Below are 144,179 nucleotides of genomic sequence, written 5' to 3' on the forward strand. Positions count from 1 at the left end.
AATTGATCCCCTAACCATTGCTCATGGATTATTACCACTTTCTGTCCACAAAGCCTGGCTACCCTATGTTGCCTCACATCCGGGATTAGAAACAGTATGGGCTTTCTGATTGTGTGTGTGTGTGTGTGTGTGTCTTTGTGTTGAGGAGCGTGGGATGTTACTTATTCTGTGAAGTAATCCTCCATTCAGAACATTATCTTTAGGAGAAAAGTAATCCAAATACTAAAAAACAAAACTTGGAAATAAAAATTTTAAATATAACATATTTATAAGTTGGAGATGATGACACAAAATGCAAAACATGGCCCTGCAGCCTAATATTTTATTATCTTATTTCTCTGTCAAGTACAAAGGTTTGGACTTTCCTTTTTAGCGTATTTTTTTATGTACTGATTTAGTAGACCCTAGAAGATCTAGTAAAACAGGTCTATTTTTCTCTTTTACATTAAAAGAACAGTTAGAAGTGAAAGGATTCCCTCTATCAATAATAATGTATTTCTTTGTTAATCTTATGAGGCATTAGTTTCCAAAGAATTTCCTGTTTCAACATCTTCTTATAAAATGGTGTTTATGATATATTTTACTTAATCACTTTGGTTTTAAACTAAAATATATTCCATACCTTTCTTAGCTGAGGTCAGTTTTTGGTCATAAACATTCAATCCACATTTGTTTCAGTGAATTCTTAACGTCTTCCAAGCTCTTTGCTATCTATCCCTAGAATACCTTACCTCTCTGCTGTTTCCTGAACACTTGTTTCCTAGCCAGAATACATTCTTTGCTAAGAAATTTCACTAATGATTGGAGACAAATTTTAAAAAGTGTTTTGCAAAAGCTGGATTGTCCCCTTTCCATAGTTCCAAAATTCTCAATATATGTGGCTTACAGAATGAATCTATGTTTTTCTTCTTTGGGGAAATGAATAATCTAAGAGATGCAGTGTTACCATTGATATTTTCACAAGACTTTGATCTCAGTTAATGCCTCCACAAGTTGGCCAACATTTGAGAATGGTTTCAACTGTTATATGCTAGAATACAGCAACTATGTTTCTAGTTTTTCAAAAACCCTTGTAAATATTAATAGTAAAGTGCACACACACACTCTTAAAAGACGATATGGGCTGTGAATGAAACAGTGACTTCTATTCTCCCCAATTCCCAGATGAAGACCTTGAGACCAGGGATCACTTTGCAATCTACATTCTTTCTTCATATTAAGCATTTACTATTGAGAAACAAGAGTTACAGTAACTTTTCCAAATATGTAAGGTCATTGTCAAGGCTGGAATTCGATGCCAGACTTCCTGATTCTCATCTCCTGGTCCTGAGCTTTATATACAGGACTCTTATTCCTCTGATCCTTTTTTCTGTAAGGTCAATACTGGTGTTTAATACTAAACAATAGGCTAAAATGGACAATACTGTTAGCATTTAATGAGCTTCTGCAAGTTCCCTTAGTCATCTTTGCACTTCACTGAGTTCTTCCTAATCTTTCAATTAAGAAGTTGAGATTTGCTTGCCAGTGAACTAACTTTCGTTAATCTCTCTTTTGTTTGCTATGTGATTTTAGCATCTAGTGTGGAATTGCAAAGCATAGTTTATCCCTTCACATAGAATTTGTTAAGGGTTGAGACACAGTCTGCTGAGCCTAATCATAGTCTCATTTATCTCCAGGGTCTTGGACTCTCTCCAAGAGGTCATGTCTGCAAGAGATTTTGTATTTTGGAAGATTTTCCCGTTCTCGCGTGGCCAGGCATATGTTTCACAACAATTCCGAGTAGAAGCCTGGCCACAGAACTCAGCAGCCAAGGGAAGGAAAACAGAGGGGAGGGGCAGGGAAGTCAGCAGGCTTGGGAGGACATGCAGTTTGAACCCCAGTGCAAGGTCTGTTTGGACTAGACCCAAGGAAACAAAACAACCCTTCCCCCCACCACACCCCCAATACCTCACAACTTTTCAGTCACCGGAGAAGCTAGGAAAGCTGTAGATTTAGCTTGAACCAAGAGGTAGAAGCCAGATTTGTAGAATATTGTGAGGCGAAGAGTAAGAGCCTGGAGCACAGTGACTGGGAAGAGTACAAGAAGAGTCAGACCCTCTGGCTGGGTGTGTAGCAGTAGAGACAGAACTCTGGATCCGAAATCACTAATGAATCCAAAACCTGCACTTAAGAAATAAACTGGTTGACCTGGGAGAAGCATAGACAAGAATTGCAAACACTGCATTGGCTTGTTAAACTAAGACATGCTGAAAATAGCTAGCTTCTGTTTGGAAATTATCTTGTCCTCTAAACGGTTGGAAATTTGGAATTGTGGGGGGAAAAGTCACTACAGAGGAGCAAATATGGTGCCAATAGGTAGAAGATATAGACAGATGGCCTCATGGAATGTTCTAAATAAATTTTTATCAAAAAGCTGACCAATATATCAGGAGCTTTGAAAAAAATCATGGAATATACACTTCTAGAATAAAAAGAACACAATCTTAAATGAATGCATAAAAAGCTTTAAACACAAAGATGTCAATGTAGTATTTTTATGGTAAAAAAACTGAGAGCAAATTAATTCTTAAAAATAGGGAAAGAGTCAAAATGATGATATAACAGAAAACTGAGTCGTAAGAGTCAAATAACTCAGCAGCATTTTAAATTTGCATGATAATCACGTGAAAACATGAAAACTTTGCATTGGCTTGATATTGTATATGAGTGCAGAACTTTAAAAATGTTGACAATGTTCATCTCTTAGCAATCCAGTTATGAGTGACATTTATTTCCTTGATTATTTTCCAAATTTTCTAAAGAACATCAGAAATAATATAATATAATGCTTAAAAATTCAAGATCTGTATTTGGCTGTCTGACCTTCCATTTTTACTAGGCTTATGATCTTAGACATTTTGCTTAAATTTTCTGGGCCTCTGTTTCCTTATTTATGAAACCAGGATGATGATAATAAGCACTATCTCATAGGGCTGCTCTAATGAGTAACTGAGATAAAGTACTTAGAAGTACAGCTGGTGTACGGTTAACTATTCAGTAAGTTTCAGCCATTCATCACTTAAGTGTGATTAAATTGGGTTTCTAGCAATGTTCACCTGTCTTATTTAATGGCCAGTTGTTGCTTGTTTTCATTATTTTAACACTGAAATATATATTCAATAAGACAGTTGAGCATTGTTTGAAATGCAATTTAATCACATTGAGTTTACTTTTTTTTAAATTTTATTTTGAAATAAATTCAAAGTTATAGGAGCAGTAGCAAAAACAATACAAACCCCATACACAGAACTCCAGCATACCCTGACCCCCTCCCCCGATACCCCAATCCACCAACTTTAACATGGTATTTCTTTCCCTCCCTCCCTCCCTATCATCCATCATCTATTGCTCTGTCTTCTGAACGTATGAGAGCTAGCTGAACACATTCTTGAACAAACACTATAATTCACATATACAATTCCCATGAACAAGAACATTCTTTTATGCAATCTCATTAAACGCAGCTAAGAAGTACAAGAGATTCAACATTGATACAAAGCTTACATTCTATATTTCCTTTTTTTTTTTTCCTTATGTCTCAACTGCGCCCCTTTGAGCCTCCCCTCCTCCATCCTCAGATCCTATCCAGGGTCATCTTTGGCATTCAGTTGCATCTATTTAGACTTTTTTTTTTTTTTTTCTCAATTGTGGAAAACTATATACAGCCTAAATCTTCCCATTCCACCCCCTCCCTAGCATTCCATTAGTGGGATTAATCACATTTAGAATGTTGTAATGCTATCTCCTTCCCACCATCCATTACTAGAAATTTCCCTTCACCTCAAACAGCAACCCTACACTCATTTCTTAACTCCCCATTGCTCCTTCCCCCATTTCTCTTAACCCATACTCTACTTTTCATCTCTATGGTCATATTCTCTGATAATTTCTTTGTGTTTACTGTGGGGCTTAAAATTAACCTCTTAAATCCATAACAATCTTGTTTTTCTTTGATACCACCTTTACTTCAATAGGACACATAAACTATGTTCCTATACTCCTCCATTCCCCCACCTTTATATAATTCTTGTCAAAAATTACATATTTTACATTGAGTTCAAAACCACTGATTTGTCCTTAGAGTTTGTGTATTTTATATCATATAGGAAGTAAATAGTGGAGTTACAATTCAAAAATTATTGACTTCTATTTGTATTCCATTGTGATCAGCAAATGTGCTTTGAATATATTCTTTTTTTTTTTTTTTAATTTATAGAGGCTTGTTTTATGTCCCAGCATATGGTCCCTTCTGGAGAAAGATCCGTGATCACTAGAGAAAAATGAGTGCCCTGGTGATTTGGGATGTGAAGTTCTATATATATCTGTTAAAATTCTCTGTATCTCTTTCTCCTTTCGTTGGGTCTCTGTCGGTAGGGCTCCCTTTAGTATCTGAAGTAGGGCAGGTCTTTTATTGGCAAACTCTCTCAGCATTTGTCTGTCTGTGAAAAACTTAAGCTCTCCCTCAAATTTGAAGTAGGGTTTTGCTGGATAAAGTATTCTTGGTTGGAAATTTTTCTCTCTCAGAATTTTAAATGTCATGCCACTGCCTCCTCGCCTCCATGGTGGCCGCTGAGTAGTCATAACTTAGTCTTATGTTGTTTCCTTTGTATGTGGTGAATTGCTTTTCTCTTGCTGCTTTCAGAACTTGCTCCTTCTCTTCAGTATTTGACAGTCTGATCAGAATATGTCTTGGAGTGGGTTTATTTGGATTTATTCTATTTGGAGTTTGCTGGGCATTTATGCTTTGTGTATTTATATTGTGTAGAAGGTTTGGGAAGTTTTCCCCAAAGATTTCTTTGAATACTCTTTCTAGACCTTTACCCTTCTCTTCCCCTTCTGGGACACCAATGAGTCTTAAATTTGGATGTTTTATTTTATCTATCGTATCCCTGAGATCCATTTCGATTTTTTTCTCCATTCTTTCTTTTGTCCTTTCATTTTCTGTTCTGTGGACTTCTAGGACACTGAGTTGTTGTTCAACTTCCTCTAATCTTGTATTATGAGTATCCAGAGTCTTTTTAATTTGGCCAACAGTTTCTTTTATTTCCATAAGATCTTTTTTATTTACTCTTGCAATGTCTTCTTTATGCTCTTCTAGAGTCTTCTTTATGTCCCTTATATACTGTGCCATGTTTTCATTCCTCGATTGTAGTTCTTCAATTAATTGTGCCAAGTACTGTGTCTCTTCTGATATTTTGATTTGGGTGTTTGGGATTGGGTTCTCCATATCGCCTGGTTTTATCATATGCTTTAAGATTTTCTGTTGTTTTTGGCCTCTTGGCATTTGCTTTGCTTGATAGGGTTCTTTCAAATTGTAAAAAAAATACCAGTCTAATTTTTCAGAAATACAAGTTGGTGGCGTACACTTTTTCTAACTAACCAGCAGATGGCGTCTGTAAGTCATCTATACCCCTCAAGTCAGTTCTCCTCAACTTTGTCTTTGTGGTATGTGGGGAAATGATTCTTGTGGGGTTCAGTTGGTGAACTCAGTTTGGGTGTGTTGTTGGAGCCGTCCGCCCTGAATGTGGAGCGTGTGTCTGGGTGGTTAGGGAGGCAGGGAAGCTTTAATATTCAAATCTCCCTGGTGTTCCCGGAGATTCAAGGCTGTTGCAAGAGTCTAAGCCTTCATTTCAGTTTTGCCCCAGCTTTTCTCTGTCACTGACCCACAAACCACCGGCATTGACGTAGTGTCCCTGGGTTTTCCGAGCGGGCCCCCCTTCTCAGCTGTGATCTTCCAGGACCTCTGCTGAGGGAAGGCTGTGCTATGTCACAAGTGTGCGCCATCCCTCAAGGGAAGCCCCGGGCCGCCAGGCCATGCAGGGGCACTCTCAGCCTGATGCAAAGATGGCTGAATGGGATGTCTCAACCCTCCCCCCTTTTCACACAATTCCTCCTTCCCAGCTCTGGGACAACTGGCGCGCCTGTGGGCATGGCCCCAGGCAGGAGTGTCTCCAGCCCGCCGGGGAGCCAGATGCAAGCAGTGGGGTTTCTTTCTCCTTTTGGCTCTTCCCTCCACTCCACTGGCCCTGAGGGAATCTGCAACGGGCTATTCTCCACGCCAGACACCGAGAGGTTGGCTCAGCCCACTCCTGCCATGCTTCACTGTGCGGTTCCCACCATTGCAACTGCAGCCACTCCTGGGTTTTTCCCTTTTCCTTTTTTTTTTTTTTAAAGAACCAGTCCATCTCCAAATGCCAACCTCCAGCTTCCCCACACCGCAGCATGGCCGCGGGGCTTTCAGCCAGCTTACTCACTCATTTCAGAATGCAGACTCCCTGTTTCACCAAGTGCACGGGCCCTGTGGTTCTAGCAGACTTTGTCCAGCTGGTGCATTGTTGAAACTGGTATTCTGGGTCACCTTATGGTTTTTATCCAGTATTTTTCATGGAGATGTTTTTTCGCCCTGTCTCACCTAGCTGCCATCTTAGGTTCTCTCCTCAGTTTACTTTGAGAGAGACACAGGGAGATTAGATGAAGAAGGTATGCTGGTCAGGAAGATAGTGTAGGATCTAGCCAGAAAATCTGCCCTTTCACAGTAGCTTCTTTCATCTCTGTTCTTTATGGATCACATTTGTCCAATTCTCCCCTGATTGCTCAACTGGGGAATGAATTGAGATTTTTAATAATATTTAATAAATTTGATATGATAAATATAAATTTGATATGATAAATATACAAATCATTAAATTTGGGAAGTACTTTTTCTCCATTTACTGAAGGCCACAAACTCAATCTTCTCTATAGGGTAGCTGGAGAAATGGAAAAAATGTCAGAGAAATGCATTGAATTAACTGTGCATATTTTTCCAGTGCCCCACAAATTTTCATCAGTCTCTATCTCAGTGTCTTTCTTTACTCCAAAGTGGGGCAAATGGTGGATTGACAGAGCAAATCCCCCAGAGAATAGAATTAAGAAGTAAGCAGTTTAATTCCAGTTCCCCACAGTGATTTCTGTCCATGATAGTACATGGTTTAGTAGAGAAATGTAGCTTGAATTTTAGCTCTGGATTTACTAGAGCTGAAAGGGGTCAAATTATTGAATTTCTGAAAGTCAAGTTCCCATCTCTAAATCAGGAATAGTACTAGCTACTTCAAAAGGTTAGTGGGAGGATTAAATAAGATGTTACTTGGGGTAACATATGTGGTACGTAGTGGGCATCCATCATGTGGTAGCTATTTTCTGTACAGTAGCTATAGAACAAAGAGTTATGTTAAATTTACATAATGGTTTTAAGAGCTAGTAATTGCCAATTAACGTGTCAAGCACTACTCTGATCACTTTACATGTAACAACAGTTCATCATCACAAAAACCTTAAGAGTTAGGTAATATTCTTTGCTCCATTTTATAGACAAGGAGGCTACTAAGTTGAAATTTGGTTCAGAGTAAATTTGGAGATTTTCCATGAAACTTTATTAAAATCTGTGTTATAAAATGTCTCTCTTTCTCCAGACAGTGATCTTTTTAAGGGCAAAAACTATATCTTTGTATTTCAATGTTTGCATGGCTTATAGAAAATGTACAATAAGTGTATGCTGGAGAGAATCTATCTACTCCACTGGGTGTAAAAATCAGTATTACACTTAATGCAGAAGTTCATTTTTTTTTTTAAGATTTCAATGGCTACAAAGAAATGGACTCATTTTGTCTACTTAATTTAGGATCCATATGTTCACACATGGAGATCAGAGTTTTATAATATTTATCAAGGTCATTCATTGGTTTTGTATTGAGTAGCAGACCAAGATTTTGTACTTAAAGTTACAGATGATGTTGCTGCTTGTGATTTCTGCTGCTGGTTAAATGTTTACGTCTGTTTCTGCTGTGTTTCCCTGTGCCCACTGAATAAACCACAGTATAGTCCATTGATTTGACATGGTTTTTCTCATTGCTTATGTGGTGATTTGGAGATGTGTGTACCCAGGAAAACATGTTCTTAAACTTAATCCATTCCTGTGGGTGTGAACCCATTTTAAATAGGAACTTTTGATGAGGTTGCTTCAGTTAAGTTGTGTCCCAACTCAATCAGGACGGGTCTTAATCCTATTACTGGAGTCATTTATAAGAAGAATGAAATTCAGATATGGAGAGAGAAAGCCATGGGAAGCAAGAGGCTGGACATCAGCAGAACCTGGAAGAGAAGGGAGAAACCAGGAGATGCTGCCATGACAGAGGAGCCAAGGAAAGCTGGCAGCCAGCCCCTGAAAGCCAGTCTTCGGGAAGAAGAAACCTTGATTTGGACTTTCTCTTAGACTCAAAACTGTGAGCTAATAAATTCCTATTGTTTAAGCTGGCCAATTGCATGGTATTTTCTTGAGCCACCAAAGGAAACTAAAATAGACTGTGTTCTACCTAATAAATTAAATCAAATGTGTAAATATTTAAAACAACCATTAGATGATGGAAATAACCTGGGACCAGTCCACACTCCGAGGAGTCTGGTTCAGTGTACATAAGCATGGCTGAATTCAGACACACTGAAATTTACAATCTGTCAATTAACTTTAAGCAATGGGAAGAAATGCATAGTAGCAAAAAGTCCTTGTGTAAAATTGTTTTGTGTATTAGGAAATCAAAGAAAGTAAATGCCAAAATTTAAACTCATAATAAATCTGATTTAATCACTCTAACATCTTAGAACAGCATTTCTTAAATTCAGGGACCTGCCTTAAGACATTTCAGATAAGAGTTAAACAACTTTTGCACAATGTGTTTTATTTGCTAATTAAATGAATATTTTAGAAAATATCACTTTGACATAAGTTTAAAATATTCATGTGCAAGTGGTTTGTGACCTGGGTATTTAATCTTTTGAGTCATTTTATTGGCTTATAGTGATGTTATGGTTGTTCATGAGTATGCTTTGATATTCCAACAGAAACATAGGGTAATTTTGAAAGTCTGTAATTCTCTTTAGACTTTTGCTCTTGAGTAATACAAGATGAATCTCTATTTTAAAATGCAACTACCTAGGCTATTGGTTACTGCTCTAGTTTGCTAATGCTGCCTTTTTGCAAAACACCAGAAATGGATTGGCTTTTCTAAAGGGTGTTTATTTGGTTACACAGTTAGTCTTAAGGCCGTAAGGTGTCCAAGGTAAGGCATCAACAATCAATCAGGTACCTTCACTGGAGGATGGCCAATGGCAACCTGAAGACCTCTGTTAGCTAGGAAGGCACATGGCCAGCATCTGCTCTGGAGTTCTGGTTTCAAAATGGCTTTCTCCCAGGACGTTCCTTTCTAGGTGTCTGCTTGCTCCTGGATTGCGTTCTCCAAAATGTCTCTGTAAGCTGCAGCTACTCTTCAAAATGTCACTGTCAGTTGCTCTTGGGGTATTTGTCCTCTCTTAGCTTCTCCGGAGCAAAAATCTGCTTTCAAAGGCCATCTCTGAAATGTCTCTGTAAGCTGAAACTCCTGTCTCAGCTCCTGTGCAGTCTTCAAAGTGCCCCTCTTGGCTGTAGCAAGATGCTCCTTCTGTCTGAGCTTATACAGTGCTCTAGTAAACTAATCAAGGCCCATGCTGAGTGGGCAGAGCCACATCTCCATGGAAATTAATCAGAGTTATAACCTACAGTTGGGTGGGTCACATCTCTAGGAAAAGACTCAAAGAATTACAATCTAATCAACACTAATACATATGCCCCCACACGATTGCATCAAAGATAATGGCATTTTGGGGACATAATACATCCAAACTGGCACAGTTACCCATAAACATAGGTTGGAATAAACATGCAACCTTTCTTAAGAGAACAATTTTGATTGCTGATGGCAAGAACTATCAATACTTACATTGGTTTTAACAGTCTTGAAAGACTGTATGTAGCCTGCTTTGAAATGAATATTAGTCAAATACTGGCTCTGATACTATGATAGAAAGATGGAGGGCTGAGAGAGTGAGTTTCTATAAAATAAATATCTGTTATATATTTCATGTTAGAATGCTCCACAGTTAATGCCTCACTCTCTCAGGAGCTTCAAAAGAAGAGGTTATTTAGGAAGGACTTGTATTTATTTTAGAACATCACCTTCATATTCTATATTAAATGCTCAGAGACAGAGGAGTTTAGATAGTCTTCCTTGACTAAGACAGTCATAAAATGTGGCAAAGAGTAATCAAAATATTCTATACTTCGCATTCGTGCATGTGTGTGTATATGCAAATGATTATGATTTATAGGAGATGGCTGTAGTCAGTACAAGTTGACTGGTAAAGTCATAAGTATATAAGTAAAGAAAATATCCTCTTGAGTATGAACACAGTTTCCTGAAAGTCTAGAGATACATATACAATTAGTAGTGAAAAAGAAGAAGGGAAAAAAAGAAAATATCCTGCTATTGAAAACTAAGACAAAGGTGGGTTAATCATCTACTCTGGAAGGGGAGGAGACTACATCTATTTTGTGAAGAAAAAGGTGGAGTGGGGTCTTAGAAGTTTAGAGACAGGTCATATATTGTGCAAAGACTTCTTTTGGAAGGATATTCATCATGAACTTGAGAGAAACATTAGAGCTTCCAAAGCTAAAGATGGCCTAAGGATTCCTGGGATTTTCAAAACATGGTCTCAACCTTAGTCTGGAGATAAGCAGATTCCCCCATCTGGACTTCTGAGAAGTCAGCATGTACTTTGTAAAAAAAAAGGATTCACTGGCTCCATGGCCAGATGAAATCAGTTAATAATATCAGGTAATATGAGAGTCAAGGAAAATAGACTTTTCCCCTAGAAGGACTTTGTTAGGTCCGGAGCTGTTCAAGAATCCACACAACACAGCGAGTCATAGTTTAAGTAGAGAGTTTAAGGTTTATTAGAGGAAGAAAACAAGTGGGAGCCATCAGAAAAGAAAAAGGAAGAAAATGGCTCTGGCCCTCTATCTGAGAGCAGCATTTTTTAAAGGAAAAACCCACGTTGGGTGTTGAGGGGGAAGGGTTCTGCTGAGTGTGTTCTGTGCCTCAACTGGGTGAGTGCTTATCAATTTCTGAGCTGACTGGTTACTAGGGTTCTAACACACTACTCTTCTTTGATGTGCACTGTATTATCTATGTGGAGAAAGTAGGCCTTTTGGCTTGTTTGTAGTCATTCATTTTATGGGCATATCTGATCTTGCCTTGTCCGCCCCCTGGGGTCTAGGCACCACTGTGACCGGGATTTCTAAAATAGCCTTCAACCCTTAGTTTATGGTGCATCTGGTATCTAAGAGATAAGCAGCAGGGCCCCTGGATCAGACATTCCTTCTATATGTTAGACTCTTTCTTCTGGGGTCTGACAGACTTCACGTGAAAACATAGCTGCTGGCAGCTGCGGAAACTCACTCCACTCGTTACCTGAGATGTGAACACTTCCGTACACAGATAAGAATTGTAAGATCTGTGGAGCAGCTAAAGGAGTATGTGTGATGTTTGAAAAAATGTACTTAGTTTATTAGCACTGTTTTGCTTAATTGATAGGCCAGGATTCATATGAAAGAAATAGATGCTCTCACACTACTTTAGAATTCAAAAGCTAATTTTATTGATATTAGCAAAATTAAGAAAATATTAAAGAAATTAAATGATTAGAAATTAAATGATTGGAATTAAATGACTAACTCAAACATTACAGAAATAGAACAAAAGAGAAAGAATAATAATACATCACCAGTCGGGCAGCAGCCTCCACGGCTTTAAAAAGCAACACACGGGAAGCCTTTCACTCTACAGAGGTCCCTGGAGCCTCGAAAGGGAATCCATAAGCCATACAAAGTGCATCCACCGTGCAGGAAAAGCGTTCAGGGAATCCAAGAAGGGTTTTCTCTTTTAAAGCCCAAAATACTTTTGTCATAATCAAGAGTGTTCCCTTGAAGCTGAAGCTGTCCAGACTTCAGTCTCCAAGGCAAGACTCCCTCATGACATTGATGGTGTTACTTAGGATGCTTTGTTCCTAAGGATATGGAACACCAAGCTTTATGTACATGTTTCCACAGACTTCTATTGTTTAGAAGCTCTCAGCACATAAGCTCCCAGAATCCTTCACGAATGTAGCTACACAAGCACTGACTTAATTTTCAACTAAAATATCAATTTGGTTACATAATTTGTGGTGAAATGGATAAAAGTTTTAGCCGTATTCAGGTATGCAAGAAATATGGATCTCTTTATTTTTCTATACTTCAGCTCAATTTCTATTTTAAACCATATTCTATCTGGGTAGCAGACACACAATCTCACTTGATATTTGACTCCTTCCTTTTCTAGGGATTTTTCTAAGGGGGTAGATAGAGAACTGACATTATGGGGGTACCCCTCTGCACTGTCATTGTCCAGATGTCACTGTCATCTGTCTACCTGGTACCCATAGACATGCACACATTTTCTATCTGCCTGAATTCTTCAGGTACAGTGGCTCTCTCCACACTCCTGGGATTGGATGAAGACGAAGAGAGTCATTATGCTCCTCCCATGTCATTGCTGGGGCATAGAAATGTTCTGTGAGGCCATCTGAGGCCATCTGCCCATGCTTCTCTAGCAAACTAATTTTTATCAGATTCCATAAATCTATCTCAAATGTCACCACTTCTCCAGCACTATTCCAGGACAGAAGGCACATGGTGACTCTCTTCAGAACCCATCAATATCTAAACTGTTATAATTCTCTACCCCCTCCTTCAATCTGCATTACCCCCAGATCAGGGAAAACTTTTCTTGCCTTTAGAACAAGATTTCTCAACCTTAACACTATTGGCATTTGGATCAGGTAATTCTTTGCTGTGATAAGCTGTCCTGTGCATTGTCGGATACTTATCAGCATCCCTATCCTCTATCCACGAGGTGCCAGCAGCAACCCCCTTCCCAAGTTGTGACTATTAAAAATGTTCCCTGGGAGATGCCAAAATCACCCTAATTGAGAACCACCACTGTAGAAGAAGCCCCCTTTCCACATCTCACTTTTTTCAAATATTCTGTCTAAGCTCTAGATCCTCTACGGGCTCAACAAAACACATCAGGTCTGGAAGCGATATATGCCAAGAGAAAAAAATTGTATATTAAAAAGATATCCTTCCACAATATCACCTCTTCTTCTTGATCATTTAATAATTCCTTCCGGCTAAGTAAATGAATAACAGAGCTTTATGAAATTTCTGTAAGAACTATCATTTTTTTCTACTGATTACCATGTACAAGTGGGAATGGAGATAATAAGACACCCTCAGTATCGACAGCGAAATAATCATGGAGAAGTATTTAATACTCTATCTCTTTTAATTGAGAAATTTAAAAAAAATTTACTACAAAATATTTCAGAAATTTGAAACACTGTAAAAATAATCTGATCAATGCCCATGTATATACCATCCCCTTTAAGAATTAAAGCATTATCCTGGGTACCTTCCCTGATAGCATCTCCAGGGGCAGCCACTATTTAGAATCTGCTGATGAAAAGTACAAAATCACAGTGACCTGAGTAGCTACACCCAACTTTCAACATTCTGGGTCTGACTATTGGCAGCAGTAATTTTCAAAATAAATAAATAAAAATCAGAGAGAATTAGAATAATGAGATTTTGCTTATTCAAAGTGAAAAATCTGCTAATGTTCTGATAAAACAGTAACTCAAAATAGCCATTCAAAAGCTAGATGTTTCTTTGGGGTACAAATCAATTTTAGTCCCATTCTTCCAGTCTTATTTATAACCTCTTCCCCATTATTCCAGCTACCTAAAACAAGAGGAAAGTATCTTAGGTTGAGAGCCATGGGTCACACATCTTTCAGTATTCCTTATACCTCCCTCCCTTCTCATTACTTTCTCACAATATCAGTCACTTTGTTCTTTGAAATAAAATATAGAAAACTTTTCACTTTGTGGCTTTAATCAGGAGGCAAGTAATATATCAAGATTAATGACACTTAACTTACAGTTAGTCCCATGTAATTTTTATAAGATAAGAAATACTACCAAAGGGTAATTATATGCTTGTTCCATTATCAATTATCAGGAAATAACAGTATGTGGAATTTGCCATAGTATAGCCCACAGTTTTGCGCATCAGGAAATCAAGTAGTAACCACATGTGCTGCATTAAGGGAGTGTTTAATGGTTATTCAGAGAAGGGATGTGGCACTGAGAAAGGAGGATGTGTTTCTTTTAGTAGAAATCGACCCTTCCTGCTAATATTCCTTACATTGTCACACAGTGTGGAGAATGCTGATCACAGCAGAGCCCCCCTTCCCTCAAAGAAAACATAGAGAACTTGGATTAAAGAAAGAGATGAATGCAAACTCACACAACCATTTTCCAAGAAAATAAGTATTACGTAAGATTTTGCAAAACATATTGAAGGAGGAAAAACTTTCTACGGATGTGGAATAATAAACACTCAACAATTGGAGTTGAACAAGTACGTAACCATAGAATAAGAATGATCAAGGATTAACAACACGGCACTGAAGCATGAAATAGACATTCCTGCAAAAGACAGTGTGGGACAGAACCAGCATGGATCATTCAGAAAAGGATCAGAACCAGCATAGACATGTTTTCCTTAGATGCTCTGATAAAGGGTTAGCACCATTTCTTTAGTGAGGAGGAAGAATTAGAACTATAAATAAGAACTCATATATGGAAGGGTTTGTTCATGGTAGGTAGGTATGACAAGAACAAGCATACTTACAAGTATTCTCCATGCTGTCTCCCTCCTCCTCCATCTAGGGGTGGAACTAGCCTGTTCCAGAGTCTTTTTTATTATGGTTGGAGGAGTGAGTGCAGAGAGGATTGGAAAGATCCAAGCCTAGATTCATTTCCATTAAAAAGTACAGGGAGAGAGTGCAGTAGGAAGAGACAAGATTTATCTCTGATCAAGCAGACAGTTGAGGATACAGAGTCTAAGGATGAATGTTCACTGGGGCAGTGATAGGGACAGGTTATTGAGGCAGGAGGACAGCTGCCTAGTAGATGATAGCTCAGCTGCAGCCCAAGCAAAAGAAGCAAGCAGCATGGCTTCATCTGGTCTTCAAAACCTTAATTATCCTCTACGTCCCAGGAATGATTTTTTCACTTGACTATGCCCCTTAGCCATCAACTTTTAAGTTCCCTCACATAATGCCACTTTTGAAGACATCAAAAGCTCTTGCTTCCAAACCAGGAATAAACAGAACCATGAACCTTTTATGGCTCCAGAATGATTTGGAAACAGCAGTATGGGCTTTGGCAGTAGCTCCTATTCCCAAGCACCAGAGAAAGTGACACTTCTTGTAGATGGGACACATTTTTTTGTGAATCTACAAATTATCACTGCTCATCTGGATACCATGTTGGGAAGGATGTTTGGACCAGGAAGAGAGAACAACTTCACAAGGCCCAGTGAGAAGGGAGAGTGCAAGATTGCTGAAGGAAACAGTGCAACTGTATTTTGCACAGTGTTGGATTACTACAAATGTGGTATCATCAATTGTTCTGATGACATCTCTATCCCAGACCTTAGAGATACATGCAATTATCTCTGCATTAACTTTGACTTCAGCACTATCTGATGTCAAGATCTGAGTGCTTAATCAAAACCACAATGAGATACCATTTCACACCCCTTAGAATGGCTACTAGTAAAAAGAAAACAAAAAAAGGAAAATAACAAGTGTTGGAGAGGATGTGGAGAAATAAGAATACTCATTCCTTGTTGGGAGGGACTGTAACACAGTGCAGCCACTGTGGAAGACAGTTTGGCAATTACTCAGAGGGTTAAGTATAGAATTACCATATAATCTGGCAATCCTACTTCTAGGTATATACCCAAAAGAATTGAAAGCAGAAACTCAAACAGATATTTGCACACCAATTTTCATAGTGGCATAATTCACAATTGCCAAAAGATGGAAGCAACCCCAATGTCCATAAACTGATGAGTGGATAAACAAAATATGGTATATATACACACAACGGAATATTATTCAGCAGTAAAAGGGAATGTAGTTCTGATACATGCAACAACATGAATGAACCTTGAAGACATCATGTTGCATGAAATAAGACACAAAAGGGCAAATGTACCATCTCACTAATGTGAAATAATTATAATCAAATTCGTAGAGTCAGGAACTAGAGAACTAGTTACCAGGGAACTAAGCTGGGGTAGGAAACAGAGAGCAAATGTTTAAATTGTACAGTTTCTATTTGGGATGATGGAAAAGTTTTGATAATGGATGGTGGTGATGGTAACATAACATTGTGAATGTATATAAGAGCACTGAATTATATACTGGAACGTGGTTAAAGGGGGAAATTTTAGGTTGTATATGTTACTAGAATAAATATTTAAAAAAAAAAAAAAAAACCATGGAACTGTACAAAACAAACAGGGAATCTGAAGGTAAACCATAGTTAATAGTACAATTAGAATACTCTTTTATCAGTTGTAACAAATATACCACACTAACACAAGGCATTTATAATGGGGGGAATATTGGAGAACTCTGTATTTTCTGCATGATTTTCCTGTAAATCTAACAACTTCTCTAATAAAAAAATGAGAGAGAGAGAGAAAGCGAGCTGAAGTAGGAGCTACTCCTGGAGTGTGGACGGTGGCACTAAGGCACAGAGAGACTAAATGTCCTGCTGCCCGTCTCAGGGTGAGGAGGGGGAGACGAGAAGCTGCACCCTGAACCCAGTAGCCTGCTTCAGAGCTGGCACCCAAAAAAAAAAAAAAGAAAAAGATCTGAGTGCTTTACTGCATGAGCTGTCCAATGATGGAGCTCGCAAGCAGTTCAGTCATTACCTCAAAAGGCTCATCCTGCCCATAAGGGTAGGCTGTGCCAAGAAGGGGGAGGAAGAGTGCCACATTGTTGTGCTGACAGATGAGGATTCTGTGGACTGAGATGAAGATTACTCCCCACCCATAGGGGAGGAATATTCCCAAATTCTTTATAGTTCCAAACTCTACAATTTCTTCAAATATATTGAGAATTGGGATGTTGCAAAAACATGTTAAAGGAACAGGGCTTGAAAAAAATTCACATTGGAGTTGAAGGTTATCCTAGCTGTAGAGAAAAGATTAAGAGAAGACCTGGTGGCTGGCTGAAGTAATCTATATTTATGTGTAGTGTCCTTTTATCCAGATGTCATGGGAAAAAGGAAGAAGGAAAGAGTCACCATGCAGATTTCCAATGTGTTCGAAGCAAATCCCTCACCAATCTCGTAGCCACTGGAGAGGGTGTCTTGGAGGACCAGGAGATATCAGTACCTCACCCACCTCAAGTGGCTGAACTTGACTGGCTAAATTCCTCACTTTCTCACATGGGTTCTAATGGCTTTCAAGATTAGGGCCAAATGGGGGTTCACCGCTTCTGGGAGCTTCTCTCTGTCTAGGATATCCAAACCCAATCCTCCCCATTTTCCCCAAGGTTTGTCACCCTGAGTAAGGGACATGCTTCTCCACCATCCTTTCACTTTCTCACATAATTAACATGGGTCCTTTTTAGTAAGTTCATGCCTCCAGCAAGGGATGAAGCAGCACTGGTATTTAAGCTACCAGCTTTGCAGCAGCCCTGGAAACTTGAAAATTTGGGGGTCTGGTGCTGTTCACTGAGTCTTTGCATAACGTGAAAGCAAGAAAGGAAGTCAAGACTCCTGTTGCCTCATCTTCAGCAAAGCAATCCTCATCCTTTACACTCCGTTCTTGGTTTTTGTTTGTTTTGTGCCGTTTTATACCAGGCAGATCTCTTAGTAGCAAAGGGACCAAACTTAAAAGGAGACAATCTCTTATCTCCTAAAAGCAGGCATGGATGGCATGCTCATTAGAGGTTGAGGATGCCATTCGTACTTCAGAATGCCCAAAAGGAAATTCTTCTTAAGAGCTAAGTTTAATTCTGTTTTTCATTAATGCAGTGAACAATCCCAAATCTCACAGAGATTCTTTGTCAGGAAGGGCACTGGCATAACAATGTTTACGAAACCTTTTAGCTTCAAGGTTTTTGAAACCAAGAAAATTGATTATTCATTTGTAATAAAACTCACAACTCAAGTAGAAGAACCTTTCCAAATCCATCTACTTTGATTATCGTGGCTTGGAATCTGGTTTGAAGCCATAGGTCTTGATACCCTGGGACAGCACAGTGCTATGTGCATGGATGGGAGACCTTAGGTATGGTTTCAAGGATTCTAAGATGATGGTTGGGGGTGGGGTCTCAAAAGTGCTTAATTTTTCAATAGAAAGGCCCAGGGAAGGGCATTTGGGATGAGGCTGGGTGGGAAAATGTCACCTGCACAGGCTGTCCCTATGGAGTATTTTTCTTTGTATAATCTTTGCATACCATGGGATGTTTCTGAATAAGAATACATATCCATTTTTAAAATAGTCTGTCAGCTGCTCACACACTGGGTAAGGAAACAATATCAGTGTTGTCCCCAAAGGAAGGAAAATGAGGGGTAGTAATTTTGTTTGATCTATCAGCTCCATCTTAACAATACATCGTATATGACAACCAAATCACTCTCCCCCCAGGCCCCACAGTACTGAATTGTTTTCATCTGATCCCTCCATGGTTATTAACAGCAGGCCCTTGTGTCATGACTAGTGAATGCCTTTGTCATCAGGGAACCAAAGTCCAGAGACAGATGTAAGTGTTTGGGAATTATCTCCCATTTGGTTAGAAGCTGGCCTCCCAAGCACCAATCCAAGGCATTTACTCATCCACAAATTTTGAAGATATTCCAAGGCAAGCTACTTGATTCCATTTTATTTGACTGCTCCCCTCCACAAGCAAAATCAGATGGGTGTTGAAAGATACTCTTCTTGGGCTTCAAGAACAAGAGTTTTCCTAAGGATGTTATGGTGGCAGTCAGTGTTCTATTCCTTACTCAGAAAAAGATGGAGTTGTAAGGGGATAAATTGAACCAACCCCCACCAGTTCTGATAACCTTTGGCATCCATTTGCAAGGCTGATGGCCAGGGTTAAAGTTGTAACTTATAGATGTACAGATGGGGTAGTTTTCCTTTAAGTGAAACTAATTGGCTCTTATTTGTGGTCAGCTTTAGCCTTGACCTTACCAGCACCACATTCATACCACTAGCACTTGACTGGCCCAGTACTTGTTTAATGGTACTTCCCCCTTATGCTTCTCAATGGACTTCCATGCCATTGCAAAGGAAATGATCTAATATTTGGGTGTTTTATGACTTTCATGAGTTTTTCAATAAATATGTATAACTTCCCCTCAACACATAGTTTATGTACTGCTAACAGTAAGTGTAAACACCCCAAGCTAACACTCTAAAACTAATTAGCCCTTGCTTTGGTAAAAAGCCATTTTTGAAAGTATGGCATGTATTTGGCATTTTGTTCTATGCAAATGATTAATTTTCTGAGGTTTTCAAGAGTAAGGTCTTGTTTTTACCTATTTTGGGTTTACATGCTCTTGACCCCAACTCCATGGACTGAGATGGAAATCTGTGGTGGTAAACTTCTCCCAGGGTCACTTGGGTGATGGTGACTGATGGAAAAACTGGGACCACAGGCTCCTTCTGGTGGAGAGGGAGGTTCCTTCTGCACCTTGCCCTCTGAGCTGGGCATGCTCCACTCAGCCATGACCTGCTGCATTCCCTGGCCAGGACATGAGGCACTGACAGGACCTCTCAGTCCTCACATGGACAGGAGATAGGCTGCTGCCATCTCCTTCAGAGTCAGTTTCTGGCCAGCCAAACAAAAAGTGTTTTTCTGTAGTATAGAAGACAGAAATCAGATTTGGTGTTAGAATTTCTTAGTGCCTAAAATAGTAAGCCAGGCTGTTTATATAGAGACATTTTTATAAGAAAACAGTTTTACTCAGAATATCTTGTACTCATAGGCGTCTCAGGAAGCCAAGATGAACCTGATTTGAGGTTTAGAATCTGAGTTTGTCTATCACATCACATAATTGTTTTTAAGTATTTGCTTTTGAAGAGTTGGGGAGAGGACCAAGAAACAGTGTTCAAAGCTATCAGATTAGGTTGTTGTGTTATGGTTTCTCTAAGGTGGAGGTGAGGTATTGAATGAATGACAGCAAAAAGGGTAAGGAAGACAGAAAGTAGCTGGACTTAACTGTACAATAATAGTCACTATTATTTTAAACTAAATTCCAAGCGAACAGAGTGATATCTAATGTATACAGGTCTATGAAGATATGGTGGAATAAGCCCTGGAAGGATGGATGTACTTGCAAATAATGTTGCAAAGGGTCCTTCTTTAAGTAAAAACAATATTGAAAGCATAGGCTTTAATTTAAACTCTGTCATAAAGTTTGATACAGACTCTTTTTTATCAAGTGTTAATAGAAATTTAAGAATCAAGGGGTTCTAGTAATTTATTCAATGCCACTGCTTGCCATCATTTGGAAATTGTTAAAATGGGGATAGTGGGGCCTGCACTCAGAAAGCAAACCTGAAGGCTTTGTGAGAGATGAAGCCATACCCATGCCCTGCGTGCAATCAACTCTGCAGAAGAACGTTACATTTTTTTCCAAGGAAAAATGCTTGTTGGTTTTTCCTCTTTTACTTTGTTTACTTTTAAAGTTGTACATGTTCACCTACCAGTGTTCACAAAATCCTATATTTGAGATGCATTTTCTATAATAATAAAATATCTTTCGTGAAAAAACAAAAAGTACAGGGAAATCTTCCAAGAAAAGGCAGTTTGGGCCATCAAAGGGATGGACAAAAGGACTGAGAAGAAAGCTGAGTGATCCAGGACTAAAATCTTGGGATTGACTGAGGAAAGAATTGAGAGGCTAAAAGGAGATAACTGAGAGAAGCAGGTTTCTAAAAGTTTTGCTCTAACCCAACCTATGTGATTCTCCTTTGTGACATTATAAAGAGATTTTGGTGAGGACTAACATAAGCATTAACATTACTTTCAGCTCAAGGATAACACTCTGAAAGGATGGGACACTGTCCTCCAGGATGTGGTATATGCTTTCAAACAATGGCCATTCAAACCATTCTAAATGGTGCTGGAGTACAGGGATCTGGGAACTAAGGGGTGGAAATAGTATGCTCTAGTCTAACTCAACTCTAGGCTCTAACAAATATGCCTAGTGACCCACTTTCAGATTTTGTGTTTCCAAAACTCACAGTGCTAAGCTCTGGTAACTTGAAGGTTCTGGTTTCAAGGGGACAAACATTGGTGCCAAAGACATAATGTGTTCTACTAGGCTTAAAGCCAGAACTTCCACCTCGTAACTCTGGGCTCTTCATGCTCATGGGCCAGCAGATAAATAAAGGAGCTACTATGCTGGCTGAAGTAATTGATCCTGATTATCATGAGGTGTGAGGATTGCTGACACTTATGGAGATGTGAAATTCACTGTAATATCTCTTTGCTGTTCCTGTGCCTTGAGCAACTTCAGTAGCTATGGATGGATCACAGCAAGGCAACCAAAAGTTCACACCCCCAGGAATGAAGGTCTAGGTCACCCCATCAGGTAAGCAAATTAGATTAGCTGGAATTGTTAACCAAGGATAATGAAAATCTAGACTGGTTGGGGGAGGAGGTAAATGATGAATATCAATTATGGTCTAGGGACCAACTGCAGTAGTGGGCAGTATGATTTGTTCTATTAACAGTGATCAAATGAACTCAATATAGTTCTCCAGTGAATCTGAGTAGTGCATGTGCCAAGCTATAACATTTGCTTACTGTGTTCCACATTACATACCCCAAACCTACCTCTGATTTCAGTCAGAACTATGGTGAACAGTCTCATTCAACCTCAGCTTCAACTTGCACTAGTAGTGGACCACCTCAAGAGCAGTCAGCTTTCTGCATTCTGTCTCAGAGCCTTCCCCAAGGGAGTGGAAGTCAGCCTAACTAATGTGCAAGAATTACTACAAGTAGGAGGTGGGAGTTATTCCTCCTGGCAGCAGTCATCAACCATTGGGCGACAAGAGCTGGTGGTTACTCTAAACTCCAGGCCTTTAAGGTAGACAATTATAGGAAGTATTCTGTGTGCTTCTAGAAGTCACAAGGGCATCAAGACCTAGCTGCCTGTCACAATAACTCAACAAGGAATGTTTACACTGAATTGCCACCCTTCCCTGTTCCATTTTCCCACTCCCTCACTAGTGTCTGGGATCCTCTCCCAAATAAACTACCAGCACCCAAGTCCTTGTCTCAAGTTCTGATTTTAGTAGAGTGAGAATTATGGCAGTCCTTCTTTTTTTTTTTACAAAAAAGCAAAACCATTGCTTCCTACAGAAATACATACCTTTCTGGATGTTCCATAAATTGCAAAAGCATTTATCTTTCCCTATTCCAGTTGCCCACTTTAAAGTTCTTTGGTTTGCATTTCTTTTGTTCCATGTTGTCTTCTCTTTTTTGGAGGCAGCCAGTTACCTCCAAATTCTGATTTTCTGTTAATCCAAGATGATGATACTGTAGTCACAGAGAATTCCAGAGTCCCAGATGCTCTGCCCCCCACGTAGGTTTATGTTACAGTAAACAAATTTAAGACAGGGCCATAATTCTGGGATGTATTTAACACTTACACAAGAGGTTCTGATTTTAATATTTTTCCTCAAGGGGCCTGATTGTCTCACAATTCCTGTGGTTCACTTGTTTGAAAGTATTTGGCCTATGAATGTAAGCATCAAAATGTGGTCTGCTCTTAGAAAACACTGGACAGTGAGTCAGTGGCCCATGTTTCCTTTTTATGATTGCACTCATTATGTTGAGAAACCTCCTCCCCTCTCTAGGTGGTTTCTCAGCCACCTGGCAATTATCTGTAGCCCAGATCAAGATGAATAGAGTGAAAAGTGAGGGAGCTTCTTAGATACTTAAATCAGGAATGAAACTAATGTCACTGTGCTTTCTTATATTCATAATCTAAAGTATTTCTACTGGCTGTCTTATTTTGTGCTATGACTACAGAAGAAGAAAGAATGTTCTTTCTTGCTTTTATTTTATTTAATAAGTGAATTCTGATATACCGAGATTAAACTTCCTCCTTCCTTCCCTTCCTCCCTTTCTTTCTTCCTTCATTTGGTCATTCATTCAACAAATGTTTTTGACCATATACCATGTGCTAGGAATTGGTTTAGGCACTAAAGATAGTGGTGAACAAAACAGATAAAAATCCCTGCCTTCGTGCAGTTGACATTCTCCTGATTCCAACATCCCTGGGCAAAGAAGTACACACATTTATTAAAAGAGTGCAATTTTAATATTTATAAATAAACAGTTGTATTATATCATGTTATATTACATCATAGTACAGTATAGAATAGTGTATCATATCACATATGGCGCAACATGCTTAGCAGTTGAGAGCAAGCGTTTGGGAGTAAATCTGCCTATGTGTTCAAATTCTAGTTCCACTATTCACTGCTGGTTTGACACTGGGAAAGTCACTTAAAATCAGTAAGCCTTGACTTCTTCCTCATTTGTTAAATGGGGTTGAAAATAGGGCATAAAAAAGTGTTAATATTAGATGAAATAATCTATTTAAAATATGCAGCAGAGTGCTTGGTGTACATGCTTATCATTAAGTACTTACGTGTGTGTGTGTGAGTGTATTGTGTGTGTGCATATATATATTTAACCACACATGCTAATCTTTGTTCCAGTTTTTGGTCCTTACAGGTGTAATTTGGCTTTAAATATGTTTCAACAGATCAGGTAAGAACATTGCATTTTAAACTACCTTGAGATGTTTAAGGAATATACCTACATGCTTGTTGAAAATAGCTATTTATTAATAAAACAATTATCTTGGAAAATAAGAACTTAACAACTTTCTCTACAATACAAAGAGAATGTTAAACATCTGCCCTCCCTCTAGCATTGAAAATTAGATTGTCTAATTTTACCTTCTTACTTACCAGACACATGTGGGAAAGATGTAAATTACCCAGTTCAACAATTCCATCATATTTCTGCTTCCTTTCCCTGAAGTAAAACTCAAGTATGTAGTATAGTGTGCCCACTCAATCAAGCCTCTTTCACTTAAAAAATATAAATTTCTATCCTGTTAGCTAAAATATATACTCAGATCATTCAACAAAATTTCAAGCCATGCTCTATCAAACATCCTTCCATCCCTTCTGTCCAGCCCCCCTATTCCTACAAAAACAAACAAATAAAATGGGAAGATATTGAAAGATTTATAGTTGGTTTTTTAACCTAACTTCAGAATTAGTTGAAAAAATATCAGCAGGGATATGTTTGGTTCTTTCCTTTGAAGATTAAATTAATTCTTTCCATCACTCCACTGCATCATGAGTGAAAGCAGTGACGACAATAAAAGGTAGTATTAAGGCCCTACCATGTACCAAGCATGATTTCAGCACTTTTCACACTTTCTCATTTAATTCTCATTTAATTCCATGAAAGAGGTATGATTATCTTGAGGTGATTTGTCCAAGTTACACCCTTATTTGGTTAAACTAGATACTAACCTTCTGACTCTAGTGCTGAAACTCTTAACCACTACACTACAGTAAGGTAGCTCTTACTTGCTCAGCTACACTATATTAATTCTTTTACCATTTATTCAAATACTACCTATCAATTGCAATAAATTTCCAGGCATTCCCTCTAGCATTGTATTATCTATACAGGAAGGAAATTTTCACTGTCTGGCAGGATATTGTCGAGGCTCCATCTTAAGATTTTATGGATTCTGAGACAAGAGGAAGAAGCAATAAATTAGTCATCATCTTGTAAGACCTTTAATCTGAGGCTTTGTTGGCAGAATATTACATGATTTTATAATCTATAGGTTTTCTTTGTATATCAGTTAGAGGAGGATAAGGGGAACAAAGTTCTGAAACTTATTTTAAAGTACTCAGTTTAAGCCAAAAAAGTTCAGCAATTTATAAAAGAGAGAAAAAATAAAGATTAGCCAAGCACGCATATTACTAGCTCATGTACTATTTGAAATGTTGAACATTGTTGGGGATTGACTCATATACCCCACAAAATATATGCTCAATCCCAACTCTGAACCCTGTGGTGTAAACCCATTTGTAAATAGAACTTCTGAGGATGTTATTATTAGTAGAGATGTGGACTCATATGTGCACAGGATCTTCGAAGATTGCAGCCGCGGTTACTGCTTCTGGGGGGGGAGTGGCGGCCGGTAGCTGAGCCCTCAGCTCTCGGGGCTGCTTAAAGGGTACCGGCGGCGGGGGCTCTTTCCCGGAGGCGAGGGCGAGGCGGAGGACTTGGCCAGGTCCTCGGCGGGAGGCGTACAAGGTGTGGAGGGCGGCGATAAGGACAAGACACTCTTCATCCAGTAGGAGTATGCGCCAAAGAGGCTTTATTTAGGGGTGATTACAGGTTATATAGGCTGGTAAGAAGGGCAGGACTGGAAAGGAGGTGAAGTAGCCTTAAATGGCAATACTGAAGGGAGAGGGGCTAGGATTGGTTCTGAGAGGACGCAGGAGCCGTTGCAGCGGGCGGGAGTTGTTCTGGCCACGGTGCATGCGCGCTGGCGGTGGCAGGAGTTGCCTTGGCACAGGGGAGTGTGCGGGCAAGATAAGGAAGTGGGGAAAGGGCGGTTGGGAGAAAGGCGGTTCCCTCCGGCAAGCCTCCCCTGCCAGTGGCATTTTGGGTGAGGAAAAGGGAGCTGCCTTGACCTCGCTCCCCAAGCTCGGGGGGGCTGCAGAGGGCACTAAACGCCCGTACCCACTACCCTCCCCAGGGGGTGATATCAGGTCCCCTGGCCCAGGCCTGGTAGGCCGAGGTACAAGCTCAGTCACCCGCAGAAGATCCTATTTAGAAGAGGCCAAATTGAATCAGGATGTCCTTAATCAGATATAGCTGAAGTCCATAGAATCAAAGGAAATTGGACATGGAAGTGGAAACCAGAAGTCAGAAGTCAGGAAACCAGAGGAATAGACACAAGGAAAGAGATCATCACGTAACAGAGGATAGCCAGAACACTACATACTCAGGAAGAAAGCAAGCCCTGCCAATACCTTGATGTTGGACATCTAGTGTCCAAAATGGTGAAACAATAAATTCTTGTTTACATCAACCCATTTTGTGGTATTTGTCATAGCAATTCTGGCAAACTAAGATAAACATCAATAGGATCATTTATTTCCTACTTTTAAGACAAGCCTTGAAGAAAACATCTAAATGCATTTGACAGCCTTCTTGCTCATTTCAAACATATTATGCTTCCTTTTCTCTCTTCTTCTAGACATTTATGATTAAGGGGATCATCTACATTTTGGAGTATGATTACCATAGATTTTTCCTGCAAGAACTTTTTCATTTGATTCATCATTTGATCAATCTTCATCATTCTTCATTTGATTCCTTTTCCATCCACAGCAAATGCAGAGCCCTGAAGAATACGGATTTGGGGCCACCTTGTGACGGATTTAGAAAAATCCTGGAGTCTCAAACATGGAACAGAATTTTGGTTTTCTTTCATAAATCATGCTACTTTTCAACAAATACATTTTACAAAAGGTATCTTATTATAATGGCTGATTGTTACTAAGGAAATAATGGTTAACATTATCACAATATAGTCAATTAGATATATTGACTTGTTTCTGTGTGTCAGCCACTGCAATAAATAAACCATCTACATGTATTATCTCAATTAACTCATGATCCTATAAGTAAGTGCCATCATATCCCCACTTTACAGATGAGGCATCTGAGGTTTAGAGAGAATGAATAACCTGTTCAAGTTCATGTAGGGTGAAAGTGAGAACTTAGGAAGCCTCCAAATATTCTGGTTTGAATTGTCAAAAGAAAAAGTTGTTCCATATGAAAGTCCAACAAATTACATGAAATTTTTAGGAGGTAAATCAACATATTTGCCCTTCAGTAAAATTTTAAAGCTTTCAAACTGCATCTTATTCATAAATTCTGGACTGGAGACTCTGTTTTTATAAAAACATAAAATAACAGAAAGACATGGAAAACCCTGAACAAAACTGTAAAACTGAGACTATTAAGAATAAACTCATTAGTGTAGAAATGAAGAAGGCATACATTTATGACATTCCCCACATTGCTTTGTTAAAAGATTTTTTTTCTGCATGTGAAAACAAAGAAGCACATACTATCCAATGAAAATTAATACCAAATACATTTTGATTCTATTTTTAGTGTACTGGAATCCTCCTAAAACCACATGTCCTATATCACCTCAGATAGCATGTTTAAACGTAAAATCATTACTCTCTCCCTATGGTGGCTTTTGTACTTCCTGTCTCCAATGACAGCACCATGTGGTAGAATTGGAGTTCTACTGTCCAGGTCCCCCTCTGAGGAAGGACTTGCTGTCTCAAATGCAGAGAGCCACCTCAGCAGAGGTCACGGCCTTCCTAGGGTAGCCAGCACCCTGTGACTGAGTGAGGCAGGGGTATAAAGTCCCTGCCCTTTCAGCTTGAGGTGGGACAACAATATTTGTTGCCAAGTTTGTCACTCTGGGTTGTCTAAGTCTATGTTGGGTTTGCATCACAATTTGACTCTCTCTGCCCAATCCTACTCCTTCCCCCTTCCTTTCTTAGGTTTTGATCCTTAATAAATATTTTGAATTCAAAATTTCACCTCAGAATCAGCTTCTTGACTTTTTCTTAATAGTCTTACATATACTTTCTTTTAATTTTGTAGTTATACTCTACTTTCTTGTGATATGAAATTGTAATGATGAAAAACAACATATGCAAAGTTGTAAAAACCATTGTAAATATGTTCATACTCTTTTTCATGGGATCTGTGAATGTTTACCATGTAACTCGAGGGTTTGTTTTTCTTGTTTTTTTTTTTGTTTTCCTTTTCTCTAAGCCTCAAGAAAAGTAAATAGGAATTGAAACGGTCTTTCCCGAGAAATTTTAAACAGGCAGCTAAAGGTATATTTTTATTAGAAAGAGACTAAAAAAGCAGTGTGGCAGGTACCTAACAAAGCTTTTGACTTAAAGCTTTCCTAAAGTCCTGAGAATAATATTTGGAGTTCTAGAATTAATTATATTTATATCAAAGCTCTGGGCCTTGGTTTCTATAAAATGGGGAGGGTAGGCTATTTCCATGGTTTTCCATCCTATCATGAAAGTCTAAAGACAGCTGTGAATTTTTTTGCTACTCCTTCCATTTAGAGGTGGGATCTAATTTCTCTCTTCTTGAACCTGAGCTGACTTGTTAAGCAGGATGTGTGATGTGGCATGACTTTTGTGGCTAGATCAGCCTTCCATCTTGGCCTCCAGGAGCACTCTTCTTGGGAGCCTCTGAGCAGATTGGTTACATGGGGATCTGCATGGCAGGGGCTGCAGGGAAGAATTATAAAGGGGCAGGACAAAACTTCTGAGGATGACGGATGTGCTCATTATCTTAACTATAGTGATGGTTTTATAGATGCATACATAAGCCAAAGCACATCAAACTGTATGTATTAGATATATGCAAGTTTATAAAAAAAGTGTGTGCGTGTGTTTAACTCAGAGAATTTCCCCCAAAGGCCAGAAAGCCAGGCCCAGAGGCTCCTTAGCAGAAAAAAATAAGCCTCTGAAATTTCACAGTAGAACCAGGATGTTGAAGGTACATCACTGTTCCCCAATGGACATGACACCACAGGTTTCACCTGTGACCCCTGGACTCCTGGAATCACTAGAGTGATTCCTCCTCATGCAGTATCTGAAGAGAAAAGAAATCTGTTGCCCTGCCCTCACCCACTGCCAGAATTACCTTAGCATCTCTAGATGGGTTTCACCACCAGCATTCTTCTTCATTAAGACTTCTGAAATAAGCCTAGAAGCATCTATTAAAATGAATAAAGAGGCGGGGCAAGATGGCAGACTGGTGAGCTGTATGTTTTAGTTACTCCTCCAGGAAAGTAGGTAAAAAGCCAGGAACTGCGTGGACTGGACACCACAGAGCAATCTGTCTTTGGGCATACTTCATACAACACTCATGAAAACGTGGAACTGCTGAGATCAGCGAAATCTGTAAGTTTTTGCGGCCAGGGGACCCGCGCCCCTCCCTGCCAGGCTCAGTCCCGGGGGAGGAGGGGCTGTCAGCTCCAGGAAGGAGAAGGGAGAATTGCAGTGGCTGCTCTTACCGGAAACTCATTCTACTGATTCAAACTCCAACCATAGATAGACTGAGACCAGACACCAGAGACTCTGAGAGCAGCCAGCCCAGCAGAGAGGAGACAGGCATAGAAAAAAAACAACACGAAAAACTCCAAAATAAAAGCAGAGGATTTTTGGAGTTCTGGTGAACACAGAAGGGGGAAGGGCGGAGATCAGGCCTTGAGGCGCATATGCAAATCCCGAAGCAAGGCTGATCTCTCTGCCCTGTGCACCTTTCCTTAATGGCCCTGGTTGCTTTGTCTATTAGCATTTCAATAACCCATTAGATCTCTGAGGAGGGCCGTTTTTTTTTTGTTTTTTTTTTTTAAATCCTTTTTGCTTTTTCTAAAACAATTACTCTAAGAAGCTCAATACAGAAAGCTTCAAAGAATTGAAATTTGGGCACGTCAAGTCAAGAGCAGAACTAAGAGAGCTCTGAGACAAAAGGCAATAATCCAGTGGCTGAGAAAATTCACTAAACAACACAACTTCCCAAGAAAAGGGGGGTGTCCGCTCACAGCCACCATCCTGGTGGACAGGAAACACTCCTGCCCATCGCCAGCCCCATAGCCCAGAGCTGCCCCAGACAACCCAGTGTGACGGAAGTGCTTCAAATAACAGGCACACACCACAAAACTGGGCGTGGACATTAGCCTTCCCTGCAACCTCAGCTGAATGTCCCAGAGCTGGGAAGGGGGAGCAGTGTGAATTAACAGAGCCCCATTCAGCCATCATTTGAGCAGACTGGGAGCCTCCCAACACAGCCCAGCAGCCCAGAAGTGCCCAGACGGCACTCACCTGTGACATAGCACAGTCATCCCTCAACAGAGGACCCGGGGTGCACAGCCTGGAAGAGGGGCCCACTTGCAAGTCTCAGGAGCCATACGCCAATACCAAAGACTTGTGGGTCAGTGGCAGAGACAAACTGTGGCAGGACTGAACTGAAGGATTAGACTATTGCAGTAGCTTTAAAACTCTAGGATCATCAGGGAGCTTTGATTGTTAGGGCCACCCCCCCTCCCCGACTGCCCAGAAACACGCCCCACATACAGGGCAGGCAACACCAACTACACACGCAAGCTTGGTACACCAATTGGGCCCCACAAGACTCACTCCCCCACTCACCAAAAAGGCTAAGCAGGGGAGATCTGGCTTGTGGAGAACAGGTGGCTCGTGGACGCCACCTGCTGGTCAGTTAGAGAAAGTGTACTCCACGAAGCTGTAGATCTGATAAATTAGAGATAAGGACTTCAACTGGTCTACAAACCCTAAAAGAATCCTATCAAGTTCAGCAAATGCCACGAGGCCAAAAACAACAGAAAATTATAAAGCATATGAAAAAACCAGACGATATGGATAACCCAAGCCCAAGCACCCAAATCAAAAGACCAGAAGAGACACACCTAGAGCAGCTACTCAAAGAACTAAAGATGAACAATGAGACCATAGTACGGGATATGAAGGAAATCAAGAAGACCCTAGAAGAGCATAAAGAAGACATTGCAAGACTAAATAAAAAAATGGATGATCTTATGGAAATTAAAGAAACTGTTGACCAAATTAAAAAGATTCTGGACACTCATAGTACAAGACTAGAGGAAGTTGAACAACGAATCAGTGACCTGGAAGATGACAGAATGGAAAATGAAAGCATAAAAGAAAGAATGGGGAAAAAAATTGAAAAACTCGAAATGGACCTCAGGGATATGATAGATAATATGAAACGTCCGAATATAAGACTCATTGGTGTCCCAGAAGGGGAAGAAAAGGGTAAAGGTCTAGGAAGAGTATTCAAAGAAATTGTTGGGGAAAACTTCCCAAATCTTCTAAACAACATAAATACACAAATCATAAATGCTCAGCGAACTCCAAATAGAATAAATCCAAATAAACCCACTCCGAGACATATACTGATCACACTGTCAAACATAGAAGAGAAGGAGCAAGTTCTGAAAGCAGCAAGAGAAAAGCAATTCACCACATACAAAGGAAACAGCATAAGACTAAGTAGTGACTACTCAGCAGCCACCATGGAGGCGAGAAGGCAGTGGCACGATATATTTAAAATTCTGAGTGAGAGGAATTTCCAGCCAAGAATACTTTATCCAGCAAAGCTCTCCTTCAAATTTGAGGGAGAGCTTAAATTTTTCACAGACAAAGAAATGCTGAGAGAATTTGCTAACAAGAGACCTGCCCTACTGGAGATACTAAAGGGAGCCCTACAGACAGAGAAACAAAGACAGGACAGAGAGACTTGGAGAAAGGTTCAGTACTAAAGAGATTCGGTATGGGTACAATAAAGGATATTAATAGAGAGAGGGAAAAATATGGCAAACATAATCCAAAGGATAAGATGGCCGATTCAAGAAATGCCTTCACGGTTTTAACGTTGAATGTAAATGGATTAAACTCCCCAATTAAAAGATATAGATTCGCAGAATGGATCAAAAAAAATGAACCATCAATATGTTGCATACAAGAGACTCATCTTAGACACAGGGACACAAAGAAACTGAAAGTGAAAGGATGGAAAAAAATATTTCATGCAAGCTACAGCCAAAAGAAAGCAGGTGTAGCAATATTAATCTCAGATAAAATAGACTTCAAATGCAGGGATGTTTTGAGAGACAAAGAAGGCCACTACATACTAATAAAAGGGGCAATTCAGCAAGAAGAAATAACAATCGTAAATGTCTATGCACCCAATCAAGGTGCCACAAAATACATGAGAGAAACATTGGCAAAACTAAAGGAAGCAATTGATGTTTCCACAATAATTGTGGGAGACTTCAACACATCACTCTCTCCTATAGATAGATCAACCAGACAGAAGACCAATAAGGAAACTGAAAACCTAAACAATCTGATAAATGAATTAGATTTAACAGACATCTACAGGACATTACATCCCAAATCACCAGGATACACATACTTTTCTAGTGCTCACGGAACTTTCTCCAGAATAGATCATATGCTGGGACATAAAACAAGCCTCAATAAATTTAAAAAGATTGAAATTATTCAAAGCACATTCTCTGACCACAATGGAATACTATTAGAAGTCAATAACCATCAGAGACTTAGAAAATTCACAAATACCTGGAGGTTAAACAACACACTCCTAAACAATCAGTGGGTTAAAGAAGAAATAGCAAGAGAAATTGCTAAATATATAGAGACGAATGAAAATGAGAACACAACATACCAAAACCTATGGGATGCAGCAAAAGCAGTGCTAAGGGGGAAATTTATAGCACTAAACGCATATATTAAAAAGGAAGAAAGAGCCAAAATCAAAGAACTAATGGATCAACTGAAGAAGCTAGAAAATGAACAGCAAACCAATCCTAAACCAAGTACAAGAAAAGAAATAACAAGGATTAAAGCAGAAATAAATGACATAGAGAACAAAAAAACAATAGAAAGGATAAATATCACCAAAAGTTGGTTCTTTGAGAAGATCAACAAGATTGACAAGCCCCTAGCTAGACTGACAAAATCAAAAAGAGAGAAGACCCATATAAACAAAATAATGAATGAAAAAGGTGACATAACTGCAGATCCTGAAGAAATTAAAAAAATTATAAGAGGATATTATGAACAACTGTATGGCAACAAACTGGATAATGTAGAAGAAATGGACAATTTCCTGGAAACATATGAACAACCTAGACTGACCAGAGAAGACATAGAAGACCTCAACCAACCCATCACAAGCAAAGAGATCCAATCAGTCATCAAAAATCTTCCCACAAATAAATGCCCAGGGCCAGATGGCTTCACAGGGGAATTCTACCAAACTTTCCAGAAAGAACTGACACCAATCTTACTCAAACTCTTTCAAAACATTGAAAAAAATGGAACACTACCTAACTCATTTTATGAAGCTAACATCAATCTAATACCAAAACCAGGCAAAGATGCTACAAAAAAGGAAAACTACCGGCCAATCTCCCTAATGAATATAGATGCAAAAATCCTCAACAAATACTTGCAAATCGAATCCAAAGACACATTAAAAAAATCATACACCATGACCAAGTGGGGTTCATTCCAGGCATGCAAGGATGGTTCAACATAAGAAAAACAATCAATGTATTACAACACATTAAAAACTCGAAAGGGAAAAATCAATTGATCATCTCAATAGATGCTGAAAAAGCATTTGACAAAATCCAACATCGGTTTTTGATAAAAACACTTCAAAAGGTAGGAATTGAAGGAAACTTCCTCAACATGATAAAGAGCATATATGAAAAACCCACAGCCAGCATAGTACTCAATGGTGAGAGACTGAAAGCCTTCCCTCTAAGATCAGGAACAAGACAAGGATGCCCGCTGTCACCACTGTTATTCAACATTGTGCTGGAAGTGCTAGCCAGGGCAATCCGGCAAGACAAAGAAATAAAAGGCATCCAAATTGGAAAAGAAGAAGTAAAACTGTCATTGTTTGCAGATGATATGATCTTATATCTAGAAAACCCTGAGAAATCAACGATACACCTACTAGAGCTAATAAACAAATTTAGCAAAGTAGCGGGATACAAGATTAATGCACATAAGTCAGTAATGTTTCTATATGCTAGAAATGAACAAACTGAAGAGACACTCAAGAAAAAGATACCATTTTCAATAGCAACTAAAAAAATCAAGTACCTAGGAATAAACTTAACCAAAGATGTAAAAGACCTATACAAAGAAAACTACATAACTCTACTAAAAGAAATAGAAGGGGACCTTAAAAGATGGAAAAATATTCCATGTTCATGGATAGGAAGGCTAAATGTCATTAAGATGTCAATTCTACCCAAACTCATCTACAGATTCAATGCAATCCCAATCAAAATTCCAACAACCTACTTTGCAGACTTGGAAAAGCTAGTTATCAAATTTATTTGGAAAGGGAAGATGCCTCGAATTGCTAAAGACACTCTAAAAAGAAAAACGAAGTGGGAGGACTTACACTCCCTGACTTTGAAGCTTATTATAAAGCCACAGTTGCCAAAACAGCATGGTACTGGCACAAAGATAGACATATAGATCAATGGAATCGAATTGAGAATTCAGAGATAGACCCTCAGATCTATGGCCGACTGATCTTTGATAAGGCCCCCAAAGTCACCGAACTGAGCCATAATGGTCTTTTCAACAAATGGGGCTGGGAGAGTTGGATATCCATATCCAAAAGAATGAAAGAGGACCCCTACCTCACCCCCTACACAAAAATTAACTCAAAATGGACCAAAGATCTCAATATAAAAGAAAGTACCATAAAACTCCTAGAAGATAATGTAGGAAAACATCTTCAAGACCTTGTATTAGGAGGCCACTTCCTAGACTTTACACCCAAAGCACAAGCAACAAAAGAGAAAATAGATAAATGGGAACTCCTCAAGCTTAGAAGTTTCTGCACCTCAAAGGAATTTCTCAAAAAGGTAAAGAGGCAGCCAACTCAATGGGAAAAAATTTTTGGAAACCATGTATCTGACAAAAGACTGATATCTTGCATATACAAAGAAATCCTACAACTCAATGACAATAGTACAGACAGCCCAATTATAAAATGGGCAAAAGATATGAAAAGACAGTTCTCTGAAGAGGAAATACAAATGGCCAAGAAACACATGAAAAAATGTTCAGCTTCACTAGCTATTAGAGAGATGCAAATTAAGACCACAATGAGATACCATCTAACACCGGTTAGAATGGCTGCCATTAAACAAACAGGAAACTACAAATGCTGGAGGGGATGTGGAGAAATTGGAACTCTTATTCATTGTTGGTGGGACTGTATAATGGTTCAGCCACTCTGGAAGTCAGTCTGGCAGTTCCTTAGAAAACTAGATATAGAGCTACCATTCGATCCAGCGATTGCAGTTCTCGGTATATACCCGGAAGATCGGAAAGCAGTGACACGAACAGATATCTGCACGCCAATGTTCATAGCAGCATTATTCACAATTGCCAAGAGATGGAAACAACCCAAATGTCCTTCAACAGATGAGTGGATAAATAAAATGTGGTATATACACACGATGGAATACTACGCGGCAGTAAGAAGGAACGATCTGGTGAAACATATGACAACATGGATGAACCTTGAAGACATAATGCTGAGCGAAATAAGCCAGGCACAAAAAGAGAAATATTATATGCTACCACTAATGTGAACTTTGAAAAATGTAAAACAAATGGTTTATAATGTAGAATGTAGGGGAACTAGCAGTAGAGAGCAATTAAGGAAGGGGGAACAATAATCCAAGAAGAACAGATAAGCTATTTAACGTTCTGGGGATGCCCAGAAATGACTATGGTCTGTTAATTTCTGATGGATGTAGTAGGAACAAGTTCACTGAAATGTTGCTATATTATGTAACTTTCTTGGGGTAAAGTAGGAACATGTTGGAAGTTAAGCAGTTATCTTAGGTTAGTTGTCTTTTTCTTACTCCCTTGCTATGGTCTCTTTGAAATGTTCTTTTATTGTATGTTTGTTTTCTTTTTAACTTTTTTTTTCATACAGTTGATTTGAAAAAAGAAGGGAAAGTTAAAAAAAAAAAAAAAAAAGAAAAAGACAAACAAGGAAAAAAAAAAAAAAAAAGATGTAGTGCCCCCTTGAGGAGCCTGTGGAGAATGCAGGGGTATTCGCCTACCCCACCTCCATGGTTGCTAACATGACCACAGACATAGGGGACTGGTGGTTTGATGGGTTGAGCCCTCTACCATAAGTTTTACCCTTGGGAAGACGGTTGCTGCAAAGGAGAGGCTAGGCCTCCCTGTATTTGTGCCTAAGAGTCTCCTCCTGAATGCCTCTTTGTTGCTCAGATGTGGCCCTCTCTCTCTGGCTAAGCCAACTTGAAAGGTGAAATCACTGCCCTCCCCCCTACGTGGGATCAGACACCCAGGGAAGTGAATCTCCCTGGCAACGTGGAATATGACTCCCGGGGAGGAATGTAGACCCGGCATCGTGGGATGGAGAGCATCTTCTTGACCAAAAGGGGGATGTGAAAGGAAATGAAATAAGCTTCAGTGGCAGAGAGATTCCAAAACGAGCCGAGAGATCACTCTGGTGGGCACTCTTACGCACACTTTAGACAACCTTTTTTAGGTTCTAAAGAATTGGGGTAGCTGGTGGTGGATACCTGAAACTATTAAACTACAACCCAGAACCCATGAATCTCGAAGACAGTTGTATAAAAATGTAGCTTATGAGGGGTGACAGTGGGATTGGGAATGCCATAAGGACCAAACTCCACTTTGTCTAGTTTATGGATGGATGTGTAGAAAAGTAGGGGAAGCAAACAAACAGACAAAGGTACCTAGTGTTCTTTTTTACTTCAATTGCTCTTTTTCACTCTAATTATTATTCTTGTTATTTTTGTGTGTGTGCTAATGAAGGTGTCAGGGATTGATTTAGGTGATGAATGTACAACTATGTAATGGTACTGTAAACAATCGAAAGTACAATTTGTTTTGTATGACTGCGTGGTATGTGAATATATCTCAATAAAATGATGATTAAAAAAAAAAAAAAAAAAGTAAACCTAGGTTGCTAACATGACCACAAACATAGGGGACTGGTGGTTTCATGGGTTGAGCCCTCTACCACAGGATTTACCCTTGGGAAGACTGTTGCTGCAAAGGAGAGGCTAGGCCTTCCTATAATTGTGCCTAAGAGCCTCCTCCTGAATGCCTCTTTGTTGCTCAGATGTGGCCCTCTCTCTCTAGCTAAGCCAACTTGAAAGGTGAAATCACTGCCCTCCCCGCTACATGGGATCTGACACCCAGGGGAGTGAATCTCCCTGGCAATGTGGAATATGACCCCCGGGGAGGAATGTAGACCCGGCATCGTGGGATGAAGAACATCTTCTTGACCAAAAGGGGGATGTGAAAGGAAATGAAATAAGCTTCAGTGGCAGAGAGATTCCAAAAGGAGCTGAGAGGTCACTCTGGTGGGCACTCTTATGCACAATTTAGACAACCCTTTTTAGGTTCTAAAGAATTGGGGTAGCTGGTGGTAGACATCTGAAACTATCAAACTACAACCCAGAACCCATGAATCTCGAAGACAATTGTATAAAAATGTAGCTTATGAGGGGTGACAATGGGATTGGGAAAGCCATAAGGACCACACTCCCCTTTGTCTAGTTTATGGACGGATGAGTAGAAAAATAGGGGAAGGAAACAAACAAACAAACAGACAAAGGTACCCAGTGTTCTTTTTTACTTCAATTGCTCTTTTTCACTCTAATTATTATTCTTGTTATTTTTGTGTGTGTGCTAATGAAGGTGTCAGGGATTGATTTAGGTGATGAATGTACAACTATGTAATGGTACTGTGAACAATCGAATGTATGATTTGTTTTGTATGACTGCGTGGTATGTGAATATATCTCAATAAAATGAAGATTTAAAAAAAAAATAAATTGAATTAATGAAAAAAAAAAATGAATAAAAATCTAATTGAGCATGCAACAGTGGTTTCCTCCTTATTTTCAATAGCTCTTGGTACCTGCTAATATCATCTCACAAAACTAACCATGAAACATGGAGCTGAAACAAGCATTTTCCACTTCATGAATCAGCTCATAAACTCTGGGTGTCTAAATGAGATTCCTATTATCCCTGAACCTTTCTTCTTTTCTAGAGAAAAGAAAGTCATATTTAATCAAAACCAAGTCACATTTACAGAGTTGTGTCAAAATAGGGCAAGCCTGTCTAGATGGACACATTTCCTATCAGAATGCTTGTGCTTACCCAGGATCCAAGAAAGAAATCATATTCAACCAAGCCGTAGCTTTTTTTTTCACTTTGTTCATGTTGTTGATGATGATGATTCAGAATTTAAAATTTTAAATATATTAAAATTCATTAATGTTTTCCTACAAAACTTGTGCTTTGTATGTTTTGCTTCAGGCTACTTTCTACCTCAAAGTCATACAGATATTCTCCTATGTTATCTATTAAACAATTTTTTTTTTTACTGTTTCACTTTTCACATTTAATTCCTTAATCCATTTGAAATTATTTTGTACATAATGTGAACAGTATCAAGTAGACCTCTGGTGTTATCTTTTTTCCACATTGTGTTAACACTACTTTTTTTTAATTTGTTTTTTTTTTTCATAGTTTAATTTTCCCTGCTGATTCATAATGCCATATCTATATAGGTGAACTTATTTCTAGGATTTCTCTTTCTGTTCTGTTGGTCTTTTTGTCTATCCTTGGCCTGGTCATACAATGTTTTATCATGATATATATATCAAATTTAGCATGTGGTGAGGCAAATGCCTTCTTCATGAAGGTCTTCGCGATTATCAGCGTTTTTGTTTTTCCATATTCGTTTTAGCATAGCTCACATAGTTCCCTTAAAAAGGAAAAACTTTGGACTTACATTGATACAAAATAGCATTTAAATGTTTTTTTTTAAAAAATCATACTTTCTAACTGTTCACTGCTGATAGATATAAATGCTAGCAATTTTGTATATTGATTTATAAACTCTTCCTGGACTCTGTTTTTACTCCTGTGTTTATCTGATGATACTCTGGGATTTTTCAGTGTAGACAAATATAGTGCCTATAAATTGTGTTGTTTATTTCTTCTTTTCCAATAATTATACTTTAAAAAATTTTCTTTGGTGTCTTATTGCACCAAAGCAATGGGACATATTCCTGTTTTCCTGACTTTTGAAAAAATGCTTCTAATAGTTGGCCATTCAAAGGGTAAAGGTCAAAACTGACTGTGTTTTAAAACTTCAACTTCCATGTGAGACCAAGGGAAGAGATGTCTACTTGGTGCAGGATCTATATTTTCTAAACAGTATAACTCTACAGTCAGTTTGTTCAAACACCACAATTACATGGAATTTTGAATAGGAAGTGAGATATGGTAGGTTAGTATAGGTTAGAGTGAAATAGTGACACATCCCAAAGTAATTTGGGCAGAGAATAAAAAATATATTTACAGCCCCCACCCCCACCCCCTGCCCGAGGAGCTGGGGGAAGGTGCAGAAGTGTTGGACCTCCTCACCTGGACTGGTGTTGATGTTGTCACAAACATTGGGACTGGCGGTTTGCTGTACTGAGCCCTCTATCGTGGGACTTGCCCTTATGAAGCTCATTACTGCAAAGGAGAGGCTGAACTTGCATATAACTGTGCCTAAGAGTCTCCCCCGAGTACCTCTTTGTTGCTCAGATGTGGCCCTCTCTCTCTCTCTCTGTAACTGAGCCAGCTCCGCAGGTGAACTCACTGCCCTCCCCCTTACGTGGGACCCGACTCCCAGGGGTGTAAATCTCCCTGACAACACAGGATATGACTCCAGGGGATGAATCTGGACCTGGCATTGTGGGTTTGAGAATATCTTCTTGACTAAAAGGGGGATGCGTAATGAAATGAAATAAAGTTTCAGTGGCTGAGAGATTTCAAATGGAGTTGAGAGGTCACTCTGGTGGACATTCTTATGCACTATATAGATAACACCTCTTAGGTTTTAATGTATTGGAATAGCTAGAAGTAAATACCTGACACTACCAAGCTCCAACCCAGTAGTCTGGACTCCTGAAGACAATTGTATAACAATGTAGATTACAAGGGGTGACAGTGTGATTGTGAAAAGCTTATGGATCACACTCCCTTTATCTAGTGTATGGATGGATGAGTAGAAAAATGGGGACAAAAAACTAAATGACAAATAGGGTGGGATGGAGGGGATGGTTTGGGTGTTCTTTTTTTACTTTTAGTTTTTATTCTTATTCTGATTCTTTCTGATGTAAGGAAAATGTTCAGAAATAGATTGTGGTGATGAATGCATAACTATATGATCGTACTGTGAACAGTTAATTGTATACCATGGATGACTGTATGGTTTGTGAAAATATTTCAAAACTGAATTAAAAAAAAAAAATAGTTGGCCATTAAGTATGACCACAGATTTAAAGTAAATACTCATTTACATAATAAGAAAATTCCCTTTATTTCTACTTTGCTAAGAGGTGTTCTCAGGAATAAGCATTGAATTTTATCTATCTATCTATCTATCTATCTATCTATCTATCTATTTACTTATTTATTGGCTTAAACAACAAGCATTCATTGTCTCACAGTACTGAAGGCTGGAAGTCCAAAACTCAAGATGTCAGCAAGGCCATGCTTTCTCCTGGGGTTGGCAGTGTTCTGGTGACGGCTATCCATCATGTGGCGCTCTCTCTCCTCTCTGGCTTTTTCTGACTGCACCCAAATTTCCTCTCTTTAGAAAACCTCCATTTATGCAGATTAAAGCCCACCTTGATTCAATTTGGCCTCATCTAAAAAGGCCTCATCTAAAAAGCTTTTCAAAAAATAGTTTGGACTATTCTTCAAAGAATAGTTTGGACTATTCACAAATTAGCCCACACTTTAACTAACAATATCTTCAAACGGGTTCACACCCATGGGAACACGGATTAGGATTTGAACATGTTCTTTGTGGAGTACATGATTCAATCTCCAACAACTACCAAGCCTAAGGGCAGGGAAACTATCAAAATGCCCCCCAAAGATTTATGGTCTTGAATGATTTTCAGTTCTTACCCCATTTGTTCTTGCTCTTAATAAGCACTGCATTTCTATGGAATAAACATGATTTGGTCCTACATAGTGTGGGGAGGTGAAGAGGCAGTGCATTCATGGAATGGCCTTGGCCATAGAGAAAAAGTAAATTTTTGGAAAAAAAAATCAAGCCCAAGAAACTTTAAGCTAGTTAAGTGGTTTTCATATGAAGAAAACAAAGTAAGTTCTCCAAAATATCCTGAGACTGATATGCATATAATTAGCCCTAAAAGTCCTGGAAACAATACCTTACTCAAACCCTCTCCTTGAAGCATCCTAAAGGCACTTTAAAGACCCTTCAGTAACAGCCCTTAGGATGAAGAATGCTACAGTGGTTGCGGGGTATACAGTTAAGCTAACTTTATCAAATGCTTTTATAATAATACCTGCTGAGATAATCATTTGGATTTTCACCTTTAGTTGGTTTATGTGATGAGTTACGTTAATCTGTTCTCTAACTGTGAACCATTTTTGCAATCCTGGGATAATCTTAACTAGGACATGATGTATTTTTATTATTATTTTAATTCATTCTTGATTAATTTTATTAATAGTCTATTTTGGATTATTGCATTTTTCTTCATCAGGAAAAATGGCCTCTAAAATTGTACCATCTCTGTATAGTTTTGTTGTAAAGATTACAGCAGTTTCATGAAGTGAGTAAGAGAGCAAACTTTCTCTTCCTATTCTTTAGAATAGGGATTTTAAGATCGGAATTATCTGTCCTCTGAAAGCTTGGTCGATACACCTGAAAATCCCAGTGGGATTTTGCACATACGGGTTGCTGGCTGTGGTAGATCGAATTACGTACCCCAACAAACACATGTTCTTAATCTTAATCTGCATTATAAATAGGATCTCTTAAAGATGACATTTTTAGATAAGGTACAACTAAGTGAAGGAGAAACTAGAAAGGAAAAGATACTGCCCTGTGACAGGTAGGGATTCAAGTCAAAGAAGCCCAAGGATTCCTGGCAGCCATCAACAGAATGGCTACAGAGTGGCCTTTCCAATGCCTTAATTTTGGACTCTTTCTAGTCTCAAAACAATAAGCCAATAAATTCCCACTGTTTAAACAAACCCATTATGTGGTATTTGTGACAGCACCTCTGACAAACTAAGACAGTGATAGATGTTAAACTATTGATTACATTTAAATTTTTTATTCCTTCTTGAATCATTTTTGGTTGGTGTGGTGGCTTAGAATTATGTACCCCAGAAATACATGTTCTTCATCTGAATCCATTCCTGCAGGTGCGAACCCATTATAAATAGATCTTTTGATAAAGTTACTTCAGTTAAGGTGTGACCCAACTGAATCAGGTTGGGCATTAATCTGGATTACTGGAGACATTTATAAGCAGAGTAAAGTCAGACAGAGAGAAGCCACGGGGAGAAGCAAGAAGCCAGAAGTCAACAGAATCCAAAAGAGAAAGGAGAATACAACTCAATGTGCTTTGCCATGTGACAGAAAAGTCAAGAACCAAGCATCAGGAGAAAGCATCGCGTTACTGACTTCAACTTGGGATTTCTTCTAGCCTCCAAACTATGAGCCAATAGATTCCTATTGTTTAAACCAACCCATTTGTTTTAACAACCAGGAAACTAAAACAGTTGGTTATATATTTTTGTAAGATATAATCTATTCTGTTTTCAAATAAATTGACATCTTACTGTTTGTAGCATTCCTTGTGATTTAAAAAAAAATGCATAGCTACATCCCCACTTTCATTCCTAATAGTGCTTTTCTGTGCCTTCCTTTTCTTTGATTAATTTTGCCATAGCTATTTTTCTTCAAAACCCAGAGTTGTATTTTTTTCATCCTACTTACTGTTCAATTGTCTTCTAAACAGGTTTTTGTCTTTTTACTCTTAGTTTGCAAGAAAATCTTGTATATATCTAGTCATACATCTTTTTTAGAAATTGAAAATGTCATTTCCCTAATCTTTCAATGTTGCCCTTCATTGACTACAAATACTTGATTTTGATTTCAAATTAGTTTTTTGCAAATAGTTAATGCTTTTGTGGATTTATTTAAGATGTATCTTTAGCCCCAGTGCACATCAAATTTTTAGTTTTAACATTCATAGATCTTAATCCAACTACAGTCCAAATTTATAAATAATATTGTGCATAGATTTTTCTCCATAGAATGATCCAGTTTTTTCCTGTATTCCCCATTCTATTTTATTAGTCTACTGTTCTGTTTTTGTGCAAGACAATTCTTTTTTTGGCATTATGGTTTTAATGCCAGTTAAGTCATGCTCACTCCATCCCCCTTCGCTTCTACTCCTTCAAAGTTGACTTGGCTAATGAAAGATTTTTAATCTTTCCTATAAAATTTAGTATATGCTTGTTGGAACTTTGGAATTGCATAGAATTAATAAATGTAATTGGTTAGATACCTATGGATGTACTTGCTGAGTCTTAAGTTATGATCATGTTTAATATATACTTCTAAACAATTTTTCAATATGGTTTGATCAATTTATACCTTCAATATCAATTTGTAATATTTTCTGCTTTTTAGATTCAGCCATTTTTGATAGCATGTAGAGAGGTTATTACTTTGTGGGCTTAATTTGAACTTCCTGTTTACTAATGAAGATTGAGCATCTTTTCATACACTTTTGATATTTGGGTATACTCTTCTGTGAAGTGCTGTTAGATTTTTCACCTATTTTTTAAATGGGTTGTCTTTTTCTTATTGACTTACAGGAGTTCTTTATATATCCTGGATACAAGTCCTTTGTTGAGTGTATGTATTGCAAATATCTTCTCTCTCAAATAATGACTTGCTTTTCCACTCTCTTGATGGTATCTTTTGTTGAACATGTATCATTAACCTAAATGCAGTCCAAAATAGCAATCTTATTTTATGGTTAGTACTTTTTGTGTTATATACAAAAATTGATGCTTAATGTTAAAATTTTAAATTGCTTTTTCTAACAAGTTGTTGCTATTTTAAAGAAATGCAATTAATTTTTGTATTTCATTTCATAGTAACAAATTTGTTTTTCTCTTTTATTTAATTTAGTAGTTTATATATTCTTTTTGGATTTTCTATATGGGCAGTCATACTATCTTTAAATAATGAGGTTCTGTTTCTTGCTTTCCAATCTTTATGTTTGTTTTGTTCTTTTTCAAATACTCCTGCTGTACAAGCTGGCTAGGATTTCTATTGTTGAACAGAAGTGTTCATACTGGAAACCCTTGACTTATGCCAGTCTTAAAAGCAAAGCTTTAAACAATGAGTGCCAAGTAGGATGTTTGCTAAAGTTTTTCGGAAGATATCTTTTTCCATTGTAAGTAATTCTTTCCATTTCTAGCTTTGTACGAGTGTTTTCTTTTCTCTTATTATGAATGGATGTCAAGTTTTACCTCAAACATCTTAATATCTATTTATATGATCATAAGGTATTTTTCTTTAGCATTAAAATGTGGTGAATTACATTGGTTGATTTTCAAATATTAAATCAATCTTCCATTGCTGGTAGTATTTTTTAAACTACTAGTTTTCAATTTGCTAATACTGTATTTTTTAAAGGATTTTTGCATTTATGATCATATTTGAGATTCACCTGGGAATTTCTTTTCTGGTATAGTACTTGACAAGTTTCGATATCAAAGGTATACTAACTTTATGTAATAAGTTGGAGAGAGCCCTCTCTTTTTAATACTCTGAAATGAGTTGTATAAATTTGGATTTTTTTTTTTCCTTGAATGATTGTTATACCTTCCTGTTAAAAATGGCTGATTGTTTGGCAGGTGAACTCGCTGCCCTCCCCCATGAGGGACATGACTACCAGGGATGTAAATCTCCCTGGAAACGTGGGACATGACTCCCAGGGATGAGCCTGGACATGGCATCATGGGATTGAGAAAGCCTTCTTTACCAAAAGGGAGAAGAGAATTGAAACAAAATAAAGTTTCATTGGCTGAGAGATTTTAAATGGAGTCAAGATGTCATTCTGGAGGTATTGTTTTGAATTTTATAAATATCCCTTTTTAGTTTTTAGTGTATTAGAATAGCTAGAAGGAAATACCTGAAACTGTTGAACTGCAATCCAGTAGCCTTGATTCCTGAAGACAACTGTATAGCTACATAGCTTATACAGTGTGACTGTGTGATTGTGAAAACCTTGTGGCTCACACTCCCTTTATCCAGTGTATGGACAGATGAGTAGAAAAATAGTGACAAAAAGTACATGAATAAAAGGGGGGATGGAGGGGATGCGATGTTTTAGGTGTTCTTTTTTACTTCTATTTTTATTTTTATTCTTATTTTTATTTATTTTTGGAATAATGAAAATGTTCAAAAATTGATTGTGGTGATGAATGCACAACTATATGATGATACTGTGAACAATTAATTGTACACTTTGGATGACTGTATGGTGTATGAATATATCTCAATAAAATTGCATTAAAAATGGCTGGTTGTGTCTATTTCTTGGCAGGAAAAATGTTAAATATAAACTCAACTTTTTAAATAGTTATAATCTATTTGGATTTAATATTTCTTCTTTAGTTTGTTATATGTTTTTATGAATTTGTCCATTTAATCTAAGTTTTCACATTAATCAACATAAAGTTGTTCATACTATCTTCTTGTCAACTTCTAAATATCTGCATTCTTTATCAATCATACCAAAGGCTGTCTGTTCAAACAACCAGCTCTTGGTTTTGTAGATCCTCTCTATTGCATGTCTGTTTCCAATTTCATAAAGTTCTGTTTTTAATCTGTTAATTACTTCTTTTTGCCTTGTTTGGTTTAATTCAATTTTTAAAACTTATTTTCTATTATATCATTTTAAGGCAATAAATTTTCTACATGTGCTAGATCCCACATCTTTGATATTCAATATAATTATCATTTGATTCTAAGTATTTTTAATGCTTTGATTTCTTGTGTTTTTTTTTGAGTTATTTAAAAGTGATTTTGTTAATCTTCAAACATATGTTTTTCCCCCTACTATTTGTGAACTTTTTTTTAAGTTACAATTTTTTGCTTAGTTGGGCATATTATATCAAACCATTGACTTTTTTTTTTGAGACTTGCCTTGTACCTTAATATTTGTTCAAGTTTCATAAATATTCCACTTCTGCTTTAAAAGAATGTGTATTCTATAGTTTTTAGGAATAGAATATTATATATAGTCACTGAATGAAATGTATTAACTGAGGCATTCAAATATCTATTTCTCAAATATTTTCTTTTCTGCTTGAACTATTGATTATTGAGTGGTACGTTAAAATGTCCCATTCTGATGGAATATTCTCATATTTCTCAAACATCTTTATGACAATTTATGTATTGTATATTTTGAGGCCACTGGGTGCAAATAAATTTAAATTTTAATATATTATTGATTCACTGAAACTTTTATTACTATGTATATACCCTCTTTAACTCTAGCAAGTTTTTTGGCATTTAGGTTTATTTTGTTTGATAGTAATATTCTTCCTTTGGTTTGTCTTTGCATGGTATACTTTTTCCATGCTGTTTACTTTTACCTTTCGATAGCTATATATTTTAGACATGTCCTTTTTAATGATTATATGTGACAATTTTTGCTTTTTAATAAGTATGTTTCATCTGTTTACATTTATTGTAATTGCTGACATATTTGGATTTATTTCTACCATTTTATATTATGTTTTCTATGTACCACATCTTCTGCCTTCTTTTGATTTAATTAATTAATTAAATTATTAATTAATTTTCTCATTTCAATATTCACTGTGATAGTTTGGAAGTTAAATGTTCTTTTTTTTAGAAATTTTAATATCTTTATTTATCATCCCAGCAACAAACCATGGATCTTAAAATATTTTGGTTTCAATTTAACCATCTGTCAACTCAGATTACAGAGTTTAGAAGATCCAAAAGGAAAAGAACAGGAAAAAAGAACCAGAAAAAAAGATAATTAATTTCAGAACTACCGAAAGATTAATTAGCCACAGTTTCAAGCCTAACCAATCCAAAGCAGTACAAATAAAAAGAAATCTTTGATGAGACACGTAATGGTAAACTAGCAGAATACCAAACCAAAGAGATGATCTTAAAAGCAGCCAGAGAGAAAAGGCTTATAAAACTTAAAAGAGCCATAATTAGACTGAGATTATATATTTCTCAAAAAAAAGAATAAATACAATTTTCTTCACTCTTTTTTAATTCGTGCATTTGTGTTTCAACAATTCTGTTTTCAGGGATGAGAATAATAAGAACTTTAATGCCAATAAAAGGAAAAATAAAAGAAAAAGACAAGTACAGAAAAAATATGCCAAAAACACGTTATTATTTGTTATATAGGAAAAATCTCAGGAGGGTCTAGGATCTGTCATGGGGTCTTCAAAATAGAAAAGTGACAGTGGTCTGAGCCTTCCTTAGCAGAACACTAAGTGAGTAAAAGTACCCAATACAATGTTAATAGGCAATATGGTTAACTATGGCCTCCAATATAATATAAATTATAAAAATATCAGGATATCTAGTGATACACATTTATAAATTCAACTAACATTTGGACATAAAAATATATGTGTTACAGATCATTGTATGAATTTTAGCAAATGTCTACATCAATTCAAATAAGACACTTTTCTTGGAGTTTTAGAGCTTAAGTAATTCCAAATTTAATTCAAATCAGGGCTGTCTTATTCATTAGGCACAGAAGGCACACTGCCTAGGGCCCACAATAATTTTAGGGACCCATGAAAATGTTTGTATTACTTCTAAAATCAGAAGGAAAAATGACTTTTTAGAGTCAAAGAAAATTCTTTTTTTTTCCTCATAACAGGAAAATATTAAATCTTTAGGACTCAAAAAAATCTGTTAAATTTTGCTCAAAACAGAAAAAAAAAGTTGATATACTTAAGATACATTAAAAATATTTTTTATTATTGATATTATTATGGTGGGAAGACCCACTAAAGTAAATGGTCCTAGGGTCCAGTAAAGCCATTATGTAACCCAGTCAACATTGAGTGAATGCAGAGATTTTTTGTTGAGTAAAAATAATGTTCATTCTGAAAGCATTTAGAAAGCCTTGCTTTCTGAGGATCACAGTTAGAAAAAAATTGATCAGAAAGATATACTCACCTCCACACATTGCTACAGGAAGCATGATATCTGCCAGGCAAACAATAGAGCAATGGCTTGCTTGTAGGGCATGTCTACACTGGATAGTTTCTTTCCAGTTTCCTGCAGACCCTTATCCTAGACTCTAATGCTCTCAGCTGTCTCTGAGGACTTGTGTTGGCTTGAATATATTGTATATTATATCAGCACTATTTACTGTATTTTTTTATAACATGGTGTGCCAGTTTGAATGTATTGTGTCCCCCAAATGCCATTATCTTTGTGGTCTTGTGTGGGGCAGACCCTTGGTGCTGGTTAGATTTGCTTGGAGTGTGCCCCACCCAGCTGTGGGAGATAATTTTGATGAGATGTTCCCATGGAGGCGTGGCCCCACCCATTCGGGGTGGGCCTTGATCAGTGGAGCCATATAAATGAGCTGACTCAGAGAGAGGGATCTCACTGAGTGCAGCTGTGAGTGATGTTTTGAAGAGGAGCAAGCTTGCTAGAGAGGAACGTCCTGGGAGAAAGCCGTTTTGAGGCCAGAGCTTTGGAGCAGATGCCAGCTGCCTTCCTAGCTAGCAGAGGTTTTCCGGATGCCATTGGCCATCCTCCGGTGAAGGTACCCGATTGCTGAGGTGTTACCTTGGACACTTCGTGGCCTTAAGACTGTAACTGTGTAGCGAAATAAACCCCCGTTTTATAAAAGCCTATCCATCTCTGGTGTTTTGCATTCTGCAGCATGAGCAAACTAGAACACATGGTAACATTAAATGTATGTGGACCCAATTCTTTGCACTCTGTTACTGGAAATTACACAAATGTAATATGATCTCCTGAATTTTGAAACTAATCTTGAGAGAAACAAATACTCCCAGGTTTGTTAACACATTTTCAGCATGATTAAATTTTAACCTGATTCAGTATAGCAACTATTTTGTATATATACATACTTCTCAACTTGTTTCCATATTAATTGATGTCCTTAATTTTAGTAACTTTTTTTATTTTTAAATAATTTTAAACTTGCAGAAAAGTTGCAAGAACAGTGTAAAGAACCCCAGAATACTCTTCATCCAGATTTCCCAGTATTTCCTAAGAAAAAGAACATTCTCTTTTACAGAGTACAATTATCAAACTAGGAAATTAACAGCGAAACAAGACTATTATTTAATCTATAGACTTTATTCAAATTATGACAATTGTCCTAGTACTGTCCTTTATATGGATGGATGGGTGGGTGAGTGGATGGATGGATAGGTAGGGAGAAGAGAGAGAGAAGGAGGGAGGGAGGAAGAACAAAATGAGAGAGAGAGAAAGAGAGAGAAGCATGGACAATATAGATAGATAAATGGAAATGGATGATTAAATAGATAAATAGAGAGTGAAAGACAGAAAAAGAGAGAGAGAGAGAAAACTGATCAAGGATCTGATCCCAGATCATATATTGCATTTAGTTGCCATGTCTCTTTAGTCTCCTTTATTCTGGAATAGTTCCTCAATTTGGATTTGCCTGAAATTTCTTCATGATTAGATTCATTTTTGGCAGCATTATCCCAGTGATGCTGTGTGCTTTTCAGTTCATGTCAGATATATCCCTATTTATGTATACTAATTCTTTTTAAAATATTTTTTGAGTGGCATCTTGTTGGGGACGATTAAGGTAGCATGTATAAAATCCACCCTCAGCGATGCCGGAGATATGCAACATGACAGCTAGGGCTGATGCAATAGCAGCTTAAGTTGCCCTCAGCCTTCTACGGAAGTGATAGTGGTTTGCGCCTAAGATTTGCGCCTAGAGTGCTAGCTTTACTACCTGCCTTCTACCCCAGCAACAGTAGCCACCAATCCTGTGCTAGCCTTACATCTGCCATCCGCCCTAGCAACAGCAGCAGCCAATCCTAGACCGCCACCCGCCTTTGCAGCCACCAATCCTAGGCCGCCACCTGTTCGTACTAGCCACTCCCTCTACCTTAGAGTATATATACCCTGCCTCTTCAATAAAGTTTTGCAGCTTGATCAGAAACCTGTCTTGCTGTCATTCCTCGTGTCTCTTGTCCCATACCATTCCTCCCTCACAGGACTTGGAGCCTTCCGTTGAACGTCCCACCGGCCGGGACAAACTGGCGCCCAACGTGGGGCTCGGAATTCTGTGAGAGACGGAACGCTGCACTCAAGGAGAGAGCTCTCACACTCACCGCACCCGGGATCGCTGCCGGGAAGCGCGCTCGCGAGACAGATCCGTTCACCAGTCGATCAGTGCCGGCGAAAGGAAAGAAGAAGAAGAAAAGAAAGCAACAAAAGGTAAGCCCCCACCCTCATCATGGGACAAGGAATTTCCCAACACGAATTATATGTTAGTCAAGTTAAGCAATCACTCAAGGCACGAGGAACACGAGTAAAGAAAAAAGATCTCACGCGCTTTTTTAATTTCCTGTTAAAAACCTGCCCTTGGTTCCCTCGAGAAGGTACTATAGACCACCAGTGCTGGCTAAGAGTTGGAGATTGTTTAAAAGATTATTTTCGAACCTTTGGTCCTGAAAAGGTCCCGGTTACTGCCTTTTCTTATTGGAACCTAATTAATGAAATTCTAAAAGTCCACTCTTCAGCTCCAGACGTTCAAAACCTCTGTAAATTAGGAGAGCAAGCTTTGAGAGAGCACTCTCGCCCCGCTTCAGCATGCGGCTCAGTAGTTATTAACATGCCTGAATATCCCTTAAACGAAAATTCTAACAGGGATAGGCCAAATACCCCAACCAGTCAAGTCAGCTTGTCGCCCGATCAGCACGAAATCGACCCAAAGGCTAAAATTTCTCCCTCTTTGGAGGAACCAGAGGTTAAAATTTCTCCCTCTTTAGAAAATAACTCCCTTCCTCCGTTTCGGCCACCCCCTTACGCACCCGATTTTCTCAAACCATATTCTCATTCTTATCCAGTCACGCCCTTATCCCAGTTTCGCGCTTTAGAAGAAGCCACAGAAAATCTCCGGCTACACGCCGATAATTTTAGAGAAACTTTCAAACAGGAGCAGCAGCATGCCGCCGATCTGCTCGCCGACCTCCGGTCGGCAACTCAAAGCATTGCAGCCCTTTCGCTTCCAGAAAACGCCCGCTCATCGCGCCTCCATTGTACTCGCTGCGCCTATGGTTTTCCGGTTACGCGTAGTCAGACTCAAAATTCTCAAAATGGCGTTGCCGGCTCCCAAAATGGTGCCGCCGGCTCCCAAAATGGTGTCGCCGGCTCCAAAAATGGCAATTCTAGTAGCGATAACGAGGAGAATAATAAATCAGATTCCCCCAACTCTAGCGAAGGAGAGCAGGAGGAAGCTAGTTCCACCTCAACAGCTAAATATAAAAACTTAGTCTAAAATATCTAGAGAAATTAAAAAAGGCAGTGAGTGATTATGGCGCTACCGCCCCCTTCACACTCGCTCTGCTGGAAAGCCTTAGTGAAAAGGAACTTATTCCTAACGATTGGTTCCAGCTAGCCAGAGCTGCCTTGTCTGGCGGTGATTTCCTGTCATGGAAATCCGATTATGAGGAGCATTGTAAAAAATATGCCGCCCGTAATGCCCGTAAGACCACTTCTAAAACTTGGACCTTAAATAAATTTTTAGGTCAAAGTCCCTACCATCAAAATGATAAGCAGGCTCAATTCCCCCCAGGTCTCTTAGCGCAAATACAAACGGCCGTGCTTAGAGCATGGAAAAAACTTCCGCAAAAAGGCGCCGCCACTGCCTCTCTCGCTAAATTAAGACGGGCCTGATGAGCCATATACCGATTTCCTTAGCCGTTTGCAAAATATGGCTGAGCGTTTATTTGGGGCTAGCGAAAACGAAAGTGATTTTATCAAGCACCTGGCTTATGAGAATGCTAACGCTGCCTGCCAAGCAGCAATCCGTCCCTTTCGTAATACCAATCTTAATAATTACATAAAGCTCCGTTCTGGCATCGGGCCCACTCAAACCCTTGGAATAGCTATTGGCGCCGCTCTTCAAAATTTTGCAGTGCAGCACAAAAATTTTGCGGCACAAGCAAGGCCTCCAACATGCTATAACTGTAAGCAACCTGGCCATTTCTCAAAAAATTGCCCCGTGCCGCGGATTAATTCCCCCTTACCCACTATCAACAAACCCCTATTGCCGCCCTCTATTTGTCCCCGCTGTAAAAGAGGGTTTCACTGGGCGTCTGAATGCCATTCTCAGACAGACATAAACGGCCAACCCCTTAAGCCTAAGCCTCAGGGAAACTTCCAATGGGGCCGGCCCCAGGCCCCAACCAGAACGAACCCAGGGGCAGTACGGTTTGTTCAGCCATCCCCAGTCGCAGTACCCACGCTCCCAACCATAAACCACGCTGCTATATCTCAGACTTATGGAGAGCAACAGCAGGGAGCGCAGGAATGGACCTCTGTACCGCCTCCGAATCAATATTAACCCCAGAAAACAGTCCTCTCCTCATACCAACAGGAGTCTATGGACCTTTACCCCCTAATACTTTTGGTCTCATTCTAGGAAGAGCTAGTGTCACCCTGCGTGGAGTTCAAATCATCCCAGGTGTGCTAAATAATGATTTTAGAGGTGAAATACAAATAATCACAGCCACCTCAAACAATATTATCTCTATTCCTTCTGGCACTCGAATAGCGCAACTTATAATACTCCCCGTTCAGCATGTTAACTCGAACTTCAAAAAACTCCAGCGCCCTACAGAGGCCCCTGGATCCTCCAATATTTTTTGGGCACAGCCAATATCCCATAATCAGCCCATCTTACGATTGAAATTAAATGGTAAATCATTTGAAGGTATCTTAGACACAGGGGCTGACGCCACAATTATATCTTCAAATCACTGGCCCAAATCCTGGCCTCTCATGGCCGCTGCCACCCACTTACAAGGAATAGGTGAAACCACAAATCCTTTACAGAGTTCACAAACCCTAAAATGGGAGGATGAGGAAGGAAACACTGGTACAGTTATACCATATGTTATCCCCTATCTCCCCGTTAATCTCTGGGGTAGAGATATATTAAATCAAATGAAGGTTTTTATGTGCAGCCCTAGTGGTACAGTCACTGCTCAAATGCTTAAAATGAACTTTCTCCCTGGCAAAGGCCTGGGCAAAACTAATCAAGGGATGAAACTGCCCATCTCTGTAACACCTAATATAGCTAGAACAGGACTTGGGTTCTCCCAAAATTTATCCTAACGGCCATTGACATCCCTGTACCCCATGCTGAAAAAATTTCCTGGAAATTTACGGAACCAGTGTGGGTTGATCAATGGCCTCTGACTCAGGAAAAGACTCTAGCGGCTATAAAGTTAGTACAGGAACAGCTTAATGCCGGACATATTGGACCTACTCAGTCCCCTTGGAACACTCCTATTTTTGTCATAAAAAAGAAATCAGGTAAATGGAGACTGCTGCAAGATTTGCAAGCCGTAAACAAAGCTATGGTACCTATGGGAGCACTGCAACCTGGCCTCCCTTCGCCAGTTGCTATCCCTATTAATTTTCATAAAATAGTTATAGATTTAAAAGATTGTTTTTTCTCCATACCCCTTCACCCGGAAGATAGACAATATTTTGCCTTTAGTGTCCCTCAAATTAATTTTCAAGGCCCTATGCCTCGATTTCAATGGAAGGTTTTACCGCAAGGCATGGCTAATAGTCCAACTTTATGCCAAAAATTTGTTGCTGACGCCGTTAACCCTGTCAGACAACTATGGCCACAAATTTACATTCTCCATTATATGGATGATATTCTATTAGCAGCCCAGGACATATCTAAACTGCATTCTTGCTTTCAGAACCTTCTTAAACATCTAACAGCAAAAGGTCTTCAAATAGCCCCTAATAAAATACAAACTTCAGATCTCTTTTCCTATCTAGGATTCGAACTTTGGCACCAGCAAGTTTTAACACCTCGCATTCAACTGCGAATCTCCCATCTCTTAACATTAAATGACTTCCAAAAACTTTTAGGAGATATTCAGTGGCTTCGCCCCTATCTAAAGCTACCCACTGAAACTCTTGTGCTGCTCAATAATATTCTAAAAGGAGACGCAAACCCCTCCTCTCCCAGAAACCTAACCCCAGAAGCAAGGCAGGCGCTCACCATCATCAATCAGGCTATCCAAAATCAAATTTGCTACCAAATAAGCTACCACCAGCCTTTAGTCTTTATAGTTCTTGCCACAACCCACACACCTACAGGTGTATTCTGGCAATCCAATTTAAAATCACCAAACGGGCGAGGTCACCCATTGCTCTGGGTTCACCTCCCTGCTACTCCAACAAAGGTGCTCTCACCGTATATTTCTCTTATAGCTGCCCTCATAACTAAAGGCCGACAAACTAGTCGCCAGTTGTTTGGAAAAGACCCTGATTCCCTTATCGTCCTGTACACCCAAGATCAAATCCATTGGCTTTTCTAAACCGACGACGAATGGGCTATCGCATGCTCTTCGTTTCTGGGTGATATTCATAACCATTACCCCAGCGATCCGTTAATCCAATTCGCTAAAATCCATCAATTCACCTTCCCAAAGGTCACCAAAACAAAACCAACAAACCCTGCTGTTTTGGTCTTTACTGACGGTTCAGCAAATGGGACCGCAGCATATGTCATCCAAGGCCAGGCATTTTCCCTGCACTCTCCCTATACCTCCGCTCAACTCGTCGAGCTCTATGCAGTCCTGCAGGTCTTTTCCCATCTCCAAGACCGACCTTTTAATTTGTATACTGATAGCGCGTATATAGCCCAGTCTGTACCGCTATTAGAAACAACTCCATTCATCAAACCATCCACCAATGCAGTTCCCTTATTCTCAAAGTTACAAAAACTAATTCTTAAACGACAGCGTCCCTTTTTTATAGGACACCTCCGTGCCCACCAGCACCTGCCAGGCCCTTTAACGGAAGGCAACGCAATGGCAGATGTTGCCACCCAATTAATATGTCCTAATTTTTCTAATTCTCTAACTTTAGCTTCTCAAGCCCATGCTCAACACCACCTAAATGCAAATACCCTTCGCTTAAAATTCAATATTACAAGGGAACAAGCAAGGGAAGTTGTTAAAGTCTGCAAAAGCTGTGTAACCCAACTACCAGTCCCTCATTTAGGAGTCAATCCAAAAGGACTCATCCCAAATGAAATCTGGCAAATGGATGTCACCCACTTTGCCGGTTTTGGGCAACTTAAATATATCCATGTTTGTATTGACACATATAGTGGATTTATTCAAGCTAGTTTGCAAACAGGAGAAGCTTCGAAGCATGTTATTTCTCATTTACTACACTGCTTCGCTACTTTAGGCCAACCTAAAATCATTAAAACAGACAATGGGCCTGGATATACTGGAAAAAATTTTCAAACCTTCTGTCAACAATTACAAATTAAGCATACTACGGGAATACCATATAATCCCCAGGGGCAAGGAATAGTAGAACGAGCACATCGCACCTTAAAAAATGCCCTGTGCCGCCTGGCCGAAAGCACTCTCAATCTCGCAAAACAACGACCTCGAGACCTTTTACATCATGCTCTTTTTGTTCTTAACTTCCTAACTCTGGATGATGAAGGACAATCTGCAGCTGACAGACATTGGCATCCCAAAACGCAAACGCAACAAGCCACTGTTATGTGGCGTGACCCCTTAACATCAGAATGGAATGGGCCTGACCCTGTGATTATTTGGGGACGAGGCTCTGCTTGCATATATGATCAACAAAGGGAAGGTCCTCGTTGGCTTCCAGAACGGCTGATAAAACATATTAATTCCTCATTGCCGAAACAAACCCCTGAGGCACTTCCCTCCCCTCCTCTTAATGATAACCTTTCCAGGGTAGAAGCCTCTCTCTGAGAAAAATATCTTTCTTCTCTCTTCCAGCGCATCAATAACTCCTGCTATACCCCATCCGGAGACGACCAGCCCGCACACAACCGGAAGTGGAAAGAAGTCCTGCTTACAGGTTTATTCCATCACTAATCACATGAATTATCACTTGAATTACTATTGGCTTTTATTAATTGGTTTTCTGGCTTTGCTGTTTGCAGCCGGATTAGCAACCGTTGCCCCAAAAGATTGGAATCCATTAGAAAGATTCCTGCTTGCTATAGCATATTTGTGCATCGCAGGGTGTATTACTTTGCTAGCTTGTCTCCCTTAACAAGAAGAACCAATAGCCTCTATTAGTATGGCTCTGTTAAGCCTACTGCTATTTAAAGTTGCCACCTTACATTTTCTCTTGCAAAGTATGCTTAGTGAGCCAAGTATCGCTATCTTTGATCCCAATCCCCACCAGCCTTGGAAATGGACCCTAGCAGGTTGGGAAGATTCCAAAATTGTGCAAACCCAAATTACAGTAGGACACCCCTCCTTTCTTGTTTATGCCAGTGATCTAATTAAATGTTCAGACGGCACACCATGCCTTAACAAAGCCCAATATTACATGTGCCCAGCCTCCAACCCCAGAAAACAATATTGCAATACTCCCAACCAGTACTATTGTGCATACTGGGGGTGTGAAACATTAGCTACCAATTGGAAACCTTCCGCCCCTGATCACTACCTAACTTTAAAATGGTCCCCCCTTGGCTGCACACTCGGTAAACGCACCACCTTATCTACATTTGGTGACTCAAATTGTGAAAAACTAAATCTCACCGTACAACTCCCCACTGATAACTCTTGGTTAAACGGTCGGACATGGGGCTTTAGATTCTACTTATTTTCATCAACCGACCCAGGAACTCTTATCGTAATAAAAAAGGAAGCAGTACAGCAAAAACCTTCTGCCATTGGACCAAATATAGTGCTCGCGCCTCCAGCTACCTCTCCTGTCCCGAGCACGCCCAGTACAAATCTTTCCAAAATTCACCCCACTACCCCCCCTTTTACTAACATTCCAATATTGTCGTCCTCAAGCCCGTTCATATCATTTGATAGCCCGCTTTGGCCACTACTCCAAGCCACCTTTCTCTCTCTAAACTCCTCCCAGCCTAATTTTACTCGTAGTTGTTGGCTGTGTTTCTCTGCCAAGCCTCCTTATTATGATGCTATAGCTCTTAATGTTACATTTAATACTTCTAATGAAGACAATCCTTCCCAATGCCCTTGGAATGCAAGAAAAGTCGGTCTCACTATGCAATCCGTTCTTCACTCTGGGCATTGTATTGGTAATATTTCTGCCTCCTTAAAAACAGTCTGTGCACAGTCGTCCTCTCCATCGCCTGGTAAATTCTATATCCCCCCAACAGGGGCAAAATGGCTGTGCTCTTCCACGGGGCTTACTCCTTGCGTATCAGCAAAAGCCCTAACTGAAACAGGGGAAATGTGCCTCTTAGTGGCTGTGTTACCCCATGTCCTCTTTCATACAGAGGAAGACCTTTATCACCACTTGGTCGCGCAATCTCCAGCCACGCTGAGAAAGCAAAGAGAACTTGTTACGGTTGTTACTATTGCTTCTCTTTTAGGTATTACTGGCCTAGGCACCGGAATCGCCTCTATCGTTCTCCAAAACCAAGGCTTCTCCCACCTAAGAGCTGCTATAGATGAAGATTTAGCCCGCATTGAAACCTCCATTACCCATCTTGAAAAATCCCTTACGTCCCTATCGGAGGTTGTTCTCCAAAACAGGAGAGGCTTAGATCTGCTTTTTCTTAAGCAAGGAGGGCTTTGTGCTGTGCTAGGTGAGGAATGTTGCTTTTACGCTGACCATTCTGGCATAGTTAAGGATTCCATGACCAAACTTAGGGAAGGAATTGAAAATCGCAAACGTGAGCGAGAAACCCAAGGGGGTATCTCCTGGGGGCTTAATGGAATCCTCCCCTACCTCCTCCCTATATTAGGCCCCTTAGTAACCATACTCCTTATAATATCCTTTGCTCCTTGGGCCATAAAAAGAATAATACAGCTAGTTAAGGATCAAATCGACTCTCCCCTAAGCAAGCCTATTCAAGTGCATTATCACCGGCTTCACCTCGCTGACCAGGGTTTGGATCTAGATCATCTGACTGCTACCCACCCTTACAGGTAAGAAACCCCCTCCTACGGGAGCAGCATATAACTCGAAAATATGCTTCTAGCGTATGCTATGATTGGTACCGCTGGGTGTGAGGCAAAGCACTGCAAAGGAGGGCCAAAGCAATTAAAGGCCATTTTCGAGCTCCTTGAGAAATATGCCTCATTTGCATAGGGGTTTTGCTCTGCCAAAAACTCCCCTCCCCAGAAAAACAGAGCCACAAACAACTTGGGGAATGAGGCCTCTATTTCCCCCAGCAGGTTAATGCCAAAAGAGTGCTCGATCAGCATTCTTCCTCCATCCTTTTGAAAAACAAAGGGAGGAGATGTTGGGGACGATTAAGGTAGCATGTATAAAATCCACCCTCAGCGATGCCGGAGATATGCAACATGACCGCTAGGGCTGATGCAATAGCGGCTTAAGTTGCCCTCAGCCTTCTACGGAAGTGATAGCCGTTCGCGCCTAAGATTTGCACCTAGAGTGCTAGCTTTACTACCTGCCTTCTACCCCAGCAACAGTAGCCACCAATCCTGTGCTAGCTTTACATCTGCCATCCGCCCTAGCAACAGCAGCAGCCAATCCTAGACCGCCACCCATTCGTACTAGCCACTCCCTCTACCTTAGAGTATATATACCCTGCCTCTTCAATAAAGTTTTGCAGCTTGATCAGAAACCTGTCTTGCTGTCATTCCTCGTGTCTCTTTTCCCATACCATTCCTCCTTCACAGGACTTGGAGCCTTCCGTTGAATGTCCCGCCGGCCGGGACAGTATCTGGCAAAGAAAGATAATTTCATGACAATTTTTATGGAAGGATAATTTTATAGGAAATTATGTTAGCTGTAATTACATCATATAATTATATTATTTATAACCATAGTAAATATACTCAAGCCAGTCATCTCCTTTTATTGGAAAAATAATTTATCAACAGTACTTTTCTAAGCATATTGAAGATTGCAAAGTAAAGAGACAGTATGATCACTGCCCAAGGAGCTATTTTAATTTTTTTGAAGTATATGGACTTTGAATATTTGATGTTACAATGCAAGGGTGTCCTGCTACACATAAGAATAACTCAATTCAACAAATATTTACAAAGCACCAACTTTCAGGAAATTGTCTAAGTAATATGGGTTATACTGAGATGACAGACTAAGCCCTTGCTCACAAAGTTTGGATTACAGAAAGGGAATGACAGACAAATGGTGCTGAGATATTAACTCTAGCAGAATTCTTCCAGAACAAGTAGAGCAAGATGAAGGGAAGTGTGTTCCAGGAGGACAAAACAGAGACCCTAAAGTGATAAAGTGCCATGTATGTGTAGGGACCAGGAAGTGGTCCACTGGGGTTACAACACTGGGTACAGGGTAGAGAGGTGGGGAGGGGCAAGAGAACTTGAGTGTAATAGGAAAAGTATGCACTGTTTACACAGTAGAAAGAGCAACTGAATTCAAAACCAGATATAGCTATCCAATGATTACTCAATTTTGGAAAAGTGTTAGCCCTTCTGAGTTTCCACATCCGTAAAAGAGATTTGATAAAGTCTCAGAGTGGTAAGGATTTAAAAAATTATTGTATGCAAATTTGTGACACATAATATTTAACTTTTGAGCTGGTGAATTCTCATTTATACAATCAGCTAAGATAATAACAAATGTCTCATATTTTTTCCAGATGATTGATGTGTAATCCAAGTGCAGCCTGCCACCCTTCCCTGGGACCCACGAATAAACACCATACTTGGGACCAGATGAATAAGCTTGGCTCCTAGGACAGGATTATAAATGTGGACTCACTCCCTTCTTGGGCACATCTCACGGCAGAGAGTAGTCTGCCCATGTATTCCTTCCCCCTTTGCCCTGAGCACATGCAAACATTCCCAGACTACGTGTGTAAGTTTTATGGCACCTGGCCTACCCCAGCTGCTACATCTGTTCCTACTGGGGAGTGCATGGCATCCTTTGTATGTGGCACAAGAGGTGTAAGCACACAATATTTCCCTGTGTCAGCCAGTGTATCAAGACTCACTGGCCTTTGGGGACCCATGCCCACTACTGAAGCTGCCCTTGTTTTGTCTCTTCTATGTGAGCAAACATTGTTCCATGTAGTTGTAGTGTGAGTGGTGCTTTTGCTGGTGATCCTGACATCTGCAAACCAGGGAGGGGGCGGGGGCCCTAGGACTGCTGTTCTTGTTGGCAGGCATTGCTATGCTCTTCAATACTCTCCATGTGGTGAGACGCCACCCCTGGAGATGGTCACAGGTGTCTCTCTTTCTGACTGATAGTCTGGCACAGTGAGCAGGGTGGCAACAATTGTCTTGCAAATTACATAGATAATCAATACATGATAATCTCAAATGATTTCATTTGCCTGAGAGACATTATTGTTGGTTTCTGAAGCAGCAATTGAGCCAGATTACAATGTATATTAATTTCATACAAATGGCACCAATTCAAGTTATAGATTAAAAAGATTAATATTTCAGATCAGAAACCATTTGCAACAGGATTTGGGTTGCTCTTTCAAATTTAAACATAGAGTACGGAAAGTCTTAAAATGCCTATAGAATTCCAGATCCCTTAAATAACTATCTATATAGTTTTAATGTCTTAAGTTTATAGTTTTAAGTGGAGTGTTATAATATAGATAAGTACAAAGGAATTAATTTATAAACTGGAGCCTAAAGTTGAGTGTAAGATTCTTAAAGTAAAGGTGGCATTGCTAGGGAGAAAAACATGCTCTCTTCTCCAGAAACCTATTCACAGAGGTGTCTCTAATAAAGGAAGTTGTTGCATGGACTTTCAGGCCTCTTACTCACTCTTCTGGGAAAAAAAAGACCCCAAATCTTTGAATATTTAAACATGCACTCAGTGAAGCTATTAATCTCACTCCTAGGTCCTTTGGCAGATGTAAAGTGTTACCTCATTTTTTAAATCAATATCATCATCCTGATTAATATAATTATTAGTATTATGGTTCATTTCCCAAGCATTCCTCTCCACCACCACCCCAGAAAAAATAAGCAGCTGCCAAGGCAGTTAAGCACTGGGTATTTAACACAATATTCTGTTCCAACACATTTACATTCTCAGCATTTACGTATAACCAGGTCATCAAATGTTCTGAGTCAGGAAGCAGAGTTTAGGATTGAACAGGAACTGGACAGTTATTGGCCTGACTTCAGCAGGGCAGCCTCCATCCAAGAAGTCAGAGTCAAAGACTGCTGCTTTCCTGCAGTGCACAGCCCTCTGCCAGTTGCCTCAGCAGCTGTAGCTAAACCAGTGGACAGTCAAGGAGAATGCTATATAATTACTCTCCTACTCAGCCCCCACCTCATATCCACTCCCCCATCTACCACATAGCTGACCTGGGTGCCACAGCCTATAATGCCTGCTTTGTAGGAACGTCTAGAATGGGTTAAGTTAAAGAGGCTTCTAAGAGTCATAACTCTCTTTATAGAACCATTCTTACTGCACATCCTCCATTGCATAAATCTCCATAACAGCTCTCAAATGTGTTCCCTTCTCCCTTCCTCCCTCCCTCCCTCCCTCCCTTCATCCCTCCCTTCCTTCTTCTCTTCCTTCCAACATTTGTTGTTGTTCCTCACGACAAATAGGATTCAATCCAAGTCTAAAAAAATGAAACAAAAATTTCCTGTCATCTCACCATCTGGAGATCATGGCTGTTAATATTTCCTTTCAATCCTGTGTGTTGTATGAAGATTATTATATGTAGGATTATACTGTACATACAATTTTATGCTTATTTCACCTTCTACTGTGTTGTTAGCATTTCTTAAGAATAGTCAGTACTTCTTTATGATTGTCATGTCAGTATTTCTACTTCTTATATCCGTGATGTATTCCAGCATGTGACTTTATCTAGTTTTGTTTTTTTTTTTCAACTTCTTGGTGAAATTCTCTCCACCTAGCCTCACTGTGCTAAGCCGAGTCCTCCTTTTTCTGTGCTAGATCACCATGGAAATCCCCTAACTGGTCTAACCTCAAATTTCCCCCCTTCCACAATCCACTCACTTCTGCCAAGTGAACTTTCTAAAATGAAAATCTGACCCCAGGGTCTTCAGGATACAGTTTAGACTCCTCACCATGATAAAAGTCCTCCTCTATTGACCCCTCCTGGCCTCTCCACATTCCTCTCTGGATCTATCTTCCTCTCACCCTCAACTTAAATCTTCCAAATTCTTAAACATCTAAGCCTTTCTACATGCTATTCCCTCTGTCTAGAATACCCTTCCCCTTTCTTTGCATAACAAAACCTACATATCCTTTAAAAGTTAACCTAGGTGGTTTGATGGGTTGAGCCCTCTACCACAGGTTTTACCCTTGGGAAGACGGTTGCTGCAAAGGAGAGGCTAGGCCTCCCTATGGTTGTGCCTAAGAGCCTCCTCCCGAATGCCTCTTTGTTGCTCAGATGTGGCCCTCTCTCTCTAGCTAAGCCAACTTGAAAGGTGAAATCACTGCCCTCCCCCCTACGTGGGATCAGACACCCAGGGGAGTGAATCTCCCTGGCAACGTGGAATATGACTCCCGGGGAGGAATGTAGACCCGGCATCGTGGGACGGAGAACATCTTCTTGACCAAAAGGGGGATGTGAAAGGAAATGAAATAAGCTTCAGTGGCAGAAAGATTCCAAAAGGAGCCGAGAGGTCACTCTGGTGGGCACTCTTACGCACACTTTAGACAACCCTTTTTAGGTTCTAAAGAATTGGGGTAGCTGGTGGTGGATACCTGAAACTATCAAACTACAACCCAGAACCCATGAATCTTGAAGACAGTTGTATAAAAATGTAGCTTATGAGGGGTGACAATGGGATTGGGAAAGCCATAAGGACCACACTCCACTTTGTCTAGTTTATGGATGGATGAGTAGAAAAATAGGGTAAGGAAACAAACACACAAAGGTACCCAGTGTTCTTTTTTACTTCAATTGCTCTTTTTCCCTCTAATTATTATTCTTGTTATTTTTGTGTGTGTGCTAATGAAGGTGTCAGGGATTGATTTAGGTGATGAATGTACAACTATGTAATGGTACTGTGAACAATCGAAAGTGCGATTTGTTTTGTATGACTGCGTGGTATGTGAATATATCTCAATAAAATGAAGATTAAAAAAAAAAAAAAGTTAACCTAGGCAACACCACTGCCAAAGTTATTGAGGACCATTAATTGCCAGGCACTGTGATTTTTGTTAAAATTTACTTATCATGCCCTGTTATTTTTAATGATAAAAATATCAAAACACTAACTTTCAAAAAGTTTATAATACCAACTTTACTTGAATAAGATATTTATATTCAGAAAGTTTATCCTACAAAAAGGCATTAAAGGGTAACCTGATAGTCCAATCTGGAAATATACATTGGTTATATATTATTCTTGATTACACAAATAAAAGTGAACTTACAACATGGCTAAATCCCAAGATCTGACTAATGTCTAAAGTATGTGTGTGAGGGTGGGGACGTGGAGGGGAAGGAATGGAAAATTTTGTACTATGGTTCTGTTTAGCTTTCTTTGTATGTCTAAAGTCTAAAAAATACTAGCACTCCCCATCTTCAACTTCCTAGACCACTAACGAAAATACATATATACTTATCATAATGCTGGATTTTAAACCAGGGACTAAGATAGTACTAAGAAAACAGATGGGTAATGAGCACCCTGGTGGCGGTTTCATTATCAGTAGCTGCCATCCCCATGCAACTTCCACATGGAGTTCACTGTTCTCCAATCCTTTCCTCCCCTATCCCAGTTATTGTCAAAGTGTTGTGGAGTTATTGCAGGTTGGAGGTGGTGTGCAGAGGGGAAGGCATAGACCCTTGCTAACATCTGTACCTATCCTTACTGTGTCTCACAGCGTCTGATGGATTATGCAGGCAATTGGAAGAAAAAACTGGGGAAAACGCATGGAGAAAAGAAGTGAAGAGCATTAGAGAGGGACATATCAGGCATGTCACTTGGGCTCCCCTATCCTCAATAATACAAGGCATTATACCAGGTTATTCAAGAAATCATAGAATAAACAAGGAGAATTTCCTGGGAATGTCCCTCTCCTCAACCCCCATGGTAAGTGACTACAACACAAATGAAAAAAAATATAAAGTAGAAGACAAGAGTTGAATGAATAATTCCTAAGCTAAAATGGGAGTTTCCAAAGAAATTTCCCTCTTAGCCTTAGACCATTTATACTTCTAGCTCTGTTACCTGACCCTAAATTCCATACTGTTTTTTTTATCTGTGACTGGAGGCTGTGGTATATAAAATATACCTGCAAATTCTTTGCTACACTTCCCATTGAGAGGTGAAGTTTAATTCTCTCTCTGAATTTGGTCTTGCTTAGTGACTTGCTTAACCAAGAGAATACAATGGAAATGACTTCCAAGGGTAGGTCATAAGAAGCCTTGCAGCTTCCACCCATGTTTCTTGGAATGGTCACTCTTGGAATACTCCCCCTCAGGAGGGAACCTCTTGGAATCAAGCCACCATGATGTGAGGAAGCCCAAGTAATAACAGAAATGGGTCCACATTGAGAGAAACTGAAGCCTTCTGTCAATGACCTCAGCTGAGCTCCCAACAAACAGCCAACATCAAATGCCGGCCATCTAAATAAGCCTCCTTAGATATTCAGTTTAATTGAGTCTTAACCAACCCCTCTCCTGCAGCAGAATGAGCGACCCCCCAAGAGAGAACTGCCTGGCTGAGCTCTTCTCTAATTCTTAACCCACAAAACCATGAGCAAAAATAACATGGTTATAAAAAAAGCCACTAAAGTTCGAGATGGTTTGTTATGCAGCAACAGATAACTGGAACAGGGGTGCTTTGATGAATAGATTTGAGAAGTACTGGGCTACTCTAATCTCTCTCTGAATCCCATTTAATTACCATTGCCCTACAGTCTAGCAGTCTGTTGTAGATGTGAGTGCTCATTCTGTGTCTTCTCCCAGATTGTTTTCTAGGTGGTAGGAAGGATGCTAGGCTTTCAGCAGGGTTGTAGGAAAGACCATCAAAGGCATTTCTTTAAGTGGTGCTTTTCATAGCTGGCATCAGAAGTTGAATAGTCAAGAGATGAGGCAGGAGGAAGTGAGAGAATAGAAGAGAAATAGCATATACAAGTGCCTGTTGTGAACCAAACCAAGGGCTGAATTTTTGCATGTGTCTTATTTAATCCTTTCAAGTGGCAAGTTGGTGAGTTTTCAAAAGTAAAGTCACTCAAAACAGAGCTTTTCCTTTTGTTACATGAGATCTAATCATCCAAAAAAAAAATGTGTATATGGAGGGGTGGGGGATATTTACGATGGCATTTTGGACAAACCTGTGGACGTACGGAGGGTTTTCACAGATATGCTGGAACCCTGAATTCACCCAAAGATGCTATTAAAATTTTTTAGCTTTATCTTTATCTAAAAAGTTCTTAGATAAAAAGTTACAGAAAATTCTGACCTTGCCTTTGTTCATTTCATTACCAAACTCATTTGATTAAAACTCACTTTAGCCAAGACTCAGATGCATCTATGCCATTTCTACTTTCTGGGTCTGGGGACAGCAATTTCTACCTTGCTGTATTATAGTGAGGATTAAGTGAGATGCACATACATATAAAGTTTTCAACATAGTAAGTATACAAATATATGCATTAATTTATATTTTTCCTTTCATTTTCTCTACAACCATCCATCACCTCTTTAATCTATAAAAATTACATATAGCATATATGATTTCTTACCATTATGCTTTGTAAAAGTATAGGGAAATTTTATAGGAATATAAGGAAATTTACCTCAAACTTTAGCAGTCTACCTGCAAAAAATACTGAATCTACCTCTTCACATTATTTATTGTTTTATTGTTTTTGGAGAAATAAAGTTATGATATTTATGACATTAATCATACTTACGAGTTGGATTGAAATTCAAATTAGGACTGAAATCCAAAATAGGAAAGGGAAAATGATCAGTAGCCTTTCCAGAACTCTTACTATATGCTAGGCAGTGTGATAGGCCATGAATGCACGTTATTTTATATAGTGCATACAGAAAGTCTGTGAGTATGGGTCTATCTGCAGAACTGACCTCCATCTTCTATTTCAAACATGAATGGTCTTCACATTTTCCAGGTTTTCCTCTTTCCTTCTTTTGCCCTCCTTACCAGTTTCTCCCTTACCTCCTTATCTCCTGGACTTCTAGCATTGGTATATCCCAGGGATCAGTCCTTGGTCCTTTTCTCTATCTACACTCACTCCATGGTGATCTCATTCAATCTCATGGCTTAAATCTCATCTGTACTTGATGACTCCCTCATAAAGCTCAGACCTCTCCCATAAACCCGAGGCTCAAATATCCAACTGCCTATTTGATCTCTGTTTGGATATCTAATGGGCATCTCAAACTTAGGTCCAAAATCAAACCCCTGATTTTCCCCTCTAAACTTGCTCCTCCCTGAGACTCCCTATCCCAATACATGGCAAAATCATTCTTTCAGTTGTTGAGACCAAAATCTCAGAGACATCCTTGACTCTGTCAGCAGTCTCTTCTCAACCCTGCACCACGAGCATAACTTTTAAAAATTAAAGCATATCATGTCACTCTTCTGATCCAACCCTCCAATACCTTGTCTCTCATAGTAAAAGCCAAAGTCATTCCAATGTCAAATGGCCTACAAAGCCCTTCACAATCTCTCCTCACTGTCTTGATTTTATTCTGCTGTACTTGATCCACTTTAGCTACACTGGCTTCCTGCTGTTCCTCAAATTCACCAGGCAGGCTTCTGCTGGCAACAATCTTCTCCCAGATATCTATATGTCTCCTTCCCTCCCCTCCTTGGAGCTTTGGTCCTATGTCAACTTTCACTGACTACTTTCCTAATCACCCTATTTAAAATTTCAAGCCTGCACCATTCACTACCATCAGCACCCTGTCCACATACACCCAACTTCTCACTTTTTCTGCCTTATTTTTCTCTTTGCCACTTATTAGCCTATTTTCTCATTCTCCTCTACACTCATTCCTCACCCCCAACAGAATATAAACTATCACTAAAGCAGTGAACATTTCTTCTCTTTTGGACACTGCTATTTTCCTAGCACATAGAACCATATCTGGCACACAATATGTATCCATGGAATGAACAAATACACACATCTCCATTTTACAGTTGAAGCAACTGAGGTTCAAAGAATTTAAACACATTGGCCAAGATCATCCACATCATAAACGTAATGTTGGTCTGACTCATCCCACTCTCCAACCCTGATGGCAAAATTCAGTCAGTGAAATCTTTCCTATTTTTACAGTGACATAGGTCCAGCTCACCATTTTGGTCATACAACAAGATCTTACATTTGTCATTGCTACTAGTTACTAGGGTCATAGTTACTAACTTAACATAAGGATGAATATTTTTACATAATTTAAGCAATGATGCCAATCATATAGACCAGACCTTAATCAGAGCCAGAGGAAGATGTACCATGAAGCTAACTAAACAAGCTTCAGTGTTTTCACTTTTCGGGCTCTTTTCAAGGCCATGAGAGGGATCCTAACAATGTGTTCATATGGTCATATATTTTTTATGCAATTTGCTGAAATTTAACCAAATTGACTAGGATTTCTTTTTTTCTCACTTCCACTTCCCTCTTTGCACTTCACCCTGTATAAAATGATATGATGTGAGATCAGAGTAGTTTGAAGTGTTTTTGAGATCTGGCTAAGGGGAAGTTGAACTGAGAGTACCTTATGTTAGGTTTAATGGGATATATTTTGGTGGTTCACAGTCAGCTAAGAATAGTTATATTTTTAACCATCCTGGTATAAGAATAGCTTCTAGGAATACCCCTCTGTTCACTCTGGTGACTCATCTATCTTTCTGGTGGAAGGATCAGAATGGTTCTTAAAGCAAACAATTCCAAAATTTTTGCAAGTTTGGGAGAAACAAGGTTGAAATCTATAGAACCAGAAGCTCATCTGGGGAAAATTCTTTCAGTCATCAGACTGAAAAGTAATAAACAGAGTTTTCGTGTCTTATCAACCCTTGACAAAACAAACCCTCTATTAAAGACTGAATCACATCCCCCACAAAGACATATGCAAGTCCTAATCCCTGGTCCTGTAGATGTGAACTTACTTGTAAATAGATCTTCAAAGATCCTATTAAAGTGAGGCCAAACTGAATCAGGGTCCTTATAAGCAGAGAAAATTTGGATGCAGAGTCAGGAGGACACAGATGGGGAGAGTGACGGCCAAGCACTGGAGGCAGAGTTGAGTTATGGATTGTCAGCCAACCACCACCCAAACACTACAGACTTCAAAGAAAGCATGATCCTGCCAACACCTTGATTTTGGACATCCAGCCTCCAAACTGTGAGAAAATAAATTTCTGTTGTTTAAGCCAACCAGTCTGTGGTATTTGTTATAGCAGACCAGGAAAACTAAGGCACCTTCCATTTAAGGAATATTCTCAGTAATGCAGGGTATACAATTACAAATGTTTCAAACATGTTTTTCTACTTGATTGGAATCATGTTACATAAAAGTCCTATGTTTGTAAAGTACACATCTGTAGCAGCATTGCAAGCAATAAGTATATCTGTATATGAAATTGCATGTTTTATGCATCCAACTATCTAAAGGAAAGAATAAATTATCTATTCTTTGTATAGAAAATTATCTGAAAAATCACTGCTCTATGAAGAGAAAATCAAATAGTATGTAACCAAAATAGGGTAAATGTATTTTAGAGGTGTTCCAGGCAGATATATAATAAAAGCATACCATTTTTTTCTGGATTTTATGTTTGCAATATGTTTCAGCTTTATAAAGCTTGTTATTTATTATGGTTTCTTTTTGCCTTCAAAATAAATGTTCATATTTGCAGCAAATTTTTCATTGTAATTGTGTAATCTTTCTTTTAGAGGAGCCCCATAATCGTATGAATTTCAGGCTCTATAAAACCTATCTCTTCTTGGTCCCAGGAGACCTGACCCTTATAGATCTTGCCTAATTTATTATTATTTTTTTTTAATTTCATGTACACATTGCTGTGTTGCTGTCTTTGTTAGAGTGATGCTTGTCCCCTTACTTGGAGTCAGAGGGCCACAGGGCATCACACAGCATTCAACAGCAGGACCTACCAAAGATGATCTTCCCTGGGCTTGAATCCTGCCTCTGTGACTTACTGACTTGCTTTGTGACCTTGCTGTTCTTCTTTCGATCTCCATTTCTTTATTTGTAAAATGAGGGTAATAGAAGAAATTCAGAAGAGGGGGGGATTAAGATAAATTTTTGTGCGACACTTAGCCCCAAGTCTAGCACAGAATAAATATTCAATAATGGATAGCTACGATTATTAAGGTGCCACTGAAATCCAATTACATTTTTCACATGAAAAAGTCATCATTTTTTGCTAGACTTAGCTCTACTTAAAGTAGTATTCTAAATTCAATCTCAAATCCACCAGAGGAATTTCTGTTGTAGTCTCTGCTACATGCAAAAATGATCAGTCACTGAATAGCAGTTTTACACCAGATGGATATTTGAAGAGAAATAGTCTTGAAATAAAATATCTCTTATTGCAGAAAAAAAAAAAAAGCCATCGTTTCTTGTTTCAGGGAAATGGTATTTTAATAAAGTACTCACTATGACAGTACCATTTACTGTGCAAGTTAGCTGCCTGGTCCAATACCAGCAGAGCACAGGGGTGATGTCCTATTGCTCTGAATTAGAATCCAGAATTAGAATCCAGGTTCCTCCACCTGCTGCCTGTGTGACTTGGGATAAACTCTCTGAGTCCCAGTTACCTCACCTATAAAGGGCTAATATCCTTCTTCCTCAGGTTGGTGTGAGAATTAAATGAACTAATCCACAGCAAAAGCCAGCACACTGCCCTGCCCAGAGCAGATACTCTATATATTTTAATTCCCACTCTTTGCAGATTTGCCCAGTAATTGCTCCTTATCATCACCTCTACTCTAGCTTCAATATGTATGTCTCAACCTAGACATCACTATGTATACTAATAATCTCCCTAGGTGTGGAATACTTTGGAGCTTAAAAGGGTTTTGAAAACATCCGTCATTGGTAACACTTGTAGGTAACCAATTTTCCTGAGGTCACACAGTGAAGACATTACAGAACTGAGACTGGGGCCTGTTTTCCTGACTCGAGGTCCAGAAGAGGCTCACTCTCCACTCCCTCCCACAGGGTGCCCTCACACAGTTTTCAAGGTGGGGCATCCAACAAGGAGAACTTTTTTAGAAAAGGAAAATGTATGGGGTCCATGAATTATTACTTTGGCCTAGAAAATTTCAACTAAAGAGATTGAGGCAAGATTTAAAATTATAAGAGGAAGTCATTTCTGACTTCCTCCATTTCCTTTATTAAGGAATTGAAGGTCTGTTCCTTAATTTCTCAGAATGGATCTTCCTCCCAGCTCTGGTGACTCACTTCCCTTGCCTGTAAGCATTTTGCTCATCTGAACTGCTGGAGGCATCACGGGACATGACCGTGCATGGGACAACAAACTCAGTACTAACGTAGATAAACCCAGCCCCTACCAGAAATGTAAGCTCCACAAGGGCCAGGATCTTTGTCTATTTTGTTCAGTGATGTGTCCCACATTCCTAGAATTGCACCTGGCACATAGTAGAGGCTCAATATATAATTGTTGAAGTGAGTGAGTTCAACTTAACAAGAATGAGATTCTGATTTCTGACCCTACAAGGAAATCTCAGGCAGCTGTTATTTGGCCCTTAGTCTGAATTCCCACAACACTTTGGACAGTTTACCTGGAACTGTTACTACGTTTCAGGTGAAGTAGCAAGGTGTCTGCCATCTAACATGTAAACTCTTGGAACAAGGGCTAGACCTTGTCTTTCCAGACAAGAGCAAATGCTAAACTCCAGCAGCATATATAAATTACTCTTCAAGAAACTGATATTTCTCCAAATTACAAAGTCAGTTTTGTAGGTGTATTTCTGACGAGCAAATGCAATTTGACTTAAACCACAGTGATACAAGAAATGTTTCTTTTTAAAAATCTAGAATGCCTATGTCTTAATCTACCATTTAAGACCTATATGTTGGTATCCTCTAACCAGAAGCTTCTTTCCTCTAAGTACCTGATTGATCAAAGACTGCAGGAGGACAATGGAATTAAAGGCAAAAGAGGCAGGCAGAGTTTTGAGGGCTATTTCTTTAAGATCAGAGTGAGGCCTTCCCAGAGACCACCTTCCTGGGATCAGTTGAAGGTCCCTCATCCCACCCTTGCTATTTTGACTCCTACGTTAACTCTATTTCATGACGTAGATAGTATTTTCAATAGAGGGCGCAATTTTATACAAAAATATTTATGAAAAACCTGTAAGTAAATCTTAAGCAAAAAAAAAAAAAAAGATGATTATTAAAATCACATGAAAGCAGAACTTATCTAGTTTGGGATAACTTTTTTCTGTGTTTTTCTGGGACTGCTTCTCTGAGTATTTTGTGTGACTTCTGAATTGCCCATCCCTGACTTCTATGACTTCTGACACTACATTTTCAGAATCAGAAAGCAGAACATCTAGTCCTAAGCATGTACGAGAGAGTAAAAATATTTAAAATTGAGAATATTACAGAAAACAGAGAATGAATGTTTACCAAGTTTGTAGAACAACTTGCAGGTTGTTCCCAGGACAAATTGCCTCATCACATATGTGGCATATGAAGGTCCTAACTAGACCCAAATAGGTCATTATAATACAATCTTCTCATTCTTACATTTTTTTCTCCAGTAAAAGTGTCAACTGCCAACTCTTCAGAAAGATGAATAGAATAATCTTTTGATCAAAAATGCTAAGTTTATTAGACTTAGTAAGGAGAACAACACTGACAGAGTCTTGGTCAATGTCTCAGAAGGAGGATGTTGGGGGACTGAGCTCAAATGGTTTAAAGCAGGTCTTTCAAGACAGGGAAGTGTTTGGAATGGACAAAGTTGATGACATAATAACATAGGATTGGTAGACACATTAAGTTGAGGGTCTTGACAGGAATTTACATAGGCAAACTATTATCTGATAAGTAAACTGTTATCTTACATGAGTTAATTGTTGGCTAGATCAGTTGATTGATAAGAATTTCCTGAGGCAAACGGAAAGTTCTTCATTGGATTACAGTTTTATTTTCTAAATAAGAATTTCTGGAACAAAGAATTAAGTCATGTTGACATAAATAGTCTTGTTCTCAAAAGAACACTGGGGGAAAGTAGAGAACTTGTCTGTAGCCCCAGGACCTATAAAGAGCTTAGCATTGAGTAAGCACACATAGTATCAGGTAGTCAATAAATATTTGTTGAGTTGAATGAACTTTATCATGGCCCTAGTTATAATAGTTAAAACAGAAAATTTGAAAACTTTAGAACTTTTCAGATTTGAAAAAGCCGAGAAGGGGAGACAAGAATCTAATTCTAGTCCTGGTTCTACCATTAACAATCTTTGTGAACCTGTTAGCTCACCAGATTGGTGAGCAAGTTAGACTAGATTATATCTAAGGTCCCCTCAGTTCTAAAATATGCTCTTTACACATTCACTAAGGAATATTTAGCCCACCTGAAAGTACACACTGTACTCCTGGGACATTACTGGGTTCTACTGTTGCCTAGAAAACAACAGATGTTCTAGGATTGGGGCCTCTCTCACTCCCAGCACAGTGAGCCGTAAAAAGCCCTAAATCTCAGATGTTAGCCTTTCTATGAAATGAATGCTCCTTGACCCTAGCTTGTAGGAAACCTGGAAGAGCTAGACGCTTAAATATGCTAATATCATCCATAAACTGGCCAAAAGAAAACCAGGAAACATCTGGCACTAAGTTGTCTTCGAGAACTTATTTTCCAGATTCTATCTGCATAAATTTGTTTTGGGCCTGCTATGTCAATAGAAGGGAGTGGAAAGTATGACCTCGTGTCCGCTGGCATCCTGTTGCCCTTTACAGCCAAGGTCAGACTATCCCTCCTCCTGCTTTGGTTCTGCTTCTTTAGAAGGACTCAAGGATGGCAGATTTGAGCCTGCAGACTGAGCCCCACTGATTATTTGTTCCAAAATTTTATGTGCTCTGAGTAATATAAATTGTGTAACAAAATTTCACTTTGCTGATATTTCACTTTGTTGAGTCATAAGCCTGACAAATGGTTCTAAACCATGTAGCAGCATTTCCTGAGTCAGAGGCCAGTGAGAGAGCAGCTGTGGTTGAAGTTTAAGCACCAAAGACACAATTAGCATGACGGTCTGCCTCCATATTCTCACTCTGAGATATGGATTCCTCTCTATTTAATACAGTGACATTTGTTCCTATGAATTTGACATGAGACTCAGCTGTGCACAAGCATATTCCAAGACATCTGACAAGCAACCCTGTATTAGATCTTTTCCTACCTTGACTGTGAAAGTGTCCCATTAAGAAATGACAATTGCTATCAGGATACTAATATTCATGTGAAATTTGATGCCTGTTAAGTAATAAATCCAAGTTAAGAAATAAATTTACTGATGTTGAAATTCCTACACCTTGGAAATACTTCAATAAACGGAAGTGGCTAACTAGTGCGTTCTTAACATTCATAATGAAACTTGCTTAAAGCCAGAACAAATTAACTGTCTTAAAACAGATCAGTTCTTGCTCACTTCTGTCTTACTCTTGCAATTGATTGGCCCTTGCATTTTTAAACTCACCAAGTTTATTTCTTCCAGACTAGAAGCTTTTCACACCAAACCAATGCTGATGTGAGGATTTTCAACCATTACAACTGCCCCGCTGAACTCCTCCCCTCTCAACTTAAATGAGAGAGCCAGAAAGTTCTACGTTCCATCAGGCAGGGCCTACACACCCTGACAAGCAAGAAGCAACTACAGAAGACAGACCCTTGTCCCTCAGCAACCCTAAAGATTAAGGGGTAAGAGTTCTCTGCGGGGGAAGTTGAGGCAGGCTAGAACAGGGAAAGAGGGGAGAGAAGATACCATGGAGGAGTCCTTGAGCAAGGATGGTTAATCACGGTCAGGAGGGCCTGACCTGGATAGACAACCTGCCCTGGGGGCTACCCACTTACGGGGAAACACCCAGCACCAAGAGACATGCCCAAATGCACTATTCACCACCAGGCATCACCCTGGAGAGAACGGAGGGTAGGAGAAAGAGCCTGGAACAAGGAAGGAAGTGGGGGAGTAAGTAAAGCTAATCTATAAAGGCAAATGGCCCCACATTGCCAGAACCTCTTGGCTCTGACCTTTCTTTTCTTGCAAGAGTGCCCATATGTTCTCTCACATGTGTACCTAATAAATTTTCTACTTTCTTAAAAAAAAAAATCAGGTCAATAGAGTGGGTTAGGTTCTTAAACTATTAAAAAAAATAGGCCCCCTTGCTATTGCACAAGTTTTCAAGGATCCTTTTGAGGAATAAATAAAGGCCAGGCAATGATTTTTATTTTCCTAATGGTGCCACATTGCATTATATTATCAAAAATTGTGTGGATTCTGAATGCTTAACCATTGAAATGTGCTATCTACACTCCATTTCCTTTTCCTTCCCAAGGAAATCCTATGCCGATTCATTGCGCACTGTTGCAGTACAAGCACTATAAATAGAACATAAATAGCAAATAAGCAATTCTTATTTCAAAAAAGTAATAATTCCTCCTTGTGAGTAACAAAATGAACACAAATTAAAATAAATTATAATAATTATGCTCCATTTTATCCCCTAAATTCAGCTCTTCAGTATTTTGTTCCAGGATACCTTTCTTAGAAAAATTCCCCAAATCCACCTCCCCCAATGATCCTATCAGACTCATATCTAATGATTATGGGACCTGGGGGAGATTTCAAAGAGGACGATATTTCTATGTCTAAATATTTAAAACTTTCTAAACAAGCTAACAATATATTAAATACAATATGTTCTATACTACTATATTGAAAAATATAACTTTATATCAATAACATTTTAAAAATATGTAAAGCTATGGCTTTTATATGAGTCAGCAAAATATCAAAGATAACTGAATTTAATTATTAATTATTGCATAGGTCTGCAGTAATATGTCCATTATTGTCCAGGTCATGTTTGGATAAGTACAAAATAAAGACATACATAATTTATGATATACCTATCATATAAAATTCATTTTCTTGATTTCAGTTCAGCAAAGTCAACAGTTACATTTTTATAATTAAATTTTCACATAATATAATACCAAATTAGACAGTTATTGAATCATTCATTCCTTGCCAGTTCCATCATTAATTTAAATTTGGAGCTATTTTATTCTGCTAATGCAGTGACTTGAATTGTCAGTATAATTCCTAAAGCATTACTTAGCTTTAAAATTGAACAATGGATTTTATATGTCATGTTCAAATATTCAAATGTTGTAGCACATGATAAACTATCTAGACATTGATCTTTCAGAATGAATCAGGAAAGATACTATGGACTGGTCCCATAGGGCTATGTTTATTAATAGATCTCAGAGTGACAGGACGGCAAATTGTTGGCAATAAGGGTATGTGGCCTCTTTGACTTCCCCAAGCCTCTTATTACAAGTCCCCTGTGGAATCATGTTGTGTGTTTGTGTATGTGTGTTTTAATATATATGCCTCCAGCTCCTCATAGGTTCTCCAGAGCAGAAGAGAATGGAATGGAGCCTCACTACAACCTTCATTATTCTTTAGCCTCCCCAGTGTGCCACCCCAAGGTGGTCAGCCTTGAACCTGAACCCTGTTAGTCAAGAGACTGAATGTATACAGTTAAGGATATTTAGGATGCTAAGGGCCACACTGTGCTCACACTGGGCTCTGATTCCTCATATGGCAGAAGTGCCCATGTGTTCTCTCATGCATTTATTTTTGTATGCTTGTGAAAAGGAGGACTTCCAAATATTGGGGCCCAAGGCAGGGGCCCTTTCTGCCTGGGACCAAGGGCAGTAATGGACCCCATGTGGAATTGACCATAATATGCTACACTTGTTTTCTTTATTTGTCTATTATATCTTTTAAAATTTAAGCTTGTAAAGGCAGAGACAGCATTTTACCCCTCTTTTTATACATACTTCCTTATATAAATATACACTGGGGTTTTATAGCCTGTTGACATTCCTGTCTCCTCAACCAGTCTGTGACTCCTGTGAGGGAAGTAACAGGTCTTCTGATCTCTGGATCTCAGTGCCTCACCCAGTTCTGGAAACACAGTCAGCACTCAATAAATATTTTACGGATCACTTGATTGAGTACATGTGCAACCTCAGAACTGTGCCCCACTGAGGAAAAAAGGGGAGAGTACAGTCTACTCCCCACATTGCTTTAATGTTAGTTTGGCAAATACCCAAGAGGCAAGAAGAAAATAAAGAATGAGAAGGGTGTGGGAACAGAGAAGTGGCTTCTAGTTTGCATTCCACCACTTTGGCTACTCCAAGTTTCTTTTGCTGTTCCAAAGACTCCATTCCTGAGCCTTGGACCACTAAATTTACCAAGCCCCTAAGGTTAGCTAAGGAACCTCCTATCCCTTGGACATGCTTCTCCTCTCTGTCTCTCTCAAGGACATTTCATCATTTTATGCCGTTTCCCTCACCACTCCCAAGGTCTCCCTTGGGATTGATTAATCCTTCATCTCTACCTGCTTTCCTACTAGGTGTCACAGAGAGGAAGGAGGGATGCAGGCAAAAGTAGCTGTCACAGTGTTTTACACACTGCCAAGATTAACAACTTTGTGGGTATCTTTTGTTTGTTATTAACGTAGAAGGGTGGCTGTTTCTCTTTGTCATTCCAGATCATTTGCACCTTGACCCAGAAGGAGGAAGAAAAAATCCTGATGCAAATGATACCCATAGGGCATCCAGGAAAAATATCTCAATGGTAGAGTAAATATGGCTTAGGATATTGACTCTTTTGTTAAACAAACAAACAAAACAAAGAACTGGCACTGCTTTCTTACCCCATGCAAAAGTCTTTTAGGTTAGTAAACAGAATACTACTTAATGTCATACTTGAAATATTTTAAACTGTGTCCCAATGTCCTCTGCTTTCCCAAGGACAATGACCAAAGGGTTTAATAAAGGGGTTCCACTCAGAACAAAGAAAGACTTACAATAGATAATTTCTGTTTTCTTTTTTTCCTTATTGCTCATGAAGCAGGTTTTTGGCAGTTTTAAAATAGCTATTTGATACCTCTTTCTATGCTTCAGATTTCAGAAATACTGAGGTCTAAGTTTTTAATTGTGCTAAATTTGTTTTGTTTTTAATTTTCATTTTAACAAAAAGGGTGCTTAAATAGAAGCCTATCTGATCCAATTCTGAACCTGAACACCAGGTAACCAGCTCACAACAGGAACCTGGTGAAGGTTTGATGGATGACTACAGCGTGAGTAATCACCATGGTTGGCAGAATTTGAAGGCAGCCCCCAAGATACCTGCCACTTGGTGTACAGGTCCTGTATAATCACCTCCCCATGAATGTGGGGACAATCTGTGGATACATCCGATGATTAGGCTACTGAACAGTCAACTTTGAGTTCATTAAAAGGGAGGTCATTTGAGGTTAGTCTGACCTAATCAGGTGACGTCTTTAAAAAAGAGGTTGAAACATCAGAGAAGTTGTCTTTCTGGCCTCAAAGGAAGAAAAAAATACCCATATTGTGAACTGCCTATGAACAGTGGCAGGTCCAACAGCTGCAAGATACTGAATATTTTTAACAACCAGAATGAGCTTGGAAGGGGACCTCAAGCTCCAGATGAGAACCCCAGCCCAGGTGACATTCTGATGAGACTCTGAGAAGAGATCCCTGTTGAGTCCTGGCCAGACTTTTGACCCAAAGAATGGTGAGATAATAAATCTGTGTTGTTTTAAGCCACTAAGTTTGTGGTAATTTGTTACACAGCATAGAAAAGTAATATAATCACCAAGTGAAAGCAGAGTCTCTAGATCTAACTCAATGGGAGAAGCTTTGGAAGAAATTGGACCTTTACCCACTCTTTGCTTCCTTTCTTGAGTGTGGAGATGAGGAATGGTATGCTGCTATTACCATTTTTTACTTTGTTACATTTAGACTGAAGAAGTTGCCTTTGTGATCTCTAGTATATTACCCTCTAATTATTATGCATCACATGAGAAAAATGTCTACTAGAACCAAAAGGAAAGGATATATATATATATATATTTCCAGATATTTTCTTTGCATTGGATTTTAAATTTAGCTAGGAGAATTGAATTCCAGGCAACAGAGAGAAAGCTGATAAGGCTAGCCTCCAGGCTTAAATGTGAATACTAGGTCAAAGTAATCCATGCACTTGACTGTGGATGAGACATTGCATCTCCCCCCACCCTCGCCAAAAAAAAAAAAAAAAAAAAAAAAAAAAGACATTTTTCTTTTGCTATAAGGGTGTTTTGAGCTCCATGGGTTAAGAGGTCTTCCTTTCCTTGCCATCTTTGTCTTTAAAGAAGGTATCATTGCATTGAAATCAGGCTGCAATTCAGTAAAGCAGAACTATGTTACCACTTCCGGAGCTTAATCTACTGAATAGCAGTTATTTAGCAGTGGCAGTGACTCAGAACCATTTGGGCATAAGAATGTATGTCATCCTGACTGCAGTGGTACGTGAACAAACTGGAGAGTTTGTCAATGTTTTTTCCAGGCCGAGTGAGATAGTACATTACTAACCCTGTCATGTACATCTGAATTCTATCATAAATTTTCTGCCTGAACTCTAAGTAGACAAAATTTTTCTTTAATAAGCATGAAGATTTTGGACATAGCATTGCAAGATTGAGAAAATCTTCTAGACCAAAAGGGGGAAGAGGAATGAAACAAAATAACATTTCAGTGGCTAAGAGATTACAAATAGAGTTGAGAGGTCATTCTGGAGGTTACTCTTATGCAAGCTTCAGTCAGATATTGCAAATTGCCACAGTATGCCAAGCCCCAACCCTATTCCTGAAAACCCTAAAGAATATCTAGGACTCTATCTAAGACTATATAAAAGTTTTACCTCTTAAATTTCATCAATTGTAACAAATATAACTACTGTTAAAATAGTATAATTACAAAAAAAGTGCTATCATCAATTGTAACAAATTTTCCTCACCAATGCAAGTGGTGATGGTGGGGAGGCATAAGGGAATTCTGTATTTTATGCATGATTGTTCTGTAAGCCCACAATTTCTTCTGTAAAATATTTTTTAAAAAAGAATTATCTTTCTAAAACATAAATACAATGATGTCACTCAGCTATGTACAAATATTCAAGATTCTTCTTTTGCCTACAGTGTGAGGTTTGAATTTCTTAACATGGCACACCTGTCTTGGTTTTCTCACCTGTGAACTGAGTTATCTACTTCTTGGATTGCTATAAGGATATTGTGTATGTGTGTGTGTGTGTGTATGTGTGTAGTCTCAGCCCTGTTTCCTGCATACAGTATATTTTTATTAAATTTTAGTGATTATCAATAGTTATAATTATTATTATTGGTATTCTTTGTGCTATCATAGATAGTCTGGTAAGTTGAGTAAAACATGTAGCATACCTTGAGATGTTTTTGGTGAAAATATGCAAAGAATTTTTAAATTGAAATGCAAGTTCTTAAATTGATTTTGAAAAAAACATATACTAGGAAGTGAGGTGCAGGAGGTAAGATATTATGGTTTTAATTTTTTTCTTTATTTCCCTTTGATGACTACCAAAAACAATACCCTTAGTTGGATAATGCATTTTAGTACTATGACCCAACAAGCCAAAAAACCAAAACAAATTTTGCAAAGTCAATCAGTGTTGGTGACTTTTAAACCTTTACTTCAGGTGAACTCTGCCAAGAACATTGTAAGCTGTCATCCTTATCACAAGAGCACCAGGAGCTGGCATTACTGCCGGGAAAGGCACAGGTTGTACAGCAATTTACTTTAGCTCCCTATTGTGCAAACTTTCAGGGAATGATAAAATTAAAATGGAATGTGCTTAAACGTTATTTTTTTCTGACTGGAAATTCTCAGCAGATAATGTCAACAAACTAGGAATTTACTGTATAGTTATGGCCTTAATCAATATAACAAAAACTTCAAAGTGATATTTATGTTCTTAGATGTTCTTTTCTGCAGGTTGTGTGTCAAGGGTTTAGTTTTATACCTGCTCATGTTAACATGAAATAAAAGTCTCCCCAAACAATACTTAGGATAATTATATAAGATGCATTATGGTATATTTTTTTAATTTATTTTATGTCTTTTGCCCATTTTATAATTAGGCTGTTTGAATTACTGTTGTTGAGTTGTAGGATTTCTTTATATGTGCAGGATATCAGTCTCTTACCAGATATATGGTTTCCAAATATTTTCTCCCATTGAGTTGGCTGCCTCTTCACCTTTTTGACAAAGTCTTTTATCAAGATGAACAAGTTATGGTGGTCACTGCCTAGACATCCCTGAAGACTGGGAAAGTGATTAAACTAGAGGAAGGAGTAGAGACAGACAAGATGGAATTTAACAAAGGATGATGAAAACTGAATCTCTATATAATTTTCTTTTTCTTAGTTGCTAGGGTATTATAATAGTTAGAAGGAAAGAATTGAAATGATGGAACTGTAACTCATGGCATCCTTTGAAATTTGTTCTATAGATACTTCTTAAATCATAATTTGAAAACCATCACCTTTTTGTATATATGTTATATTTCACAGTAAGGAAATAACTGAAACTATGCCCTGTAACTCAAAACAACTTTGGAAATTTCCTATACAACTAGTTAAATCATACTTTGAAAAATATTATTTTTTGTACACATATTATATTTCAGAATAAGGAAATAATTAAAACTGTGGAATTGTAACCCATAATATTCTTTGAAATTTGCTAACTACTTGCTAAAGTGTATTTGGAAAGTTACCACTTCTATGCATATATGTTATGTTACAATTTAACATATGATTAAAAAATTCTATCCTATTGGATTTTATTCCCTTATATATTTTTTAATTCAGTTTTATTGAAATATATTCACACACCATACAATCATCCATGGTATACAATCAACTGTTCACAGTACGATCATATAGTTATGCATTCATCACCACAATCTATTTCTGAACACTTTCCTTACATCAGAAAGAATCAGAATAAGAATAAAAAACAAAAGTAAAAAAAGAACACCCAAACCATCCCCCCCATCCCACCCTATTTGTCATTTAGTTTTTATCCTCATTTTTCTACTCATCCATCCATACACTAGATAAAGGGAGTGTGATCCACAAGCTTTTCACAATCACACTGTCACCCCTTGTCATCTACATTATTATATAATAGTCTTCAGGAGTCCAGACTGCTGGGTTGGAGTTTGGTAGTTTCAGGTATTTACTTCTAGCTATTCCAATACATTAAAACCTAAGAGGTGTTATCTATATAGTGCATAAGAATGTCCACCAGAGTGACCTCTCGACTCCATTTGAAATCTCTCAGCCACTGAAACTATTTCGTCTCATTTTGTATCCCCCTTTTGCTCAAGAAGATATTCTCAATCCCACAATGCCAGGTCCAGATTCATCCCCAGGAGTCATATCCTGCGTTGCCAGGGAGATTTACGCCCCTGGGAGTGGGGTCCCACGAAGGAGGGTGGGCAGTGAGTTCACCTGTAGAGGTGGCTCAGTTAGAGAGAGAGAGGGACACATCTGAGCAACAAAGAGGTACTCGGGAGAGACTCTTAGGTACAATTATATGCAAGTTTAGCCTCTCCTTTGCAGTAACAAGCTTCATAAGGGCAAGTCCCACGATCGAGGGCTCGGCACATCAAACTACCAGTCCCAATGTTTGTGACAACTTCAACACCAGTCCAGGTGAGGAGGTCCAACACTTCGGCACCTTCCCCCAGCTCCACAGGGCAGGGGAGGGGGGAGGTTGTAAATATATTTTTTATTCTCTGCGCAAATTACTTTGGGATGTGTCACTATTTCACTCTAACCTATACTAACCTACCGTATCTCACTTCCTATTCAAAGTTCCATGTAATTGTGGTGTTTGAACAAACCAACTGTAGAGTTAAACTGTTTAGAAAATATAGATCCTGCACCAAATAGACATCTCTTCCCTTGGTCTCACATGGAAGTTGAAGTTTTAAAACACAGTCAGTTTCAACCTTTACCCTTTGGCCTGGTTTGCCCTAGTCTTAACCAGATCTGCTTCATTCATATCACTAATTGAAGTCTGGACTCTTTTTCAGCTTTTTTTTTAACAGTTGCTGTATGCACTAACACTGACATTCATATCTGCCAAGCTCTAGCTCTGAGTTTCAGGTGTCTCAGAGATATGCATTGTTCCAGAGAACAATCAGGTTATACACTAAGGGATCAGCATCTCAAAGTTTAGAGATAGGCATTACAATTCAGGAGTAGAGTTGACTGCTATAAGAGCTTACAATCTAGGGACTATTACAATAATCATGTCCATGTTAGGCTATGTTCTAAGATTCAATTCTGAGTTTACACATTGTAGTTAGTCCATATTGGTGAGGCATTATAGTGCCTGCCTTTATTTCTGGCATACTTCACTCAAATACTGTGTACAGGATCTATTCACCTCATTGTGTGTCTCACAGCTTCACTCCTTCTTGTAGTTGCTCAATATTCCATTGTATGCATACACCACAGTTCACCATTCTGTTCCTCAGTCTATGTACCCTTAGGTCACCTCCACCCATTGCAAATCAAGATTTCTGTCTCCATGAACAACAGTTTGCAAATGTCCATTCATGTCTGTGCTCTCAGCTCTTCAAGTGACATACCCCATAATGAGGTTGCAGAACCTTATGGTCCCCACATACTTAACTTTTTGTGGAACCACCACACTGACCTTCAGAAAGGCTACACCATTCTACCTGCTTATCAACAGTAGGTAGGTACATCCCTCTCACCATGTTTTCTCCAACACTTTTACTCCTATATATATTTTTTCCCTACAATTTTATAGAGTTATATTCACATACCATACATTTATCCACAGTGTACAATCAGTTGTTCATGGTATCATCATAAAGTTGTGCATTTATCACTACAATCAGCACTTGAACATATTGATTACTACAAGAAAAGTTGTTTTTTTTTAGCAATAATAAAAAAGATGATAAAAAGAAAAATAACATGTCATACAATACAATAGTAAGGACAGAAAATAACATCACTGCCAAGAATCCTATATTCCTCCCCTATATCCCCCTCTCACATACACTTAGCATTGGCATATTGCCTTTGTTACATTTAATGGAAGTATATTACAAAGTTACTGTTGACCATAGACTCCAATTGGCTTTGATTATGCTTTTTCTCGAATACCATCCCTTTTTCAACACTCTACATGGTTGACATTCATTTGCTCTCCCACATGCAAAAACATTTTTATATTTGTATATTTAGTACCAGTCACTGGCCACTCCAGTTTTTGCCCAGTTATACAGTCCCAGTCTTTATCATCTATCTTTACCTCTGGTGTTATACATTCTCCTGTTCCACCTCTTTCAGCTTTACTCATAGACATCTTTGTTCGGTGTACTTACAATACTGTGCTACCATCACACAGTACTATGCTATCTATTTCTGGATCTATACAATCAATCCTAAACATTCTGTAGTCCTTCAGCATCAAATGGCTGGTCTCTGCCCTCTTTCTATCTCCTGGTCGCCTGTGTTGTCAGCTTTTAACTCCCAAAGTTTGTTCATTAATGTCTGTTCGTATTAGTGAGACCATACAGAATCTGTCCTTTTGTTTCTGGCTAACTTCACTCAACAGAATGTCCTCAAGGTTCATCCACGTTATTATATGATCCATGTCTTTGTTCTGTCTTACAGCGGCATAATATTCCATCATGTGTATATGCCACAGTTTTGTTTATCCACTCGTCCGTTGATGGACATTTGGGCTGTTTCCATCTCTTGGCAATTGTGAATAATGCTGCAATAAACATTAGTTTACAAATGTCTGTTTGTGTCTTAAGTTTCAGTTTCTCTGAGTATATATCTAGCAATGGAACAGCTGGGTTATACAGCAAATCTATACTTAGCTTCCTGAGGAAGCTCCACACTGTCTTCCAGAGTGGTTGCACCATTCTACATTCCCACCAACAATGAATAAGTGTGCCTGCCTCTTTCTTCACATCCTCTCCAGCACTTGTCATTTTCTGTTTTTTGGATAATCACCATTCTGGTAGGTGTGAGATGATATCTCATTGTGGTTTCGATTTGCATTTCCTTAATAGCCAGTGAAGTTGAGCATTTTTTCATGTTTTTGAGCCATTTGTATTTCCTCTTCAGAAAAATGTCTGCCCATGTCTTTTGCCCATTTTTTAATTGGATTGTCTTTATGTTATTGAGATGTAGGATTCCTTTATATATTCGGGATATTAAACCCTTATCTGATATGTGGTTTCCAAATATCATCTCCCATTGTGTGGGTTGCCTTTTTACTTTTCTGACAAAGTCCTTTGATGTACAAAAGTGTTTAATTTTGAGGAGATCCCATTTGTCTTTTTGTTCTTTGGTTGCTCGTACCTTGGGTGTGAGGTCTAAGAAACCACCTCCTATCACAAGATCTTTAAGATATTGCCCTACATTTTCTTCTAAGAGTTTTATGGTCTTGGTGCTAATGCTTAGGTCTTTGATCCATTTCGAGTTAATTTTTGTATAAGGTGTGAGATAGACATCCTCTTTCATTCTTTTGAAAATGGGTATCCAGTTCTCCAAACACCATTTATTGAACAGGCTGCTCTTTCCCAGTTGCTTTGGCTTGACTGCCTTGCCAAAGATCAGTTGTCCATAAATGTGAGGGTCTACTTCTGAACACTCAATTCGATTCCATTGGTTAGTATCTCTGTCCTTATGCCAGTACCATGCTGTTTTGAGCACTGTAGCTTTGTAATATGCTTCAAAGTCAGGTAGTGTGAGACTTCCCACTTCGTTCCTCTTTCTCAAGATATTTTTGGCTATTCGGGGCACCTTGCCCTTCCAAATAAATTTGGTTATTGGTTTTTCTATTTCTGTAAAGTAAGTTGTTGGGATTTGAATTGGTATTGCATTGAATCTGTAAATCAGCTGAGGTAAAATTGCCATCTTAACTATATTTAGTCTTCCAATCCATGTACATGGTATGTTCTTCCATTTTTTTTCAGCTCTTGTTCAATTTCTTTTAGCAGTTTCTTGTAGTTTTCTGTGTAAAGGTCTTGGTTAAGTTTATTCCTAAATACTTGATTCTTTTGGCTGCTGTTGTAAATGGGATTTTTTTCTTGATTTCCTCCTCTTGTTGCACATTACTTGTGTATAGGAACACTACAGATTTCTGCATGTTGATCTTGTAGCCTGCCACTTTGCTGTATTCATTGACTAGTTCTAGTAGCTTTGCTGTAGATTTTTCTGGATTTCCTACATATAGAATCATGTCATCTGCAAATAGTGAAAGTTTTACTTTTTCCTCTACAATTTGGATGCCTTTTATTTCTTTTTGTTGCCTAAGCTCTAGCTAGAACTTCCAGCACAATGTTGAATAACAATGATGATAGTGGGCATCCCTGTCTTGTTCCTGATCTTAGAGGAAAAGCTTTCAGTCTCTCCCCATTGAGTATGATGTTAGTTGTGGGTTTTTCATACATTGCCTTTATCATATTGAAAAGGTTCCCTTCTATTCCTATCCTTTGAAGTGTTTTCATCAGGAAAGGATGTTGAATTTTGTCAAATGCCATTTCTGCATCGATCGAGATGATCATGTGGTTCTGGTTTGATTTACTGATGTGGTGTATTACATTAATTGATTTTCTTGTGTTGAACCAGCCTTGCATACCTGGAATAAATCCCACCTGGTCGTGGTATATAATTCTTTTAACGTGTTGCTGGATTTGATTTGCGAGTATTTTGTTGAGGATTTTTGCATCTATATTCATTAAAGAAATTGGTCTATAATTTTCTTTTTTTTGTATCTTTGTCTGATTTTGGTATTAGGGTGATGTTGGCTTCATAGAATGAGTTAGGTAGATTTCCCTCTCCTTCAATTTTTTTGAAGAGTTTGAGCAGGACTGGCACTAATTCTTTCTTGAATGCTTAGTAGAATTCACATGTGAAACCATCTGGTCCTGGGCTTTTCCTGTTTGGAAGCTTTTTGATGACTGACTCAATCTCTTTACTTGTGATTGGTTTATTGAGGTTATCTATTTCTTCCTGAGTCAATTTTGGTAGTCTATGCTTTTCTAGGAAGTTGTCCATTTCATCTAAGTTGTCTAGTTTATTAGCATATAGTTGCTCATAGTGTCTTCTCACCATCTCCTTAATTTCTGCATGGTCGGTAGTTACATTTCCTTTCCCATTTCTGATTGCATTTACTTGCATCCACTCTCTCTTTTTTTTTTGTTAGCCTAGCCAGTGATCTATCAATTTTATTGATTTTCTTAAAGAACCAACTTTTGGTTTTGTTGATTCTCTCTATTGTTTTACTGTTCTCAATTGCATTTATTTCTGCTCTAATCTTTGTTATTTCTTCCCTTCTGCTTGCTTTGGGGTTAGTTTGCTGTTCTTTCTCTAATTTCTCCAGGTGAACAGTTAACTCTTCAATTATTGCTCTGTCTTCTCTTTTAATATAGGCATTTAGGGCAATAAATTTCCCTCTCAGTACCGCCTTTGCTGCATCCCATAAGTTTTGATAAGTTGTGTTTTCATTGTCATTTTCCTTGAGGTATTTACTAATTTCTCTCATAATTTCTTCCCTTACCCACTGGTTTTCTTAGAGGGTGTTGTTTAGCCTCCATGTGTTTGTGAATTTTATGACCTTCTGCCTTTTATTTATTCTCAACTTCAGTCCATTACGGTCTGAGAAAGTGTTTTGTATAATATCAATATTTTTAAATTTGTTGAAACTTGCTTTGTGACCCAACATGTGGTCTATTCTAGAGAATGTTCCAAGAGCACTTGAGAAAAAAAGTGTATCCTGCTGTTGTTGGATGTAGTGTTCTAAAAATGACTGTCAAGTCTAGTTCATTTATCATACAATTCAACATCTCCGTTTCTTTAGTGATCTTCTGTCTAGATGTTCTATCCATTGATGAGAGCAGTGTATTGAAGTCTCCAACTATTACTGTACTTCTCCTTTCAGTGATCTCAGTGTTTGCCTCATGAATTTTGGGGCATTCTGGCTTGGTGCATAAATATTTATGATTGTTATGTTTTCTTGATGAATTGAATATAATATATAGAATATATATTATATTGAATATAATATATAGTAATATTATATATTATTAATATATAGTGTCCTTTGTCTCTTTTAATTGTTTTACTTTTGAAGTCTAATTTGTCTGATACTAATATAGCTACTTCCGCTTTTTTCTGGTTGTTGTTTGTGTGAAATATGTTTTTCCAACCTTTCACTTTCTGTCTATTTTTTTCCTAGTGTCTAAAGTGAGTTTCTTGTAGACAGCATATAGATGGGTCCTGTTTTTTATTCCATTCTGCCAGTCTGTGTCTTTTTATTGAGGAGTTTAATCCATTTACATTTAGTGTTATTACTGTAAGGGCAGTACTTTCTACTACCATTTTCTCTTTTGGAATTTATATGTCATATCTTATTTTTTACTCTCTCTCCTTTTACCTTTCCTGATAATCTTCATTTCTGCACTCTTCTCCAACTCTCTGTCTCCTGTCTTTTCCTATCAGCCTGTAGCACTCCCTTTAGTATTTCTTGTAGTGCTGGTCTCTTATTCACAAACTCTCTCAGTGTCTGTTTGCCTGTAAATGTTTTAATCTCTCCCTCATTTTTGAAGGAAAGTTTTTGCCAGATATTGAATTCTTGGTTGGCAGTTTTTCTCTTTCAGTATCTTAAATATATTGTGCCACTGTCTTCTTGCCTCCATTGTTTCTGCGGAGAAATCTGTAGTCTTATCAACCTTTCTTTGTATGTGATGGATTGCTTTTCTCTTGCTGCTTTCAGAATCCTCTCTTTGTCTTTGACATCGGACAATCTGATCAGTGTCTTGGAGTAGGTCTATTGGGATCTATTCTGTTTGGGGTATGCTGTACTTCTTGACTCTCCAATTTTCTGTCTTTTATAAGAGTTGGGAAATTTTCAGTGACTATTTCTTTTGTTACTCTTTCTGCCCCTTTTCCCCTCTCTTCTCCTTCTAGGATACCCATAACACGTATATTCGTGCATTTCATATTGTCACTCAGCTCTCTAAGACCCTACTCGTATTTTTCCATTTTTTTTCACCATCTGTTTTTTTGTGTGCATGAATTCAAATTCTTATCTTCCAGTTCACTGATCCTTTCTTCTGCCTGTTTAAATCTACTGTTGTGTCCCTCCATTGTGTTTTTCATCTCCTCCATTGTGGCCTTCATTCCCATGACTTCTGCCTTTTGTTTTTTCAAGTTTATGAATTCTTCTTTATGGTCAGCCAGTGTCTTCTCTATATCCTTCATCTCTTTCACTATATCTTCCTTCATTTCATTGAATTTATTTAGCATTAGTTGCCGCAACTCTTGTAACTCAGTTGAACTATTAGTTTGTTCCTTTGGCTGGTCCATATTTTTGTGTTTCCTGGTATGGCTTGTTATCTTAAGTTGTCTAGGCATCTGATTTTCTTGATTAGTTTATTCTGGACCTTGTTTTCTATCTATTACCTAGGGGTTTTCTTGTTGGTTGATTTTGTTTTCTGGCCTCTGTTATTCAGTTTGACTTATTCTAGACCTCTAACTTAGGTTCTATTTAGCTGATCAGAGTTTTTCACCTCTTGTTTTTTCTGTTTCTTGCTCTGTCTCTACGTAGCCTTGTTGTGAGAGGGTCTCCTCAGATATGGTTCACCCCAGTCAGATTTTACCAGTCTAGTGAGGCCCAGGTCTCATTGGAAGGGTATGGAGTTTTCCTGAGAATGAGACCCTTCTATGAGGCCTTTAGAATCAGTGCTTTTCCTATCCTGTCCAGCAGGTGGCGCTTGCCAGCCCGCAGCTCTGCCACCAGTGTAAGGAGGTATGGAGACTTTAGTTCTCCTGGTGACTCTGAACCTGTTGGGGGCAGGGCCAAATGAAGCCAGAATCTGAATTCCAGCCCCTGGGGTTTGAGTTCCTACAAGGAGGACTGCCAGTTGAGCTGGACCTCCCTCCACTCTCCCAATCCTCAGAACTCCAGTTGTCTCTCAGGGGCACTAGTCTCTTCTCCCCTCTCCTCTTTGGGGCATCTTCAGCTAGATTCCTTGGTCAGCCTGAGTTGACAATTAAAGACGGGGGTGGAGACCTTCAGAAGTGAATCTGGAACTCAAAGACACTGTGGGCACTCTGTCTCCCTCCAAGCCCAGCCTAGTCCCTCAACCTGGGCTTTCTGATAGAAAATAACCATATATGTTACTGTTCTAGTTTGCTAGTGCTGCCAGAGTGCAAAACACCAGAAATGGATTGGCTTTTATAAAAGGGGGTTTATTTGGTTACACAGTTACAGTCTTAAGGCCATAAAGTGCCCAAGGTAACACATCAGCAATTGGGTACCTTCACTGGAGGATGGCCAATGGTGTCCGGAAAACCTCTGTTAGCTGGGAAGGCACATGGCTGGTGTCTGCTCCAAAGTTCTGGTTTCAAAGTGGCCTTCTCCCAGGATGTTCCTCTCTAGGCTGCAGTTCCTCAAAAATGTCACTCTTAGTTGCACTTGGGATATTTGTCCTCTCTTAGCTTCTCCAGAGCAAGAGTCTGCTTTCAACGGCCATCTTTAAACTGCCTCTCATCTGCAGCTCCTATACTTTCTTCAAAGTGTCCCTCTTGACTATAGCTCCTCTTCAAAAGTTCACTCTCAGCTGCACTGAGTTCCCTCTGCCTGTCCAGCTCATTTATATATAGTTCCATTGATCAAGGCCCACCCTGAATGGGTGGGGCCATGCCTCCATGGAAATATCTAATCAGAGTCATCACCCACAGCTGGGTGGGGCACATCTCCAAAGAAACACTCAAAGGAATCTAATCAACACTGATAATGTCTGCCCACACAAGATTACATCAAAGATAATGGCATTTAGGTGACATAATACATTCAAACTGGCACAGTTACTTTTAGATTTAAAAAAAATAGAAAAGAAAAACAAGAAAAAGAAAACAGAAAAAAAAAAAGGAGTCCTTTTTAAAAGTCTTTCTCTAGCCTGGAATTTTTGTCCGTGTCAGAATAGAGCATTTAAAGATGTACTTTTGGCTACTGTCTGATAATTACTCTCCAACAGCTTCAATTCCACCCCTGCCGGGGGCTATTAAAATGCAAAAAGATAAGGAATCAGTGAGAAGCCAGAAGGGACAAAATGTAGGGGGAAAAATGGTTTTTTTCGAGCTTGAGAATGGGTGCCCACTTTATGTGCCCCCCTTCTCAGAGCCCAACCCTTCTTTAGCACCCCCAGCTCCCAAAATTAGTCAATTAATTTGTTAATTAATTCTGCAGTTGAGGCGGGGTTGAGCCTCCCTCTTGCCCTCAACAGATTGCTGTTTTGGGGTTTTTTTTTTCTTTCCCCTTTCAGGGAGCCGGCAGCAAGACAGTCTGTGAGGTCTGGGTGGGGAGGGGTGCCAGACCTCTGGTCTAGGGAACTTACAATGTTCGCTACATTCTCAGCTTTTCCTCCAATTCCAAACTTGTGTCTGATGTGTGACTGGTTACTGGAGACCCTGAAAACATGGTTTCATATAGTTCTTGGGTAATTGTCAGCTGCTCTAGGGGAGAGATGAAATTCTGCACCTCACCACTCTGCCATCTTGCCCCACCCTCATTATTCTCTTATATTTTTAAATACTTATTACAACTCTCAAGACTGAATTCATGACACAAAAATAGATTACAACATGTTTAAAAGCATTGCTCAAAGAGGGGCAAGATGGCAGCATAGAGAGGTGTGGAATTTAGTTAGTCCCCTGGAGTAACTAATAAATAATGAGGAACAACTAGTAAATAATCTGGAACAACTGTTGGGGGACAACTGTGACTGTTCACACATCATACACCAACCTGGATTGGGTAGAATGGATGATATTGCAGCATAAAAACTGTAAGTAGAAACTGCAGAACCATGCTGGAAGCCCCCTCCCCCCATGGCAGGTTGAGCTGCAAGACCTCACTGTGGGAGAAAGCAACATTCCCAGAGCAAATGAATATAGTGCAACCTAGCTCCAACTGGGGTTTTAAGTAATAAATGTGGACTGCTGAATACAAGCTACAAATATAGACAAACCCCTAACAAGCAGCAAAGTACCCTGAGTTCACTCCCAGTGGAGAGAGGTGGGGCTGATGGAAAAAAAAATTTTAAAAAACAGAGGCTTTTAGAGACAACTGACCTTAGAGAGCCAGAAAATGCCCGTGCCCCAGGAAAGGGAGCCCAGAAGACTGGGTGCTCTCTCTGGCAGAAGGGGAAAAATGGGGGTCTATGGACTGCTTTGAAAAGGGTCTTTATTTCCCTTTGTCTCCCTCTCGACCTGAGTGGCTCAGTGGAGAAAGCCTCAGCCATTTTCAGTTCACAGTGCTCTGACCCAGACAGAGGTGGAGTTAACAGAATGAAAGAGACAAAGAAGTAATTCAAATGCAGAAGATAACTCCCTAGGGGGTATATCGTCCCTAAGAGGAAGGAGGTGGGGCCCAGCTCTAGTGCCTGCCCTCACTTCAGAACTCAGACTCCAGGACCTGGGGGAAAACAGTCAAAACTGAAAGAACCTAAGCTGAGAACTAAAGGGACCACAACTCTTTACACCAGTGACAGGCTGAAGGAGCCACCTGCTGGGCAGGTTAGGAAAAGCACAGTGGCTAGAGGCCTTACAGGAAAGTCTGTCAACTTTCTAAGACACACCCTCAGGGACACCTGATGCTGAATATAGCCCCATTCTGATACCTGAACCTGCTCTGGTCTGGGAAACTCTGACTGGGGTAACCAAGGAAACCAGATGCCTAGAAAACAGAAAACTACAAATTACACTAGGAAAAATGAAGATATGGGCCAGTCAAAGGAACAAACTTACACCTCAATTGAGATACACTTGAGATATTGTTTCATTTTAATGAAACAATCACTTAAATATTTTCAAATAAATATGATAAATCAATTCAAAAACCAAGTCAATGAGTTGAAGGAAGATATGGCAAAAAGAGATGAAGTATATAAAGGAAACACTGGGGGAACATAAGGTAGAAATTGAATGCTGGAAAAAACAACTGGCAAAATTATGAAATGAAAGACACAACACAAGAGATGAAAAACACAATGGAGACATACAACAGATTTCAAGAGGCAGGAGAAAACATTCAGGAACTGGAGAACAAGACACCTGAAATCCTACAAAAGAACAGATAGGGAAAAGAATGGAAAAATATGAGCAATGGCTCAGCAAACTGAATGACAACATGAAGCTCATTAATGTACATGTCATGGGTATCCCAGAAGGAGAAGAGAAGGGAAAAGGGGGCAGAAGCAATAATAGAGGAAATAGTCAATGAAAATTTCCCATCTCTTATGAAAGACATAAAATTACAGATCCAAGAAGCACAGCATAACCCAAACAGAATAGATCTGAATAGGCCTACACCAAGACACTTAATAATCAGATTATCAAACATCAAAGACAAAGAAAGAATCCTGAAAGCAGCAAGAGAAAAGCGATCCATCACATACAAAGGAAGCTTGATAAGACTATGTGCAGATTTCACAGTAGAAATGGTGGGAGCAAGGAGGAAGTGGTGTGATATATTTAAGATATTGAAAGAGAAAAACTGCCAAACAAGAATCCTATATCCAGCAAAACTGTCCTTCAAATATGAGGCAGAGTTTAAAATATTCTCTGACAAACAGACAATGAGAGAGTTTGTGAACAAGATACCTGCTTGACAGGAAATACTAAAGGAAGTGCTACAGACAGATAGAAAAAAAACAGGAGTGAGAGGTTTGGAACATAATTTTGGGTGATGGTCGCACAGCAATGTAAGTACACTGAACAAAGATGATATGACCATGGTTGAAAGAAGAAGGTTAGGAGCATGTGGGACACCAGAAGGAAAGAAGAAAGATTAAGATTGTGACTGTATAACTCAGTGAAACAGAATGCTCACCAATTGTAATAAAATGTACAAATATATTTTTACATGTGTCAACCTTTCAAGGTGTTAAAAATGGGGTAGTACTAGGGAAAAAAATACAACCAATGAAACTAGAGAACAGAGTTAACAGAAACATTGTATTATGCTTCCTTTAATGTAAAAAGGCAAAATACCAAAGCTAAATGCCTGTAAGAGTGGAACATAAGGGAGGGGTATGGGACTGTTGGCATTGGTGATGTTCTCTGACTCTTTTATTGTACTTTAGTTTAATTCTATCATTCCTTTTGTTGCTTTTCAGTTGTCTTTTTTTCCTTTCTTTTTCTTTGTCTATCTTCTTTGACTCTTCCTCCTTCTTTGTGGAAGAAATGGTATTGTCCTTATATAGATAGTGGCAATGGTGGTGAATGCATAAATACATGATTATACAGAGAACCATCAATTGTTTACTTAGGATGGAATGTATGGTGTGTTAACAAAACCATCTTAAAAAAAAAACAGGTTGATGAAGAAACCTTGAGGGCACTATGTTGAGTGAAATAAGTCAGACACAAAGGGGCAGATGTTGTATGGTCTCACTGATATGAACTAATTATAATATGTAAACCCATAAACATGAAATATAGGTTACCAGGATATAGAACAAGGCTAAAGAATGGGAAGCAGTTGCTTATTATGAGCAGAATGTTTAACTAGGTTGAATTTAAGTGTTTGGAAATGGACAGAGGTGATGGTAGCAAGTTATTGTGAGAATAACTAACAGTGCTGGCTGGTGTGAATGTGGTGGAAAGGGGAAGCTTAGAGTCACGTATGTCACCAGAAGGAAAGTTGGAGGTTAAAATAGTGAATCTTGTGGTGGACAATGTCCACAATTAAATGTACAAATATTAGAAATCTCCTTCATGAACTACAACAAATGTAGGACAATATAATAGACATTAATAATAGAGGGGGGGTACTGGTTTGTATATATTATGTCCCCCAGAAAAAGCTATGTTCTTTGATGCAATCTTGTGGGGGCAGACATATTAGTGTTGATTAAGTTGGAACCTTTGGATTAGGATGTTTCCATGGAGATGTGACCCATCCAACTGTAGGTAATAACTCTGATTAGATAATTTCCATGGAGGTGTGACCCCACCCATTCAGTGTGGGCCTTGATTAGCTTACTAAAGCCCTATATAAGAGCTCAGACAGAAGGAACTGGCAGCAGCAGCTGAGAGATGCATTTTGAAGATGACCATTGGAAGGTGACACTGACATTTTGAATGGCCATCCTTCAGTGAAGGTACGCTGTTGTTGATGCCTTACCATGGACACTTTATGGCCTTAAGACTGTAACTTTGTAACCAAATAAACCCCCTTTATAAAAGCCAATCCATTTCTGGTATTTTGCATTTTGGCAGCAGTAGCAAACTGGAACAAGGGGTATATAGGGAAAAATTATAGCTATTTGCAAACTATGTACTACAGTCAGTAGTATTTTAATATTCTTTCATCAACAGTAACAAATGTACTATACCAATACTATGAGTCAATAATGGAGGGTGGTGATAAGAGGTATGGGAGGATTTGAGTTTTCTTTTTTGCTTTTATTTCTTTTCTGGAGTAATGAAAGTGTTCTAAAAATTGAAAAAAAATTAATTGTGGTGATGGAGGCACAGCTGTATGATGGTACCGTGGGCAACTGATTGTGCACTCTGGATGATTGTATGGTATGTGAACAATCTCAATGAAATTGAATTTAAAAAAAAAAAAGCATTGCTCAAGTCCTTTGATGACAGAGCGAAGCTTTGACAGCTCATGGTGGAGTCTTACATTCCTATTAGTGCCTTTCAAGATATGTTGAGAGTTGGTACCAGTGGTAACATCTGAACTGCTTCCTGAGTAATGGACAGAGTCCTCACACAGTCTTCAGTGACTTTCTGCCTCCATCCCCTTTCTTTCTGCCTCACAGGTTACGCTCTGGCTGTATGAACTGCCTGCTGCTCCCAGGACACATGCTCATTCTAGCCTCGATGCCTTTGCTCTTTTTGTCATCTTCCTCTAGAATATTCCTCCTAAACTTCAATCTCCCCATTCACCTGGAAAATCCCACTTACCCTTTAAGACTCAACTCAAGAGACCACTGCCCCAGAGTGGCTTCTGTGAAGTTTCTCTCTGAGAGTTCTGCTTACCCCCTTGAGAAAGCAAGGATAGGTGTCCAATCTCTGTGCTCTTATAATACCCTGGACATATTTCATCATGGGCCTTACCAAGCAACTTCATAATTTTCTGTTTATATGTCTGTCTTCTCTATTAGATCTAGAGTTTGGTGGTAATGGAATTCATCTTCTACCTTTTTACATCCCTTTGCTCTATCTTGATTCCAAATTCATAAACACTAAATTAACAATGAAAAGCTGGAGAAAGGAAGGGAAGGAAGGATTTAAATAGCGAAGAAATCAAATCAGAATTAGAAGTATAACTTCAGCAGTTATATGAAATATGGAATATTAGTCAGGACATTCACCTGTGAGTGATGGAAACACTGGCTTAGTAAGGAAAGAGAATCTACTGGCTATATGACAACTGAAGGCCAATGGATTAGACAAAGCAAAGCTAGATTCAGATGCCCATACAGTATCCTCAGTAACTCTGTGCAAGTCAGGATGCTTTCCTCTGTGCTAGTTCCATCCTCAGGCAGGTTCTCCCCAACTAATGGCAAGACTCCAGATTTCTGTCTTGGCAGTTAAGCAATTCCATCAAGAATCAAAAGCTTTCTATTTCCTCTGTTCCAGCAAAACCAGTATCATCTCTTATTTGGTCAAATTTAAGTCATGTACTCAACTCTGAACCCATGAGAGGGCACAGGCAGGAAGGAGTGGCCAACACTGCCTTGGGGTCACAAGCTCCCCCTCTTGAACTCAGAAGTGGAGTCATCCCACCTTAATCACATGGACCCATGAGGCAAGTGGTGAAGATTTACAAAGGAAAACCAGGATTCTGTTATCAGAAGAGGTGGAAGGATACCAGACAGGTAGAAACAGCAGAGGTATTGGAGATTAGAAGAGTTGGTTGACTAAGATATTGACTGAGTGCCCTTGGACAGAGAGATAAATGAATTTGGGGATTGAATGACATGCTCAGATATCTTCATCCCCTCCCACACCCTCCAGAGCAGAACCATTACATGACAATAAGTTTTAGGAAATGGGAGGAAGGGAGGTAGTAGTCATGTCAGCAAAGTCCTCAAGGCAAGCCAGGGTAAAGCAGAGTCACACCATTTACTATAGCTGCCCAAATAGCAAGGTCAGTGCTCAGCATGGAGCAGCAAGCCTAGATTTGGCAGGCACGTTAAACTATATTAGTTGTATTTGAAAAATACAGTAAAAATTGCAGAGTAAAATGGAAAAAAAAGTGGAATTTAGTAAACTGAACTGTTGTAGAGATAACTTCATTGGATTAGTGATTGCATGGGTATACAGCTTGTGCATATAAATGTGGCATACAGAATATGTAAAAAGAAGAAGAATCCATTTATCATTGAAGGTTTGGTAACTCAGGTGCTCTTAAAATTTTATGAAACTTAGTATAGGGCTGTGATGTATTAAATCATGGAAAGTGATATATTAGGAAAGAAAAAAAAAATCCCCTATTTCCTCTCTGAAAGCAAATGATTTTGATTAAGCAAATTCTAGGAGTCACATTGAGATGATCCTACAGATAATGGGCTAATTCTTGACGAGTCTCATCCTTTTGGCTGCTACTGAAGATTAACTGAAGTTCTACTTTGCAGCAAATACTTTCAATTTTTCTTTAGTTCCAAGAAACAGATGAGGTTTGGCCAGCCAGCTGTTATTTCCCTGAGGCCATTTCTTGGGCATTTCTGAAATCGTTTCCAATAAATGGGCTGGGGAGATTTTTACCCTTATTCTGATTTTATAGGGAAAGTAATTGAAAATAAAATTTCAAACAAATGATGAATTAAAATATCTATTCTGAGATCCCCTAAACACACAGATGCTCTCTCCTTTCAAAATTCCTGATACTGAAATTTTAAAAGATACATTAGAAGATGTTTCTTTGAAAGCATTGTTTTCCTGTTTACACAAGTTGTTTCTGTTTAGGTAAGGGTGTAAAACACTAATTCTATTCTGTTTATTTAACAAATATTTATATAGCACCAAGTGCAGATGCTTTACAAACATTAACACATTTAATTGCGTGAAGCAAGCACTATTATTATAGACTATTTCTAGTTTATAGACGAGAAATTTGAGCAGAGAGAGGTTAAATAAATTGCCAACAAACATGCATCAAGTAAGTGGTGTAGCTGAGATTTCAGCCCCAGCTGCATGGCTTTACTCACAGTTCTCCTCTCTATGACGCAGCAACAGGGAAGTCTCCACTCCTTCCTCCAGCTGCCTCTTCCCAGCATTTCTCCGGCAGCGAGGCATCTCTCACACATCTGTTTTCACCCTGGAGAATTACACATAAACCTTCTAGAACTTACAGTTTAGTCCAACAAGGGACATTGAAACTGCTGGTGAAAAGTGTACCACCAAGTGGGAAGGCATCAGCTAAACAGATCTTGAAATGATTTATTGAAATTAAAGAGCTAAAATAAATAGACAGTTGTTTCTCAAGAGGGAATCAAATCCCAGGAGACAGGAAAGTTCAGACCACGTGGAAATGGAATTATACAACTAATCTAAGATCTATCTATTTCACAAAAATGCATGTTTGTTGCTTAGAGGAGGAAGGGGACAAGTGCCCGTAGGCACCGCCTTCTGGTGTCTATGTCCTTTTCTGTCCACAGACTTTACTAAAAAGTGGCCCTCCAGAGCCCTACACAGCCCCTGGAAGATCCGGAATGACTTTCACGAATCAAAACAAACCTTCCTATACAACAAGAAGGTGAAGCTCATGGAACTACGAGAGTTTGGGAAGTTCCAGAATTTCGGACCTGAAGAATGAGAGATTACAACACTGAATCCTGAAATAAACACTGAATTAACCTGAGACAATGAGCTGTCCCCTCACCCCACCGTGGAAAAACCTGATACAAAGTCTGATTTATTTGAGATCCTAGAACACCAGAAACGGGACAAGCGTTTTTAAGTTTCATCTGAGATAGATGTATTTTTAAACACTGGGTTTATTTCAGAGATACATGGAATCTACAAAACTCAAGGTAAGAGAGAACAAGGATAGGTAAGTCAGGCTCCCATTTCCAGCTTTAATCGCTCCAGTCCCCAAACATGAAGGGCCTTCTAGAGAATCACTGTCTCCTCTAAAGGTGTGGCGCAGTCCTGTCACCAGTCCGTGGGCCCGCGGACCATCCGGCCTGACCCCCCCTAGCTCGCGTGTGGATGTGACTCGGCGCCCACGGCCCCCCACCCACCCCCAGGCGGTCACTGCAGGGCGGCTGGCTTTGGCGTTTGAGGGAAGTAAAAAAAGGGAATCACGTGGAAGTACAAGGCGGCGAGGACACCGGGTGGGCACCCCCTCCGCCCTCCACCCCAAAGGCGGGGCCGGCGCCTTCCTTTCAGAATCTGGGAACAACCCAGGAGGGCTGGGAATTTCCCCGGTCCTCGAAGCGCGGGATTTTCCCACCCGGTCATGGATAAAAAGAGGTCGTCGATCTCAGGGAGCCACAGAACCCGGACCACAGGCAGCCCTCCCCGAGCCAGCTCTCCCGCTCCAGGCACCCGCCGCTCCCGCCCTCCGAGCTGAGCACCATGGCCCGCGCCGCTACCTCCGCCGTCCCCCGGGTCCCCCGGCTCCTCCCCGCCGCGCTGCTGCTGCTCCTCGTGCTCGCCGCCGGCCAGCGCGCAGCAGGTGAGACTCGGAGCCCGAGCCCGGATCCTACCTGCAGCCAGGGGTCGGGTGGGCGCCCGGCGGGAGACACCCCCGCTAACCGATCTCTGTTCTCCCCCAGGGGCTCCCGTGGTCTCTGAACTGCGCTGCCACTGCCTGCAGACCGTGCAGGGAATTCACCCCAAGAACATCGAAAGCGTGAAGGTGACGGCCCCGGGAGCCCACTGCGCCCAAACCGAAGTCATGTAAGTTCCGCCGCGCGCTGCTGCTGCTACCCGGCCAGTCACCCCGACCCTCCCGGTGCTCGCCCCCTGACTCCCCAGCCCGACCTCACTTGGATTCTCCCTTCTGTCTGCAGAGCCACTCTCAAGAATGGGCAGGAAGCTTGCCTCAACCCTGAAGCCCCCATGGTTAAGAAAATCATCCAAAAGATGCTAAACCGGTGAGTTGTGTTTTTTTTATTTTTACAACCTGTGCCTTAAGTCATTGGTCACAAATACTAGCATCTGCCTACCGAAAATTAAATTAGGGAAATCTTGGGGTTAGCTGAAGGATTGAAAAATCATTGATTGTCACAACAACTTTGTCATGAAGATCACTAATCGGCTTTGGTGGCAGAGGGGTATCTCCAGTGACCACCATCCCCACCCTGAAACACTATTCAAATGAATGTGGGTAAATCTGCATTCATTAAAATTCTCATTTAGGAGAATAATCATGCTAAAATTTTTCCCACAGAAGAATTTTGCAGTCACTCATGGACTTAAGATCCGAAAAGCAGAACCTTGATTTTGGGCAACAGGGGCCTCTAATACTAAAAAAGCAGAGACTTCTTTAGTATTAAAAACGTGAGACCCGCCAGAGTGCAAGTCTACCCATTAGTTGTGTGCACTTGAAAGAGTTATTTCATCTCTGGAGCTTCACTATAATGGAGAAGATAATAGTAGCTACCTCAAGGCTTCTGCTACGAGGTTTAAGTGAGATCCGGAATGTCAATTTGAGGTTTAAGTGAGATCCGGAATGTCAATTTTTAGCCCAGTGTGATACCAAGCAATACATTTTGGTTTTCTCAAGCCAGTAATATAGTTGAGTCCACAGCACCTCCTTTCCTCAAAAAAAAACATTCAAGAGTCCAAGATCCCTGCTATACAGAGCAGGGTATACGGCCCCACCTTTCCTTGTACAAGGCTGAAAGCAGAAATCCATCCAAGTTTCAGGGGGTGGAGCAGGAAGAAGGGCAGCTTTCCTTAACACCTGCACCACTAACCATTTTCTCCCCACAGGGGCAGCAATAACTGACCTAGAGAGAAGGAGGAAGCAGCTCTGCCTTCACAGAACCCAAAATTTAAGAAGAAAAACAGTTGGCGTCTGAGGATATCTGCACTGGGCTTAATGTGTTTGAATGTTTCTTATTAGAGTTCTGTTTTTTAATGTATCTATTTATTTATTTATTTTTCAAAGCTTGTGTTTTAATATTTTACATGTTAGTATCTGAAGACATGAATGTGTTCAGTCAGAATTCGTTTAGTCCTCATTATTTATTTGATTTGAAGATGATGGGTTTCAAACGTCTCATTAAGCTAATATTTATTGAGAACCCTTCAAGTGCCAGCCTCTCTGATGGGGTGGGTGTGGGGGGAACGTCCAAGCAAACAGGTAGTGAGATCACTGTTAGAGTAGATGAATGTGTGTGCACATCTATTTCTGTATTTGTTGAAGAGAATGTCAGTTATTTATTGAAATTATTTCACAGTTTGTGGTCAACATTCTTATGTTGAAGCATCCCTTGGACATTTTATGTCTTGATTGTAAGGCATAATGCCTTGTTTAATGTTCATTATGCAGTGTTTCTGTATGTCTTAGTACAAAGAAGTTATAATAATTATTGTTACATTTTTATAAATAACATGAAAATAAAAGTTTTTTCAAAAATATCATACTTAAGTTTTGTTTTTTTCTTCTTGCACATTTGTCCCTCCTGGGTGTCCAAGCTATTGCACAGAGTTTAGGCTCTGCCTAAGTTTATGCCTGCTTCTGGCTGGCACTTCCTGATAAGATAATAAGAATTCTCTCTTATTCAATAAGAGAGGAAGGAATATTTGATGCTATTAAAAAATACACACCACTATCTTGAGAATCCACATTTTATATAAAATATAGCTGTTTTTCACACTGTCAACTCATTATTTAAAGTTAGTTCTTTAAAAACTTTCAAATTTTTATGAATATTTAAACAGGGGCTCCCATTTAGATGCTTTTGTTTAATGAACTTTCAAACAATCATGGAATTCTTTCGCATTCAACGGAGGCTAGGAGCAAAATGGTGGTAAAGTGGATTCTTTCTAAAACTTCGATTTGTGCAATTAGTAAAATAGCAGGAAAAGCGAATTACCTAGTATTTCATCAGTATAAAGATCCAACTGAGATACTGATCACTGAGTTCAAAATTGTGCTAATGCTTCTTAAGTATTGTGCCAGCCTCCAAGATGGTTTCTAATGATCCTCACCTCCTGGTATTCATGCACCTCCACACTGTATCAGGGTTAGTCTGTGTGGCAAATAAAATATGACAGAAGTGATAGTATGTCACTTCCAAGGCTGAGTCATCAAACTCACTTTGGCTGCTGTCATGCTCTCTCTCTCAGATTGCTAGTTCGAGATGTTAGCTATCATGTAGCAGCTCCATGTAGTGGTCCTTGGGGTGAGGAACTGAGTCCTCCTGCTGTGGCATGCATGAGCTTGCAAAGAGATCCTTCCCCACCCTACCCACAACTACCTGGTCAAGCCTTCAGATGACCACAGCTCCAGCCTACACTTTGATTGCAGCTCCATGGAAGACCCTTAGCCAGAGCCACCCAGCTAATCTGCTCCCACATTACTGATCCACAGATACTGTAAGACAAAAAGTGTTTCTTTTTCCTAGTCACTGTGGTAAATTGTTATATAGAATTAGAAAACTAATATGTCTATCAGTTCCACTCCTTGATATTTATCCATTAGGAAAGAAAATATATGCCTGCACTGAGACTTGTTCATGAATACTCATACCAGCTTTATTTTAAAAAGCCAATAACTGGATATAACCCAAATGCCCATCAACCAGTGAATGGATGAACAAATTGGGGTATATTGATATAATGGAATAATATTCAGCAATAAAAAGAAACTACTTTATACAGACAGTGATATTAATAAACCTCCAAAAATCATGTTGAGTAAAATAAAACAGATAAGAAAGAATACATACTGTTTGATTCTATTTTTATGAAACTCTTAGAAGACATATATAATTAGAGAAACAAAAAGCAGATCAGTAGATTCCTGGGATCAGTGGCTGGTCGTGGGAGGCAATTGGCCACAAATGGGCATAAAGGAATTTTATGGGATGAAGGAAATGCTCTACATTTTGACTATGGTGATTGTTACACAATTGAACACATTTGTGAAAACTCATTGAACTATAGCCTTAAAATCAGTGCATTTTAATATATATAAACCATACCTCTTTATAATTGATTTTTTAAAAGATGAAATAAAGCACTTTTCAGAAAAGAACAAAAGCCAAGATAATTTGTACCTACAGACCAGTACTGCAAATAATACAGTGGAAAATTCTTAAGGCTGAAGGAAAATGTTCCCAGAGGGAAGCCTGGATATGCAGGAAGGAATAAAGTGAATCAGAAATGGTAAACATATGGGTGTATGGAAACAAGTATTTAGAACAACAATAATAGTAAGGACCTATGGAGAAAACTAAATTTGTAGAGTAAAATATAGGCGAAAAATAGCACAAACAGCAGGTAGGGAGATGACTGTATTTAGCATGTAATGTATCTTCAATTGCTGGAGAAAGTATTAAGTATTAAGTTAAGAAAAGTGAACTGTGGGAAGGACATATATTGAAATTTCTAAGGCAACCACCAATAAATGTAATATTTTACATTTAAAAATCTGAAAAGAAGATCAAATGGAATAAAAGAAAATACCTGAATAACACACACAAAAAAGACAGTAATGAAGGAGTAAAGGAAAAAAAAACAACAGATGAATTCCCTATAATATTAGTAAATTCTCCACCCTCCAGAAGGTGGGACTTAATTCCTCTCCCCAACCCCCATGAGTGTGGGTGGGACATAGAGACTTGATTCCAATGAATAGACTAGAAAATAGATTAGAATGAAGTAACTAGGCAAATACGACCTTAACCAAGTGAGCAAGGTTAACATCACTAGTTATGTACTGTGGCTATCATGTGATGAGATCTGTCATGTGATGTGTCTCCGATATGATGTGATGAGAAGGGAACTTCGTCTCGATGTTCTTCTCCCAAACCCATGAACCCAGTACAATCATGAGAAAAACAGCATAAAAACTCAAATTAAAGAATTTTATGATGCAACTAACCAGTACACTTCAAAACAGTCAAGGTCATAAAAACCAATAAAAAGTTAAAAAACTGTCACAGATGAGAGGAAAGTAAGGAAACATAATAACTAGATGAAATGTGATATCCTTGATTGGATCCCAGAACAGACAAGGGATATTAGTGGAAAAACTGCTCAAATTTCAATAAAGATTGGAATTTAGTTAATAGCAATGTGCCAATGTTAATTTCTTAGTTATGACAAATGTACCATAATTATGTAAGATGTTAGCAGTAGGGGAAATTAGGCAAAAGTTAATAGGAACTCCTTGTGTTATCACACAATTATTTTGTAAATCAAAAATGATTCCAAATTTAAGTTTATTTTTTAAGATTATGGGACAAATAGAAGACAAATAGCAAAATGATAGTCTGAAATCCAACCTTATTAAGAAATGTAAATGGAATAAACACTCCAAGACAAATTTAAAAATTGTCAGACTATAAATAAGACACAACTCTATGCTGTTCAAAAAAGACAAATTTAAAACATTAGGACTCAGAAATTAAAAGAATGATAGTATTATACAATGCAAAAACTTAACTGAAGGAAACTGGACATGGATATATTAATATATTAATTATTAGTAATAGTGGTAGTATTCATATATAATTAATATATTAGTCCTTAAGGAAAGAAGTAGTATTAGAGATAAAGGAGCTGATTCAAAACGAAAAGGGTAGCAATTCTACAGGAGACCAAGCAACCCTAATTTTTATGAACTTACATAATATCAAAATATATAAAGTAAAATTGAGAGAACTAAAAGAAGCAATAGACAAATCCATTATCATAGTTAAAGTTTTAACAAACTCCTTCAATACTTGATTGACAAGGCAGTAAAAAATCAGTATGGTATTGAAGTGTTAAGCAACATGATCAAACAACTTGCCCTGAGTGAAATACATAGCACATTTCACCCAACGATTGTATAGAACATATTTTTTTTTCCAACACATAGGGAACATTTATTAACAGAGAACATACATGGTCATAAAGAATATGTCAACATATGTCAAATCTTTGAAATGTTACAGTGGACCTTTGCTGACCATCAAGTTTTTATGATGATTTGTCATTTTCCAGCTGAAATATGCATCTTTCTCCTGTGCATGATATCTTCACTGTGGTTTTTAACTCATCTCTCAACTTCCTTAATTTTGCTTCCACAATGCCAGAATCATCCTGGTGCTTTCACCCCTGTTATAACCACAACGTAAAATATTTCCATGGAGATATTTCCACATTTCCTATATTTCCTTTGTGAAACATTCTTTTGTAATTTTGGCAATCCCAGGTATCTTTGTATTACATTATTTATTTTAATTTAATTTAATTACTCAATATTACTTCCACAAAGGTTTAGAAAACAATTTTAAGAAAATGGAAATGCAAAGTTTATATTAAAATCTATTTTTAAGAAAATACTTGGAATACTTTCCAAATCTAACATTAGATGGTGATCAGTAGCAACTGCAATGTATTTAAGTAATTACAGATTGCAGAAACCATCAGAAAGTCCTTACTACAGGAATAGAAAAAAAATAGGTATTTAGCAGAAGGAAATGTGCAGGTTAGATACTGAAGACTTCATGTAAGGAGCTTCACTGTATCTGACTTTACATGTCTTTCAAAACTGGCCTCAGTCTCTTGTATGTTTTATGTGCCTAATACATATGTTTTTAAATAATATTCAACATCTTCTCACTTTCTGCCCATACACTGAACCTTTAAGACTTCCTGGAATGTAAACATAAGGGACCTAGAGATAGACAGAAGCTAGTGAAGGGGGAATGATAATCTAATATGTACAGATATGATAATGAGGGTGAACTTAATGGTACAGGAATGGTCAGGTGTGACTATGATTCATTAAAGGGCTTATAAGTATCAGTGACATATTGAAGGTAAACATCTTCATAAATGGTTGTTCAAAGGCATGAACCCACAAAGTAGCACCACAAACCTAAATAAGTGTTAGCAGGATACACTTATAAAGTATGATACTGGTACAGAGGGTTAACAACAGTGGTATGGAAAAACTACCCATTACATGTTAAAGACTATATTTGATAGGAATATCTTACCAACAGTACACTAATACTAGAGATGAATAATTAGCAGCTGATAAGAGCTAAGGGATGTATTATGTTACGATAATTGTTTAAAGTTGAGAGTGATGATGATTGTACAACTAAGTGAAGATAATGTAAGAAATTTGACCGTTTTTCTTGGGATAGAACATACATTAAGTAAAATTAGCAACCCACTACTTAATAAATAAAGCCTTCAACTTGAGGTTTGCTCTTGTGAAACTTAAGAGTTGTAAATGGGAGACTGAGCCCTGCTGTAATTACACCTAAAAGGCATCTCCAGGGAACCTCTTTCATTGCTCAGATGTGGCCTTTCTCTCTCTGAGCCCAACTCAGCAAATCAATTCATTAACCTCCCCCCAATGAGGGACATGACTCCCAGGGGAATGAATCTCCCTGAGACATGGGACCTGACTCCCAGGAATGAGCGTGGCCCTGGGAGCCAGGAACTGAAAATGTCTACTTGACCAAAAGGGGGAAAAGAAAGGTAACAAGATGAAGTTACAGTGGCTGAGAGATCCTAAATAGAGTTGAGAGGCTACCCTGGAGGTTTCTCTTACGTAAGCTCCAGATAGACATCCCAAATAGCCACAGTATGCCATGCCTTTACCAAAAGTACTCCCCAAATACCTAGATCCCTACCTGAGATTCTATAAAAGATTCGCTCACTGAGTTTTATCTTTCAGAAACTTAAATCTACCAGAGTGTTCCTATGCCACACAAGTCCTAAAACCCAGAGGCAACAGCCTCTTTAAGATCAACAATCAGATGCAGCCCCCTTCCCTACAATGTCGATACCCCCTTTCAATATGAACAAGTTACAGTGTTGACTGTTTAGATATCCCCGTAGATGGAGAAAAATATTAAGTGAGAGGAAGGAGTAGCAACAAACAAGAAAAGATTTAACAAAGGTCTATGAATACTGAAACTTTATATAAATATATATATATGTATTTAGATGCTGAGGTGTTGGAATAGCTGAAAGGAGGTAACTGACATGGTAGAACTGTAACCTATAACAGCCTTTGAAATTTGCTCTATAACTACTCATTGAATTGTGCTTTGAAATTCTTCTTTCTATATATATATATTATATTTCATAATAAGGAAAGAACTGAAACTGTGGGACTATAACCCGTAACAATTTTTTAAATTACTTATATAACTGCTTGTTGAGTTGTACATTGAAAGCTTACACCTTTCTGTTTGTATGTTATATTTTACAATAATGAAAATGGCTGAAAAAAAAAAAAAAAAAGACACCCTGGTATTCTTATCTTTCCCATGATAGTCAATAAAGGTCACAGTGTGATCTGTGCATAAAGACCGTGGAAACACCTCAAGAGGCATGTAGAGGCTTCCCAGTGCAGGCAACACCTAAACTGGCTCCTGGCTGTCCAGCAGGATCCTTCAGGCACAACTGGTCTCCAGAGCCTGAGCCCTGCCTCCTCCTCCTGCCTCAGTCTCTCCCCCTCTTTCTGTTCACAAGGAGAGCTCCAGCTACATGAGCTACTTGCTCCCAGTATTTATCATTCTCTTCCCAGCCTCCATGCCTTTGCTTACATGGTCCTCTCCTTCTGGAATGGTTCCCACCCCTCAGTGTTTCCCCATTTACCTGGAAAACTCCTACTCATCTTTTAAGATTCATGCCTGTGAGCATCTCTTACAGGAGGAAATCTTCTCTGACTTCTCTCACAAACTAACTCCAAAAGAGTTGTTTAGGTGCCCCTCCCTGCTCCTAATACCCTGGGATAGGATTATCATGGTGGTTAGCAGGCTTTCCCAAAATCTTCCATTTATACATTTATCTCCCCTATTACTTTGAGAGTTAGAGGGTAGCAAAGTCTACTTTCTTCCTTGTTTTATCCCCAACATTGAATTACATTCCCAGCTTATACTTACTGAGAAATTGCTCCATGAAAATGCTGAATCAAATTGAGAAAAGGATTAAACTTGAGTACAAACACTTCTTTGGTTTCAAAGATAACAGTAGCAGAAAGTGGAATTGGTGACAAAAACCCAATTCAAACTGACTTAATGGAAAGAGGAATCATTTGACCTATAAAGCTGAAAGACTGATGAGTACATAAGATAAAACCGGATCTTAGAGTACAAAAATTATCTTTGGCAATCAGTCTCACTCCAGGTCAGCCTGTTTTTCTCCACGCTGGCTTTATTTTAGGCAGGCTTTCCCCAAACATTGGAAGAGTTCCAACCTTCTGTCCTAGCAGCTTTGACCCGGCCAGAAGCGAGGGCTTGTTTTCCCAATCATTTCCCAGCAACAAGGACTCCAGGGAATGATTTTGATTTGGCCAGGCTTATCTCACTTGCTTACCCTTCTGCCAGTCAGGGTAGTTAGGCATTAGGCCCAGACAGAAAGGTCTACTTTGGGTCAGAAGACCACTCCTGGAGCTTTGGAGTATGGTCCCCCTGCCAAACCACCCAGTATGGGAAGAAGTAGAGATGGTTCCCATGGGAAAACCAGGGTTCTGTTACCAGAAGGGGAAAGGATTGAAGCCAGGCAAAATCCTGAACAGTACCAGAGGCTGGACTTGCTGATAGCATTGGCATCTACAAAGGGCTCTGGACTAAAGAAGTAGATGGATGCAAGGGTTTAATGCCAAGTTCAGACATCTTCATTCTTCTACTCTCAAAGCCAGAGTCATTATACCAGAAGCAGTAATTGCAAGCAAAACAGAGCAGCAGTTGTGATGGCTAAATTCCCCAAGGCCAGCCTGGGTACGGCAATACTGCTCTGCCCATATTTCTGGCTGCCTGGACAGTGCTTAAGATGTGCCAGCAAGTCCAAATTTTACAGGCATGTAAGACTGTGTCAATCACATCTGAAAGAGATCATGAATATTGTAGCACAAAACAGAATTTATCAATTAATGCTTCTATTTTAGGAATAATTCTATTCCTGGAAACATTGTTGATTGTATGAGTTTAAAGTTTGTGCCTAGAAACCTGTTGTTAAGCTAATACCATGAGTAACTGGCTAGGGAAGACACGTGTTGAAACATGAAAGAGCTGGAACATTTTAGTTGGCTTCAGAGTACCTGTGCTTTTATTTTCCAAAAAATTAATATGAGACTCTCAGGAATTGAATTATGAGACATGGTATATTAAGGAAGGGGAAAAACCTTTCTTCTGTAGCTCATTTTGTAGTAACTGATTTTTATTGGGCAATTGTCAAGCATAAAGTTACAGATAATTCTACAAATATGAGCTGCTTCTTGAAATGTGTCATCATTTGGTCTGCTATTGTAAATACTTAGATGCTCTATTCATCCTGGGCATTTGCTTACATCAATAATTTGGGTGAGATTTGGCAATCAGCAAATATTTTCTGCTTTCTTAAATTATAAGGAGAATAAAAATCTCTTCAGCCTCCTGTTAATGCTGAAGGCAAAGTATTTCAGTTATTACATATAAAGTGCCCACACTAGGTCAGCAGAAAACTGAAATCCTCCTCTCAGCAAATATAAGTCCACTAAAATTCCTGGTCTACAAAGGTCCCAGGTCAGAGTATTCATTTCCATTCAGGTGATTTTTTGAAGTGAAATAGATTGATTCAGAAAAGTAAGGAGATAGATAGATACATGATGGTAGATATATAGATGATAGATAAATATAGTTATAGATTTTTAAAATTTAAGCTGATAATATTTATGCTACAAAATAAAATTCTTGCTTTTAAGGAAATAAAGCAAAATACTGGAGACTTTTGACCACTTTGCTACTTTTGAGCTTTAGGAAAGATGAAGTTAAACTATTTAACCATAAGAATAACATTTAAAAGAAGAAGAAAAAACAATTATCCTAAAGTTATCAACTGCTTGATTCAGAAAAAAATAATTTACAGTATACTAGTTCAAGCTGCACTGCTTAGAACTCAAATCCTGGATTTTATTAACAATGAAACCTTGTGCAAAATACTCAAATTCCCCACCACTCAGTTTTCTTATCTGTAACATGGGAATGAAACTGGTAACTACTTGTCTGTAAACAAGGATTTTACTCCCCAGCTGAGTTTCTGCTGAGGTAATATTGGAAAAAGCAATTTCTATTTTATTTATTGAAGAATTACTTTATAGCACTTACTATGTACAGTATGTGCCTCAAAATGGTTGTTATGATGAATATATGAGGCACATACTGTGGAGCGAGTAGCTACACGGTATGTTGCGGGAACACAGGCTCAGGCACAACAGAAATTTTCAACAAGTGACCACTTTATGACTTACACAGCACAAAGGGTCCAAAAGAGCAGGGGAAGAGTTCCCATTGTGGCCTCCCAGGGAGGCCAACTGCTTAGGTCAGGGTCAGTGGATGACAGTTCTGAACTTCACCTCAGAGAGGAGAGACAAATCTATGCTGCCAAGGGTAGGGAATTTACACAACCCAGGAAGAGAGGGCCCTGCAACTAGAGTTTCCTGCCATGTTAAGCAGATGTGGCTGCTTGTTCCCAAAGGTTTAATGTCTGGGCCAGCCTTTTCATTAGACCTAACATCTCTGGGGGCTGTGGATTGGAAAACAGCACAATAGAAAAGCGGGGAGAGGCAAGTAAGTGAGGTCTGGAAGATGGTCGCTAAGTGTGTGTCTGTGACTTCCCCAGCAGCTGCTTCCCTTTATCTCTATTTAACAGATGATAAACAGGGCACCGACAGGTAGCAGTCACTGGATGAGCCAAAACTCCTACAGCAGGTATCCAGTGAAGAGTAGTGGACACCTGGAGGTTGCTCCACTCCCCACTTGGCTCCCTCTCTACAGCCAGAATATCCTATGCACATCACAGATCTGAATCCAGATTCATACCTGAACCATATGGAAACTACTACTAGCAAAGGACATTAAAACTCATGGTGAAAAATGAACTACTGTTATGGCAAAAGCTGGGGTAAACAGCTTGTGAAATATCTTATTAGAAATCAGAAAAACAAAATTGTCAGCGATTGTTTCTCTAGAGGGGATCAAATCACTGTCAACAGGAAAATCCATGTAACACAGAAATGAAATGAGATTTGTGTCCATACAACTTGGAAATAACCGATTTGTGATCTAACCCTTGGATATTTCATCTTTTTGCTGCTTAGATGAATAAAGGGTACTACTCTCACCAGGCATCAGTTATTTAATGACTATGACCTTTTCTGTGCTTGGACAAAACTAGAAACTGTGGACCTGTGAGCCCAACACAGCACCCTCTTCCCCCAGCAACTCTAGAATGACCACCCACTGCTATTTCGTGTATTAATTAATACCCTCATTCACAAAAAATGTGCTACTGGTAGATTAATCGAGTTTGGGAACTTCCAGAATTTCAGAGAGGAAGGAAGTTAGGAGGTATTACAAAATTTTGTCCTAAGTTAAAAGTTGGTCTTCTCCATACCCTAGTGGTAAGATATGACACAAACTGTGATTTATTTGTGCTTGTAGAAACAGGAAAAAGGCAGAAGTTCTTATGTGTCATCTGAGATCACAGATAATGTTTAACAGATTGTATTCGTGCAGATATAAATTAAATCTTAAATCAGAAAATAAGCATATCTGTACATACGTAAAAAATGGAGACGCAGATCTCCCGCCCCCCACCCCGCCTTAATCCCACCAATTCTGATAACTGACATTCTTTAAGGTGCCTAAATCTCCACTAATAAAGTGGCAGCTCCGTGCCCAAGTGTCATTCGGCGCCCACGGTCCCCCCTCCCAGTCCGTTACTCCAGCGCGGCCGGCTTTGGGGTTGGGGCCAGTAAGTGAATATCCCAAAGTGTGCAGTAGTTCACTGGAGCTGGAGGACAGGGCGGGGAGGCACCGGGTGAGCTCCCTCCCCCCACACCCCTCCATCCCCCACCACTTCGGGAGGCGGAGCCGGCGCTTTCCTTCCGGAATCTGGGAACCAGCCAGGAGGACCGGGAATTTCCCTGGCCCGAGGGGCGTTAGATTTGCCTAAACGACCATGGATAAAAGGAAGTCCCCGAGCTCGAAGAGCCACAGAACCCGGACCACAGGCAGCCCTTCCACAGCCAGCTCTCCCGCTCCAGACACCCGCCGCTCCCGCCCTCCGAGCTGAGCACCATGGCCCGCGCCGCTACCTCCGCCGTCCCCCGGGTCCCCCGGCTCCTCCCCGCCGCGCTGCTGCTGCTCCTCGTGCTCGCCGCCGGCCAGCGCGCAGCAGGTGAGACTCGGAGCCGGAGCCCGGATCCTACCTGCAGCCAGGGGTCGGGTGGGCGCCCGGCGGGAGACACCCCCGCTAACCTCTTTTCTCCCCCAGGGGCTCCCGTGGTCTCTGAACTGCGCTGCCACTGCCTGCAGACCGTGCAGGGAATTCACTTCAAGAACATCGAAAGCGTGAAGGTGACGGCCCCGGGAGCCCACTGCGCCCAAACCGAAGTCATGTAAGTTCCGCCGCGCGCTGCTGCTGCTACCCGGCCAGTCACCCCGACCCTCCCGGTGCTCGCCCCCTGACTCCCCAGCCCGACCTCACTTGGATTCTCCCTTCTGTCTGCAGAGCCACTCTCAAGAATGGGCAGGAAGCTTGTCTCAACCCCGAAGCCCCCATGGTTAAGAAAATCGTCCAAAAGATGCTAAACCGGTGAGTTAAGGTTTTTATTTACAATCTGTGCCCGGAGTCATTGGTCACAAACACTGGCATCTGCCTCCCAAAAAAATCATGTTAGCGAAATCTTGGGGTTAGCTGAAGGATTCAAGTCGTGGTTCACAATAAGTTTGTGAAACATGAAGATCATTAATCTGTCTTGGTGGCAAATCTCCTTTCAAATCAGAGTAGGCAAATGTGTGTTCATAAAGTAGTAAGTGAAAGTGCCTCCTTCCTATTAAAAAAACAAACTGCTAACCTCTGGTCCTCTTTGGTTTCAAAACCATGTGGAACCCTTGTTTTGGGCAACCTGGGTGGTGAGGAGAAGGGATTTTGCAGTTAGACTCACCTGTGCTCAAGGATGGGGGGGCGGGGGCACCTCCTGTTAGACCTAAAACAGAATTCTGACAAGTATTTAATGTCTTTGCATCTCAATAAAATGGGAAAAATAGTAGCTGCTACTTCATGGGTTTACTATGAGGCTTAAATGAGGACACGCATGTCCATTTTTAGCCCAGTGTGACATACCAGAGTAATCAATATGTTTTGGCTGTTTGGAGGCAATAATGCAGTTGTCACCACTGGTGCCCCATTGTTAATTAAACAGCACCCAGGGCAGCAGTGGTTACAGGCAGTAATTAGGGCACAAGGCTGGGGAAGCAACCTCATCCGGAAAATCCTAGGATGTCAGGGATCTAAGGCAGGAGAAGAGGGCTATGCGGTCGATTTTTTTAGTCTCTACTAATGACAACCATTTTTTCTGCATAGGGGCAGCAGCAGTTGAGAGGAGGATCATCAGTGACTTTTCCTGCAGAAGGTTCCACCTTTAGAGGAGCCAAAGAGAAAGAAGAGAAACAGGTGGCTCCCGGGGACAGCTGGAGTGCTTAATGTGTTTGACTATTTACTATGAGAATTCGATTCTATTTATTTGTCTGTATTTATTTTATTTATTTTTAAAAGCTTGTATTTTAATGTCTTACCTGATATTTAAAGATGTGAATGTGATTGATAATTCACGGTACTGTTATTTTTGAGGTTCATTTTTATGTTAAACCAAAGTTAGTTCAGTCCTGACTTAACGTATTTTGAAGATGATGGGTTTTAAATGTTCTCCATTCATCAAACTGATGTTTTTTGGAGAGTCTAGCATCATGCTAGCCAGTGTGTTCCAGGCTGGAGGTAAATAGAGGGGGTCATCCAAGAAATATAGTCAGCTCACCGTTAGGATAGCAGAATGTATGTGCACATCTATTTTTGTAACTGTATGGAAGAATGTCAATTATTTATTGAAACAATTTCACAGTATGTGTTCAATATTTCTGATGTTGAAGCTTTAAAGGCTACAATGTTCTAAATAACCCTTGGACATTTTATGTCTTCCTTGTAAGGCACAATGCCTTGTTTATCATTAATTATGCAATGTTTCTCTATGTCTTGATATAGAAAAGTTTAAGTATTTCTTGATGCATTGTTACAAATAACATGAAAATAAAGCTTTTACAAAAATTTCATGCTTAAGTTTTGTTTTCTATTTCTCGACTTTTGTTCCTTGTGAGTACCCAAAGTGTTGTGAATGTATAACAAACTATGGGTCATGCTTATTTAAAGCCTGTGACCTACTGGTTCTTCCATTATTTCTCTCCTATTCAAGAAGGTATATTTGATGCTTTCTCAAAGTCCAAGCAGACCACTACTTGATAATTTCTTCACCATCACTAAACTGGTGTTCAGTTCTAGCTCTTGAAAAATTTCCAAATTTTAATAGATATTATAACAAGAGCTCTCATTAAAATTATTTTGTTAATTGGTTTTTCAAATAACTATGCATTCTTCTCCCTTCTAATGAAGGTGGGGGCTGAATTTTCGTAAAGTGGATTCTTCCTTAGAATTCAAACAATTTGCACAATGGGAAAACAAAAAAGGAAAAAACACCAAGTACTTTATCTGTGTAAAGGTAAATTGAGAAAGGATTTTATTCCCTAACATCTATGCATGCTGTTTTTTAATTTAATGCTTTTCCAGGGCTTCATAAGTATTGAAACCGTGAGGAGGCCAAAACTGGTTTGCATGGTCTTCTATTCCTGTAAACTTTTCTTCTGAGCTTGTTCAACTGCAGCTGATATAACCTGAGCATGCACAGAAAACACTGACTCTTGCCCTTTAGGTGACCTTTGAGACACCAGAAACAGAGGTCAACTCCCTTGGAACCAAGATTACAAGGACAGGTAGACATCAGAAGCAGATCAAATATGAGAGGTCCTTCAGTAAGGAAGATCTGGCCTAAAATCCACTCTACCACATATGGACAGCTCTATAATTAACCAATTGGACTATGTCAAGTCAAACCTCCCCAATCTTGTCCCTACCTCTCATCTCCCACTCCAATAAAATCTCCCTTAACTCTCAGATTGGGGAGACAGATTTGAGCCTTGTCTCGGCCTCTCTTCTCAAAATCCCAGTGTCTCAGTTTTGGCTTCTGTATGTCTGGCAGTGAGACCTTGCTTGTAACAAAATTGTGATGGTTTAAAAATCTGCAGCTTTTTCTTCTACTACCCAATTAAATATTTTCTAAACATATAAATTTGAACTTTTGTGTCCCAGAATGTCAGGAGTATATCCACTTCACATGAAACAAAGGCAGTATCTCGTGGTAAGAAAATAACCTAAGTCGTCTGGGAAAAAACACACTCAAAAACAGTAAAGGAGGAAAGTTTGTGCACATGTAAGGAGGGCAAGGCAATGTGTGTGGTTATCTATGATTCAGGACTTATTCTTGGGCTCTTGAACCCTAGTCTATAACCTTAAACAGGGGAAGAGGGCTGGGTTGGTGGCCTGAAGAACTGGAAGCATTTACAGGCTTGTCCTAAACAGCTGGGTGACTTTGGGTAAGAAACAACTTCTCTGAGCCTCCATTTTCTCCTTGAAAAATAGGTATAGGAGTCCCTTCATACCCCCAGTGTTATTTGCTGAGATGAATTAGATGAGATATAAAAGCAATTTGTAAACTGAACAGAGGTGCATGAATGCAAACTATCCTGGAAGCTCCATAAATGTCAGCATTGAGTCCCTAACCTCAAGTCAGGGGCATATGTTTTAGGCTGTAGGGAAATGCAACTTTCTGGATTCCTCACATTCTAGAGAAAATCCTAGCCTCCCGAGACTCTTCACATATGATGAGAATAACATCTATATGTGGCCTTTTGTTGCATTTATTGCAAAAGAATTCTAAATAATAAAACTTCTCATTCTCCGAGATGTTCACTAGTTACAGCCAGTACTTGGTCTCTAGGTGCCAGGTTGCTGGGGTGATTGGAATTCTATCTCCCTATGTATCTATATATTAAAAAAGATGAAGACACAGTACTTGGAGATAGCTAAGGATCATGTAGGTGGAGACACTGGGGACATACAAAGGGTTAGAGTTAGGACTCAGGCCCATCATGTTTCCAAGGAAACCTTTCAGGAGGGGAGGGAGAAAGACAGCTACATCTTTCTCCTTTATAAGTAGAGAAAAATAATCGCTGGTCCAAAGTGTCCAGCTCCTCAAATAGGACAATTAACTGGGCTTTTGTAGCATTATCCAGGAGGTGAAGCCTGGGACAAGCAGGGGTTGACATACTTACTTACTATGAGGAAGCTGATAAAAAATCTGTCTCTGATCCAGAATACCGCATGTGTGCATTCAGGATAAAATTTTTTAAATGTAAATATTAAAAACCCGACATAGACCATGTTAACTTGGGACGTGGAAAGTAGGAGGAAGGATATGGTGGTTAAGAACATGGGCTCTGAAGAATCAGACTGACCTGGGAGTAGATTCCGGCTCTAACACCATCTAACAATTGTGACCTGAGGCCAAGTTTCTTGATTAAACCAAACTTCACTTTCTCTTTTCATAAAAGGAGTACAATGATAGAGCTTCCTTTTTGTAGTTGTTACCATAATAATGTGTTCATATGTTGTTACCATTTGAGTAAAATGCTAAGCAGTACCTGGGAGAGGGTGGTGGCTATGGAATTTCTGAGACAAAGGAGAAGTAATCTAATTTGGGTGGGTGATGGTTTGTTGTTTCCTGATGCTGCTGTAACATATTACCACAAACTTTGTGGCTTAAAACAACACACATTTATTTCCTTATAGTTCTGGGGGCCAAAAGTCTGAAACCAGTGTCACTGGCCTCAAGTCAAGGTGTCAACAGGGCTGGTTCCTTCTGGTGGCCCCAGGGAAGGATCTATTTCCTTGCCTTTTCCAGATTCCAGAGGCCATCTACATCCCTTGGCTCATAGCCCCCTTCCTCCATCTTCAAAGCCAGCAGCATCACATCTTCAAATCTCTTTCTCTTTTCCTCAACTTCCATCACATTACCTCTGTCTGACTCTAACTCTTCCTAAATCCCTGTTATAAGGACCCTTGTGATTACATCAGTCCCACCTGGGACACTCTCCCCATCTCAAGGTCCTTAACTGAATCACATCTGCAAAGTCCCCTTTACCATGTAAGTTGACATATACACAGGTTGTGGGGATTGGGACAAGGACATCTTGGGGGGTTATTATTCAGACTACTACAGGGAACTTAAAGTTCAGTGTTCAAAGTGTTTAGCATTTTTCATTAGACTAATAAAGTGCACACATCATAGAAGGGAGTTGGAGACTGTGCAGTAGTCAAAATGGTGCCAATAAATGCAGCTACTGTTAGCATTCCCAAGTTAAAGGAAAGCATATTTCTGTGTTTTTTCCATCTTGCTTCTGGAAAGCCTCAAAGTATACCAAAAAAAGTTTTATTGCATAACTGTAGGGAAGACGTGAATGATCGGAAAAGCAAGAGGAAAATCCACGTGGAAAACTTGGAGTTCCTCCCTAGGGCTATGTTTATCATTGCTCTCTGGTCTCCTCCCATAGACATCACTCAATCTTGGAGCAAGCAGAAATGGCAAGTATAGGTATTTTGTTACATTGTCTTTAAGACTTTGTAGTGTAAGGCAGCCCTCCATTGGGAACAGCAGGGCAGAGAAGGGGCCCAGGGTTGCTTGAGGGGTTAGTTACAGGGTGACAAGAGCAGAAAAGGGATGTTTTCTGCATTAGCAAATCAATCCTTGCACAGTCTGACACAGAATGATCATGGGATTTTGCGGGGCCATCAGGAAACAGGAGGCCATGCCTGAGGTTTCCTGGTCAAAGGAGCCAGAGCAGGAAGGGAAAATGATGGATGACCCATTTTGTCATTATGATTACTGCTTTAGTTTCCTGGGCTGCTCAAGCAAATACCACGAAATGGGTTGACATAAACAATGGGAATTTATTAGCTTACAGTTTAAAGGCTAAAAGAAAGTCCAAATCAAGGCATCATCAAGGTGCTGCTCTCTTCCTGTAGACTGTGGCATTCTGGGGCTGGCTGACAGTGATCCTTGGTCCTTAGCTTATCAAATGGCAAGGCACATGGTGGCATTTCCTGGTCTCTCCCTTCTCTTCTGGGTTCCATTGATTTCAGCTTCTGGCTTCGTCTGTGTCTTTCCTCTCTGCCTGAGTTTCACAACTCATTTATAAAGGACTCCAGTAATAGGATTAAGACCCACCCTGATTGAGGTGGGCCACACCTTCTTAACTGAAGTAACCTCATCAAAATGTCCTACTTGCAATGAGTTCACACCCATAGTGATGGATTAGATTTAAGAACATGTTTTTTAGGGGTACACACAGCTTCAAACCACCACAATTAGTTATTTGAGAGTTCTCCTGAGGTATCTTCTAGACACTTCCAGAAATACTTGGAGGGAGGTGAGGGATGGGATAGATGATTTTGCAAGAGCAGGAAGGAGGCAATATTTGCTCCTTAGGAACATAAAAATTATAAGGTAAGAGACCTGTTTTACCCATAAAGCAGAGCCTGAGGCAAAGGTCAGGTTGCTGCTTCTGTATTAAAGGATTCAATCTCAGGGAGGCAGGGGTGAAGATAAAGGTGAGTGAGTTAGGGAAGGAAGTAGAAACAATGTGAAGATGCATTACTGAGCTGGTTGCCTCTAAGTGCAACCCATTGCTCCATCTCTCAAGCACAAAACCATGTAAACTACAATCCATTCAGCTTGTGTGGGAAGAAGAAACAGGAATGCCCTGTAGGGGGTCAACCCCCTCACTTGTCTGTTGCCCAAGTGTGTGTAGGAAGTGTGTTTGTTACCAGGCCTTACATCAGCTGAAGAGGACGACTGGACTACTGGAGGGTGAAGTATGTGACTGTGACAGGTCCCCTCAGTGGCCAGAATAGCATGTTAATAAGACCCCTCGGTGGCCAGAATAGCATGTTGTTTCATGGTCCCAGACTTCTCACGTATTCCCAGACAGACATCTCAAACATGCATGTTATAATTCATGTGACATTGGTGAGAGGTGAAGATGGATTGGGACAACCCACTACCACCATAGACAAAGCAACTAATTTCATATAGAATGAGGAACACAGCTTTCACAGAGCAAGGGCAGTCCCTCCTCATGACATCAGAGAATTTTATACCAGGAAGGGACTGCCAAAGGAATACTCTGAAGCATTTGGTAAAGGGGAAAAAATAGATTATTGGCAAAGGGTTTGAAGGACTTAGGCTTCAGAAGGACTGGCTCACCAAATTCAAAACAAACAAACAAAAAAACTGCAAAATTACTAAGGTAACCAAAATTATATTCCTTTTTTTTTTTAACTGAGGAAAACAAGGCAGAAAACTTTTACTCATACTCACAAAAATCATGACATATCTTCAGACAGCATGGGAAAACACAGGGATAAAATTGTTTATATTATGGAGCCCTGGTTTATGGGACATATTTAAGATGTTATTTTGGAGATCAGACCAATCAAGAGGATTCTATCATTTGTTATTTATCTCAAGGTTCAAATGTGTTTTTATCCCCGATTATGTGGTATGCGAAATGATTAGTCATTTTGGAAACAGGATGTTATGTTGTTTTTTCTTCTAAAGAAGCTTGCAAATTATTTGACCCAAATTCTTTATTTTGCAGATAACAAAATTTGGGTTGAGCAAGGGGCTTGCCTAATTAGACATATAATTGGGAGCAGAACCCAGATCTCCTGATTCTCCATTCAAGACTTTCCCTACAATTCCATGCCAAGAACAGCTGCCCCTGATTTTCTCACACGCATTAAACTCTCTAGAGAGTTTGGTGGAATTGCGTTGACAATTCTCAGGAGGAGTCTTTCTTTTGTACCACCACATGTACACCTCAAGGCACAGAGGGCTGCTGATCATATTCCTCTGTGAGGTTAGAGAATACTAGAATGTTAGAGTTAGGCAGGACCTATACTGGTCCACAAGGCATGTTTCAAATACACAGAAGTGCATACAAACACACACTTATCCACACTCAATCTTGATATTTGGTATTATGCACACGTAGGATGGCATGTACATCCTTTCCATTGGAAGTTGGCTTTTGTAACTAGGGAGATAACCATGGCTCCGTCAGAACAAACAAAAACAAACAAAAAAACTCTGCAGCAGCAAAAGATCAAGGTCAGAAATGTATTGATCTTCTAAATGTTTACTCTTTAGTGATCTTAGCTCTCTGTTCCCTCTCATGGTCGCTTAGGATACCAGTCAATGTTACATGGCAGCAATCCTAGATTTACTCTACCACCTGAATATTAGAAATTAACCAATTTGATCACCCCTTCCTTACAAGATAGCAACTGGAGAAACAATTGGGTTGCATGTTTGAATTCCCTAATGAGGGACCAATCCCAGGGGCTATGTTGAACACTGGCCTTTCAGTTCTGCAGAAACTATAAAACTGATACAAACCAAGAAACTGGAATTGCAAGACTTGGGGACTAGAGAGCAAAAGAGCAGATCAGCAGCCTCAGATTTATTTCTAACACTTGGAATTTGAAAGCCAAAGCCTGGATCCATGATGTCTGTGCTAGGGTGTTCCAAAACTCTGTATGAGGGCAGTCCACCAGCCTACATACTGTACCTGTGAGGAAACATTTTATCCCCTTCCTTAAGAGTGATAAGTTACAGGTGACTGAGTTTGTGCCTTTTACTTTCAACAGTCCTCAGAAAAGAAAATTAGATGATCTGGGGAGACTTGTAGAAATCAAATGGACCCAGTTCTATAATAGCAATGTAGACCTCAGAGAGAAATCTGCTTTGGGGGCCACAAACAGGTATAAGTCCAAGCATCGCACACTCATCCCCTCATAGAGATATCTAATGCAAAATAGGGAAATCAAGGTTTTGCAAAACAAACAAACAAACGAAAACCAAACAAACAAACAAAAAATCTATGACAACTATGACAGCTCACATGACTGTCAAAGTGGCCTATGGGTGGATTCTGAACTCTAGAACTGTGTTTGTACACGTTGTGGAACCTCAGCTTCCCTCTGCCTTTCAGTTTCCCTCTGCTTCTAGGATTCTTCCCAGACCCTTCACTATAAACTACTGCAGTGTGGAATAAATGAGTGATGTTGGCCTTGTGGCCAAACACACTTGGGAAAAAAATCGCAGCTCTGTCACTCTATGTGGCCTTGTCAGTTTACTTAATTCCTCTGAGCTTCAATCTCTTCTATAAAATATAAATAATCCTTGCAGGGTTGTTATATATCTTTTCTTAGGATAATACACTAAAAAGTATAACAGTAACTTTTTAAATATAAACTTAAAACTGTAAGCAAGCTGAAAATTATAAAGTAGACTTAAAATGTAAACTTCAAAGCTGGAAGCGGGCTATAATGAAAGCTCTTAGCCTCACAGAGGGGCGGTAGGTAATATAAAGTCTGCAGCAGTATGTAAATGTGAAGTCTTCACCAAGACCTGAATAAGCTTTAATCTATTGCCCCAAACCTCCCAGGTATGAATAAGCACTTCATTTATCTCCCTAGACTGGGACACATCTGTTCTGGCCCCTAGGGGCTGGTTTGGCAGGAAGGCCAAAGAATGCACCAGGAACTGAGTGTCTCATAAAGTTTATTATGGGAACTTACTCACAGGAGTGAAGAGGGAAAGTCAGTCAAGCTGCTCTACTGGCAGCCAGTTCAGAGCTCAGTGTGAAAGTATGCCACAATTAGGTGGGAATTAGCAAGGCCATTTATAGAGGCCCGAAAAACAGACATTCCAAAGAGTATGAGGGCTAGATACTGTTGTGGGCGATTAAGGTAGCATGCATGAAGTCCACCTTTCAGCAATGCTGGAAACATGGCCACCAGGGCTGATGCAACAACAGCTTGGGTTGCCCTCCGCCTTCTTTACGGAAGCGGTTCGCGCCAGAAGTACTAACCATACATCTGCCTTCCACCCCAGCAACAGCAACCACCAATCCCCCTACATCTGCCTTCCACCCCAGCAACAGCAGCAGCCAATCCTAGATCACCACCCGTCCTTACTAGCCACCCCCATCCTACCCTAGAGTATATATGCTCAGCCTCCTCAATAAAATTTTGCAGCTTGATCAGAAACCTGTCTTGCTGTCATTCCTCGTGTCTCTTGTCCCATACCATTCTTCCTTCACAGGACTTGGAGCTTCCGTTGATCGTCCCGCGGGCCGGGACAACTGGCGCCCAACGTGGGGCCCAAGCCTTGTGAAGGATAGAACGCCGCGCTTAAGAAGAGAGCTCTCACACTCACCGCACCCGGGATCGCCACGAAGGAACTCGCTCGTGAGACAGATCCGTTCAGCAGTCAACCAGCGCCGGCGAAAAGGAAAAGAAAAAGGTAGGTCCCCCTTCCCCACCATGGGACAAGCAACTTCCCAACACGAATTATATGTTAGTCAGGTCAAACAATCGCTCAAGACACGAGGAACTAGAGTTAAGAAAAAAGATCTCACACGCTTCTTTGATTTTCTGCTAAAAACCTGCCCTTGGTTCCCTCAAAAAGGTACTATAGACCACCAATGTTGGCTAAGAGTCGGAGATTGTCTAAAAGACTACTTCAGAACCTTTGGTCCTGAAAAGGTTCTGGTTACTGCCTTTTCTTATTGGAACCTAATTGATGAAATTCTAAAAGTCCATTCTTCCGCCCCAGACATTCAAAAACTCTGCAAAAGAGGAGAGGAAGCTTTAAGGGAACACTCTCGTCCCGCTTCAGCATGCAGCTCAGTAATTATTAATATGCCTGAAAACCCCCTAAACAGAGACCCCAACAAAAGTAGGCCAAATACCCCGACCAGTCAGGCCAGTCCATCGCCCGATCAGCCCGAAATCGAACCAGAGGCTAAAATCTCCCCCCTTTTAGAAAACCCAGAGGCTAAACCGGAGGCTAAAATCTCTTCCTCTTTTGAGACCAATTCCCTTCCCCCGTTTCGGCCACCCCCTTATAATCCTGATTTTCCCAATCCATGCCCTCGTTTTTATCCAGTCACGTCTCTGCCTCAGTTCCACGCTTTAGAAGAGGCCACAGAAAATCTCCGGCTACACGCCGATAACTTTAAAGAAACCTTTAATCAAGAGCGGCTGCAAGCCGCCAATTTGCTCGCCGACCTCCGGTCGGCAACTCAAAGCATTGTTGCCCTTGCACTCCCGGAAAATGCCCACTCACCACGTCCCCATTGTACTCACCACACCTACGCCTTTCCAGTTACACGTAGTCAGACCCAAAACCCTTTCGCTGACTCCCAAAATGGCGCCGCTAGTTCCCAAAATGGCGCTTCTAGTAGCGAAAGCGAGGAAGAGGAACAATCAAACCCCCCCAGTTCTGACGAAGAGGAGCAAGAGGAAGCTAGTACTACTTCAACAGCTAAATATAAAAAACTCAGTTTAAAATATTTAGAAAAATTAAAAAAGGCAGTGAATGATTATGGCGCTACCGCCCCCTTCACGCTCACCTTATTAGAAAGCCTCAGTGAAAAAGAACTCACTCCTAACGATTGGTCCCAATTAGCCAGAGCTGCCTTGTCCGGCGGCGATTTCAATCCGATACTCTGTTCTGGCATCGGGCCCACTCAAACTCTTGGAATAGCCATTGGCGCCGCCCTTCAAAATTTTGCAGCACAAACTAAGCCTCCAACATGCTATAACTGTAAGCAACCTGGCCATTTTTCAAAAAATTGCCCCGTGCCAAAAACCAGTTCCTCTTCACCCATCTCTAAAAAATCCCCATTGCCACCTTCTATTTGTCCCCGCTGTAGAAAAGGGTTCCATTGGCATCTGACTGCCACTCTCGTGCAGACATTAATGGCCAACCCCTTAAGCCTAAGCCCCAGGGAAACTCACAATGGGGCCGGCCCCAGGCCCCAATCAGAACAAACCCAGGGGCAATACGGTTTGTTCAACCATCCCCAGTCGTAGTGCTCCCAACCACAAACCACACTGCCATATCTCAGACTTATGGAGAGCTACAGCAGGGAGCGCAGGAATGGACCTCTGTATCGCCTCCAACTCAATATTAACCCCAGAAACCAGCCCTCTCCTCATACCTACAGGAGTCTATGGGCCTTTACCCCCAAATACCTTTGGTCTCATTCTAGGGAGAGCTAGTGTCACCCTGCGCGGAGTCCAAGTCATCCCAGGTGTACTAGATAATGACTTTAAAGGTGAAATACAAATAATCGCAACCACCTCAAACAATATTATCCCTATTCCCTCTGGCACTCGAATAGCACAACTTATAGTACTCCCCATTCAGCATGTCAACTCAAACTTCAAAAAACTCCAGCGCCCCACGGAGGGCCCTGAATCCTCTGACATTTTTTGGGCACAACCAATATCCCATAATCGGCCCACCTTAAAATTAAAACTTAATGGCAAGCTATTTGAAGGAATCTTAGACACAGGGGCCGATTCTACAGTTATATCCTCAAACCACTGGCCAAAATCCTGGCCCCTCACGGCCGCTGCCACCCACTTACAAGGAATAGGCAAAGCCACAAATCCTCTACAAAGTTCACAAGCCCTAAAATGGGAGGATGAGGAAGGGAACGCTGGTACAGTTATAACATATATTATCCCCATCTCCCCATTAACCTCTGGGGTAGAGATATCCTAACTCAAATGAAAGTTTTTATGTGCAGCCCTAGTGATACAGTTACTGCTCAAATGCTCAAAATGAACTTTCTCCCTGGCAAAGGCCTAGGCAAAGCTAATCAAGGAATAAAACAGCCCATCTCTATAACACCTAATACAGCTAGAACAGGACTTGGACTCTCTCAAAATTTAGCCTGAGGGCCGTTGACATCCCTGTACCCCATGCTGAAAAAATCTCCTGGAAATCCATAGAACCAGTATGGGTTGATCAATGGCCCCTGACTCCGGAAAAAACCCTAGCGGCTATAGAGTTAGTACAGGAACAACTTAACGCCGGACATATTGAGCCTACTCAGTCCCCTTGGAACACTCCCATTTTTGTAATAAAAAAAAGGTCAGGCAAGTGGAGACTGTTACAGGATTTACGAGCTGTAAAGAAAGCAATGGTGCCCATGGGGGCGCTACAACCTGGTCTCCCTTTGCCAGTTGCTATCCCTATCGGTTTCCACAAAATAGTTATAGATTTAAAGGATTGTTTTTTTTCCATACCGCTTCACCCAGAAGACAGGCAACATTTCGCCTTTAGTGTTCCTCAAATCAACTTTCAAGGCCCTATGCCCCGATTTCAATGGAAAGTCCTGCCACAAGGTATGGCCAGTAGTCCAACTTTATGCCAAAAGTTTGTTGCAGATGCTGTTAACCCCATCAGGCACCTATGGCCACAAATCTACATCCTTCATTACATGGATGATATCCTATTAGCAGGTCCAAACATGTCCAACTTACACTCTTGTTTTCAAGACCTTCTAAAAAATTTAACAGCAAGAGGTCTTCAAATAGCTCCTGACAAGGTGCAAACTTCGGACCCCTTTTCCTATCTGGGGTTCGAGCTTTGGCACCAGCAAGTTTTAACACCCCGCATTCAACTGCGAACCTCCCATCTATTAACGCTAAATGACTTCCAAAAACTTTTAGGGAACATTCAATGGCTTCGCCCCTACCTAAAACTGCCCACTGAAACTCTTCTGCTGCTCAATAATATCTTAAAGGGAGACGCAAACCCCTCCTCTCCCCAAAGCGTAACTCCAGAGGCAATGCAAGCGCTTACCATCATAAATCAAGCTATCCAAAGTCAAACTTGCTATCAAATAAATTACCACCAACCTTTAATCTTTATAATTCTTGCTACAACTCACACACCTACAGGGCTTTTCTGGCAATCCAATTTAAAACAGCCAAATGGGCGAGGCCACCCATTGCTCTGGATTCACCTCCCCGCTACTCCATCAAAAGTGCTCTCGCCATACATTTCTCTTATAGCTGCCCTCATAATTAAAGGCCGACAAACTAGTCGCCAATTGTTTGGAAAGGACCCCAATTCCCTTATCGTCCCGTACACTCAAGCTCAAATCCATTGGCTCTCCCAAACCGACGACGAGTGGGCTATTGCATGCTCTTTGTTTCCAGGCAATATTGATAACCATTACCCCGGCGATCCATTAATTCAGTTTGCCAAAATCCATCAATTCATCTCCCCAAAGGTCACTAAAGCAAAACCCATAGACTCTGCTACCTTAGTCTTTACTGATGGTTCAGCAAATGGGACCGCAGCATACGTCATCCAGGGTCAAGCATTTTCCGTGCGCTCTCCCTATACTTCAGCTCAACTTGTCGAGCTCTATGCAGTCCTGCAGGTTTTTTCCCACCTTCAAAACCAACCTTTTAATTTGTACACTGATAGCGCATACATAGCTCAGTCTATACCGCTATTAGAGACAACTCCATTTATCAAAACTTCCTCCAATGCAATCCCCTTATTCTCACAGCTACAAAAACTAATTCTCAAACGACAGCACCCCTTCTTCGTGGGGCACCTCCGTGCCCACCAAAATCTACCGGGTCCTCTTGCAGAAGGCAATGCGCTAGCAGATGCTGCCACTCAGTTAATATGCCCCAATCTCTGCCATTCTCTAACCTTAGCTTCCCAAGCCCATGCTCAACACCACCTAAATGCAAACACTCTCCGCCTAAAATTCAATATTACAAGAGAACAAGCAAGGGAAATTGTTAAAACCTGCAAAAATTGTGTAACCCAATTGCCAGTCTCTCACTTGGGAGTCAACCCAAAAGGACTCATCCCAAATGAAATCTGGCAAATGATGTCACCCACTTTGCCAGTTTTGGGCAACTCAAATATATTCATGTTTGCGTTGACACATATAGTGGATTCATTCAAGCTATCCTGCAATCAGGAGAAGCTTCAAAACATGTTATCTCTCATTTACTGCATTGTTTTACCATCTTAGGCCAGCCTAAGCTCATTAAAACAGACAATGGACCTGGATACACTGGCAAAAATTTTCAAACCTTCTGTCAACAATTACAAATCAAGCATACTACAGGAATACCATATAACTCCCAGGGCCAAGGAGTAGTAGAACGAGCACATCGCACCCTAAAAAATGCCCTGTACCGTCTAGCTGATAGCACTCTCAATCTCACAAAACAACGCCCCCGAGATCTTTTACATCATGCTCTTTTTGTTCTTAACTTCCTAACTCTGGATAATGAAGGGCACTCTGCAGCTGATAGACACTGGCATCCCAAAACACAAACGCAGCAAGCCACCATAATGTGGCGTGACCCCTCAACATCAAACTGGAACGGGCCCGACCCCGTTATCATCTGGGGATGAGGCTCTGCTTGCATATATGACCAAGAAAAGGACGGTCCTCGCTGGCTTCCAGAAAGACTAATAAGACATGTTAATCCTCCACTGTCAAAACAAGCCCCAAAATCCCCCCTTTCCTTTGACAATAACCTTTCCAGGGAACAAACCCCTCCCTGAGAAAAAATTTCTCTCTCTTTTTCTCTTCCAGCACGTCGCCAACTTTGCTGTAGCCTGCCCAGAAAACGCTCAACCTACGTGCAGCCGGCAACCAAGGGAAGCCCAACTTACAGGTTTGCCCCATCACTAAGGCCACATGAACTATTGGCTCTTACTAATTGGTCTTCTGGCCTTGCTGTTTGCAGCCGGATTGGCAGCCGTTGCCCCAGAACATTGGAGCCCGTTAGAAAGACTCCTGCTTGCTATAACGTACTTGTGCGTTGTAGGGTGCATCACTCTGCTAGCTTGCTATCCTTAAAAAAAGATTAGTATGGCCTTGTTAAGCCTACTGCCATTTAAGGTTGCCACCTTACATTTTCTCCTGCAGAGTGTGCTTAATGACCCAGGTACCGCTATCCACAGTCCCAATCCCCACCAACCTTGGAAATGGACCTTGGCACGATGGGAAGATTCCAAGATTGTGCAAACCCACGTTACCGCAGGATGCCCTTCCTTTGTTGTTTACGCCTGTGACCTAATCCTGTTCCCGGAGGGCACACCTTGCCTTAACCAAGCCCAATATTACATGTGCCCATCCTCAAACCCCGGAAAACAGTACTGCAATGCTCCCAACCAATACTACTGTGCATACTGGGGGTGTGAAACATTAGCCACTACTTGGAAGCCTTACGCCCCTGATCATTACCTAACTTTAAAATGGGCCCCCTTTGGCTGCAAGCCCTGTGACCATTCCATCAATCCTTATTACGATAAATATAATTGTCAAAAACTAAATCTCACCATACAGCTCCCTACTGATCCCTCTTGGCTAATCGGTCAAACCTGGGGCTTCAGAGTCTATTTGGAAGGAGTCGACCCAGGGAGTCTTATCATAATAAAAAAGGAAGCGGTACAGCAAAAACCATTCGCCATTGGGCCAAATGTAGTGCTCGCTCCCCCGCCCCCAACTACCCCTCCTCGCAAACCCGCCAATTATTCCTCTACTACCATCTCAGCTAATTCTTCCCCTACTACCAACCCAACATTGTCACCCTCAAGCTCTTCCACAGAGCTTAAGCCAATCTATAACTCACTTTGGTCAGTGCTCCAAGCCGCCTTTCTCTCCCTAAACTCCTCCCAGCCTGACCTTACTCGCAGTTGTTGGCTATGTTTCTCTGTCAACCCCCCTTTTTATGATGCTGTAGCCCTTAACACCTCATTCAATATTTCTAACAAAGACAATCCTCCCCAATGTCCTTGGAATACAACAAAAATCGGCCTCACCATGCAATCCGTTATCCACTCTGGGCATTGTATTGGTAACATTTCCCCCTCCTTAAAGAAGGTCTGTGCACAGTCGTCCTTTCCATCGCAAGGTAAATTCTATATTCCCCCAATAGGGGCAAAATGGCTGTGCTCTTCCATGGGGCTTACTCCTTGCGTATCAGCAAAAGCCCTCACTGAAACAAAGGAAATGTGCCTCTTAGTGGCTGTGCTACCCCGTGTCCTCTTCCATGAAGAAAAAGACCTTTATCAACACTGGGACGCGCAGCCTCCAACCATGCTAAGAAACAAAAGAGAACTTGTCACGGCTGTCACTATTGCCTCTCTTTTAGGTATTGCTGGCCTAGGCACCGGAACCGCCTCTATCATTCTCCAACGCCAAGGCTTCTCCCACCTAAGAGCTGCTATAGACGAAGATCTATAGCAGCTCTTTGAAGCTCCATCCATTGAAACCTCCATCACCCATCTTGAGAAATCCCTTACATCTTTATCGGAGGTTGTTCTCCAAAACAAGAGAGGCTTAGATCTACTTTTCCTTAAGCAAGGAGGGCTTTGTGCTGCACTAGGTGAGGAATGTTGCTTTTACGCTGACCATTCTGGTTTAGTTAGAGATTCCATGACCAAACTTAGGGAAGGAATTGCAAACTGCAAACATGAACGGGAAACCCAAGGAGGTACCTCCTGGGGGTTCGACGGAATCCTTCCTTACCTCCTCCCTATACTAGGCCCCTTAATAACCATACTCCTTATAATATCCTTTGCACCTTGGGCCATAAAAAGAATAATACAGCTAGTAAAGGACCAAATTGATTCTGCCCTAGGCAAGCCTATTCAAGTGCACTATCACCGGCTTCACCTCGCTGACCAAGGTATAAATCCAGATTAACTAACTGCTACCCACCCTTACGGGTGAAAGGCCCCCTCCTACGGGAGCAGCATATAACTCGAAAATATGCTTCAAGCATGTGCCTTGATTGGTACTGCTGGGTGCAAGGCAAAGCACTGCAAAGGAGGGCCAAAACAATTAAAGGCCATTTTCGAGCTCCTTGAGAAGTATGCCTCATTTGCATAGGGGTTTGCTCTGCGCAAATCCCCCTCCCCAGAAAAACAGAGCCACAAACAACTTGGGGAATGAGGCCTCTACTTCCCCCAGCAGGTTAATGCCAAAAGAATGCTCAATCAGCATTCTTCCTCCATCCTTTTGAAAAACAAAGGGAGGAGATGTTGTGGGCGATTAAGGTAGCATGCATGAAGTCCACCTTTCAGCAATGCTGGAAACATGGCCACCAGGGCTGATGCAACAGCTTGGGTTGCCCTCCACCTTCTTTACGGAAGCGGTTCGCGCCAAAAGTACTAACCATACATCTGCCTTCCACCCCAGCAACAGCAACCGCCAATCCCCCTACATCTGCCTTCCACCCCAGCAACAGCAACTGCCAATCCCCCTACATCTTCCTTCCACCCTAGCAACAGCAGCAGCCAATCCTAGATCGCCACCTGTCCTTACTAGCCACCCCCATCCTACCCTAGAGTATATATGCTCAGCCTCCTCAATAAAATTTTGCAGCTTGATCAGAAACCTGTCTTGCTGTCATTCCTCGTGTCTCTTGTCCCATACCATTCTTCCTTCACAGGACTTGGAGCTTCCGTTGATCGTCCCGCGGGCCGGGACAGATACATGGCGGGGGGCGGGGCTTGTGACACAACGGAAAGATGAACTATCCTCAGAGTATCAGATAACACCTCAAGGGCTATGGAGAAGAGCAAGGCATGGGCTGACATACTGCATAGAGGAGCGCCTGGTGCTGAGCTTACGTTGAGCATCTACTCATCCCACCCTCCTTAGGAAGGTTGGCCTGAACATTAGCTGACCTAGGTCACACAGGCTGCTGTGTGCTTTTGGATTTCACAGAGTGTCAGAGAGAGGCCTGGGCCTTGTGACACCTTTCCCAGGTGTCACAGGATGTAAATCCTGAAGGAAATAGGATAAACTACTGCAATTCTCTAGACCCCTGTTACCTGTTAACTAAGATGATTATCTCCTTGTCTCTAATGGGTATAAAAGCCAATTGAAAAATCACTTCAGGGAGGCTGATTTTGGAAATCTTCTGTCCTCTAGCTGCACAAATAAACCCTCTTTTCCTTGTCAGCCCTGTTCGGTGTGACTCTTATTCTCTGTGCCAAGCAACTTTTTTTTTTTTTTCCAGGTGGCACACTTTTTATGGTTTTATTTCACACATATAAAACTTGCATACAAGCTGTCTTCACTTTCTTTGCTGCACAGCCAGGCATTGGGGTTGGTGACTTCTACAAAAGCCCATAGAGCAGTACTGGCACAAAGTAGTACTCAACTAACAGTTATTACTATTACAGTTTATGGTATCTATGTTAGAATAGATAATTTGAGGAAGGAAATATAAGACAGTTTCAAATGGGATATTTAATGTGACTTACAAATTTGTATAGCCTTCAGAAAGGCTGGAAAATCATGGTAACAGATTATTTAAAAAAAAAACTGAGAAACTGATATTATAATTTTGGTAGTCTAGAATTCATTGCAGATTAAATCTGCTATCAATCTGGCATAAAGTGTCAAAGGTCTAGAATTAGAGACCCATATTTGAAAGGGAAGATCCCTGAATAATTATGATCTCTTTGACACACTCCATAATAGCCATCAAGAAATCCTAAACTGTAATTTGAAATTAGAAACTAGTCCTTTCTTTTGATTGTTCAAACATCTTTCATCTTACATTTGTATATTTACTTCCTTATTATCATCATGGTAGCTACAAACAGTGATAATACAAAATTTGGTCACCTCCATAAAGAATTGAGACTCAAGGCAATTAAGATTATATATGAATAGTGTTTCTGATTAACTGTAGTTTTTCTTTGACCTAAAGCCAAGAACCCAGCAACCATTTGAGGTTATAAAGTCATTCCATTGTATTGTATATTGAGGCTTTTCCCAAATATGTCACTCCCTGTAACCAAGCTTCACCTTCCTGGAGCACACCTGTGTCTACAATGTTTATCAGTCCTTTTGTAGATGGGCACTCCCAAATCTGGGTTGTCACTCAATCCAGCACAAATACACAGACCACCAACCGGGCGGAAAAGGAAAAAAAGGCTTATTTACAAGGGCAGAGGAGGAAAACAGTTTTATTTATACTGGCAAGAGGATGGGACATTTCCTTCCCAAATCAGCCTCCCCATAGTGATTTTTCAATTGTCTTTTATGCCCCTCAGAAACAAAGAGAGATAATCATCTTAGTTAACAGGTAACGGAAGTCTGGAGAACTTCAGCAGTTTATCTCAATTATTTTCTACTTATTTCAGGATTTATATTTTCTGTAACACCTGGTGTCACAGCCCAAGAGGGCCATGCCAGTCCAGGGGCCAAAGAAGACAACAAGCATTTTCTGATACATGAACCTTTATTCAGGGCTTTCTTACAGGGTGAGAATTCATGGAAAGATCATGACACGGCTCTCTCAGGCCAGGCAGGTATCACATTCACAGGAAAGACTACCGAGGGATGCAAAAAGGGCAGAAAGCCTTTTTATAAGAGTTTAAGACAAAGGCCTTCCTAAGGGTGGGGGGAGCATAGATGCAGGAATAGGTCATTCTGACCTGGGAGTGGTGCAGGAAGGACTAGAATAACACTTGAACAATTACATTGTGCTCTTTCTGTGAGACTAAGAGCCTCTCACTTCCTGCCTTCCTGCTTGCATAAAGTTACATTTTAAGGTCAACTCACCCTTTTTCTCTTTACTGGCTTAGAAAGACAATAGGTTAAACATTTAGCTGCCTAGGTCTTGCAGACTGCTGTGCACCAAAACTCTGGAGGCCTGTTTTGCTCATGCCACGGGTTGCCACATCTGGGTAAGGTTCCTCCAAGTCTGGAGTAATAGATGGAGTCTTATTGATATCTGGGAAGCCTGGAGCAATAGATGAAAGCTTACTTATATCTGGGTGCAGACTTTACATTGACATATTGCTCCTTCCTGACACTAAGGACTCTCATTCACAGCATGCTTCCAGCGTTAAAGTTAAAGATTGTTTTAAAGGTTGTATTTAAAGGCTACTATTACAATTTCCAGCTTTCTTACAGTTTTAAGATTACATTTTAAAAATTACTGTTAATTTTTATGCTAAATAAGACATATCAAGGTCATTTAGCAAAATAATGAATAGAATTTAAACATAGTTCATTGTGAGTAATTCAGCTTTGAAAGTTTTGAAGATTTAACATACTGCTCTTTACAGGATGAGAGTTATTAATTTATTTTGAAGTCCATTTTCTCTGTAGCTTATCAATAGATGACAAATTCCATTAAGACCTTAAATATGATTATGTAAATGAGCATAAAAGGCAAAGGTAAATTAGAACATCTTAATTTCCTGCCTTGTATGAACGTGGTTTTTAAAAGGATGCACAGAACTTTCTAATGACATCATTCCTTAAATCATCACTAACTGAAATGGCATTGAATTCTTCAAAATTTCCTAGTTCCATCCCCAGAAAATAAGGCCAAAAGTTTAGATCCCTATCACCGAATTTATTTCATTCTTCATCTCCACCCCTCTCAAATAAAACAATCTGCAAAAACAAATTCTACTTCCTTATTGACCTATAACTGACAAATACCCCTCTGATAAGCAATGCCTTTCACTCTTCAACAAGGAGGGATAAAGCAACAGAGGATAATTTTGCAGTTGTGGTGCACAAAGAACACTGAAGTGCTGATTTCACCAACAGGAAATCAGACATAGCTGCTGAGATCTCACTAACATTCTCCTGTTGGCTGCCCTATGACTTTCAATCTTTCCTTCTATGCAGTGGAATGTTTCAGGATACAGAACCTAGTTCTAAAGAGATTTTTTTTTGTCTCTAAGCAAAACAAAAAAACTGAAATACCTAAAATTAAAACAGGACATATTGCAGAATATCAAATGTCAAAGAAGTCCCTTTAGAGAGAGGACCAAAATCTATTTCAGTACTTTGAAATAATAACTACAAAGGTCTGTACTTTTTTAAAAAAAATTTTATTAGAGAAGTTGTAGGTTTACATAAAAATCATGTAAAAAGTAGAACATTTCCATATAGCCCCCTATTGTTAACACTTTGCGTTAGTGTGGTACCTTTTTTATAATTGTTGAAAGAAAAATAAAATTGTATGATTAACCATAGTCCATAATTTACTTTAGTGTTCAGTATTGTATATTCCTATGTTTTATCTTTTAAGTTTTATTTCAGTAACATACATATGACCTAAAACTTCCCTTTTAACCACATTCACATACTTAGTGTGTAGTTCATTACACTCACAATATTGTGCAATTACCACCATACTTTTTCAAAGTTTTACAATCAACTTAAATAGAAATCTTGAACAAATTAAGCATTAAGTCCCCATTCCCTACCCCAATCCAACCCTTTGTAAACTATATTCTAGATTCTAACTCCATGTGTTTGCTTATTCTAATTGTTCCATATCAGTGAAACATACAATATTTGTTCTTTTGTGTCTGGCTTATTTCACTCAGTATATTATCCTCAAAGTTCACCCATGTTGTGAATATATCAGGACTTCATTCCTTTTTACCACTGAATGATAATCCATTGTATGAATATACCACATTTTGTTTATCCATTCATCTGTTGATGGACACTTGGATTGGTTCCAACTTCTGGAAACTATGAACAATGTCGCTATGAACATAGGTGTGCAGATATCTGTTAGAGTTCCTGCTCTCAATTCTTTTGGGAATATATCTAGTAGAGGGACTGCCAGGTCATATGGTAGTTCTATACTGAGTTTCCTGAGGAAATGCCAAGCTGTCTTCCACAATGAATGTACCATTTTACATTCCCAACAGCAATGAATAAGTGTTCATATTTCTCACATCCTTTACACTTGTAATTCTCTGTTTGTTTGTTTTTTTAAATAATAGCCATTCTAGTGGGTATGAAATGGTATTTCACTGTGGTTTTTATTTGCATTTCCCTAATAGCTAGTGATGTTGAGCATCTTTTCATATGCTTTTTAGCCATTTATATACCCTCTTTTGAGAAATATCTATTTAATTCTATTGCTTATTTTTCAGTTGGGTTGTTTATCCTTTTATTTTTGAATTATAAGATTTTCTTTTATATTCTGAATGTTAAATTCTTATCAGACATTGGTTTCCAAATATTTTTTCCATTGAGTCAGTTTACACTTTGATAAAGTCCTTTGATGCACAAAAGTTTTTAACTTTAAGGAAATTCATTTATCTATTGTTTCTTTCATTACTTGTACTTTGGGTGTGATGCCCAAGAAACCATTGCATAACTCAAGATCCTGAAGAATGCTTCCCTTCATTTTCTTCTATGAGTTTAATAGCCCTGGTTTTTATATTTAGATCTTTGATCCATTTTGAGTTAGTTACTGTATATGGTGTGAGATAGGGTCCTCTTCATTGTTTTGCATATGGATATCCAGTTGAAAGAATATTAAAATTATACTATTAACCATAGTCCATCATTTACTTTAGGGTTCCTAGCATCATTTGTTGAAGAGACTATTCTTTCCCAATTGAGTGGACTTGGAAGCCTTGTCAAAAATCAATTGGCCATAGATGTGAGGGTCTATTTCTGAACTCTCAATTTGATTCCCTTGGTGTATATATCTATCCTTGTGCCAGTACTATGCTGTTTTGGTCACTGTAGCTTTGTAACAAGCTTTAAAGTAAGAAAGTGTGAGTCTTCCAAATTTGTTCTCCTCTTTCAAGATGTTTTTGACTATTCGACGCCCCTAACTCCTTCCAAATAAATTTGATGATTGCCTTTTCTATGTCTGTAAAGTAGGCTGTTGGAATTTTGATTAGGATTGCTTTGCATCTGTAAATCATTTAGGTAGAATTGACATGTTAGCAGTATTTACTCTTCCATGAGCATGGAATGTCCTTCTATTTATTTAGATCTTCAATTTCTTTTAACAAATTTTTGTAGTTTCCTGTGTATGTCCTTGTGCCAGTTTGAATGTATTGTGTCCCCCAAACACCATTATCTTTGATGTAATCTTGTGTGGGCAGACATTATCAGTTTTGATTAGATTTCTTTGAGTGTTTCTTTGGAGATGCGCCCCACCCAGCTGTGGGTGATGACTCTGATTGGATATTTCCATGGAGGCGTGGCCCCACCCATTTAGGGTGGGCCTTGATCGGTGGAGCCATATAAATGAGCTGACAGGCAGAGGGAACTCAGTGCAGCTATTAGTGATGTTTTGAAGAGGAGCTACAGCCAAGAGGGACACTTTGAAGAAAGCACAGGAGCTGCAGATAAGAGACATTTTGAAGACGGCCATTGAAAGCAGACTCTTGTTCCAGAGAAGCTAAGAGAGGACAAATACCCCAAGTGCAACTAAGAGTGACATTTTTGAGGAACTGCAGCCTAGAGAGGAACGCCCTGGGAGAAAGCCATTTTGAAACCAGAACTTTGGAGCAGACGCCAGCCACGTGCCTTCCCAGCTAACAGAGGTTTTCCAGACACCATTGGCCATCCTTCACTGAAGGTACCCAATTGCTGATGTGTTACCTTGGACACTTTATGGCCCTAAGATTGTAACTGCGTAACCAAATAAACCCCCTTTATAAAAGCCAATCCATTTTTGGTGTTTTGCATTCTGGCAGCATTAGCAAACTAGAACAGTCCTTTACATCCTTGATTCAATTTATTCCTAGATATTGTAAATGGAATTCTTTTCTTGATTTCCTACTCAGATTCCTCATTAATAGTGTGTAGAAATGCTAATTTTTGCATATTGATCTTGTACCTTGCCACTTTGCTGAACTCATTTATTAGATCAAATAGCTTTGTTGTAGATTTTTCAGGACTTTCTATATACAGGATTATGTTATTTGAAAATAGTAGAAGTTGTTCTTCTTCCTTTCCAAGTTGGATGCCTTCTATTTCTTTTTCTTATGTAACTGTTCTGGCTAGAACTTCAAGTAAAATGTTGGATAACATTGGTGACAGTGGGCATCCTTGCTTGTTCCATACCTTAGAGGAAAAACTTTCAGTCTTTCACCATTGAGAATGATGTTAGCTGTGGGTTTTTCATATATGCCCTCTACCATGTTGAAGAATTTTCATTCTATTCCTAGTTTTCTAAGTGTTTTTATCAAGAAACCATGTTGAATTTTGTCAAATGCCTTTTCTGTGTCAATTGAGATGATCATGCTTTTTTTTCTCTTTCTTTTGTTAATATGGTGTACCACATTAAATGATTTTCTTTGTTGAACCACACTTGCATGTGTGAGATAAAACCCACTTACTCATGGTGTATAATTCTTTTTCTTAATATTCATTTTATTGAGATATATTCACATACCATGCAGTCATACAAAACAAATCGTGCGTTTGATTGTTCACAGTACCATTACATAGTTGTACATTCATCACCAAAATCAATCCCTGACATCTTGATTACCACACACACAAAAATAACAAGAATAATAATTAAAGTGAAAAAGAGCAATTAAAGTAAAAAAGAACACTGGGTGACTTTGTCTGTTTGTTTGTTTGTTTCCTTCCCCTATTTTTCTACTCATCCATACATAAACTAGACAAAGGGGAGTGTGGTTATTATGGCTTGCCCAATCCCACTGTCACCCCTCATAAGCTACATTTTTATACAATTGTCTTCAAGATTCATGGATTCTGGGTAGTAGTTTGATAGTTTCAGGTATCTACCACCAGCTACCCTAATTCATTAGAACCTAAAAAGGGTTGTCTATATTGTGTGTAAAAGTGCCCATCAGAGTGACCTTTCAGCTCCTTTTGGAATCTCTCTGCCACTGAAGTTTATTTCATTTCCATTCACATCCCCCTTTTGGTCAAGAAGATGTTCTCCGTCCCATGATGCCGGGTCTACATTCCTCTCTGGGAGTCATATTCCACGTTGTCAGGGAGATTCACTCCCCTGGGTGTCTGATCCCACATAGGGGGGAGGGCAGTGATTTCACCTGCCAAGTTGGCTTAGCTATAGAGAGAGAGCCACATCTGAGCAACAAAGAGGCATTTGGGAGGAGGCTCTTTGGCAAAATTATAGGGAGGCCTAGCCTCTCCTTTGCAGCAACAGTCTTCCCAAGGGCAAATTCTGTGGTAGAGGGCTCAACCCATCAGACCACCAGTCCCCTATGTCTGTGGGCATGTTAGCAACCATCGAGGTGGGGCAGGCCAATAACCCTGCATTCTCCAACAGCTTCTCAAGGGGGCTCTGCATATTTTTTTCCTTGTTTTCTTTAACTTTCTTTTTTTTAAATCAACTGTATGAAAAATAAAAAAATAAAATAAAATTTAAAAAAACATACAATAAAACAACATTTCAATGAGACCATAACAAGGGAGTAAGAAAAAGACAACTAACCTAAGATAACTATTTTACTTCCAACATGTTCCTACTCTACCCCAAGAAAGCAACCTAACATAGCAACATTTCTATGAACTTGTTAATCAGAAATTAACAGACCATAGTCATTCTTGGGCATTCCCAGAATGTTAGATTTACCCACGATAGCTTATCTGTTCTTATTGGATTATTGTTCCCCCTTCCTTAATTGCTCTCTATCGCTAGTTCCCCTACATTCTACATTATAAACCATTTGCTTTACATTTTTCAAAGTTCACATTAGTGGTAGCATATAATATTTCTCTTTTTGTGCCTGGCTTATTTCACTCAGCATTATGTCTTCAAGGTTCATCCATGTTGTCATATGTTTCACAACATCATTCCTTCTTACTGCCATGTAGTATTCCATCGTGTGTATATACCACATTTTATTTATCCACTCATCCGCCGGAGGACATTGGCAATTCTGAATAATGCTGCTATGAACATTGGCATGCAGATATCTGTTCATGTCACTGCTTTCCGATCTTCCAGATATATACCAAGACGTGCAATCACTGGATTGAAGGGTAACCCTATGTCTAGTTTTCTAAGGAACTGCCAGACTGACTTCCAGAGTGGCTGAACCATTATACAGTCCCACCAAAAATAAAAAGAATTCCAATTTCTCCACATCCCCTCCAGCATTTGTAGTTTCCTGTTTGTTTAATGGCAGCCATTCTAATCGGTGTGAGATGGTATCTCATTGTGGTCTTAATTTGCATCTCTCTAATAGCTAGTGAAGCTGAACATTTTTTCATGTGTTTCTTGGCCATTTGTATTTCCTCTTCAGAGAACTGTCTTTTCATATCTTTTGCCCATTTTATAATTGGGCTGTCTGAACTATCATTGAGTTGTAGGATTTCTTTATATATGCAAGTTATCAGTCTTTTGTCAGATACATGGTTTCCAAAAATTTTTTCCCATTGAGTTGGCTGCCTCTTTACCTTTTTGAGAAATTCCTTTGAGGTACGGAAACTTCTAAGCTTCAGGAGTTCCCATTTATCTATTTTTTCTTTTGTTGCTTGTGCATTGTGTATAAAGTCTAGGAAGTGGCCACCTAACACAAGGTCTTGAAGATGTTTTCCTACATTATTTTCTAGGAGTTTTATGGTACTTTCTTTAATAATGAGATCTTTGGTCCATTTTGAGTTAATTTTTGTGTAGGGTGTGAGGTAGGGGTCCTCTTTCATTCTTTTGGATATGGCTATCCAACTCTCCCAGCCCCATTTGTTGAAAAGACCATTATGACCCAGTTCAGTGACTTTGGGGGCCTTATCAAAGATCTGTCAGTCATAGATCTGGGGGTCTATATCCGAATTCTCAATTCGATTCCATTGATCTATATGTCTATCTTTGTGCCAGTACCATGCTGTTTTGGCAACTGTGGCTTTATAATAAGCTTCAAAGTCAGGGAGTGTAAGTTCTCCCACTTCGTTTTTCTTCTTTAGAGTGTCTTTAGCAATTCGAGGCATCTTCCCTTTCCAAATAAATTTGATAACTAGCTTTTCCAAGTCTGCAAAGTAGGTTGTTGGAATTTTGATTGGGATTGCACTGAATCTGTAGATGAGTTTGGGTAGAATTGACATCTTAATGACATTTAGCCTTCATATCCATGAACTTGGAATATTTTTCCATGTTTTAAGGTCCTCTTCTATTTCTTTTAGTAGAGTTATGTAGTTTTCTTTCCATAGGTCTTATACATCTTTGGTTAAGTTTATTCCTAGGTACTTGATTTTTTTAGTTGCTATTGAAAATGGTATCTTTTTCTTGAGTGTCTCTTCAGTTTGTTCATTTCTAGCATATAGAAACATTACTGACTTATGTGCATTAATCTTGTATCCCACTACTTTGCTAAATTTGTTTATTAGTTCTAGTAGCTGTATCGACAATTTCTCTGGGTTTTCCAGATATAAGATCATATCATCTGCAAACAATGACAGTTTTACTTCTTCCTTTCCAATTTGGATGCCTTTATTTCTTTGTCTTGCCAGATTGCCCTGGCTAGCACTTCCAGCACAATGTTGGATAACAGTGGTGACAGCGGGCATCCTTGTCTTGTTCCTGATCTTAGAGGGAAGGTTTTCAGTCTCTCACCATTGAGTACTATGCTGGCTGTGGGTTTTTCATATATGCTTTTTATCATATTGAGGAAGATTCCTTCAATTCCTACCTTTTGAAGTGTTTTTATCAAAAAGGGATGTTGGATTTTGTCAAATGCTTTTTCAGCATCTATTGAGATGATCATTTGATTTTTCCCTTTTGATTTGTTAATGTGTTGTAATACGTTGTGTGATTTTCTTATGTTGAACCATCCTTGCATGCCTGGAATGAACCCCACTTGGTCATGGTGTATGATTTTTTTAATGTGTCTTTGGATTCAATTTGCAAGTATTTTGTTGAGGATTTTTGCATCAATATTCATTAGGGAGATTGGCTGGTAGTCTTCCTTTTTTGTAGCATCTTTGCCTGGTTTTGGTATTAGATTGATGTTAGCTTCATAAAATGAGTTAGGTAGTGTTCCATTTTCTTCAATGTTTTGAAAGAGTTTGAGTAAGATTGGTGTCAGTTCTTTTTGGAAAGTTTGGTAGAATTCCCCTGTGAAGCCATCTGGCCCTGGGCATTTATTTGTGGGAAGATTTTTGATGACTGATTGGATCTCTTTGCTTGTGATGGGTTGGTTGAGGTCTTCTGTTTCTTCTCTGGTCAATCTAGGTTGTTCATATGTTTCCAGGAAATTGTCCATTTCCTCTACATTATCCAGTTTGTTGCCATACAGTTGTTCATAGTATCCTTTTATAATTGTTTTAATTTCTTCAGGATCTGCAGTAATGTCACCTTTCTCATTCATTATTTTGTTTATATGGGTCTTCTCTCTTTTTGATTTTGTCAGTCTAGCTAGGGGCTTGTCAATCTTGTTGATCTTCTCAAAGAACCAACTTCTGGTGTTATTTATCCTCTCTATTGTTTTTTTGTTCTCTATGTCATTTATTTCTGCTTTAATCCTTGTTATTTCTTTTCTTCTACTTGGTTTAGGATTGGTTTGCTCTTCATTTTTTAGCTTCTTCAGTTGATCCATTAGTTCTTTGATTTTGGCTCTTTCTTCCTTTTTTGCATATGTGTTTAGTGCTATAAATTTCCCCCTCAGTACCACTTTTGCTGCATCCCATAGGTTTTCGTATGTTGTGTTCTCATTTTCATTCATCTCTATATATTTAGCAATTTCTCTTGCTATTTCTTCTTTAACCCACTGATTGTTTAGGAGTGTGTTGTTTAACCTCCAGGTATTTGTGAATTTTCTAAGCCTCTGATGGTTATGGACTTCTAATTGTATTCCATTGTGGTCACAGAATGTGCTTTGAATAATTTCAATCTTTTTAAATTTATTGAGGCTTGTTTTATGTCCCAGCATATGATCTATTCTGGAGAAAGTTCTGTGAGCACTAGAGAAGAATGTGTATCCTGGTGATTTGGGATGTAATGTTCTATATATGTCTGTTAAATCAAATTCATTTATCAGATTGTTTAGGCTTTCAATTTCCTTATTGGTCTCCTGTCTGGTTGATCTATCTATAGGAGACAGTAATGTGTTGAAGTCTTCCACAATTATTGTGGAAACATCAATTGCTTCCTTTAGTTTTGCCAGTGTTTCTCTCATGTATTTTGTGGCACCTTGATTGGGAGCATAAACATTTATGATTGTTATTTCTTGTTGAATTAAAATTGCCCCTTTTATTAGTATGAAGTGGCCTTCTTTGTCTCTCAAAACATCCCTGCATTTAAAGTCTATTTTATCTGAGATTAATATTGCTACATCTGCTTTCTTTTGGCTGTGACTGGCATGAAATATTTTTTTCCATCCTTTCACTTTCAATTTCTTTGTGTCCCTGTGTCTATGATGAGTCTCTTGTATGCAACATATTGATGGTTCATTTTTTTTAATCCATTCTGTGAATCTATATCTTTTGATTGGGGAGTTTAATCCATTTACATTCAACGTTATAACCATGAAGGCATTTCTTGAATCAGCCATCTTATCCTTTGGTTTATGTTTGTCGTATATATTTTTCCCTCTCTCTATTAATATCCTTTAATGTACCCATACCGAATCTCTTTAGTACTGAACCTTTCTCCATGTCTCTCCCTCCTTTCTTTGTTTCTCTGTCTGTAGGGCTCCCTTTATTATCTGAAGTAGGGCAGGTCTCTTGTTAGCAAATTCTCTCAGTATTTGTTTGTCTGTGAAAAATTTAAGCTCTCCCTCATATTTGAAGGAGAGCTTTGCTGGATAAAGTACTCTTGGTTGGAAACTTTTCTCACTCAGATTTTTAAATATGTCATGCCACTACCTTCTTGCCTCCATGGTGGCTGCTGAGTAGTCACTACTTAGTCTTATGCTGTTTCCTTTGTATGTGGTGAACTGCTTCTCTCTTGCTGCTTTCGTAACTTCCTCCTTCTCTTCCGTATTTAACAGTGTGATCAGAATATGTCTCGGAGTGGGTTTATTTGGATTTATTCTATTTGGATTTCACTGGGGATTTATGATTTGTGTATTTATGGTGTTTGGAAGATTTGGGAAGTTTTCCCCAACAATTTCTTTGAATACTCTTCCTAGACCTTTACCCTTTTCTTCCCCTTCTGGAACACCAATGTGTCTTATCTTTGGACGTTTTATATTATCTGTCATATCCCTGAGGTCCATTTCGATTTTTTCAATTTTTTTACCCATTCTTTCTTTTGTGCTTTCATTTTCCATTCTGTCATCTTCCAGGTCACTGATTCGTTGTTCAACTTCCTCTAGTCTTGTACTATGAGTATCCAGTATCTTTTTAATTTAGTCAACAGTTTCTTTAATTTCCATAAGATCATCTATTTTTTTTATTTAGTCTTGCAGTGTCTTCTTTATGCTCTTCTAGGGTCTTCTTCATGTCTTTTATATCCTGCACCATGCTCTTCTTCATGTCCTTTATATCCCATGCCGTAGTCTCTTCATTCATCTTTAGTTCTTTGATTAGTTGCACTAGGTACTGTGTCTCTTCTGATCTTCTGATTTGGGTGCTTGGGCTTGGGTTATTATCATCTGGTTTTTTCATATGCTTTAAAATTTTCTGTTATTTTTGGCCTCTTGGCATTTGCTTAACTTGATAGGGTTCTTTTAGGATTTGTAGACCAATTGGAATCCTTATCTCTAATTTGTCAGATCTACAGCTTCGTGGAGTACACTTTCTCTGACTAACCAGCAGGTGGCATCCACAAGCCACCTGTTCCCCTCAAGCCAGTTCTCCCCTGCTTTGCCTCTGTGGTGAGTGCGGGAGTGAGTCTTGTGGGGTCCAATTGGTGTACCAAGCTTGCGTGTGTAGTTGGTGTTGCCCCCCCATATAAGGGGCATGTATCTGGGCAGTCAGGGAGGGGAGGCGGCTCTAACAATCAAATCTCCCTGGTGTTCCTGGAGTTTTAAAGTTGCTGCAATAGTCTAATCCTTCAGTTCAGTCCTGCCACAGTTTGTCTCTGCCACTGACCCACAAGTCCTTGGTATTGGCATGCGGCCCCTGAGAGTTGCGAGTGGGTCCCTCTTCCAGGCCATGCACCCCCTGGTCCTCTGTTGAGGGATGACTGTGCTATGCCACAGGTGAGTGCTGTCCCCCCAGGGCGGTTCTGGGCTGCAGAACTATGTAGGGAGGCTCCCAGTTTGTTGAGTGGATGCCGCCCTTTTCTTGGGAAGTTGTGGTGTTTAGTGAATTTTCTCAGCCATCGGATAATTGCCTTTTGTCTCAGACCTCTCTTACTTCTGCTCTGGTCTTGACCTGCCCAAATTGCAAGTCTTTGAGGCTTTCTGTATTGGGCTTCTTAGAGTAATTGTTTTAGAAAAAGAAAAAGAAGATAAAAGAAAAAAAGGCCCTCCTCACAGATCTAATGGGTTATTGAAATGCTAAGAGACAAAGCAATTAGGGCCATTAAGGAAAGGTCCAGGGGGCAGAGAGATCAGTTTTTCTTCGGGATTTGCATATGAGCCTCAGGGCCTGAACTCTGCCCTTCCCCTTTCTATGTTCACCAGAACTCCAAAAAGCCTCTGCTTTTTTGGGGGGGCTTTTCTTGCAATTTCTTGCTATCCCTGTCTCCTCTCTGCTGGACTGGCTGCTCTCAGATTCTCTGGTGTCTGGTCTCAGTCTATCTATGATTGGAGTTTGGATCAGTAGTATGAGTTTCCAATAAGAGCCACTAGTGCAGTTCTCCCTTCTTGTTCCCAGAACTGATGGCCCCTCTTCCCACAGGACTGAGCCTGGCAGGGAGGGGCACAGGTCCCCTGGCCACAAAAACTTACAGATTTCACTGATCTCAGCAGTTCGATGTGTTCATGAGTGTTGTATGAAGTATGCCTAAAGTCAAATTGCTCTGTGGTGTCCAGTCCGTGCAGTTCCTGGCTTTCTACCCACTTCCATGGAGGAGTAACTAAAACATACACCTCACCAATCCGCCATCTTGCCCCCCTCGCCTGTATAATTCTTTTAAGGTGATATTGGATTCTATTTGCCAGTATTTTCTTGAGGATTTTTTCATGTATATTTAAAAGAGAAATTGGTCAGTAATTTTCTTTCCTGATAGTATCTTTACCTGGCTTTAGAATGAGGGTGATGTTGACTTCATAGAATGAGTTAGGTAGCATTCCCTTCTATTCAATTTTTTGGAAGAGTTTTAGCTGGACTGGCATGAATTCTTTTCGGAATGATTGGTAGAATTCACCTGTGTAACCCTCTGGTCCTGGACTTTTCTTTCTCGAGAGGTTGTTGATGACTGCTTCAATCTCTTTACTTATAATTGGCCTGTTGAGGTCTTCTATTTCTTCTAGAGTCAGTGTAGGTTGTTCACGTGCTTCTAGGAATATTTCCATTTCATCTAGGTCATCTAATTTG

The 144,179-nt window shown here is 39.7% G+C and overlaps 2 protein-coding genes, 1 long non-coding RNA gene and 1 pseudogene across 4 annotated transcripts; 3 read left to right on the top strand and 1 right to left on the bottom strand.

The window, feature by feature from the left end:
• Positions 1–14,900: 14,900 nt before the first annotated feature.
• LOC119529514 lies at positions 14,901–17,325 on the top strand (annotated as a pseudogene).
• Positions 17,326–26,303: 8,978 nt separating this feature from the next.
• Positions 26,304–98,767, bottom strand: LOC119529516. Its single transcript, XR_005215882.1, has 4 exons — positions 98,691–98,767; positions 97,188–97,297; positions 28,683–28,755; positions 26,304–26,328 (listed from the first exon to the last, which is right to left on the bottom strand). It is a non-coding gene; the product is annotated as an uncharacterized LOC119529516 (long non-coding RNA).
• LOC119529515 (growth-regulated protein homolog gamma-like) lies at positions 98,410–100,572 on the top strand. Its single transcript, XM_037829972.1, has 4 exons — positions 98,410–98,659; positions 98,760–98,883; positions 98,997–99,080; positions 99,922–100,572. Exons 1-4 carry the CDS (start codon positions 98,560–98,562, stop codon positions 99,935–99,937), a joined length of 324 nt encoding a protein of 107 aa, XP_037685900.1. The 5' UTR covers positions 98,410–98,559; the 3' UTR covers positions 99,938–100,572.
• Positions 100,573–111,119: 10,547 nt separating this feature from the next.
• LOC119528667 (growth-regulated protein homolog gamma-like) lies at positions 111,120–113,262 on the top strand. Of its 2 annotated transcripts, XM_037828971.1 has the most exons (4): positions 111,138–111,333; positions 111,430–111,553; positions 111,667–111,750; positions 112,522–113,262. In XM_037828971.1, exons 1-4 carry the CDS (start codon positions 111,234–111,236, stop codon positions 112,535–112,537), a joined length of 324 nt encoding a protein of 107 aa, XP_037684899.1. In that variant the 5' UTR covers positions 111,138–111,233; the 3' UTR covers positions 112,538–113,262. The 2 variants fall into 2 exon arrangements, with proteins under 2 accessions (XP_037684897.1, XP_037684899.1); XM_037828969.1 differs by having other exon boundaries at positions 111,120–111,553; positions 111,667–113,262.
• Positions 113,263–144,179: the final 30,917 nt, after the last annotated feature.

This window comes from Choloepus didactylus, chromosome 3 (assembly GCF_015220235.1).
Source record: "Choloepus didactylus isolate mChoDid1 chromosome 3, mChoDid1.pri, whole genome shotgun sequence".
Taxonomy (NCBI): domain Eukaryota; kingdom Metazoa; phylum Chordata; class Mammalia; order Pilosa; family Megalonychidae; genus Choloepus; species Choloepus didactylus.

Bases quoted from the DNA above. Each gene is read 5' to 3' on its own strand.
- LOC119528667 (XM_037828969.1), top strand. From the start codon at position 111,234: ATGGCCCGCGCCGCTACCTCCGCCGTCCCCCGGGTCCCCCGGCTCCTC. The intron at 111,554-111,666 runs GTAAGTTCCGCC...TTCTGTCTGCAG, and splicing joins TGCGCCCAAACCGAAGTCAT to AGCCACTCTCAAGAATGGGC.
- LOC119529515 (XM_037829972.1), top strand. From the start codon at position 98,560: ATGGCCCGCGCCGCTACCTCCGCCGTCCCCCGGGTCCCCCGGCTCCTC. The intron at 98,660-98,759 runs GTGAGACTCGGA...GTTCTCCCCCAG, and splicing joins CGCCGGCCAGCGCGCAGCAG to GGGCTCCCGTGGTCTCTGAA. The intron at 98,884-98,996 runs GTAAGTTCCGCC...TTCTGTCTGCAG, and splicing joins TGCGCCCAAACCGAAGTCAT to AGCCACTCTCAAGAATGGGC.